Source organism: Oreochromis aureus, linkage group 6 (assembly GCF_013358895.1).
Source record: "Oreochromis aureus strain Israel breed Guangdong linkage group 6, ZZ_aureus, whole genome shotgun sequence".
Taxonomy (NCBI): Eukaryota; Metazoa; Chordata; class Actinopteri; order Cichliformes; family Cichlidae; genus Oreochromis; species Oreochromis aureus.
The window spans coordinates 3,593,750-3,737,928 of NC_052947.1; the positions used below are offsets into that span (position 1 = coordinate 3,593,750).

At 44.4% G+C, this 144,179-nt stretch overlaps 6 protein-coding genes across 7 annotated transcripts in view; 3 read left to right on the forward strand and 3 right to left on the reverse strand.

Moving 5' to 3' along the window:
* The first annotated feature begins 42,099 nt into the window (after positions 1 to 42,099).
* On the forward strand, positions 42,100 to 45,560 carry tomm20b (translocase of outer mitochondrial membrane 20b). Its single transcript, XM_031750841.2, has 5 exons — positions 42,100 to 42,348; positions 44,132 to 44,178; positions 44,390 to 44,471; positions 44,662 to 44,804; positions 44,973 to 45,560. The coding sequence occupies exons 1-5, from the start codon at positions 42,225 to 42,227 to the stop codon at positions 45,015 to 45,017; spliced, it is 441 nt and encodes a 146-aa protein (XP_031606701.1). The 5' UTR covers positions 42,100 to 42,224; the 3' UTR covers positions 45,018 to 45,560.
* A 448-nt stretch (positions 45,561 to 46,008) lies between these two features.
* rbm34 (RNA binding motif protein 34) lies at positions 46,009 to 50,358 on the reverse strand. The gene is made up of 11 exons (XM_039613309.1): positions 50,207 to 50,358; positions 49,605 to 49,758; positions 49,176 to 49,306; positions 48,884 to 49,097; positions 48,107 to 48,166; positions 47,974 to 48,017; positions 47,764 to 47,847; positions 47,609 to 47,672; positions 47,486 to 47,528; positions 47,274 to 47,392; positions 46,009 to 46,626 (listed from the first exon to the last, which is right to left on the reverse strand). The coding sequence occupies exons 1-11, from the start codon at positions 50,227 to 50,229 to the stop codon at positions 46,285 to 46,287; spliced, it is 1,278 nt and encodes a 425-aa protein (XP_039469243.1). The 5' UTR covers positions 50,230 to 50,358; the 3' UTR covers positions 46,009 to 46,284.
* Positions 50,359 to 50,539: 181 nt separating this feature from the next.
* tbce (tubulin folding cofactor E) lies at positions 50,540 to 58,287 on the forward strand. The gene is made up of 17 exons (XM_031750846.2): positions 50,540 to 50,636; positions 50,822 to 50,923; positions 52,671 to 52,755; positions 52,856 to 53,020; positions 53,957 to 54,042; positions 54,181 to 54,280; positions 54,358 to 54,460; positions 54,846 to 54,922; positions 55,020 to 55,112; positions 55,780 to 55,844; positions 55,956 to 56,020; positions 56,595 to 56,747; positions 56,927 to 57,065; positions 57,162 to 57,230; positions 57,324 to 57,383; positions 57,482 to 57,573; positions 57,756 to 58,287. Exons 2-17 carry the CDS (start codon positions 50,827 to 50,829, stop codon positions 57,849 to 57,851), a joined length of 1,545 nt encoding a protein of 514 aa, XP_031606706.1. The 5' UTR covers positions 50,540 to 50,636; positions 50,822 to 50,826; the 3' UTR covers positions 57,852 to 58,287.
* A 3,379-nt stretch (positions 58,288 to 61,666) lies between these two features.
* On the reverse strand, positions 61,667 to 106,627 carry LOC116328956 (nidogen-1-like). Its single transcript, XM_031750853.2, has 20 exons — positions 106,123 to 106,627; positions 88,122 to 88,424; positions 87,338 to 87,561; positions 85,183 to 85,781; positions 84,297 to 84,437; positions 83,787 to 84,038; positions 83,000 to 83,200; positions 82,558 to 82,797; positions 80,047 to 80,184; positions 79,694 to 79,822; positions 78,351 to 78,494; positions 74,997 to 75,128; positions 72,687 to 72,923; positions 69,579 to 69,751; positions 68,614 to 68,740; positions 67,930 to 68,101; positions 67,367 to 67,524; positions 67,152 to 67,275; positions 63,816 to 63,928; positions 61,667 to 62,659 (listed from the first exon to the last, which is right to left on the reverse strand). The coding sequence occupies exons 1-20, from the start codon at positions 106,336 to 106,338 to the stop codon at positions 62,541 to 62,543; spliced, it is 3,942 nt and encodes a 1,313-aa protein (XP_031606713.1). The 5' UTR covers positions 106,339 to 106,627; the 3' UTR covers positions 61,667 to 62,540.
* A 23,191-nt stretch (positions 106,628 to 129,818) lies between these two features.
* On the forward strand, positions 129,819 to 134,902 carry gpr137bb (G protein-coupled receptor 137Bb). Its single transcript, XM_031750834.2, has 7 exons — positions 129,819 to 130,322; positions 132,039 to 132,088; positions 132,195 to 132,417; positions 132,521 to 132,670; positions 133,074 to 133,202; positions 133,328 to 133,449; positions 134,232 to 134,902. Exons 1-7 carry the CDS (start codon positions 129,924 to 129,926, stop codon positions 134,344 to 134,346), a joined length of 1,188 nt encoding a protein of 395 aa, XP_031606694.1. The 5' UTR covers positions 129,819 to 129,923; the 3' UTR covers positions 134,347 to 134,902.
* A 5,242-nt stretch (positions 134,903 to 140,144) lies between these two features.
* The window catches only part of ero1b (endoplasmic reticulum oxidoreductase 1 beta), a 23,171-nt gene continuing 19,136 nt past the window's right edge, over positions 140,145 to 144,179 (reverse strand). For both annotated transcript variants that reach the window (XM_039613598.1, XM_039613599.1), the window contains exons 14-16: positions 144,097 to 144,179; positions 141,103 to 141,236; positions 140,145 to 140,994 (exon numbers count right to left, since the gene is read on the reverse strand). The exon at positions 144,097 to 144,179 is cut by the window's right edge and continues 4 nt beyond it. In XM_039613598.1, coding sequence (XP_039469532.1) covers positions 140,934 to 140,994; positions 141,103 to 141,236; positions 144,097 to 144,179 — 278 coding nt within the window. In that variant the 3' untranslated portion in view covers positions 140,145 to 140,933. The remainder of the gene's footprint in view (positions 140,995 to 141,102; positions 141,237 to 144,096) is intronic.

A 144,179-nucleotide genomic window follows, 5' to 3' on the forward strand; every position in this document is an offset into this window, starting at 1 on the left:
CTCAATGTCTACGTGTATTTAAAATTGAGAGGTGGGCAACGACGCCAGGGGTGAGGTGTACACCCTGATGGTAATTTGGAACGTGTAGCGTGCCCACCCCAAGATCCTATATGTATGTGTAATGAGAGTGTGAGTAATGTGAATGTCTAAGTTGTGGGATAAAATTGAGGCGGAGGCAGCCAGAAGGGGACAGAGGGGGGGGATGTCTCCTCTGCACCCTGGTGACACACCCCTACCCCAAGGCCCTGCATGTGTGGGTGATTGTGGTGGAGCGGGAAGAGGGAGGCAGCTGGAGATGGGGAGGGAAGGAAGGGAGGGGCAAGTGACCCCTCCCTGGGGCCAGCTCCCCCGCTGACCCCAGTAGGCACCCCCATACTCTGCAACCCGCCAGGGAAAGGGGGGCCCAGGCCCATCCATAGCCTCACTTTTAGAAAAATTGATCTTATAGCCCGAGAAGGAGCCGTATTGGGAGATTAACGAAACTAATCTAGGAATTGAGTGAGCAGCAGAATTTAGAAAAATTAAAACGTCATCTGCGTAAAGTGAAATCTTATGTTGAGAATTGTTCAAACAGAGTCCTTCAATAGCAGCATCCTTCCTAATGGCTGTGGCAAGGGGTTCCATAGCTAGGGTGAATAACAAAGGGCTCAGCGGGCAGCCCTGCCGACTGCCATGTTCAATACTGAAATTGCCCGACCTATAACCACTGGTAATCACTGCCGAAAGAGGGGAAGTATAAAGGATCTGGATCCATTTAACAAAGTTGTCACCTAAGCCAAATTCTTGAAGTGTGAAAAGAAGAAACGGCCATTCCAGACGGTCAAAGGCCTTTTCAGCATCAAGTGAGATGACTAGAGCCTCAGGGTTAAACAAAGATGAGTGCTGAATAATGTTAAGTAGGCGCCTCACGCTATGTGTGGAATACTGCCCTCGTATAAAACCAGTTTGATCATTCTTAACGATCGAAGGTAGTATTGGCTCAAGACGTATAGCAAGGACCTTAGCAAATATCTTCAAATCAAGATTTAAAACAGATATAGGCCTATAGGAAGCGCATTCATCAGGAGGTTTCCCCTTCTTCAGAATTAGCGAAATATTAGCCTCCATTAAGGAGGGAGGGAGAGTGCCTGCCTCAAAAGAGGACAGAAGCATCTTACATGGGGAAGTTAAAATCTTACTGAATTTCTTAAAAAATTCCCCCGTGAACCCGTCCGGACCTGGAGCTTTGTTATTTGGAAGCATCTGAACAACTTTCAAAATTTCGCTTCGCGTGATAGGTTTACATAAATCATCCCTTTGGATTTCAGTAACTTTAGGTAAATTTAGTCCTAAGAAGAAGTGGTGCATACCTTGTTTGTATGTTGATTTAAACTGGGAGGTATATAACTGCTTATAAAAAGTTTTAAAAGTATCATTAATAATTAAACTGTCATATTTAGGTAAACCAGATGAGTCTCTAACACATGGGATATTACAACCAGCACCCTTATTATGAAGAAGATTGGCCAGATAGCGGTTAGGTTTATTAGCAAACTCATATAACCTCTGCCTCATGAAGAAAAGCGATTTCTCAGCCTTTCTTGTCAGTATGCCTCCAAAGCTGTTTTAACCACCTGAATTTCAGTCCTTAATTGCTCTGAAGGTGATTCATTATGTTTAGCTTGCAGTTCGTGTAATTCCAGTTCTAATTTCCGTTGTTCCATCTGATTTTTCCGCTTCAGGCCTGCCGAATATGATATAATCAGCCCACGGGTGTAAGCCTTCAGGGTGTCCCAAAGCAGGCCTGGAGAAACTTCAGGGGTTGCATTGACCTTCAAAAAATGTTCAAGCTGATCATTTAAAAATATTTCGAATTTTGGGTCGTGAATCAAAAAATTGTTAAATCTCCAGTTATGAGACCGAGGGACAGGATTTAGATCACTTAGCTGAACAAAAACCGGCGCATGATCTGATATAATAATATCGCCTATTGTACATCTCAAAATGTTTCCTAGTGATCGTTTGGGGGTGAAAACGAGATCGATTCTACTACTTGTTCTATGAACACCAGAAAAAAAAGTAAATTCTTTATCGTTGGGGTGAAGAGTCCGCCAGGTATCAACCAGATCAAGTTCGTTACAAGTATCTAACAGTGCTTTGGCCCTTGTAGACATTTGAATTTGTTTGGGAGGGGATCTGTCCTTAGTTGTAGAAAAATAACAGTTAAAATCACCGGCTATCACAGAATTATCACAAACCCAGTCAGAAAAGGAAGAGAAAGTATGAGCAATAAAGTCGTTAGACTGTACTGGTGGAAAGTAAATATTCAGAAATGACACTGCCTGACCACCTAGGGTGCCCTTTAAGGAAACATATCTACCAGACTTATCACAAATTGTTTGGTCAACTGTCAGCGGTAGGTGTTTATGTATTAAAATGGCTGCACCGCGGCTCTTACTCGTAAAGGAGGAACTAAAAACTTGACCAACCCAATCACGTTTCAGTTTTAGATGCTCCTGAGGAGACAGGTGAGTTTCTTGCAACAAGGCAACATGGACATTCTCCCTCTTAAGAAAACTCAATATTTTTTTCCGTTTAATAGGGTTATGTATACCTCCTACATTCCAGGAACAAACATTTAACACTGAATTATCACTTATCATACAATATTTGAAAGAAGCATGGAACCAACCTCAGGTGACCAAAGCATAGCTGATATGTAGGGCTCCCAAACACTGCTCTACAACACCAGTGGCAAGTAAAATACACATAGAAAAACAAACGTCCTGCTTTGCTAACAATTAACAAAAAACTATTTACAAGAAACAGAACCGTCAAGAAACCAGTGAGTATGGAGGTCAGACAAAGGTCTCCAACGCCCAGCAGGGGGCGCAAGCAAACTTTCCAACTTGAACATAGAAAGATGCCGGACCAGAGTACGAGTCTTTTCTCAATCAGTAACGTGAAACAGCTGCCCGCCCGCAGCTAAAACAAGGATTCGGATTGTAAATGGCTAAATAAAATAGTCTATATGTATAAGGGTATTATCTCCGCGCAGACCCGAAAAGAAAAAAAAAAGAAAACAAACGGGAAAACAAAAAACAAAAACAAAAAACACAATAATAAACAGAAAAAAAAATAAGTAAAAAGAAAGGAGGAGATGAGTGATTGGCGAATGCCTCACGTATGGGATAGGAGCACAGATCAACAGTCCGCTGGAGCCACTGAGGATGAGCGCGGTCCCGCCCCTTGAGGTACGTTATCCAGGTAAGCTGAAGCTGCTTCTGGGGTTCTAAAGGATTTCTCCTGGCCATCGATCTTGATCCTAAGGACAGCCGGGTACATCATGGCGAAGGGGATACCCATCTCCCTGAGGCGTTGTTTGATGTGGTAGAATCCCTGGCGTTTCTTCAGAACAGCGACGGAGAAGTCCTCGAATATCATAATGGGAATACCGATATGAAGTAAGGACTGCTTCTTCCTGGCCGCTTGCATGATCCGTGCTTTATCCTGGAAGTTGTGGAGCTTTTATATGATGGCGGGGCCGCTGGGCATTGGTAGGGAGGCGTGCAAGCACCCGGTGGCAGCGATCAATGTTAACAGCGCCGCCCTTGAAACTCACAGCCAGCAACTCTGGTAACCACGTTTTGAAAAAAGACACAGGGTTGGTACCTTCACTGCCTTCGGGTAGCCCAATAACACGTATGTTACACCGTCGGCTCCTGTTCTCCAAGTCATCAATCTTATCCAAAGCAGCCTCCAGCTTAAGCTCCACTTCGGAAATCTTGGCGCCATATCCCGCTGTAATATCTTCCTGCGTTGATATGCGTGTCTCTGCCTCCTTCATTTTAACATCCAACGCAGAGATGTTAGCTGCGCATGTTTCCAGTCTTTTCAGAACCGGGTCAATCTTCTTCTCAAAGGAGGTCTCCACAGCCCTCAACACCTCCGCCGATATCCTCTTCACCAATTTATCGACGTCCATTTGGCCGAGGAGTGGGGACGACTGGGCCTCCGCCATTACCGCTGCAGCATGATCGCTGAGCGGAGGGTGATTTTCTCCGGATTTGCCCGGTTTTGACCCGAGGTTGAGCTTCTTCTGGGTGCTTGGCATCGTACGCAGTTTAAAAGTCGAAATAAACAGAAACTTTAACCAAGTAAGACATATATAGAGGCCTAATCAAATGCCAAGCTGCGGGAGCGGGCGAGAAACACAGCTACTCCGCCATTGATGTCACGTGACCCCCCCGGACCAATTCTATTTACATTATACATGCTTCCCTTAGGCAGCATCATTAGAAGACATAGCATAAATTTTCACTGCTATGCAGATGACACGCAGTTCTATCTGTCCATGAAGCCAGGTAACACACACCGATTAGTTAAACTGCAGGAATGTCTTAAAGACATAAAGACCTGGATGGCCGCTAACTTTCTGCTTCTTAATTCAGATCAAACTGAGGTTATTGTACTCGGCCCTGAAAATCTTAGAAATATGGTATCTAACCAGATTCTTACTCTGGATGGCATTACCTTGGCCTCCAGTAATGCTGTGAGGAACCTTGGACTCATTTTTGACCAGGACATGTCCTTCAATGCACATATTAAACAAATATGTAAGACTGCTTTCTTCCATTTACGCAACATCTCTAAAATTAGAAATATCCTGTCTCAGAGTGATGCTGAAAAACTAGTTCATGCATTTATTACTTCCAGGCTGGACTACTGTAATTCTTTATTATCAGGATGTCCTAAAAACTCCCTGAAAAGCCTTCAGCTGATCCAAAATGCTGCAGCAAGAGTCCTGACAGGGACTAGAAAGAGAGCAGATTTCTCCTGTTTTGGCTTCCTTCATTGGCTTCCTGTTAAATCCAGAATTCAAAATCCTGCTCCTCACATACAAGGTCTTAAATAATCAGGCCCCATCTCATCTTAATGACCTTGTAGTGCCATATCACCCTATTAGAGCACTTCGCTCTCACACTGCAGGCTTACTTGTTGTTCCTAGAGTATTTAAAAGTAGAATGGGAGGCAGAGCCTTCAGTTTTCAGGCCCCTCTTCTGTGGAACCAGCTTCCAGTTTGGATTCAGGAGACAGACACTATCTCTACTTTTAAGATTAGGCTTCAAACTTTCCTTTTTGCTAAAGCATATAGTTAGGGCTGGACCAGGTGACCCTGAATCCTCCCTTAGTTATGCTGCAATAGACGTAGGCTGCCGGGAATTCCCATGATGCATTGAGTTTTTCCTTTCCAGTCACCTTTCTCACTCACTGTGTGTTAATAGACCTCTCTGCATCGAATCATATCTGTTATTAATCTCTGTCTCTCTTCCACAGCATGTCTTTATCCTGTCTTCCTTCTTTCACCCCAACTGGTCACAGCAGATGGCCGCCCCTCCCTGAGCCTGGTTCTGCCGGAGGTTTCTTCCTGTTAAAAGGGAGTTTTTCCTTCCCACTGTCGCCAAAGTGCTTGTTCGTAGGGGGTCATATGATTGTTGGGTTTTTCTCTGTATTTATTATTGTGCGATCTACTGTACAATATAAAGCGCCTTGAGGCGACTTTTGTTGTGATTTGGCGCTATATAAATAAAATTGAATTGAATTGAATTGAACTCGGTTTTGGTCATTTTCTATTACAATCGAGTACCATAGAGTACCACCAAATGTTCATTATAGTCTTGTGACATCATTTATATGTGACACAAATGCTACAACACATAGGGACAATGGTATAGCTGCTGCTTGGTGTCAACTCATGGGCTCATTGTTTTTCTCAGTTTCCTTAAAACAACAATAACAACCATGAGTATTCATTAGCATGAGGTAAAGACACAAGTACTCTAAGACTCTTACCAGTTGGTTTCACATCCTGTGGAAAGCAAAGTGGACAGCAGTTTTAAAAAGTATTTTTACTCAGTTGTATATAGCATTTGTATTCTATTTTTATCTTATTGTATATTTTATTCTATTTTATTCTACTGTATATAGTATTTTATTTTATTCTATTCTGTACAGTTGTGTACTGTATTTATTCTTATTTTATTTTATTCTAATTTTTGCTTCATAACTTGCACTGTCCACTTCCTGCTGTGACAAAACAAATTTCCCACGTGTGGGACTAATAAAGGTTATCTTATCTTATCTTATGTAACTACTGTGATTGTGATCAAAGAGTATCAAAGTCTGACAAATCAAATATTGACAGTTGGAGTGTAAACTGGATTTAATGATCTTCAAAAACTTATTCAGAAACCATAAACATATTGTATCTTTAATACTGCTTTAATGTCTTACTTGTTAAGCAACATTATTAGTTAGTTTTTTATGAGAAAAACAAATCTGAGTCATATTTTCAATATACAAACAACCCCACTGAAAACAGCAACAACCAGCTGGGAAAACCATGATGGCTAAATGCTAACTGTCCCAGTGCTAACATGCTGTTGGTGCATGGTCCATATCACAGACATTTAACCTGACACGTCATTCACACATAGATGATACTCATAGTCGCTGTGAGCTCTGAAACTCTGACATTCTTGCTATAAATATAGTTGGTTTCATATTAAAGAGTTTAATCTGACAAATAACTCAAACTTACAACAGAAAAAGAGTCCACACAAGTACATTGTGAGTTATTTACTGATTTATTTATAAAATGGCAAAGTAGTTATGTGGTGTGTGCACGGATAGGTGACTTTAAGTTTGTATTCATCAGCCTACAAATTCCTTTGTCATATGCAAGAGAGGCGACAGGAGAGAGAGAGAGAGAGAGACTTTAGTCAAGACTGACAAAATGTGTTATTGTTTGTAAGTTCATTCTGAGGCAAGCCTCTGCACTGCTGTCCCATGATATGTATATATATACGTGTGTGTGTGTGTGTGTGTGTGTGTGTGTGTGTGTGTGTGTGTGTGTGTGTGTGTGTGTGTGCTCTCAACTCTGCTTCCTCCAATAATTAATGCTGTCTGTTGCTCATGTTATCACAGTACACTTCCAGGTTTGAACTAGTCTTCAAAGGTCAGGTCAGCTGTGTGGGAGAGCAGAGCCTGTTTTATCCCAGAGGACTGTGGGTAAGAATTAACCCGTTGATGTGAATATTTTTACAAAGTTGGAGCTACAAGGTCAAAGGTCAATCTGCAGAGTAGTTTTATCCTGGTGTACAAAACCCAGCTTCAGCCTCCATTCTCAGGAGGATATTGTTCACACGTGCACACAGATTTAGTTTTGTAATAACAGCTCTTAAACAATTAGGACACACTTACGTCCTGTGTCAGCTTTTAATTCTCTTAATGCAACAGAAAACAACTGCCCCTCTTTCGACATTGTTGATGACAAAACTTACAGATTTCTAGCAATTTGTTACACAAATGGAAATTCTCTGTACAAACAACAGAGCAGCACAAACATGCAGCAATTAAACCAAAGGTACACAGACTTACAGTCCACCTGGTGCTGCAGACACTCGTAGAGCAAAGCTATGCTTCAGTCCAGGTTTTCCTGACACCAGGTACAGTTCAGGTTCACAGTGAAACACAGCGAAACAGTGGCCAAAGATCATTGCATTGACTGATTTCTTTGCTAATTTTGTTTTTTACTGATGTCTTTGGCGCTACTGGTACCATGAGATGGTATAAATTGTCCATTCAAGTTGTACAGGTCCTCCAGCTCCACCAGAATTGCACATCCATAGGTGTCATTGCAAAAAGGTTTGCTGCGTCTCCAAACACAATTCCATTAGTGTGGTAAAGATACAAGGATGCTGGCTGTTACACAAGGAAAGGGAGCCAGAGCTCTAGAAGTGCATCGACCCAGCTGTAGGACCAGTATCTGCTTAAATAATCCCTTGCTTATTTAATTCCCATCCGTTTACACTGCTCTAGATAAGGCATCAGCGAAGACATTATCAAGGCCCTTTTTATGACTGATCTGCAGGTTGAAGCCTTGTAACAGAAGGGACCAGCGCATGAGTCGCTGATTGGAATTTTGCATCCGCGAAAGAAACACAAGTGGGTTGTGATCTGTGAAAACCTGAACGGGCACGGAGCTAGACCCCAGGTAGACCTCAAAGTGTTGCAGGGCTAGCAACAATGCAAGCGCTTCCTTCTCGATGGTGCTGTAGTTTATTTGGTGTTGATTGAATTTCTTCGAAAAATAGCAGATCGGATGGTCCACTCCGTGTTGATCTGCCTGCAGCAGAACCGCACCCGCTGCGGTTGCGCTGGCATCCACCTCCAACTTAAACGGAGAGTCAAAGTTAGGGGCTGCTAAAACTGGAGCACTGCACAGTAAAGCTTTCACAGACTCAAAAGCAGTTTGGCACGCCGCAGTCCAAGTGAAGGATTTGGTTGGGCTGACTAGGTCAGTCAGGGGGGCGACCACGGAGGCAAAGTTTTTACAGAATCCGCGGTAGTAACCACACATCCCCAGGAAGCGGCGTAACGCCCTCCTTGTTTGTGGGACCGGGTACTCGATAATAGCCTCCACCTTTGCGGTTACGGGGCACACTCGCCCGTGACCCACCTGCTTTCCGAGGTAGGTGATGGTGGCTTTTCCAAACTCACATTTAGTCAGGTTTACAGTGAGCGATGCTTCCTCGAAACGCCTGAAGACAGTGGAGAGAGTTTGGAGATGACTGCTCCAGGAAGCAGAATAAATGACCACATCATCTAAGTAGGCGTCACAGTTTGGGACCCCGGCCAAAACCTTAGCCATCAGACGCTGAAAAGTCGCCGGCGCATTACGCAAGCCAAAAGGCATCACGGTATACTGAAGGATGTGATCGGGGGTAACGAATGCAGAGATCTCAGACGCTCTTGCAGTTAAAGGGACCTGCCAATATCCCTTCAATAAATCCAATTTGGTCACATAGATAATTGGCAAACCTTCTGGAGGAAACCTGGTCTTGTTAGGAGAGACGGCATCCATTCCACTTTGGATGGAGCAGCTCTCATTTCTAGAAATATGGACAAATTCATTAAACCCCCCAAAATATGACTATCCAGAGTTGGGACCAGGAAGCAGAGTTGCAGTCTTACACGCCTCTCTGCAGCTTCTCTCCTCCTGCTACCCCCAAAAACCCATCTCCATTGAGACTGTGTCAGCTCCCAAAAGACAAAAACAAACCAAAAACCAGCAATAAACAACTTAAACATAAAAATCACAAAGAAAGAACAATACAGTATCCACATCTGAACCAAAGAGTAAAACAGTGAAATGTGGATTATTAAATATTAGGTCTCTCTCCTCCAAGTCTCTGTTAGTACATGACTTAATAATTGATCAACAAATCGATTTACTCTGCTTTACAGAAACCTGGTTGCAGCAGGATGAGTATGTTAGTTTAAATGAATCAACACCCCGAGTCATTCTAACTACCAGAAATCTCGAAGCACAGGCCGAGGGGCGGTGTGGCAGCAATTTTCACACCAGCCTATTAATTACCAAAAGACCCAGACAGACTTAATTCATTTGAAAGCCTGATGCTTAGCCTCGTCCACCCCAGCTGTAAAACTCAGAAACCAGTCTTACTTGTTATCATCTATCGTCCACCTGGGCCTTACACAGAGTTTCTCTCTGATTTCTCAGACTTTTTATCTGATTTAGTGCTCAGCTCAGATAAAATAATTATTGTGGGTGATTTTAACATCCATGTAGATGCTAAAAATGACAGCCTCAACATCGCATTTAATCTGTTATTAGACTCAATTGGCTTCTCTCAAAATGTAAAAGAACCCACCCACCACTTTAATCACACTCTAGATCTTGTTTTAACATATGGCATAGAAACTGAACATTTAACAGTGTTTCCTGAAAACCCTCTGCTGTCTGATCATTTCCTGATAACATTTACATTTACAATAATTGATTACACAGCAGTGGAGAGTAGACTTTATCAAAGTAGATGTCTTTCTGAAAGTGCTGTAACTAAGTTTAAGAATATAATCCACCCACTGTTATCATCTTCAATGCCCTGTACCAACATAGAGCAGAGCAGCTATCTGAACGCTACTCCAACAGAGGTTGATTATCTTGTTAATAATTTTGCCTCCTCACTACGCATGCGACTCTGGATACTGTAGCTCCTGTGAAAACTAAGGCCTCAAATCCAAAGTCCCTGACTCCGTGGTATAATTCTCAAACACGTAGCCTAAAGCAGATAACTCGTAAGCTGGAGAGGAAATGGCGTGTCACAAATTTAGAGGATCATCATTTAGCCTGGAGAAATAGTTTGCTGCTTTATAAGAAAGCCCTCCATAAAGCCAGAACATCTTACTATTCGTCACTGATTGAAGAAAATAAGAACAACCCCAGGTTTCTCTTCAGCGCTGTAGCCAGGCTGACAAAAGTCAGAGCTCTACTGAGCCAACCATCCCTTTAACGTTAACTAGTAATGACTTCATGAACTTCTTCACAAATAAAATTCTTATCATTAGAGAAAAATTACCAATAATCATCCCACAGATGTAATATTATCTACAGCTACTCTTAGTACCATCAATGTTAAGTTAGACTCTTTTTCTCCAATTGATCTTTCTGAGTTAACTTCAATAATTAATTCCTCCAAACCATCAACGTGTCTTTTAGACCCCATTCCTACAAAACTGCTCAAAGAAGTCCTGCCATTAATTAATGCTTCAATCTTAAATATGATCAACCTATCTCTAATAATCAGCTATGTACCACAGGCCTTCAAGGTGGCTGTAGTTAAACCTTTACTTAAAAAGCCATCTCTAGACCCAGCTGTCTTAGCTAATTATAGGCCAATCTCCAACCTTCCTTTCATATCAAAAATCCTTGAAAGAGTAGTTGTCAAACAGCTAACAGATCATCTGCAGAGGAATGGCTTATTTGAAGCGTTTCAGTCAGGCTTCAGAGCTCATCACAGCACAGAAACAGCTTTAGTGAAGGTTACAAATGATCTTCTTATGGCCTCTGACAGTGGACTCATCTCTGTGCTTGTCCTGCTAGACCTCAGTGCTGCATTCGATACTGTTGACCATAATATCCTATTAGAGCGATTAGAACATGCTGTAGGTATTACAGGTACTGCACTGCAGTGGTTTGTATCATATCTATCTAATAGACTCCAATTTGTACATGTAAATGGAGAGTCCTCTTCAGACACTAAGGTCAATTATGGTGTTCCACAGGGTTCAGTGCTAGGACCAATTCTATTTACATTATACATGCTTCCCTTAGGCAGCATCATTAGAAGACATAGCATAAATTTTCACTGCTATGCAGATGACACGCAGCTCTATCTATCCATGAAGCCAGGTAACACACACCAATTAGTTAAACTGCAGGAATGTCTTAAAGACATAAAGACCTGGATGGCCGCTAACTTTCTGCTTCTTAATTCAGATCAAACTGAGGTTATTGTACTCGGCCCTGAAAATCTTAGAAATATGGTATCTAACCAGATTCTTACTCTGGATGGCATTACCTTGGCCTCCAGTAACACTGTGAGAAACCTTGAGTCATTTTTGACCAGGACATGTCCTTCAACGCACATATTAAACAAATATGTAAGACTGCTTTCTTCCATTTGCGTAACATCTCTAAAATTAGAAATATCCTGTCTCAGAGTGATGCTGAAAAACTAGTTCATGCATTTATTACTTCCAGGCTGGACTACTGTAATTCACTATTATCAGGAAGTCCTAAAAACTCGCTGAAAAGCCTTCAGCTAATCCAAAATGCTGCAGCAAGAGTACTGACAGGGACTAGAAAGAGAGCAGATTTCTCCTGTTTTGGCTTCCTTCATTGGCTTCCTGTTAAATCCAGAATTGAATTCAAACTCCTGCTCCTCACATACAAGGTCTTAAATAATCAGGCCCCATCTTATCTTAATGACCTTGTAGTACCATATCACCCTATTAGAGCACTTCGCTCTTGCACTGCAGGCCTACTTGTTGTTCCTAGAGTATTTAAAAGTAGAATGGGAGGCAGAGCCTTCAGTTTTCAGGTCCCTCTTCTGTGGAACCAACTTCCAGTTTGGATTCGGGAGACAGACACTATCTCTACTTTCAAGATTAGGCTTAAAACTTTCCTTTTGCTAAAGCATATAGTTAGGGCTGGACCAGGTGACCCTGAATCCTCCCTTAGTTATGCTGCAATAGACGTAGGCTGCGGGGATTCCCATGATGCATTGAGTTTTTCCTTTCCAGTCACCTTTCTCACTCACTATGTGTTAATAGACCTCTCTGCATCGAATCATATCTGTTATTAATCTCTGTCCCTCTTCCACAGCATGTCTTTCATCCTGTTTTCCTTCTTTCACCCCAACCGGTCGCAGCAGATGGCCGCCCCTCCCTGAGCCTGGTTCTGCCGGAGGTTTCTTCCTGTTAAAGGGAGTTTTCCTTCCCACTGTCGCCAAAGTGCTTGCTCATAGGGGTCATATGATTGTTGGGTTTTCTCTGTATTTATTATTGTGCGATCTATTGTACAATATAAAGCGCCTTGAGGCGACTTTTATTGTGATTTGGCGCTATATAAATAAAATTGAATTGAAAATTGAATTGAATAAGTAGCGGACCCCACCTGATCAACACAATCATCCATCCTAGGTAATGGGAAAGAGTCGGCTTTAGTGGCTGCATTCACCTTTCGATAATCTGTGCAGAATCGAGGAGTATTGTCTGATTTGGGTACTAACACGCATGGTGAGCTCCACGCGCTAGCACTAGGAACGGCCAAGCCATGCTCTAGGAGATAATTAACTTCTCTCTGCATTATCTCCCTTTTTAGTGGGTTCACCCGGTACGCATGTTGTTTAATTGGCTTATGCCCCTCCACATCAATGTCATGACATAAGACAGTCGTTTGGCGCGGGTGATCAGAGAAAAGCGACAAGTTGTCCTTTATCAGAGTAATGATGTCAGTTTGAGCAGCTTCAGGTAATTCGGCAACAAATGATTCAAGATCATTTAAAATCACTGAGTTCTTCTACCCACTACCTAAGACATCTTCCTTCCCAGATAACCCGTCATCCGACGGTTTGTAAGCAGAGAGGGTGGCAACAGCGCACACCGAGTGCGCTGTTGTATTTTGCTTGCGAGGATGGAACAGTTTCAAGGTGTTCACGTGGCAAACCCTGGTTTTTCGCCGCCGATTCGGAGTGCGTATCACATAATGCCTGTTGTCGAGTTTACGTTCAACACTGTAAGGACCAGCGAACTGCGTAGATAAACTGGACCCCACTACAGGCAATAACAACAGCACCTTCTCCCCTGGTTGAAAACTTCTGTCTACAGCTTTCTTGTCGAAACGAGCTTTCATTTTGGTTTGCACTTGCTTTTAGGTTTTCCCGGCTATTTTCCACGCCAGGCGAAGCCTGTCTCGAAGCTGGCTTACGTAGTCATGTACACTACACGGCTCCTCCGGAGCCTCCGACAACCATTTTTCCCTCAAAAGTCGGAGAGGGCCTCGGACCACATGTCCGAAAACCAACTCCGCGGGGCTAAAACCCAGCGACTCCTGTCTAGCCTCTCTAATGGCAAATAACAGTAGGGCAACCCCTCATCCCATTCTTTACCAGACTCCAAACAAAACTTACGTAACATAACTTTAAGGGTTTGGTGGAACCTTTCCAAAGCACCTTGACTTTCGGGGTGATATGGACTGGATGTAACATGCTTAGCATGTAGTTCATCAACAACCTGCGCGCAAAAACTCTGGACATGAAGTTGGTGCCTTGGTCCGTTTGAATGATTTTCGCAACCCAAACACAGAAAAGAATCTGATCAAAGCTTTAATGACCGCTTTGGCTTTCACAGTACGCAGCGGAATGGCTCCCGAAATCTCGTTGCTGAGCACATTATAGTAAGAATGTACTGATTACGGCTTTTGTTCTCGACAACGGTCCCACACAATCCAGTATTACCTTTTCAAAAGGTTCACTCATCACTGGGATAGGTGATAACGGCGCAGGTGGAATGGGTTTGTTAGGTTTGCCCACCAACTGACAGGTGGCACAAGACCGACAGTAAGCAGCCACATGTTTCTTTAAACCAGGCCAAAAGAAATTACGCAGCACTCGGTAATAAGGTTTATTTATTCTGAGATGCCCAGCCATGCCGGCATCATGTGCTAAACTCAGCACCTGATCACGATGTTGAGATGGTACCACCACCTGTGTAACACTTGATGTGCCACTCTGATCAGAGGACCACCGCCTCATTAACACGCCATCCTGCAGAAAAAACGGGAAGGATGCTTTCCCCAGCCGTGGCAACGGCTGCAAAACAGGGACTCAAAGACCTGTCATTTTCCTGAGCGCTCATCAAAGCTTCTTTATTCACATCCCCACTCAACGCCGGTGTTAAATTTAGCACACTGCATTTATCCCCCACACTGTCTTTCACCCCAACACAAGGTTTTTGCTCCCCAGCCACAAACGCATTTCCTGCGATACTAATGACATCCATAGAATTTGTGCGCTTGCGCCCGTGTAACAGCGCAAACGGGAAAAACTGTCGCTTTTGGCTCGGTAACATCTGAGGCAGCCACAGGGGTATCCATCACCTCAGGCGGTGGAAACACTTTTCCCCCGGCCAGATCGTTGCCCAAAATAAATGACACACCTTTAAACGGTAACTGTCGTCTTATGGCAACCTTCACAGGCCCAGTTGTGATGGGTGAGTGTAAATATACTCGGTGGAGGGGCGCCCGAAGAACATTCATCTCAATCCCCCACACTAACACATCCGTGTGGCAGGCAGTTTTATCCGACAGTGGCAACACATCGTCTAACATAAAAGATTGATGCGCCCCGGTGTCTCGGAGAATAGTAATGGGAACCCTGTCCTCTTTTCCTGCCACCGAAACGAAGCCTTGGGAAAGAAAAGGTTTAAAACGTGACTCTTCCTCCATTTCTGGGTCACACCGCTGCATCTGTTCAGGACAGGTAAGTGGGGAGACTACTTTAATGAACCCCACGGGTCCCTTAGACCCTCTGCGTTCCTCTTTCTTCCGCAGCGCAGGACAACTGGCGATCAGGTGACCAGACTCACGGCTATAAAAACATTCCCGCCTGTCAGTTTCCTCCTGCCTCGCTCTTTGGGTCTGTTTAGGGAATTTCTGTCTCTTTTCCTGTACCCCCCACTTCTCGTGCCGCCCGGTGAAAAAAACGACTTTATGTGTGAGGATGAACTCATCCGCTAAAACCGCTGCTTTCGCTAGGGACGTCACCTTCTGCTCATTTAAATACACTATCAACTGACCCGGGAGACACTTTTTAAATTCTTCTAAAAGAACCAACTCCTTTAATCCCTCAATATCCTTCACATTGCTGGCTTGCATCCAGCGTTCAAACAAGCGCTGTTTCTCACGGGCAAACTCCACAAAGGTTTGTTCGGCGGTCTTTTCACTCTTACGAAATTTCTGTCGATAAGCCTCAGGAACTAATTCATACGCGTGCAAAATTGATTTCTTCACAATATCATATTGGAGGCTGTCGTTAACGGAAAGGCTAGTACATACTTCCTGAGCCTTGCCGATTAACTTACACTGGAGTAGCAGCACCCAAAACTCCTTGGGCCAACTCAATGCAGCTGCTATACGCTCAAAAGCGCTAAAATAGGAATCAACCTCAGCCTCCCGAAACGGAGGCACTAGTCTAACGTGTTTGGTGATGTCAAAACTTGGTGGAGAAACTGTGGATGTGTCTGGGTGACCTGAGACGGGCATGGAGGCAGCGGCCACAGGTGTTAAGACAACAGCGGGCTTGCGCTCCAGCTCCAAAGCTCTAACACAGAGGTGCATAGCCTGCACTTCAAGCTCCTTAGGACGCACCTCCGCCTCCCTAATACGGAGGGTCAAACGGAGGTCCGCCGCAGCAGATCCCACTGCCTGAGGCTCCACCTCAGCTACATCAGACTCCACCTCAGCCGCGTCCGACTCCACCTCAGCCGCGTCCGACTCCACCTCAGCTGGGGGCACATTAGCAGGCCGTTTGGCATCCGGCTCCGGTCCAGGCACCGGAGCCACCTCCACGCCGCCCCCGCCAGGCTGCTTTACAGCTGCCTTCAGGGGAGGGAGAATGCCCCACTCCACCAAACCTGCACACAAGGCAGCCCTCACCTCCGCTTTACGGGCATTGTAGGACACTTTAATATCAAAAAAACTCGCCACAATAAGCAAATCCGCCTTTCGACACACCCCTATCTTATCCCAGGAAGGGGAGGTGACAAAATCATCTAACGAGAACTCCATCCTCCCACACACACACACACACACACACACACACACACCCACACACAAAAGAAAAGCCGGCCGAACAAACCACAGACCACAAAACGGGACAAAACAGACGAGCCCCCAAAATTGTTACGACCCGGCTCGTAATGACCGTAACCAGCGCAGGATGTCACGCGACTTCCCACGCCCAAACAGACACAGCCACAGCGTTAGATTCTTAACAATAATTTATTTACACTAATGGCACAATGGGGGAGTATATACTTCGGGGTGAGCCAAGGCCAAAACAATAAACAAAACTCAACCTACAGTATGCTTCGGTTCCCCTCTAACCTATCCACGGAAAAGAAAACAAAGAAATAACACAGACTGACCTCCCTGGTCTAAAAAACACAGGAGAAAAGAAGGCATCTCAAAATAATCGGCAGCTCACCCCTACTTACTCCGCACCTCACACACATGCCCGACTTTATGCTAAAAGACTGTAGCTGCGGCACGCTGCCTGGACCAGAGGCAGGTGCATGGGAAGTCTGCCACACATCCCAACCAGTGCAGCTCTTCAGTCGCCCTTTTGTAGCTCACGGCCACCGCAGGAACCAGTCACATCAGGCCGGTCATTAGGTCCACCAATCACAGCCGAGCCCCTGCACAGGTGAATTTACATACATACGTCACACAACAGAGAAACCAACAGCACACGTAACACCTCGGAGGAGACTGGCGGCGGCTCCCGGGCCCTCCAGATCCCATGTACTAATGAGAAGTGAAGCATAGGGATGGGTACCGGTAATGGCACCGGTTCTGACATAACAGTTCTGACAGTAACCAGACCGAAAAGCAGCACACATTTCGGTACTTTATTTCGGTGCTTTTTTTTTCTTGAGATATCATACACTTTGGATTCTAGCCAATCATTTTACCTTTCCAAGGAGAGTAGGTGGGCCCAGGTACGTACGATCTTTTAGAGCAGAGCTACAGATTAAAAATGCCGAAGGCGAAGCGGTCAAAAGTCTGGCTGTACTTCACAGCAAAAGCCGAGAAATGCACCGTATTTGATAGCGAGATTTGCTGCGAGACCTCACACCGAGCACATCTACTGCGGGTGTGGTGCCTGTTATCGGACCCGGAGTTAGCAACATCCCCCCAAGAACCTGAAGAGGAGAGTCCTGGCCCCTAGCCCTGTCAGTGTAGAAGAAATGATGACGGATGATGATGGCAGCAGCAGCCGTTCTTCTCTGCATGAGTAGCTTAATGTTGTTCGTGTGTAATTTACGTTGAGTACACTAACCATGTTATTACATTAATGCATGTAAGGTGAACTAACAAACACCGTCGTAGTTACATGCGGCTGTCTTCTTGTTTGATAGAGTGATACCATATATGCCCTATAGCTGCAGAAAAGGCTAACGTTGTTATCTTTTTACAAAAAAACAGCTAAACATGAGAGGTTTTAGGACAAAGTTTGTGTTTTCCATTGTTTAAGCACTGGTTCGAGCACCGTTTAAGCACCGGCACCGTTTCAGAAGTACCGGTTTGGCACCGGTATTGGATAAAACCTAAACGATACCCATCCCTAGTGAAGAAGGGGAGGGAGGGTGGGGCATGAGAACGAGAACGAACAGAAGGGAGTTCGGGGAAGAGGACACAGCTGGGGAACAAGGCATGGCTGAAACCAATCAAGACAATGATACAAAGGAAACAAAACTAAATACAAGACACAGTCACTGACGACCAAAAACACAGTTTAATGGGCCTCAGTTGTTGTGACACAGCTGTGTCATTTTTGAAGATCCTTAAAATGCTGCTGATGCGTACTCAAACAGCTTGTTTGGAGAAGCTCCACCACTTTCTGTTAACAGATCTTTTTAAAAACAACCTCTTATGTCTTCTCCCAGTCACTCCGTCCTGGCCTGTGTGGGAACTACGCTGAAGCACAGCCAGCTGCTCACCATCCCACAGACTCTCCCACAGTTCAAGGCAGGGAGAGAGAGAGGGAGTGTTTGTGCACAAAGTTGAAGTGAGGGTCGTGCACCCTGTAACGAGCAACCCCACCCATAGCTCATGTTTTCAGGGTCTTCTCGGCCATCACCGTCCCTCTGACCAATCACATTAGCCGGTTTGTTGTGTAGGGAGTCACATGCATTGTGCATTTATTTACAGTGAATGTTTAACAGCAGCAGTGACTCTTTCTCTCTCTCAGTAATGTAGTGACTCCCAAGCCTAGCTGCACCTAGTGCTCTGTTTACCACTGGGACCACTGTTACCCTCACCCTCCACATCGTCTCAGGCTCTTGTCCGAGCCCTTGGTACTTCTCCTGGTACCCTCCATCCATGGTGAGGAGATTCCTGGTCTTGATGTCAGTGGCTTCTATCTCCTCCTTTGACCAGCTGATAATCCCAGCAGGGTACCTGATCACAGGCAGGGCGTAGGTGTAGATAGATAGATAGATAGATAGATAGATAGATAGATAGATAGATAGATAGATAGATAGATAGATAGATAGATAGATAGATAGATAGATAGATAGATAGATAGATAGATAGATAGATCACATCTCTCCCAAGTGGCCTATGCTTGTTTTTTAGGATTATACAGCTTTTGTCCTCTTTGTCAGGTTCAGTGAAGACTGCTCACAGAGAGCTGCCATCTGTGAAGAAGGTGATGCTGCCAAAGCAAACACACTTCACTTCCACAACAGAGTGAAAGACACATACACAATGTAGTCAACAACCTTTATATGGGCTGACAATTGTAATAGACTCAGAATCACAATCTAAATTACACATTCAGTTACATTCACTGACTGCGGTTTATAAAGAAAGGTTACAAATTTAGAAAACATAAAAACAGCTAATTTGAAAGCCAGGAACTAATTAGTGCCAACTTGTTCCAAGAATGGAAAGGTTCAGGATCAGGTGATCTGATATTAATGTTCAGGTGCTTCTTAGAAAAACAACAAAATGAAAGAAAGCACCGTCATTTAGGATTAAATTAATTAAATGGAACACATTAGACTTCAAGTCTACAGTTTTATTCTGGGACTTCATAGTAGCTGTGCATTATTTTTTAGTTGAGCCTGTGGCTGAAACATGCACTTTCTTCTGTTCATCAGGTCAGTCAGATGGGTTAGGAAGGACGCAACACTCACTGCTTGTTAGCCTAGCCTAGCCTAGCTCAGTCTCTTGCTGGTGTGAAGGTTCAAAAGCAAAATATAAACCCACTAAGTATTACAAACCAGTTATTTAGCTATCCTTGTAGAAAATGAGGATGAACAGCATGATCGTGCACAGCAACAAAGATTACAGCAGGGCATCAGAAGCTGTTACACAGGGCATTTAAGCTTTCCATCACCTGCTGCATATAAACCTTTTATATATGCGCCTGATAAATGGTGCACACATGGGAAATATCGACTGACATGGAAAACATCCACTGTCACTAAAGACCAACAGTAATGAAGGTAGCAACATGTCACCCTATGACTGTATGGTACACTACACTGTTAGTGGTATGCTACATTAGACACCTATAATACTACTCAAGGCTGTTTTGCAGAGTGCTGTGACAAGTCGATGATAGGAAAATCAGAGACATCCTGAAAGTAGGAAAAAGCCCTCAGAACTATTCAGAGCCACGTGAAGCCTGAAGGTCTGCATAACTTTCACACCTGAATATCTAAAAATGGATTAGAAACACTGTAACGTTACAGATTCATAATATGTCCTCCCTAAAGAAAAGAGGCAAAGACATGAGGCAAACCTAAGGTTACTAGTAGAAACTACTAACTAGTAGTAACTAGTTTCATCTGTAAGAGTCCTTCCAGAGGAGTAACCTCTAAGCTAAACACCAGCTCAAACACAGCTGCTTCATCTGTTCACGCTGACTGTGTGAACAGAGTTTTGCTGGCTTGTTCCTGGATGACTTCCCATGATGCCACGGGATAGTTAAGATCAGACTATCCAGGCTGCTGCATACACATACATACTCATTCATGTTGTTAACTGCCTCTTTAATACCATAGTCTGAGAGCATGGAGACTTTTTACACATGCGGAGCAAGTGTCTGTGTCTGTGTCTTGTGGTTGCTGAGCTGGAACAACAGCTACCCCTGGTGGCCAGAAGGAAAAACTGCGGCTGTATGCATAACACCAAGATCATTGTATCATTCAGTTAAATAAATGTGTGTAAATGTGTTCATATTATATTATTTTATGCTTTCAGCAAACAAAGGGGAGTATTTTTTTAAACATTCCTTTAGCAAAAAAATAATAATAAAAAAACTATGAAACTACTTCAGATGCTTTGATGCCTATTTTTACATTTAACTAGTCAATCACTACGCTAACCCCAACGGACTCTGTTTTATCGTTTAGCTAAAAGTATGAAGAGATTTATTTAAAGTTATCTGATATTATATACATCAGATGATGAAGTCAACAAATTGACACTGTTTAACAGGGGTGTCGAACTCCAGGACTACCTGCAGGATTTTAGATCTCACCCTGGGTTAACACACCTGAATCACATAATTAGTTCACTACCAGGCCTCTGGAGAACTTCAAGACACGTTGAGGAGGTCATTTAGCCTTTAAATCAGCTGTGTTGTATCAAGGACACATCTAAAACCTGCAGGACACCGGCCCTCAGGGCCTGGAGTTTGGACACCTGTGGTTTAGAAGAATCAAAGACTGATGGTTACACTGACAAACATCAGTCTTATATAATTTGGTTCCATAAAATGGGAAATCTTTTCCTACATTCCCTTACGTGATATTTTGTTTGCTGTAATTAGGTTGATTTGTTTCAGTACCAGCTTTTGTTAGCTTTTTGTCACGGTCTACAGAGGCAGACCACCTGTGGGTATGTGTTGAGGACCCAGGAGCAGACAGAGGCGAGGAGACGGAACTTGAGAACCAAAAACGAGCCTGGCTGGTGGAAGGTGTTGAACATGAAAACCAAGGACACTATAGTTTATAAATACATATATATATATATATATATACATAAATATATACATATATATATATCTCTTGCCCACCGATGCCTTCTTGTTCCAGTAGCCCACTTGTCGTCAGGGTGCCCTGGTTCCTCAACACCTGACGCGGACCTTGTTGATCCGGGCGACGTCCGAGCCGGCATGCCGTCATATTTATCTGTCTCGCTCATGTCTGTCTCATGTCAATAGACCTCTCTGCATCGAATCATATCTGTTATTAATCTCTGTCTCTCTTCCACAGCATGTCTTTCATCCTGTTTTCCTTCTTTCACCCCAACCGGTCGCAGCAGATGGCCGCCCCTCCCTGAGCCTGGTTCTGCCGGAGGTTTCTTCCTGTTAAAAGGGAGTTTTTCCTTCCCACTGTCGCCAAAGTGCTTGCTCATAGGGGGTCATATGATTGTTGGGTTTTTCTCTGTATTTATTATTGTGCTATCTACTGTACAATATAAAGCGCCTTGAGGCGACTTTTGTTGTGATTTGGCGCTATATAAATAAAATTGAATTGAATTGAATGTCTGCGGTAGGCTCGCTTAGCATAGGGGGTCTAGCCTTAGGACCCTTACTGGATACAGACGCCCCAGGCAGGAATCAAACTTGCGATCCTCTGCTCCAAAGGCGTGTAGTCTAACCACTACGCTATCCAGCTGCTTCCTATTCATGTAACCCCTTCCGCCAGGGTTACTTGCATAGTAGCATTCTAACCATGCCCTGTTTTCATCAGAGGGTCAGGCAAGTCCTGAGGAGTCAGCTGAACGGTAAGAACAAGATCCGGGCCATCAACACCTACGCCCTGCCCGTGATCAGGTACCCTGCTGGGGTAATAGGCTGGCCAAAGGAGGAGATAGAAGCCACTGACATAAAGACAAGAAAGCTCCTTACCATGCATGGAGGGTTTCACCCCAAGTCCAGCACCCTGAGGCTATACGCTAAGCGGAAGGAAGGGGGCCGAGGACTGGTGAGTGTCAGCACCACAGTCCAGGATGAGACAACGAACATCCAAGAATACATTGGGAAGATGGCCCCAACTGACCGAGTGCTCAGTGAATACCTCAGGCAGCAGAAACCCAAGAAAGAGGAGGGAGACGAGGAACCATCATGGAAGGACAGGCCCCTGCACGGTATGTACCACCGGCAGATAGAGGAGGTGGCTGATATCCTGAAATCCTACCAGTGGCTGGACAAAGCTGGACTGAAAGACAGCACAGAGGCACTAATCATGGCAGCACAAGAACAAGCTCTGAGTACAAGATCCATAGAGGCTGGGGTCTATCACACCAGGCAAGACCCCAGGTGCAGGCTGTGTAAAGATGCCCTGAGACAATCCAGCACATAACAGCAGGGTGCAAGATGCTAGCAGGCAAGGCATACATGGAACGCCATAACCAAGTGGCCGGCATAGTGTACAGGAACATCTGTGCCGAGTATAACCTGGAAGTCCCGAGGTCAAAATGGGAGATGCCCCCAAGGGTGGTGGAGAATGACCGAGCTAAGATCCTGTGGGACTTCCAGATGCAGACGGACAAAATGGTGGTGGCTAACCAACCGGACATAGTGGTGGTAGACAAACAGGAGAAGACGGCCGTAGTGATCAATGTAGCGGTTCCGAATGACAGCAATATCAGGAAGAAGGAACACGAGAAGCTGGAGAAATACCAAGGGCTCAGAGAAGAGCTCGAGAGGATGTGGAGGGTGAAGGTAACGGTGGTCCCCGTGGTAATCGGAGCACTAGGTGCGGTGACTCCCAAGCTAGGCGAGTGGCTCCAGCAGATCCCGGGAAGAACATCGGAGATCTCTGTCCAGAAGCGCGCAGTCCTGGGAACAGCTAAGATACTGCGCAGGACCCTCAAGCTCCCAGGCCTCTGGTAGAGGACCCGAGCTTGAAGGACAAACCGCCCGTAGGGGCGTGCTGGGTGTTTTTATATATATATGTTCAACTTGTAGCCAAGCATCTCACTGATCACTGCTGCCATATTGTAGATCAGCTTGTTAGTGTCGGTAATCGTGGTTGTAGGTATCGTCCGTAGTGCTGCATTAATATCATCTAGCAGACCTTCTGAGGGTACTTCACGTAATCTTGGTAACCGGCTACGGGGGATCCAGCCCATAGCACAAGTCACCATCAAGTGCGGGATCTACCAAGGAGATGCTCTGTCCCCACTGCTGTTCTGCATAGGCCTGAACCCCCTCAGTGAGATCATTAACAAGACTGGCTACGGATACCGACTACGGAACGGAGCAGTTGTCAGCCACCTCCTGTACATGGATGACATCAAGCTGTATGCCAAGAGTGAACGAGACATCGATTCACTGATCCACACCACCAGGCTATATAGCAATGACATTGGAATGTCGTTCGGACTGGAGAAGTGTAGTTGGATGGTAACAAAGAGAGGGAAGGTAGTCAGAACTGAGGGGATTGAACTACCAGAAGGCAACATTGCAGACATAGAGGACAGTTACAAGTACCTGGGGATCCCGCAGGTGAATGGGAACCATGAAGAGGCCGCTAGGAAAGCTGCAACCACCAAATACCTGCAGAGGGTCAGGCAAGTCCTGAGGAGTCAGCTGAACGGTAAGAACAAGATCCGGGCTATCAACACCTACGCCCTGCCCGTGATCAGGTACCCTGGTACTGGGGTAATAGGCTGGCCAAAGGAGGAGATAGAAGCCACTGACATAAAGACAAGAAAGCTCCTGACCATGCATGGAGGGTTTCACCCCAAGTCCAGCACCCTGAGGCTGTACGCTAAGCGGAAGGAAGGGGGCCAGGGACTGGTGAGTGTCAGCACCACAGTCCAGGATGAAACAACGAACATCCAAGAATACATTGGGAAGATGACCCCAACTGACCGAGTGCTCAGTGAATACCTCAGGCAGCAGAAACCCAAGAAAGAGGAGGAAGGCAAGGAACCATCATGGAAGGACAGGCCCCTGCACGGTATGTACCACCGGCAGATAGAGGAGGTGGCTGATATCCTGAAATCCTACCAGTGGCTGGACAAAGCTGGACTGAAAGACAGCACAGAGGCACTAATCATGGCAGCACAAGAACAAGCTCTGAGTACAAGATCCATAGAGGCTGGGGTCTATCACACCAGGCAAGACCCCAGGTGCAGGCTGTGTAAAGATGCCCCTGAGACAATCCAGCACATAACAGCAGGGTGCAAGATGCTAGCAGGCAGGGCATACATGGAACGCCATAACCAAGTGGCCGGCATAGTGTACAGGAACATCTGTGCTGAGTATAACCTGGAAGTCCCGAGGTCAAAATGGGAGATGCCCCCAAGGGTGGTGGAGAATGACCGAGCTAAGATCCTGTGGGACTTCCAGATGCAGACGGACAAAATAGTGGTGGCTAACCAACCGGACATAGTGGTGATAGACAAACAGAAGAAGACGGCTGTAGTGATCGATGTAGCGGTTCCAAATGACAGCAATATCAGGAAGAAGGAACACGAGAAGCTGGAGAAATACCAAGGGCTCAGAGAAGAGCTCGAGAGGATGTGGAGGGTGAAGGTAACGGTGGTCCCCGTGGTAATTGGAGCACTAGGTGCGGTGACTCCCAAGCTAGGCGAGTGGCTCCAGCAGATCCCGGGAAGAACATCGGAGATCTCTGTCCAGAAGAGCGCAGTCCTGGGAACAGCTAAGATACTGCGCAGGACCCTCAAGCTCCCAGGCCTCTGGTACAGGACCCGAGCTTGAAGGATAAACCACCCGCAGGGGCGTGCTGGGTGTTTTATACATATACATACATATATATATATATATATGTAGATAGATAGATAGATAGATAGATAGATATAAACATAGATATAGATATATAGATATTGTCAAGAGAATATTGTATAATGTGATCAGCTATATGAAATGTATCTTTTTATTTTATCATTAAGCACATGTCTATGTGACTTTTCACCTAGTAACTTGTGTGATGAACCTATGCAGCTACTAACCGCTTCCTGTCTTACAAGAACATGCAAATGTAGAGAAGGGGAAAAACCCGCTGCTCTGAATGACGTCGTTACCTTTGTATACACACACACAGACAAAAACACACACAGACAAACACACACAGAAAAATCTTGTATAAATAAAGGACGCAGACAGCCATGAGGTGCAGATCCTGTGTTCATGGCTGCCCTCGCGAGCGAAAGAACTGCAGTTGTTTGTGTTTTCTAACTCAGGTGTCTCAGCTGAACAAAGAACGGCAGGGTGATTTAAAGAAATCCCCTGTCATTTAAATTGGTCCTTCGAGCCTGTCAGGAGATTTCCTGTATTGCAACTCAGGTCAGAATAAAGACGCTCAGACAGGTTAACGTGTACACGGGTGAGACTCATGGAGACTCGCACCCTGCAATAGTTGTCAGCCTTTATTCATAGCATTCTCAGAGACGTACAGGAAGAGATCAAATAGAACTGTGCTGCGTGCAGGCTTCCCGTTGAGTCTGCACAGAGCGTAACTTCCCCATTTAAGCTGAGTACTAAAAGAGCAAACACATCTAGATAATGAAATGTACTTTTGAGCATAACATAATAAAAATCCTAAAATCCTAAAATCCCTTAACATTCCCTCCTGTTGTTTGATCTTTTCTTCCATATATGTACATAGCAACTCACTAACATTATATCAGTTCTATGGCCATGTAAAGAGTAAATATTTAAACAAGACATTCTTCAGGCGAAATAAAGACTCTCAAGACAGTTTAGATGGTAACAACGTGCGCACGCTGGGTGAGCGCTGCTGTCTCAGGCTCACCACCAGCATATGCGGCAGTTCTTTATTTATAGCGTTTCAGAGTATGTGTGTGTGTGTGTGTATGATCTCAGAGTGTGTGTGTGTGTGGCTGTATGATCTCAGAGTGTGTGTGTGTGATTCTGAAGAATGGGCCCCTCTTGGTATTTGGGAGTGTATAGATAAGAACGTCCTGCTCTCCCCTTCCTGGGAGTGAAACGGCTCGTAGAGAGCCAGGTACAGAGGAGATGTCCTGGGTAAATCATATCTGAGAACACTATGCTTTTGTCTTTACTTCAGCTTCACTTCTAGTGAAGCAGTAGAATACGATTAAATGGAAAGAATAAATGGGTAAACAACTATTAACACTGAAATTAAAGATAAACTTTCAATAACGTACAAATGAAAGTGGGAATAATACTTGAAACATTTGAAAATCTCTTAACAGGCCACTTGTAAACATTTTTAGCCAAGACACCATAAAATAGTGGGTTTTGTGAGTATGTTATATCCAAGTGTCTATCTCATTATCATCTTCTTCATTCTGTGACAGGGTAATGTAAGCATGAATTGAAGCGGTTACCATTTGTGATACCATGTTCTTCAAACAAGGTATGACACATGAAGTGAAAAGACACAATAACAGTATTATAACACCAACAAAAACAAGTCCTTTAATCAGCAGGGACTTCCAAGAGCCGCTTAAAAGCCACGTAAGCCAGTCTTCTGTGTTTGTGGCATAGTCTTGTTGTTGTGCATCCCGAAGTTGTCTGAGTGTTTTCAGAGCATCTACATTATCTGGAATGTATGTGCAACATGTGTTGTTAAAGAGGACACATAGTCCTCCTTTCTCGGCGAGAATCATGTCCAATGCTACCCTGTGTTGCATTACTGCATCATAGAGCGTCAATTTCTTGATCCTGTTCGTCGTCGATTTTACATGAAGCATTCAGAAAAAGTCCAAAACGGTAGTTTAGAGTCTCTATTCTTAAAGCGTGTTTTCCTACCCCCACCCATGGGAAGAGTGCGTGAGCAACCTTTTGTCTTTCAGTCCAAAGTTTAAATTCCTCTGGGACATCGGAACCCCACACGGAATCATGCTGCTTGAGGTCTGGGGTGCTTCGTCTTTTCCTTGTTGTTGACGTTGAAGTTGACGTGGCGTCCATGGTTATCTTGAAAGTGGGAGCGCACTGACCTGTCCAATTCCCAGGAAGGATAAAATAGGCCCGTTGGCCACAGAGCCAGGCCATTCCTTGCACCCAGAAGGTGCCATTTGAGATGTTGCTGCTCTTCACGGGCCCTCCAGGAGCGTGTGTCTGTACTGCTTTGCAGTTGGTGGTGGTGTTTCCCATTGGCGTGGATCCGTTCTCTTGGCGGTAGCATAGGCTGTGGCTCAAATTCCCATTGTTTTCAAGAAAGACTGGGAATGATTTAGCCTTACTTCTGTGCTTCACTTTCAGGTCAACCCAGAACCATTCGTCACATGTGCCATTTCGTAGTCCTATCTGGAGAGGTTCCTCATGGTTGACCACGATTCCCTGGAATTGATACCCAAGGCTGGCGTAGCTTGCGGCACACTTTTCCTGAATTATGTCCATTGCCTTCGCGTACAAGGTGGCGTACTGTGTCGTTGGGGGCATATAGGAGCAAACATAGCAGTCTTTCCTGGGTGTGCTGTCGTGTATATATCGATACCATGCGTTGTTCATCCATGGGTGAATGTGGTCTTGTGTCATGTCACGAAGATTTGAGTTGTCATGTGTCCATCTTGTCTGCAGGTGGTGTTGTTCACCACCTTTTTTCTTTCGGGTGAGTGTTAATAAACTCACCAGGAGTGCAACATTAGCCACTAGGAGGACGAGTGTCTTCATGATGACCAGACACACCTGTGACCTCTGATGAGTAGACTACCGGCAAGAAGTAGAGGGCGGGGTGTACCCGATCAGCCCTCCCTTCACCAATAGATCACCAGGAGTTAGGGGTGTCGGCGTCTAAACGTTTAGGTTGTCACTCACTTTTTTGCAGTGGCTTTGATGGATCCAAGATGGTCTTTCTGCTATTTTGCAGGCAGTAGGTGTGGTGAGTAGCACTTGATAAGGACCTTCCCACCTTGGTGAACTCCAATTTTTCCTTTGGAGTACTTTGATCAGGATCCAATCACCTGGTTTCAACCTGCAAGACACTGGAGAGATGTCACTCGGCAGTTGGTTGTCTAGAACAATCTCTTTATTTTCAAGTAATTTAGTCATCCATTCGGCTAGTGTAGTTTCTCTTATTGACTTATCTATGGGCTCACTTGTGATTGGTAGTGAAAATGGTCTACCGTGAATGATTTCAAAAGGTGTGAGTTTCTGAGAACTTTGTGTCAGTCTCATCCACATTTTTACCAGGCCTATACACTCAGGCCATGGTCTCCCTGTTTCTGCCATGCATTTTCTCAGTCTCTGTTTTATTGTGCCGTTAGTTCTTTCCACTAGTCCGGCACTTTGCGGGTGGTAAGCACAGTGGTGTTTGATGCTGAATCCTAGTGCTTCAGAGACCTTACTGATTACTTCATTAACAAAATGTGTCCCATTGTCTGATCTTATCAGAGTGGGGATGCCATATGTTGGAATGAAATGGTTGCACAAACATTTTGCTACTGAGATGGCGTCTGCTTTTTTTACTGGATAGATTTCTGGCCATTTTGAGAATACGTCTATGATCACTAGAGCGTATTTTGAGCCTTGGCATTCATTTAGCTCAATAAAATCCATGTGGATTGTATGAAAAGGATGAGGTGGTGTGCATTATGCGCATTATGTTTTTGGCAAATCATGCATGTTCTGACAAATTTCCGAAATTTTATCTACCACCCCTCCCTCCTGTCTACAGTTTGTAGTACTGCTGCTTTTGCGGCTTGATCTGCGAAGTTATTGCCTTGCCTTTAGTGACCTCTGAGTTGCCTTTCTGGTGTGCAGCACATTTACATAATGCTAACTGTTTGGCAATATTATCACTTCCAACAGTGCCTTTAAAAGATTTCCATGTTGCACTGGGTTGCCAGTAGAAGTAACCATCCCTCTATTCTGCCAAATTTTTGCAAAATGATGCACAGCTGCAAAGACATACTGGCTGTCAGTATATATGTTTATGTCTTGTCCTTCATGCAGTTGACAGGCACGTATGACAGCTGTGAGTTCTGCGCTCTGTGCAGAGTGTGAGGAAGTTAGTGCTTTTGCTTCTAAAACTGTGTCTACTGTGGTTACCGCATAACCTACACAGTTCCGCCCAAGGCTATTTTTGGACGCTGAACCGTCTACAAAGACATTAACGAAACTAGCCTGTGGGGTGCTGTGAAGGTCAGCGCGTGACTTTGTTTCCTCATCCATACAGCGTCACCATCTTGCAAAGTAGGGAGAAGTGTGCTGGGGTTTAACTGTCCACACTTTTCAATTCTGATGTGTGACTGTGAAAGCAAAATGCCTACATAAGAAAGTTGTCTGGCATGTGCCAAACTTCTAAGTTGGGAAAAACTTTGCATTGCTTACAGCTCATAGCTCACAGCTCTAAAACTAGGCATCAACAAATCATATGCCTAATCATTATGTGTCACTGTGATCCACAAGTATGATCACAAATTTGTTTTCCAAACTTACAAAACAAACAAACAAAAACAAAACAAATTGCATCAAGGCTTTGCGTTCATATTAATTGAGTGTAAGCTGCTTTCTTCATTGCGTTTGTTACAATAAGGTTTAATTCATGCATCTTATCACTGAGTTCTAAATTCAAACTATCTCACTTCTGACTCCTTCCAAAAATAATTTCACATATAACAATTTGAGTATGTGTTGTCTATTCATTAATATAGTTGTCAATTATTTCTGTCATTATTTTACCTTCTTTTGTTTATGACGTGGTGGACATCTCTAAACAATCATGAGTTCAGCCTTCAGTTTCAACCCAATTATACCCTGTATTCTCGCACTGGCACTTTCCCAATTAATCTATGCTTTTGACGCTGTACTCAAGGTTCCAGGTTGAGAGAAATCCACCTGTATTGATACACTAAAGCATACAATTAATATCATTTTCATTACTTTTCTTAAAACATTCATTCGCTTCATCTTCTTAGAGTTTAACTCGTCTGTTTCTCTCTGTGAGCTGTCTTGACACACCACAGGCACACATATTTCCTGTTTCTGCAGACTAATCGAACTCTTTTGTTTTTCTTTGTATTCATAGTCTATAAACCCTCTTTAGTTCTACTAAATCTTGATCTAAAACCAATACACCTTTATGTCACGCTCACACTTCTAAATAGAGCCCTTTCAGACATCAGGAATCATCACACACACTGCCTTTCTCTCAAACCTCCACTTGTTCACTCACTCTACTATGAACCTTTGTAGTGTTATTAGTACTTATTTTTTATTATTTTTGTACAAATCACACCCAATCACTCAAAACCTACTACTTACAGCATTCACACAGTTAAAATCACTCAAAATATGCTTTCATACGAGTATTTCAGACATGCTTTGCATAATCAGAAAGAGCAAGTCAAAGAAAAACAACTGAAACCTCTAATCATTCTCACAGCACACACATAAACTGGAGAAAATACTAAAACACACCGGCATTTATTGCTCAAGAGAGGTTACTACTGAAAGATATATAGTGGTCACTTACTGTACATCCACAGTAATGAATTCAAACTCTATTTATACAATTGTAGTGAGCAAAACCAGCATCTCAGTCACAGGCATTTAGCAACATTTGCAAACAATAGTTATAAAGCTCAACAACACTCTAAACCGAAAGCAACAATCTCCATGCGCGTCACCACTCCTCATTAGCTTGGTAGCGTCCACATATTTAATTCAGCTTCTCAATCTTGTAGCTTTAGCTGTTGTATTCAGGGTTTGGCTTATTATTTGTTAGTATAGGTTTGCTCTTCATCTTAACAAAGTCTCATCTAAGATGACAGGTTTACAAGCAGGTCAAGTGTCTCTATGCACCTGATTAGTGTAGTTATTTCCTTATTTTCTTCATCTCATATACCATTGTACTGAGTTTGAGCAAACCTTAAGCTTGATTTAGACTACTTTTAACAATCATCCACCTCACATCATAACTGACTGAGGTGCCTCTTCTTATTAATAGTATGTCATTATTAATGTTATCATTGTATTGTTTTTCCTTTTTTATAACAGCAATAGTATATTACAATACACTACTTTACTACTAATATACAATAGTTTATTATTTTATATTTTATTATGTATCCATCACGGGTCTGTGCGAATCTGCAGCTTCACACCTTCCCAAGCTGGAGACACACTTTCCTTGGCTGAACAATGACACAGCCGTAATATACCTTATGCATCTCTCTTTTTTATTTGATATATTTTCGTGTGAATTATCTGCTTTCATTTATTCTATTCATTCAGCTTGGTTGTCTTCCCAATTTTGTTTCATTTGTTAGTACCAATTTACAGGTTGTTATCCTTTCTATTATCAGTTTGAATACATTAGATAAGCTCTAATGTTAGATAAGCTCCAATTTAATTTAACCTTTTGTTCATTCCACTTCATTCCTCTTTCCATGCTTTAAAATATTACAACTCTTGTGTACGCTTTGTTTTCTTTTTAGGATCCTTTTCAGTATTTATTTCTGCTTGGAGGGTTTCTTATAATTTAGTCAATGCGGAGGGGCTACATTTTCCCTCCCACGTGGGACATATAGTTTTCTTTTGGATTTCTTCATCTACGTGCACTAATTTGTCCAGCGCCTGGACATTTTTTCTCTAACCACTGCTCGTCAGCAGTGAGTTTTGAAGCTTCGTTACCCATTTTAATCCTTTACAACTACACAACTGCGGCACCTTCTCTGGCACGAGAATCAAGAGAGGTAGTTGACACGGCCTTCTACTTTCAAGCTATTCTTGAAAGCGGTGTCACCTTTACGTGATGAAACACGTGATAGACCTTTTTCTCTTTTCACCAGTACTTGGGTGGCCAACAGTAAACAAATTAGTGGAATAGTTCAGCCTCCTTATTGTGCTGTAAAATCAACATATTCCACCACCAAAAATAAAACAATAACAATACCTTTTCAACGCGTTCTACGTCTTACGGACGAGGTTTATCTAAAAATGCTTCCAGCCCTTTTTCAGGCGAGCCTTTACTTTTAGAAATCCTCCTAAAAATGCTTCCAGCCCTTTTTCAGGCGAGCCTTTACTTTTAGGAATGCTACCAACCCCTCTGGGCAAGCCTAAACGTTTTACGCAAGGTGTCTCAGAGTGTTAATATTCACCTGGCTGCTGATTCACTGCCGGTCTCACAGGTCCGCCTCATCGATCCCCACCGCCGTGGACCACTTTTAAAAACGCTGGCCAGAACCCGAATGTCACGTCTCTGGTCTTTTATCCTCTACCTAGAGAGGAGCTGTCGACAGACTTCAGCGCGGGCTTCTCACGACGTCAGGACTCGATGAGGTTTTCCTGTGGGGTCACACAAAAGTGTTGTGTCCCATCCGGCTCGAAGGACCAAGAAATGTCAGGAGTTTTCCTGTATTGCAACTCAGGTCAGAATAAAGACGCTCAGACAGGTTAACGTGTACACGGGTGAGACTCATGGAGACTCGCACCCTGCAATAGTTGTCAGCCTTTATTCATAGCATTCTCAGAGACGTACAGGAAGAGATAAAATAGAACTGTGCTGCGTGCAGGCTTCCCGTTGAGTCTGCACAGAGCGTAACTTCCCCATTTAAGCTGAGTACTAAAAGAGCAAACACATCTAGATAATGAAATGTACTTTTGAGCATAACATAATAAAAATCCTAAAATCCTAAAATCCCTTAACAGAGCCTAGCGATGGAAACAACAGACACGTTTCTGTGACTCCAATAAGGTCTGATTGCTGTATCCTGACGTCGTGGGAAGGCCAGGACCGAAGTCTGTCGACAGCCCTCTCCAGGTAGAGGTGAGAGTCCTGGGCGTAAATTCGCATCCAGGCCGGTCCTGGTCCACGACGCTGGGATCCAGATGACCTGAACAACCAGCAAAAGACGACTGAGGGTGAGAAAACACTGTTGGTTTTAACCCGACGGAAGGGTTTGAAGAAATAAACGCGTGAAATAAGGTTTACGTTCGCCACAAGGAACTGTGTTTAGAGTGGTTTCTGAAGTGACCGTGAATTACTTCGTGACAAATTAGCGCGCAAATGTCTATCTGTGTGTATGTATATGTGTTTTGGAAGTAAGTTGATTTTACAGCACAATAAGCTGCTGAACTACTTCCATTGTTTTTATTGTTTTCTTTGTGTATCCTGCAAAAGCTCAAGTACTGGTGACAAAGGGGAAAAGGTTGGGCTTTGTCTCATAAAACTGACACCGCTCCAGGAATAGCCCGGAGTAGAAGGGCGTGTCAGCAACCACCCCCGAGTCTAGTACCAGAGAAAGCTTTGCAGTTCTGTGATAATGGGGAATCAGCCCACCAAACTCACTGCTGACGAGCAGTGGTTAGAAAAGAAATGTCCAGGCACCGGACAAATTAGTGCTTGTAGATGGAGAAAGCCTAAGAAAACAAAACGTCCCACTATACATTCACCCATATCAGGAAGAACATAATAATCCCTCATCAAGTAAAAGATTAGAGATCAAAGTTTAAAAAGGGCTGGATACAGACCCAACTGAATACATATAAATACAAGAGGAATAAAGTGGAATAAACAAAAGGTCTGTGAAGATTCTCAGTCATCCAGGTCATCGTAGTCAAAGGAGTTTGCAAAGAAAAGCGTCTGGACTTCTTTAAGTTGCTTGAAGACGTTTCACCTCTCATCCGAGAAGCTTCTTCAGTTCTAAGGTCAAATGGCCTCTCGGGACTCTCGGCCATTTGACCTTAGAACTGAAGAAGCTTCTCGATGAGAGGTGAAACGTCTTCAAGCAACTTAAAGAAGTCCAGACGCTTTTCTTTGCAAACTCCTTTGACAATAAACAAAAGGCTAAATTAAATTAGAGCTTATCTTTAAGGTATTCAAACTGATAATTGGAAGGATAACAACCTGTAAATTGGTATTAACAATAAAACAAAATTGGGAAGACAACCAAGCTGAACGAAAAGAATAAATGAAAGCAGATAATTCACACAAAACATTTTAAATAAATTAGAGAAATGCATAAGGTATATTAAGGCTGTGTCATTGTTCAGCCAAGGAAAGAGTGTGAAAAAGCAAATGTCTCCAGCTTGGGAAGGTGTGAAGCTGCAGGTCACACAGGCCCATGATGGATACATAATAAAATATAAACTAATAAACTTTGTATATTAGTAGTATAGTAGTATATTGTAATATACTATTGCTGTTATTAAAAAAAGGAAAAACAAAACAATAATAATATTAATAATGACATACTATTAATAAGAAGAGGCACCTCAGTCAGTTATGATGTGAGGTGGATAATTGTTGAAAGTAGTCTGATTCAAGCTTAAGGTTTGCTCAAACTCAGTACAATGATATATGAGATGAAGGAAATAAGGAAAATACCTAATCTAATCAGGTGCATAGAGACACTTGACCTGGTTGTAAACCTGTCATCCTAGATGAGACATTGTTGAGATGAAGAGCAAACCTACACTAACAACTAATAAGCCAAACCCTGTATACAACAGCTAAAGCTACAGGTTTGAGAAGCTGAATTAAATATGTGAACACTACCAAGCTAATGAGCAAGTTACACATTTTTTTTTTATTTTATTTGTTTTTTAGAGCAGAAGCTGCATATTAAAGCTCACACATGCAGCTGTCTGTGAGCTCAGTTTTTTCTCACACTTCTGCTTTGTTTCTGGCAGCAGCTTTTTTCTTTTGTGTCCTGACTCATGTGCGTGAAGCCTTCATGCCATCGGCAATTTGTTTTTTTGTTTTTGTTTGTTTGTTTTGTAAGTTTGGAAAACAAATTTGTGATCATACTTGTGGATCACAGTGATACATAATGATTAGGCATATGATTTATTAATGCCTAGTTTTAGAGCTGTGAGCTATGAGCTGTAAGCAATGCAAAGTTTTTTCCTAACTTAAAAGTTTGAAATATGTAAGATGTGTGAGTTCTTTGAAAAAATAGAAATGACCTAAAATGCCTTAAGTCAAAATGTAGTGTTGCATCTACTGGAAAGCCAGTACAACATGGAAATCTTCTAAAAACACTGTTAGAAGTAATTACATTGCCAAAACAGTTAGCATTATGTAAATGTGCTGCACATCAGAAAGATGAATCAGAAATAATTAAAGGCAATAACTTTGCAGATCAAGCAGCAAAGTTAGCCGCACAGCAAATTGTAGACACATTGATGTCTGCATCCTCTATGCAAATACCACTTGATGTACTTAAAGATGAACAAAAAGCAGCAGCAATTACAGAACAGAAGAAATGGTTAAAGTGTGGAGTGCAGCTAGAAAATGATCTTATGACTTGTGAAGGTAAACCAGTACTTCTTAAGTCCCTGCACAGAACAGCAGCATTGGTGACCCATGGGGCGACCCATGTTTCAACGGGAGGGATGGTCCAAGTTGTAAACACACACTTCTATACTCTGAATTTTGAAACTTCAGCAAAGGAATTTGTGAGGACATGCACGATCTGTCAGAGACACAATTCACAAGACAATCTGAGGACAAAAAGAGGACATTTCCCCACACCACCTCATCCATTTCACACCATTCACATGGACTTTATTGAATTAAGTGAAAGCCAAGGCTCAAAATACGTTCTAGTGATTATAGACGTATTTTCAAAATGGCCAGAGATTTATCCAGTGAAAAAAGCAGATGCAATCTCAGTTGCAAAATGTCTATGTAATCATTTCATCCCAACATATGGCATCCCTACTCTGATAAGATCAGATAATGGGACACATTTTGTCAATGATGTGATCAGTAAAGTCTCTGAAGCACTAGGATTCAGCATAAGAAACCATTGTGCTTATCAACCACAAAGTGCAGGATTAGTAGAGAGAACTAACGGCACCATAAAACAGAGACTGAGAAAATGCATGGCAGAAACAGGAAGACCATGGCCTGAATGCATAGGCCTAGTAAAAATGTGGATGAGATTAACACAAGGCTCCCAAAAACTTACACCATTTGAGGTTGTTCATGGGAGACCTTTCCCACTACCAGTGACAAGCGAACCTTAAGAAAAATCCGTCAGAGAAACAACTCTGGCAGAATGGATGGCAAAACTACTAGAAAATAAGGATATTGTTTTGAACAATAAACTGCCGTAAGACTTTTCTCCAGTCTCTTGCAGGTTGAAATCAGGCGAAAGGGGTGTTCAAGAGGAAAAATGGTAATGGAGGGCCAATATCAAGTGTTATTGACAACACCCACAGCTTGTAAAATTGCAGAGAGACCCTCCTGGATACATCAGAGCCACTGCAAAAAGGTTGAGGTCCCGAGAAGCCCCGACACCAAGGAGGAAGCACATTAGGAAAGCCTCACCTACGCTTGGTTGCTTCGGGGGTGAGGGGGGGCAGTGCAATTGGGCCCCCGTCGGGTAAGCCCGCACTCTAATCTCCATCCGATCAACTTTAGGGCAACCAGGTGCAGGTGTGATGGACCTATGTGCAACAATGTGAAGGGGAACCCTGCTGGTTACCTTGACTACAAAGCTCACCCTTACAGGACCCCAGCTGATGTCAACAGCAGCTGAAGCCACGAGGCAGACAGAGAAGATGGACGTACGACAACTTACACCTAATGGACATGACACAAGATCACATCCAACCTTGGATGAAAAATGCCTGATACAGATATGTGTTTAACAAAACCACAGAGAAAGACTGTTATGTCTGCTTGCACATGCCGAGCATATTAACACAACCATGTACGGGAAACACCCTGGAATAAGTGCACTAATTTTGATCTCCGACCACATCTTCAGAATGACTTTTGTAAAGTGCACAACATCATCATCCTCAACCAGGAAGAAACGCTCAACTTAAACAGTCTGACCACATGATTCAATGTGGGGAACCGACGTACCTGAAGGATTCAAACTCTGGACAACTGGACAAAAGGTACTCAACTCACTCTTCCTGTGGGCAGGAGTTGGAAAACGTGCTCTCAGAAGTGAGATAATGGACTATGGATTCGGCTTGTTTCTCAAAGCATGCTGCAAGGTCAACGAGGCACAAAATCAAGAAACAGACGCTCTCAGAATTGCTGTAATGCAACATCGTGTAGCACTGCACATGATCCTGGCTGAGAAAGGAGGATTGTGTGTCTTATTCAACACCACATGCTGCACTTACATACCAGATAATGTACATTCTTCAGACATGACTTCAGATTTTAAAGAGACTGTTGATTGTCGTTGGATTTTTCCTGATTTTATTTTTTATTCTTCTTTATTTGAGTTATAATTTCACAGATGATAAGGTTATCATTCATAGCATACGCAGATGTACTGAAATCAATGAAGATCATGAAGACTTCTTTTCCTATTTGATAGATGAAGATGAAGTGTAACTAATGATGTAGTAACTGAGAATGTGAAAGACAAGTAGTTACTCACTGATGAATTGTACATTTCATTTCTCTGATAAACAGGGCGGAATGTCAAGAGAATATTGTATAATGTGATCAGCTATATGAAATGTATCTTTTTATTTTATCATTAAGCACATGTCTATGTGACTTTTCACCTAGTAACTTGTGTGATGAACCTATGCAGCTACTAACCGCTTCCTGTCTTACAAGAACATGCAAATGTAGAGAAGGGGAAAAACCCGCTGCTCTGAATGACGTCGTTACCTTTGTATACACACACACAGACAAAAACACACACAGACAAACACACACAGAAACATCTTGTATAAATAAAGGACGCAGACAGCCATGAGGTGCAGATCCTGTGTTCATGGCTGCCCTCATGAGCGAAAAGAACTGCAGTTGTTTGTGTTTTCTAACTCAGGTGTCTCAGCTGAACAAAGAACGGCAGGGTGATTTAAAGAAATCCCCTGTCAGATATAGATATATATATATATATATATACACATATATATACATATATATATATACATATATATGCATATATATAGATATATATATCTATATATATATAGATATATATATCAGTTGTACGAGGTACAACATAAATGCTACGGCAAGGAGGAGTCAGGACGCCAGGTCAGGGGGGAGATATCATCACCCCACCCGAGATTGGGTACATAGCCCCAAGTGCGATAGGAGAAGGATCGTTGAGTGCGAGAGGAACTGACCTGAAAGATAGGATCATGGCCAAGCTTGAAACCTGGATCCCCGTAGCCGGTTACCAAGATTACGTGAAGTACCCTCAGAAGGTCTGCTAGATGATGTTAATGCAGCACTACGGATGATACCTACAACCACGATTACCGACACTAACAAGCTGATCTACACTACGGCAGCAGTGATCAGTGAGATGCTTGGCTACAAGTTGAACAGCCACACAGGGGCAGTACCCTCCATGGAGAAGGAGGCTAGAGGGCAAGATCAAAGTAGCACGGAGGAGGTTAGCCAACTAACGGAGTTGCAGAAAGGCGTGACAAAGAAGGTGCATAAGAAATACAGCAATCTGTCCATACCTGAGGCCTTGGAAACTGCCAAGCAAAGACTCACAGCCTTGGCAAGCCGCTTGAGGAGGTACACCAGAGAGATAGAAGGCAGGAGAATAAACCAGCTGTTCTCCACAGAACCAGCAAAGGTGTACTCTCAGTGGCAAGGGAACAATAAGAGAACAGCACCACCAAGGCTGGAGACGGAGCAATACTGGAAGAGCATATGGGAGAAGGACGCAACCCATAACAGCAATGCTCAGTGGCTAGTGGATCTGAGGGCAGACCACAGCAACCTCCTGAACAGGGTCCAGTAACCATCACAGTGGCAGATATCCAAGAAAGGGTCTCCAGTATGAAGAGTTGGACAGCACCAGGGCCCGACATGGTTCACGCCTACTGGCTGAAGAAGCTGACTGCACTCCACGAGCGTCTGGCAGCACAAATGAACCAGCTGCTAGTTAACGAGAGACACCGGAATGGCTAACTGAAGGTCGGACGGTCCTGATCCCCAAGGACCCCAAGAAGGGACCGGTCCCATCCAACTACCGACCAATAACCTGCCTCAGTACTACATGGAAGCTCCTGTCAGGCATCATATCGGCTAAGATGAAGCGGGCACATGGGTCAATACATGAGCGGGGCACAGAAAGGGATTGGCAAGAATACCAGAGGCGCAAAACACCAGCTACTGGTAGACAGAACAGTCAGCCGAGACTGCAAGACCAGACTGACCAACCTGTGCACAGCCTGGATTGATTACAAGAAGGCCTATGACTCAATGCCCCACAGCTGGATACTGGAATGCCTAGAATTGTACAAGATCAACAGGACCCTAAGAGCCTTCATCAGGAACTCAATGGGATGTGGCGCACAACACTAGAGGCCAACTCCAAGCCCATAGCACAAGTCACCATCAAGTGCGGGATCTACCAAGGAGATGCTCTGTCCCCACTGCTGTTCTGCATAGGCCTGAACCCCTCAGTGAGATCATTAACAAGACTGGCTACGGATACCGACTACTAAACGGAGCGGTTGTCAGCCACCTCCTGTACATGGATGACATCAAGCTGTATGCCAAGAGTGAAGCGAGACATCGATTCACTGATACACACTACCAGGATATACAGCAATGACATTGGAATGTCATTCGGACTGGAGAAGTGTAGTCGGATGGTAACAAAGAGAGGGAAGGTAGTCAGAACTGAGGGGACTAAACTACCAGAAGGCAACATTGCAGACATAGAGGACAGTTACAAGTACCTGGGGATCCCGCAGCGAATGGGAACCATGAAGAGGCCGCTAGAAAAGCTGCAACCACCAAGTACCTGCAGAGGGTCAGGCAAGTCCTGAGGAGTCAGCTGAGCGGTAAGAACAAGATCCGGGCCATCAACACCCACGCCCTGCCCGTGATCAGGTACCCTGCTGGGGTAATAGGCTGGCCAAAGGAGGAGATAGAAGCCACTGACATAAAGACAAGAAAGCTCCTTACCATGCATGGAGGGTTTCACCCCAAGTCCAGCACCCTGAGGCTGTACGCTAAGCGGAAGGAAGGGGGCCGGGGACTGGTGAGTGTCAGCACCACAGTCCAGGATGAGACAAGAAACATCCACGAATACATCACGAAGACGGCCCCAACTGACAGCGTGCTCAGTGAATACCTCAGGCAGCAGAAACCCAAGAAAGAGGAGGAAGGCGAGGAACCATCATGGAAGGACAGGCCCCTGCATGGTATGTACCACCGGCAGATAGAGGAGGTGGCTGATATCCAGAAATCCTACCAGTGGCTGGACAAAGCTGGACTGAAAGACAGCACAGAGGCACTAATCATGGCAGCACAAGAACAAGCTCTGAGTACAAGATCCATAGAGGCTGGGGTCTACCACACCAGGCAAGGCCCCAGGTGCAGGCTGTGTAAAGATGCCCTGAGACAATCCAGCACATAACAGCAGGGTGCAAGATGCTAGCAGGCAAGGCATACATGGAACGCCATAACCAAGTGGCCGGCATAGTGTACAGGAACATCTGCGCGAGTATAACCTGGAAGTCCCGAGGTCAAAATGGGAGATGCCCCAAGGGTGATGGAGAATGACCGAGCTAAGATCCTGTGGGACTTCCAGATGCAGACGGACAAAATGGTGGTGGCTAACCAACCGGACATAGTGGTGGTAGACAAACAGAAGAAGACGGCTGTAGTGATCGATGTAGCGGTTCCGAATGACAGCAATATCAGGAAGAAGGAACACGAGAAGCTGGAGAAATACCAAGGGCTCAGAGAAGAGCTCGAGAGGATGTGGAGGGTGAAGGTAACGGTGGTCCCTGTGGTAATCGGAGCACTAGGTGCGGTGACTCCCAAGCTAGGCGAGTGGCTCCAGCAGATCCCGGGAACAACATCGGAGATCTCTGTCCAGAAGAGCGCAGTCCTGGGAACAGCTAAGATACTGCGCAGGACCCTCAAGCTCCCAGGCCTCTGGTAGAGGACCCGAGCTTGAAGGATAAACCGCCCGCAGGGGCGTGCTGGGTGGTTTTTTTTTTTTTATAGTTAAAATATTACAAAAGAAAGTCCACCTTTTCTGCTTTCAGCTCAGTTCAGTTTCAAGACACTTCAACACATCAACTTCAAGAATGAACAGTTCCACCTTTTGACAGGAGCCTCTATGATAATCAGTGTTATTCACTTTACCTGTCAGTGTTTAACGTTTGCCTAAATGTTGTCTATAAACAGTTTATCCCAAGTGGTCTTATCTTTCAGAAATTTGAGATGGCACTGAGTAATCAGCTTTTACCCAAAAGTCGCATGGAACCTTTCCAAAGCTCACAGCATGAACTATCTCAGCTAATACAGCTACACACTGAACTCTCCTTGATTGCTCCAACTAAAAAGCTGACAACTCTGTTTGGTTCTTCTAAACAGTGAGACCAAGTTTGGAAGGAGAGCTGAAAAACACACAAAAAGAAAGAAAAAAAAGAAAAGAACATAAAAGTTTTTATTGTATTTGCTCTTTTAATCATTGGAAGCCAGAATCATAAACAAACCAGTTTGTTTGCAAACATAAACTTATCATTTCGCTCTTCTGTTCATTTCTGGCTCCAAAAAGAAAAGAAAAGAAAAAAAAACACGGCAACAGCCGAAAGCCACTGCATGGTGCCATCTTTTATATACAGTCTATGGTTGCCTATATGTTCACATGTAAGGTGCTGCCTGACTGGACAGTCAATTAGGTAAGAGATGTGTTATTGGTTAGAAGGAAGGCAAAATATTTTGTTAAGCCAATCAGAGGCAGAGTAGGGCGGGACACAGACCTCATCTGCGGTTTATTGGCCCTGCCTGTACAGGTGTGTGTGCAGGTTTTAGAAATGAGAAGTTCTTCAACATAAAACCAGATGATAACGGAGGTGCATCGTATTTACAAAGAAACTAACACAAAATAGAATTTAGCTGAAACTGCGGTTTTATCATGTGTACCTGATAATCTGTGTAAACCACACATATTTTTATTTTCACTTCACTAAAACCACCCGCCTTTTGATCATTTGCAGGCAAACTGCCCGAGAAAAAGCTCGTTTTTCTCATTTTCAGTCAGGCGTTTTCAGGCGGTTACTAGCTGTCAAAGGTGGGGTCCTTACGGTCCTTCCTTCCTTGAGCCGCTCCATCAGCCGCCTGACAGAAAACGACAACGGGAGGTAAAAAAATCCAGATTAGCCCGAAATCCTCCAAAAACCGAGCGGGTCTCTCGAGTTATGATGGGCGGAAGGACGAGTGCCATAGCGGCGGGTGTATGCGGGGCTCTGTTTGTCGGTTACTGTATTTACTTCGACAGGAAACGCCGGAATGACCCCAACTTCAAGAACAGGCTACGAGAACGTGAGTGTTGACCTCCTCGCTGCTCCTTTTCTCACCTTCACCGGGTTCCCGGGTTTGCACACCGGGCAGTTTCGTTCGGTCCGGTCGGTCCAGTTAGCTTGTCCAGAGGCTGTGGAGGGGTGCTACAATCAATTCAGTAAATTAAACAAAGCATAGCTAGGACTTCATTCATGTTCTCACATCGGTAGGGTAGGTAGGTTAATGGGTTTGTAGCTGACAAGCCACGATGTGACAGTAATCACATTTTTTGCACCCTCCCTGGATCCTGAGCTCTTCCATCCTCTAAAAGGATCTGTAGGAATAACTGGTGACATGATTTGTAAAGGGCAGCATACGATTAATGGCTGTGCTTCAAAACAAACCATTATTTTGGTGTTACCTAACCCTACATCGGGGCACAAAATAAGAAGCTTTTATATGGCTGTACACACATAAATATACTGGATATACCAGTGCCAGTCTAAGGTGTGCTACTTCAAATTTGAGCCGCTGGGCAGCTTATGGAGGCTGGATTCAGAGAACTTCTGACACAGTTGTCTCCAAGGCCACATTACCAGGTGGTATTTATATACTCCCAGGTGCTCATCCAGATTTGTCCTGCCAGCAAAACTGCAAACACTGTGAGAGAAAGGCTTTACTATCCTGTGATGTGACCTGCAGCACACACTCATTCACAAAGCTGTTTCCATTTAAAGTAGTTACACAACAACATAGTTAGCATCATGTCTTGTTAGCTGGGCTTCCAGCCTGCTGGAGATTATTGTGTTATTCAAGGAAGATTGGGCCCTGTTCCAGTTTGTTAATCCAAACATGAGGAAACTCCAGGTTTTCACGTACATGGTAACAGACTCTGTGAACGAAACCACAGCTCTGAGTTTCTCTGACTCCTCTGCTGCTCCTGGACCAGCTGACTGACACTGATGCGTTTGCTCGTTCATGAAGTTTCTTACAAACCACGATCCAGCTTTTATGTTTGCCATTTTGTGTTCTCACACGAGCACTTTCGTAATCCTTCAGTCATCAATTAACAGTAAGTAAGAACAGAGACGGCAGTTACACCACAGATTTGTGACATGCGCAGAAAAAAATCTGTATTGTGTATTTGTAGCTTTGTAACTCTGACTCTATCGACAGTAATGCTGTCTGACATGTGTGAGCATCATATTCTGTCTATGGCAACGACACAGTGGACCAAGCTGGTTAAAATAACTCTGTCCTGTGTGATTGTTGAGATAAATATGACACACACTGACTCACGTTCATATTCGTCAGTCCTCTGTTTTATAATCAAGGCTTTACTCTCTATTTGCCCGTTGCCGTGGTGCTCTCAGGTGTTCTGGGGGACACTCAAAGTTTGAAATTGGAGTTTGTTAAACTTGCTTCAGGAAATACGGCAGAAGCAGCAAACTGTGTATAAACACAATACTCACATTCCAGTGTTTGTATTCCAGGCAGTTTGTACTTGTTACCAGTCACCTGATGGGAAACATGGTCAGCTGAACGTTATCAACAGGGTGACAAATAATCACTGGCATACAAAAATCAGGCCTAAATTTCCAGTAAATAGTTGACTTGACCTTCTTGGAGCAAATGCTGTAAAACAAAAACTAAAGACATTTATAAGCACAAGTTTGGCTTTAAGCCCTTTTCTATGTCTGTCTTATACTCATAACTTTATAAGTTAGTAGCAGCTACTATCTTAAGGCTACTTTCTTGTTAAAACCAAGATAAACATGTTTCGAAGGCTGGAACATCGTGAGCAGTTTTCCTGTTCTTGTCACAGGGAGAAGAAAGCAGAAGGCTGCCAAAGAGAGGGCAGGCCTGGCAAAGGTGAGCAGTCTCTACACGCCTGCACCACACGACTTTACATTTGCACACGCATGCATGGAGCTGTACGTGTTTCTGTGTTAAAGCTAACACCCACATTATAGGAGAACTTCAAACCAAAGAACTGATACTGACTCTGCTGTACAACTGCAAGCTACTTCACACAAATGTGACAGAAATCAGCTGTGACTGCTTACTGTTGGCTGTCCTGCAGCTTCCAGACCTGAAGGATGCTGAAGCCGTGCAGAAGTTCTTCCTGGAGGAAATCCAGTTGGGAGAGGAGTTGCTGGCTCAGGGTAATTTTCTCTTTAACTAAACTGGTACCACTGAACTGGTCAAACGGTTTACTGCCGTACAGCCAGTGGTGACCTTGCTGCAGCGCTAAAATGGCTCTTACTCCTTCCCTGCTGTTGGGACACCCAGCATGGGCACAGACGCCTGCATGTGGAGCTTATAAGCTTTTGTTTCCTTTCACTTTGACTACAGGAGACTACGAGAAGGGTGTGGATCACCTGACCAACGCCATCGCTGTGTGTGGTCAGCCTCAGCAGCTACTACAGGTGCTGCAGCAGACTCTGCCTCCACCTGTCTTCCAGATGCTGCTCACCAAGCTGCCCAGTATCAGCCAGGTTCGTGAATTGCTCTAGGATCAGTTATTATGACAGCATGCAGAACATGGAGTCAAGCACAGTTTTATTTCATTTTAACTCACGAGTCTTTGAAACATTTCTAAAGTGTTCCTCAGTCGTGCACACTTCAAACCATAAAGCCGAGGACTTTTGTTTCCTGTCTTGCAGCGTATTGTGAGCGCACAGAGTCTGAGTGAGGATGATATAGAATGAGAGAGCCCAGAAGAAGCCACCCCTGCTCCCCGTTTGTTCATCACAACCTGCCCACACCTCGGCCTCCTGTCACTTTGACCCCATCCAGCCTTCCTAAAGGGGTTCAGTTTCTCTTCCTTTGTCCATTAAAAGGTTTTCTTTTTTAACTTGTATTACCCGTTTTGGGGTATTAGGATATCTTAATCACGAGGCCACAAAAATGTAAAGAGATGCAATCAGGCCTGTCCCCACTCCTACATTCTCATGTATGTAATAACCAACTGTGCTTGATTCAAAGATGAATCGGCTCCTTCCTCCAAGGTGGTGCAACACACATCTGACAGGATTATGTACAAGGTTTACGCTGCCTGATGTGGTTGTACCTGCTGTCTCCGTGACAACGTCAGTAGTATAAACCAGAATGTGCTCGGATGAGTATTTATTGTTACGTCTCGTCTGTCTTTCCATTCTAGACTTGGAAACGCTTTTTAGAGTGACGATATGTTTTGTTCTGTTTGAAGAGGACGGCCCTCTTTAGCAAGAATAAAAAATCTGAACAAACCACAGCTGTGTTGAGTGTTTAGTCCTGGTCACCCTGGCACAGTGCACACAACTGCAACAGCTTGATGTCTTTATTAAACCGAACAGCTGAACCAAAGCCCCCTGAGCCCTGGAGGTGTGGGCTCTGCCTGTGCAGCTACTCTGGGAAATAGTCTAATGGTCCTCATCTACAGGCTGGTGGATGTACGGGGAGGAGAGCTGGAGGCTGCTATGAACTGTGACACGAGAGAAAGATGCTGCACAGCAACCAACACACTGGTGGTGAGAGGATACCACCGCGCTCTGTGACAGACTGAGGTCAAAGGTCACGACAGCATCTAAACTTCAGACTTCATCTGCCTTCAAATGTTATTAGTGTGGATCATTTGCTTTCAATACTAACCAGATTTAGAGATTTTGCTTGTGATTTGTAGGAAGGAAGAAAACAGTGACAATAAATTCTGACACAGAATGAAAGAAATGACGTATTTTAACCAAATAAGTGAATAAGTAACAGATCAAGTCCAACACAGCGCTGTGGGAGGGACCTGTGACTTTCTCTCTACGCTGGGCAGAGGAAGTTCTCTCTTTGTATACAACCTCCACCTTGGACACGATGTGACAGAATGAATACACGTTTAGCTGCCTGAATGTCAGCTGTGTTAGCTTAGAGTTGGGCTCTGAACCTGCTGCTCTTCCAAACGACTCTGTGGTCACAGCGATCACAAGCTTTTTCTGTCCTCACAGTTTAAATATGAACAGACTTGTCTGGCTTCACTCTCTTTTTCTTCAGTGCTTTCTTTTTAGTCTTTTTGTCTGGATCTGCCATCTCTCCTTTGAAAGAAGCGGAGCTTCTGCTCAGCTTTTGCTGGTTCCCCATCACCTTCCTTGGGGACTTGAAAGCTCCTCGACCAGCCGCCCTCTCCCGTCCAGAACCAGTCTTCAGAGTCTTGCCGGTCTTCCTTGTGGTTGCTTTGCCGTCACCGCTACTCTTTTGCTTCTCCTTCTTCAGTGACCTCTTCACCCGGATGGATCTGCCCTCCAGCTTTGAGCCGTCCAGTTTCAATGCCAGCTGCACAGAATCGGTACTCTGCACAAGGAAAACAAAATGAGATGTAGAAACACATGGCCTACTTTGACCAAAGCACCGATACTAACACTTAAAAACTGTACAATGGAAAAACCACTGGGTGATGTCACACTGGCTACAGCCATCTTTAACACACAGTCTATTGTTGATTCTAATTTATTATAATTCTGAGCTTTTAGACTTTAAAAAGTTCCCAAAGTATGAGTACACAGTGTAGGTGATACAGCCACCATCTGCCATATACACCGTTCAGGAGCATAAAACAAAGAGCACCAAATTATTACATTTAATATTTCCTGACTGCTGGTGTGGGCGTGTACGGCAGCTGCTAATGAGCTCATTCAGTGACACGCCCCAAACTTCAAGCCAAACAAAGGTCACCACAGATTACTGCAAAGAGGATCGAAACAGTTTTTGTACCAGAGCCTAAACACATTTATTTATAAAGCACCAACTCACAATAACAGTTTGCTCAGGGGGCTTTATACTGTAAGGTAACGACCATATAAAGAACCAATTAGTAGAGCAATGTAAGAGAAACCCCAACAATGTGACAGTGGGAAGGAAAGACTCCCTTTTAACAGGAAGGCAAACAGAGAAGCAGCTCTGCTACAGAGTTACTCCAGAGCATCTCCGAGCTCTTGTACCTCAAACAGGACGTAGCCAAATCCTTTTCCCAAGCCGGAGTTCTTGTCTCGCACCAGTCGCACCGCCTCCACTGTCCCGCACTCTTCGAAATGCCTTCGAAAAGTCAGCTCGTTGATGTCTGCAGACACAGCAGGTTGGCTTCAGCTTAAAACTACTCACTCATGCACAACTACACCTTTACCATTGTCTGGAACTCTACAGAGGAACTCACCAAATGAGAGATTCCCCACAAAAACAGAACGCTTGTGGTCATGCTGAAAGACAACAAGAGGATTTCAGTTTAAATGCCAGGAGACAGATACAGCACAGCATTCTGGGACGTCTGCTGACTCACAGATGAGCTGTCGGTCACTCTGTCCACTCGGATATGAAAGTCTTTCTCCATCTCCATGCCATTCCTGTGAGGGCAGACAGAATGAAAGACCGCTCTATCAGCACATCTATGTTTGGGTCTTACAGCATTAGCAGGTTTCAGGAGGAGCGTCTGACCTCTCCAAAGCTTTGGTGACGCCATCTTCATCTTTAAACACTACATAGGCATTGATGCTCTGCTTCTTTGGGTGAACTTTGCGCCTGCGAAGTGAAAAGAAGCTCTTTGGTACAAATGGAAAGGAGTCAACTGAAACCATACTATTAGTTTGTTGGTGGGAAGCTAGTGAAAGCTTAGGATTAAAAAATAAACAACTTTTAGAAACTCACTTGATAGCAGCTACTTTACGAGACATGGAGGGGTCCTCTCTGACCTGTTGGAATGAAACACAATGTTACTGAAGACGAGAAGTTGCAGCAACCTGGCGACTCTCTCTCTCTTTTTTTTCAGAGGTGTTTTTACCACAGAGCGAAAGCGAATAGATTCGATGGATCCTTTATCCCTGAAGAGGCTCCGCAGGGTCTGAGAAAAAACAAAAAAGGTTGCCAGTCTTTGAACTTCCACATTATATTGTCCTATAAATACTGCAATTATTCCACAAGAAGCAATTTGTACGTCTCCTGAAAGATCTTGGAAAGAGCCACAGTACAGACAAACAGTTGTATTTTCACGCTGTCACATAAACACCTGTTAGAAGCTAAAACATCAAACAAGCGTTTCCAGAAGATGCAGATCAGACCGGCTGACCCAGCTTAGCCAGTTTCTCCTGGTTATCGTCCCACAGCTTCATCCACAAGGCTCAGTCTGAGGTCAGACCGTTGATGTAGAGGCTCAATACTGAGTGTGTACAACGTCAGAGTGTAAATGCTAAAGTGCCATCTGACTCATGACCATATTTGCTCCTGTTACTGCGCCTACGTGGCTGAACGAGAGTCATTTGAAAAACACTGCTACGTCTCGTCTTCTCCATTCTGCACATAAGGAGAAGCAGCGAGGAGGCTTACAGAGGAAGGAGTGGCGCCTGGCTGCTGGAGCTAACACGCAGGAGAACTGACTCTAAAGCGTCTGAGGAGGCAGAATCTCGAGTACTGTATTAGTCTGCACCTCAGCACTAAACTACACTGCATGTTGCATCCATTTAGTTTATGAGTGCAGGCTGCTACCCACACTTGGTAGTGTCAGATACAGTCAGATGGTCACTATGGATACAGATGGATAAAACAAAGAAACTAAATAAACCTTCTTGGTGCAGCTGATGGGAAGGTTGCCGACAAACACCGTCCTTTTCTTTTTCAAGGTCTCCTGTGCCTTGCTGGCCTTCAGCCTCTGTCTCTTCATCACCCAGTACTCTGTGTCGTTCTCCCTGCCCGACTCGGATGTTTGTCTCTTCCTCTTCCTGTTGGGTTTCTCTGGCCCGTCCTCATCCTCGTCTGCCTTTTGTAAACCACTCTCTCTGAAACCAGCAAATTCAAATGAGCACTTCAAACAAATGGGTTTGAGAAGAGACGGGAAGAAGAAAATAACACTTCACCTTTTTTCCAGCTCCTGATTGGCTGCTGATTTCTCCTTAGCTGGCTGCTTCTTCTTCTCCTTGCACGGCTGACCTTTGACCTGTGGGCTTTTCTGTTTCTGCTCTTTGGTTTCTGTGCTGTTTTGAACAGGCTGCCATCGTAACACAAAACAACCACAAGAAACTTCAGTCATTTCCTCCCTCTTAAATAATCCACTAACAAGTAGAGGCGCTCACTAAAAGTTGGAAAATAAAACGTACAAATTCTAAAAAACTTCATCAAGCTCAGCGAAGGTTAATGCACCTCACCGTGCCTTAAAGACACCTTAGAATAAGTAAGTCATGACAATACAAGAAGACAGATTTTCTTGGTTTTTACAGATTTAGTTTCGACTGGTGGTCAAGTCCTGACACGCAGTCACAGACAGGCTGGTTGTGTGCTGCACTCACCAGAGGCGCAGGCTTGAACAGCAGCGCTGTGGATGCTGCTGCTGTGCTGAATAAAGCCGACAGGGATCCAGAGGCCGCAGAGTTCTTCTGGAATAAGCTTCCTGACACCTGACCCACTGTGTAGTCAGCTGACTGTTGTCCTGGCGACACCTCTCTGCAGAGGACAGAAACACTGACGTTAACAGGCGATAATACTTGTTTGTGCCATGTTTAGCTGAGCACTGGCACAGCTGTGTGCTCATTCACATCTGTACACAAAGAAGCAGGGAAGTCTTGGATCACTGCTTCAGCTACAGAGACCACTGCCCTTTGTAAGTGTTGGATTCAGAGAAATCCAAAGGATCCAGGACACAGAAGTCTATCGCCGAACTTCTGGAGTGGGTCTTTGTTCCTGCTCAGTTGGAGGTCATGGCTCCTCCAGCAGACAAATAACCGAGAGAAAAACCTGAACCCCTGCGGGGGTCTCACTGCTGATGCTAGCTTCGTTTCTTTGGGAGCACCGGTCCCCGCAGACCGAAGGCTCAAGTCTGAGTTCTTAACGTTATCTCACTAATCGTCGTGATATTTTCACTCGTGTTATTAAAATGTGTGTGTAAACAAACCTGTTGTGGGCTTTCTTCTTCATGGCTTCAGCTCCTCTTTTTATCTGGAATAAATGTCTGCTGAATGTCCTAAACTCCAGTAAATGTTACAGCACATCCGCACGTTTTCTTTACGAGTGGACCGCTGTCCTACTTCGAAATATTCCCCCTAAGAACACGGCAAAGCCCCACAAAGGTTCCTGTGAGTTTTCCTAGCTTTAGGCTGATTTGGTACCGTATAACTAAACTGGGGTGATTTATAGGAAAGGAACAGACACACGTAAAGTGTCAGTGAGTATATTTCCTTCGTGGTACAACTTCTTTTTAGAAAAAGGTTTGTGGGAAAACGGTACGACGTTGAAATGGGTCCCATCCGGTGAAGCAGCTCCGGGATGTTTTGGTGCGAGCAGGCTGAGTGACTGTTCCACAGCAAACGTGACATTTATCAAAGGTGTGTGTGATTTTATATTTAGTTTGCATTTTTCAAACATTACGTGTTTCTCATTTTTTTCAGGGAGACACAATAAGCTATCGAAACACTGACATACCAGAAGTGTGCAGTGTTTACTTATTATACTTATAAGCTGCTTCCTGTTGGAGAAGAACTACAGAGTGGCTCTAGTTTTTTTCTCGTAGCTTCCATGGCGGAGGTGCCGGTGGATGCGGTGGGTAAGCGGGTGTCCTGCGGCGGGGAGCGGGCCACAGTGCGCTACTTTGGACCTGTACCCCCCACAGCAGGTAGGACCCGGGTTGTACCTCTTACCTCATCATGCATGGATGAACATCATAAACCGCGAACACACAGAGACAGCCAGTATGATAGGAGGACTTTACTATGAGCATCATACTGACTGCAGGCCTACTTGTTGTTCCTAGAGCATTTAAAAGTAGAATGGGAGGCAGAGCCTTCAGTTTTCAGGCCCCTCTTCTGTGGAACCAGCTTCCAGTTTGGATTCAGGAGACAGACACTATCTCTACTTTCAAGATTAGGCTTCAAACTTTCCTTTTTGCTAAAGCATATAGTTAGGGCTGGGCCAGGTGACCCTGAATCCTCCCTTAGTTAAGCTGCAATAGACATAAGCTGTGTCCCAAAACGTCGGCTGCATCCTCCGGAGGCCGCATTTGAAGGCCGATTACGTCACAGCCCGGCGACGAAGGCTGTCCCAATTCGTCGACTCCTTCAAATGCGGCCGACAAATGCGTCCTTCATTTTCCCGAATTTGAAGGATGGGTCGGGTGTGTCCTTCGTGGCCCACCATATCCCAGAATTCATAGCGCGGCCCAGCCAAATTTCAGCTGCCAACAATGGCGGCCGCTACTAAGTTTTAAAATTAGTCTTATTAATCTTTCTGGGTCACAAAATAAACTTTTAACATATTTTCAGGCGAGAAAGTAGCTGTGCAAATTACAAATATCTGCTTGGTTTATCAAGACATCGTATATTTGCAAAAGTGTGCCGACGTTTTCGGAGACGTCTGTTACCCACCCGCTCGATAGCAAGCCAATGGTCACTCCAGCCGGCGAGAGCAGCGGACTCCCGGCTTCATCGTTTTCAGACCCCCGCTCTTTCGCTACTCAGGTTAAACATGATATATAAGTCACTCGGATAACTTAAAAATGTAATTGTTTGCCTTTTCGGTGTTTTATTTGTTCCGGAGTAAATCGGTTTGGCTGAGATCAAAATTATTAGATTATTAGATTAAATAAAACTTTATTAATCCATCGGGTGGGTTCCTCCGGGATTTTCACACAGCTGAATAAACGTTAAACAGAAAACTGATTAAACAGAAGTGTGAGACGGTCGAGAATTTACGCCAGTGTCCTGTTATATTTTAGATAGCAAGGAGCAGACGGCCGAGTTTATTAAACTCCACCGACACAGCGGTGATGCAAATCTGAAGGCTAGACTGTCCCATTTCACAGCCTCGCACTTCCGGCCTTCTCAGTCTTTGAAGGACCCGGCCCATGTAGACCGCGAAGGCCGGGTCCTCCGAAGGATGCAGCTGACGTTTTGGGACACAGCTGTAGGCTGCCGGGGATTCCCATGATGCATTGAGTGTTTTCTTCACCACCACCAGTTGCAGCAGATTACAGCCTGGTTCTGCTGGAGGTTTCTTCCTGTTAAAAGGGAGTTTTTCTTCCAACTGTCGCCAAGTGCTTGCTCATAGGGGGTTAATAAGGGCCCAGCTGCCTCACATTTGTCATTTAACATATTGATCAAACTTATATTTTGATTAAGAATAAATATGGTTGACTGTTAGCAACAGTGTACCGAGACAAAGTCTGTGTCATTTCAAACCCAACAGACTGGACGTTGAGAGAGAGGAAAGCCGGGAGGGGGCGGGGTTTTTTCCTGTCCCCCTCTCTCGACACATGTCCAGTCCGAGTACACGGATAAAATCACACTGATGAAGCAGATTTAACCACACGCTTGCATCACTGCATTACCATTAGTATAGCTGTGTATTTGTTTTGTGGTTTTTAGGTCTGTGGCTGGGTGTGGAGTGGGACAGCCCCGACAGAGGCAAACATGACGGCAGCCATGAGGGAGTGCAGTATTTCACGTGCAGGTAAAGTGCTCAAGCATGCTTTGTCTGCATGCATCCTGTGAGATAATTACTTTATACAGTCTTCTGTGAAAATGTCCTGATACGTTCCCTTTGTTCTCAGACACCCCACAGGAGGCTCCTTCGTCCGTCCGGCAAAGGTGAGCTTTGGAGTGGACTATCTGACCGCCGTGCGACAGGCATACAAGATCGACTCAGAGGAGGTGCTGAGCGAGGAGATCTCCATCTCCAGGAAGAAGCTCAAGTGGGGGAACATCAAGGAACGCGGGTACGATGCCGTGTGGTCAGGAGAAGAACGTCACACAGCTCTGTTTGTTTTTATTTATACTTTACATGGCTGCTAATAGAACGTAATATCATAAGGATGTTATCAGCTTCAGTTCTGTTGCCTGGTAGTTGTTGGTAGCATCCACCTGCAGTAATGCATCCTGTATGTGTTATGATGATCAGCTGAGCTGCAGAGTCAGTGCTGATGAAGAGAGGAGGAAGATGAAAGTCACCTGAGACACAGCGCACATGTCTGAGGTTTTATATAGTCAGACATCATAAAATCATCAGGTCTCATAACTAAGTAAACACAGCCTGAGATGAATAACAGCACCGAGTCATTACTGCCATCTTTCTTTGTAGTCCAGTGTGAATCCAGCCCTCTGGGGTTATCTCCAAAAGTTGAATCTGTTCATCTGGACGTAGCGTTTTGTGGGAGAAACGTTTCGTCACTCATCCAAGTGACTTCTTCAGTCATGGGTCATGGGAATTTGCATAATTATGATTAAGGAACTGACCTCACAGCCCATTGTTCCTTCAGTGGGCTGGTTTCAGTCATTATGCAAATGTACTGTTTATAAGGTTTGGGGAAACCTGCAGTCAGCTGAGACTGAAGAAGTCACTTGGATGAGTGACGAAACGTTTCTCCCACAAAACGCTACGTCCAGATGAACAGATTCAACTTTTGGAGATTTACTTTCCTGGATGATTGAGAATGCATCAAGACCCCTCTGGGGTTAGTTTGGTCCATGTCTCAGGATGTGTTTCATCACACATTGTCAGGTTCAGATCTTTGAGCTGTTCCCACAGTCAGATCCAAGAGATCAGTTACACGTGTGTGTCCACTCAGAAACAGAGTCACAGCCTTTGTGTTCACACAGTTTTCACTCCCATTGTAAAACTGCACACTTTGTATTGTGTGTCTGTGTGTGTGCAGTTTTGAGAGCCTTCCCTCAGTGCTGCTGAGCCGCTCTGACGTGAGTGGGTCTGGTGCTGATGGGCAAATCAGGACCACAACTCCCAGTATCCTTCTACAGACGGTGCTGGATGCTTTACTGGCACTCAGTACGTGTGAGCTTCACAAAGCGTTCCCATTTCTTAGAGTCTGTCAGGTTGTGATTGCGAGCAGTGTGGATGTGACACCTTAACCACGCTGATCAGATGTGGAGTGGCTGGACCTGAGTGGGACTCTGTTGTCGTGCTGGGAGGATGTGGCCACCATCAGCCAGCAGCTGGACAGACTGGAAGGACTGCAGCTCAGGTGTGGGTGTGGGTGTGTGGGCTTTGTTTGGCCTCACTTTCCTTCCACTCAACATTTGATGGTGTTGCTGTTTTCAGTTACAACAGACTTCGTTTGCCCCCTGACCCCTCGGCTCTACGCCACGCTTTCTCAGCCCTCAGAGTCCTCGTGCTCAACGGCTGCCAGCTCACCTGGCCACAGGTACGCAGCACTGTGGCACTTATATTTACTTTTCTTTCAGCTCACAGATAACATTCACATCAAACAGTAGACTAACTTAAAGTTTCCTGAAATGAATAAAGGAGAATTTAAAGCGTTCCCTCTTTTTCTGTTTCTCTAACACTCACATTGCTGCGTTCAGTCATTTTCTTTCTGTTATGTTTCTTTTCCTCTTACCGCTCGCTGAACCTGCTTCTGGCTTGAGTCTCTTCCTCTTCAAAGGGAGTTCTTCCTCCCCACTGAGGCCAGATCCTCTTAAATAGTGGATCATCCGTTGTCATCATGGACAGTGTTGGGTCTTGAGATGATGAACTGGTGCTGTCTGAATGAAATCTCTTTTCCATCTCTGATCATGCTTTCCTCTCAGATTCTGGAATGTGCTCCCATGTGGCCACAGCTGGAGGACCTGTGTGTGGAAGAAAACAACATTACAGAGCTGCAGAGGTAACACTTTATCCTTCTGTGTGCCCTGCTTTGCCTTTAGATGTGTGTGTTTTCACTCAAAGCTGCCTGAAACCAGCTGTGCTGTGTCTGTTTAAAGGCCTGAGGGACTGCTGCAGTCGCTGAAGAGTCTGAGTTTGTCCAGTAATCCTTTGGTGCAGGACAGCGTGCTCAGTTTATCTGCTCTGCCCAGGTACTGTACAAAGTGTCAGCCATGCGTCGATGTCATGTGCTGCACGTGTTTGTGTCCAGTGTGAGTTCATGCATGCAGACTTGTGATGCAGAAATGTTTGCAGCTTCACTGTCAGTTAACCTGATGCTGAGCAGCATGTGTGCGTTTCTCTGACTGCTTTGGTTTCAAACTGCATGCATGAACACACACAGTGAGAACTGCTCCCTCCTGCAGCAGCACGAAAACATGCCATTTATTTTATGTAACATTTAAATATCAGAGAAAATATTTTAGGTTCTATCACTGAGTCGGGTCATCTCTGTACATGTGTGCTGCGCTCAGGTGTGAACCCTGTCTGGCTGCCCTGTTTCTAGACTGCCATCCTCAGCCCTTTTATTGAACTGCAGTCCTCTGTATATTCAGCTAGCTAGCTCTAGCTCATGTTAGAGCAGCGTCTTGTCAAAATATATGGAAATAACTGTGTTGCTAGGCAACCCAGCGGCCACAGCAGAGATTTTACCCCGCCCCCTGCAGCTCTAGGTGGAAGTGGTGATCCCACACACCCCAAAAATCAGTACTTGATCTGATTTTTGGAGGGATTTTTACAGTGTTTGCACCATAGTCACAGTTTTCTGTTTGATGTTTAATAAAAGAGGCTAGAGTGAGTCTGGTGTGTTTCTCGTGGCAGGCTGGAGCAGCTGAATTTATCCAAGACCGGACTGTCTGTCATTCAGTTTGAAGATGCTGCCCCCGGTAACGACACAGTTTCCAGCCTAACAGCATCTGTTGTCCTTTTGTGTTTGGATGTGTAGAACAGCTTTCTGTGCGACTGCACACATGTCAGTGACAGTCTCTGCTCTGCAGGGTCTCACACAGCCATGTATGCAGCACTGAAGAATCTCAACCTGGACCACAACAACATCACTGAGGTCAGTGTGTTCCTGCACCAACACACGGCTATGGATGGTTAGCCAGAACGAACTGTGACAGACGTTTCACTGGAACAGAAACATCTGAAACATCATTCTGTGGTTACAAAACTAACAAACATCAAACATGCCAGAAATAACTTTAGCTTCAGTTCAGTGAAATGTGTTGCCATAGAAACAGTCAACAGCTGCAACTGTGTCTGTTTGTGTTGTTGTAGCTGTTACAGTCATACAAGTACCAGGTTTATTACACCAGTGTATGTGTACTTCTGTAACATAGATCAGTGCAAACTAGAGTGAAGCCAGTCTGGAAACTGTGTGTCTAACACCGCAGTGCTGTGGGTGAAGGCTGCACTGTGACACACAGCGGCAGCTCGTCTGTCATAGAACTTCAGTCAGACTGCGTGTTTTATACAATCACACTGTTACATCCAGTGTGGGTGCTGAGGCAGTCTCCACGTTACGTGGCCTCGGTCGTGTCATTTTTGTTCTTCTGTTCAGCTTCATCATTGGACGTTATTTAAAATAAACTCTACGCCAGTTTAAAGGAAGTGTTTCTCTCTTTCTCACTTAGTGGTTTGTGGTGAACGAGCTGGCCAAACTTCCCAGTTTGGTCCGGCTTTCTTGCCGTGGCAACAAGCTGGTGAGCGGGGATGGAAACCCGAAAACAGCCAATCAGATGCTGATCGCCAAACTGGGACAGCTGGTTGTGCTGAACGGCTGTGAGGTGAGCTCGATGTTTGTGAGGACTCTGCCGATGCTTTGGAAACGTGCGGACGCTGTGTTCTGACACGTCTTCAGATTGCTGCGTGACAGTTTATAGCCCCGCCTCTTGTGTATGAGTTATGGGCAGCATGTCGGTGCTGTCCTGTGAACATGTGCTCAAGCTGCTGGGCTTTCCTTCAGATTCACGCTGACGACAGGAGGGGAGCGGAGCTCGACTACATCAAGATGTTTGGAGAGGAGTGGCTAAAGGCGGGTGGGCGGAGTCAGCCCAGCCCTCATTTCTTCTGTGAGCACCCTCGTTATCAGGCCCTCATCAGCAGTAAGTCACGCTGTGGGGTCACATGACCTGAGACAGCTCCAGCTTTGTTACTACTGACATGGTCTCAGTCACTAACTCCATGTTGCTGTTCTTCAGAGTATGGTGCTCCTGAGGAGGGCGAGCTGAAGAAGCCGGAGCCGTTTGCCCTGAAAAATCAGCTGTTAAGTAAGTCCCGCCCCTTTCTGCTGTCTGAGTGGCTCCACGAATGAAAGTGAATCAAACATAATACAGACAGTTTCATTGTCCTTCCTTCATCAGAGATTACCTTTGTGTTTCCGGACGATGCTAACCGGAAACCACTGGAGAAGAAACTTCCAGGTACGAGCTCAAAGCCTCGACTCTCATTAGATTATCAGCGCTCTCATCTGTCTGTGGAGCTCTGCACATAAACAGTGTCATGTGTTTCTGTACTGTAGCCTCCATGGTTGTTCAGAAGGTGAAGGGCCTGCTGTACAGGCTGCTCAAGGTCCCTGCAGCAGATCTGAGGCTCACCTACACCAGCCCCAAGGTAGCACACTCAGTAAAGGCAGGAGCCCCTGTGGCCTTCACAGAGAGCAGCACACACGTTCACTCATTTTCTTGTTGATGTGTTTGTGCCTCGGTTGTCCATGTTCAGTCCGAGTCTCCCTGAGGAACGGTCCTGTGTGTTCACTGCCACTGTGGGACAGTAAAATGTTCTTGTTGTTATAGATGGTGGGGACAGAGTTTGAGATCGACAGTGACCTGAAAACACTGCAGTTTTACTCCATAGAGGATGGAGACCAGGTGCTGGTGCGCTGGTCCTGACCCAGTCCAGGTCTTGAAGACCCACAGGAGGAACAGAGGAGAGACTTGTTGGAACGAGATGGAGACTCTCACATGTGCACATCTGTGCACAGCTGCACGCACTGGATTTGTTGACGCCTTATTTCAAACATGGCAGACACATTTTGTTTTTGTTGTGGTTCCTCTGACGCTGAAGGTGTACGCTGCATCGTCCTCAGAGGAGGTTAGCTTTACAGGCAGAGATGCAAACTGAACCATGAAATGTTAGTCTGTGGTCTGTAAATGGAAACAGCAAAGCTAATAAATTCCTACAGTGATGCTTAAAAATCAGAGGACAAACAGTGAGTGGAGTGTTTAAGTCAGGCTCAGTGTCAGCTTATTGCTCAGCTGTTAATAAACCACCATGATCCAGATCTTTATTAGTGTGAATGCTGATTAAACATTGACAGTACTGAGACTCTGCTTTTATTCTGCTCTCTCCTTCAGCACCGTTCATCCTCCTCTTTGGGACATGTGTGCATGTCTGCTTGTGTTTTGGGCATTTCTAACTCTGAGGTCTTTTAAATATTCTACTTTATTCAGCACAAATGTATAATGTATCTCAATGGGGAGACTCTTCACCTCTACTGGTTCCACATACATTCACCTACAGACACCACTCAGCCTATAAAACCCTGAATCGTGGTGGATTCGTCTTCAGCAGCTGGAGTCAGCTGATGACTTTTGGATTCATCTCCTCTGATTGGATGATCAGAGCTGACACCATGTACCTGTCTGTAGTGGATCCTCCCACATGTCATCAAACCTCATTTAATGTCTATGTGGTTCTCTGCACACTAACCCACAGTCTGAAAAGATTAAAAACTATTTTACTGTTCATATGATTCCAGTTCTGCCCTTTCTCTGTGGCTCACACACACGGAGATTTATTCAGCTGCTTTCCAACTGTGAACTTCAGCTTTCAACAGTCCTGCACACATTCACTGTGTTTCAGTTCATACCAGAGGTTTGGTTGTTGACATGTTAACAGTAAGAATAAGTTCAGATTCTCTTCAAAATAATAACACTATGTTAACGACCTTTTGAGAACCCCAGCACAGACACATCTGAGGGATAAATATTCTTTAATCGTAGATGCATTCGAGCAGAAATCTCGATGATTTCTTTCATTAGATTTTTGTAGAGTGGGAGCGGATGGGAGGAGAAAGTCAGTTTCACAGTCTGACTCAGTTTTGAGTTTTTGGAAGAAGCCCTACTCTTTCTTTTCTTCCCGGCTTTAAGGTCTTCAGGCTTCTCTGTAATTGTGATCACAGATACAGCTGACTCTGGATGGACTTTCAGGATCTTCACTGGTGGAACATCATTGGTGGTGGCACTATGCAGCCTATCCCAGCTGCCTTAGTGTGAGAGGAGGCTACAGCCTGGACAGGTCCCAGTCTGCCACAGGGCTAACACACAGATTTTTCTTCATGCATTCATTTATGATGATAGTTTTTTATGCTCAATCAGTAAACCTCTGTTCCTAAATGGCCCTGTGAGGATTTGGCAAACATAAACTTCCTCTTAATTATACACAGATCAGCAGAGTCAGGATGCTCCTTTTATTAATATTCTTAACTCAAAAACACTGTTGGGAACTTTTTTAAATTCACTGAATTCTGTTTGCATACGTTCTCCTTCACGACGGTAAAACTTAGAAAAACCACACAACTGACATTAGATTCCTCCTTGCTCCTTGTGGACAGGTGTAACATGGTGGATTAATATACTGGCTCATCCCCATCTTTGCTGTGGACTGGTTTGTGTGTCACAGTTGCTGGTTTGGATTGACTGAAGGCAGATGTGTTTGATTGCACTGATGTGCAGCTCTGCTTACAGCCCACACTACAAACACTGCTGTGTGTGTCTCTCTGTGCAGGTGTGTCATATGGTCACATCCTTTAAATGTGTTTACGATGGATGGTTTGCCGTGTTAATACATAATTATGCAGCTACAGTTGTATAATTAAGATGCAAGTGATGTCCTGTCTCTCTGTGCAGGCCAGGGCCGCAGCCTGAAGGCAGAATGGGCTGCTGAGCCCAGAGTGATGCGCAGCCTTCTGCTCACAGGGTGGTGGGAATACCAGCGTCTTACATCCTGGTAGATCCTGATGATAAATCACCCGGACACTCAAAACTAGTTCAGGAATGTTCACTTTCTAGTTCAAATAAATAAACCTAATAATAAATAAATGAATAAAAAATCAGTGACCCTGCTCTGTAGCCTTACTGTATTATGGTATCTAAACACTTCCACTTTGCACTCACAGCTGACTGTGGAATATCTGGGAAGGAGGAAATCTCACAAACTGCCTCGTTGCCACAGTGCCCTCCTGTTACAGCAGCATGCTCACATTCAGTCTTTCACATGTTAGTAGGTGCTTGATTTAATCCAGAGATGAAGAGTTGTTGTTCAACACATATGGAGTGAGTGCGATACATTCACACAACACTTTATTTTATGCACTTCAGGGACTTTACCTACCTCTCATTCGTAGCCATTTCAAAAGGATCAAATAATCTAATATAAATGTATTTTGACTGTGGGAGGGCGAACATGCAAACAGAGAGGCTCCACCTCAGGTTCAAACAAGGCTTTCCACCACAGCACAAGCTTTTACAGCACAAAACCTGCACAACCAGCATTTTGGTAACAGATGAACACAGAGCGTGTCCGTGGACCTCGGAGGGTTAATAACACTCACCTTCACTCCATTTCCAGAGTGTAACAATCAGACACCTGTGCTGAAACCTGAAATGTCCATGGTATTGATTCAAAATGTGCTCTGGCACAATTATAGGCATCGGTTGCTACGGACAACAAGAAACCAGTCTGCGCTATGGGCTGAACCATTTTTTAGTGGTGGAGGGGGGGTAACGCTTTAGAATTTATATTTAATGTTAATTGTAGCGAGGCTCTAAGTGTTAAACTCGGGTGGCAGTAGGGGTGGTGGCACATGCCCCCCCATGCCCCCCCTGTAGATCTGCCCCTGAACAATAGGATTTTTACACCTTTATGATTAGAGCTACATTTTTTTGTCTAAGTCTAAAACATTTAACTTTCAGCACATTTTCACTCCTGTGTAGAAACACTGGCATCACATCGCCCCACAAGGATGATGTACGTGTATGGAGGGAGCGATCATTCAAGACATTGTGTCAGAGGAAGGATTTCAGTTTTAGATTTAACTGAAGCCAGTGAAGAGAAGCTGATATGCAAACACATTAGCTTCTCTTTCTAGTCCCTGTTAGTACTCTCGTTATGTCATGTTTAACAAACTGAACACTTTTCAGGACAATTATAGAACTAATATAAAACAATTACAACAGTCCAGCTGAGACGTAACAAATACATAAAGTACTTTAGATGTGAAAGGAGGTTGACCCACACATTTATTTACTGAGGGGTACATCCTGGAGAGCAGTGTACCAGGTCAACAGTCTACTGTTCAATACAAATATAGCAATAAAACACATTATTGTACTTTATTGTACACACAGTACAGTTTGGTGTTTTTGTTTGTTTTCATACTGGAGAGCGATAGCATGTCACAGCAGATCTGTGGATGGTAATATTCAAATGAAATAATGATCTATGCCAATAAAGTTTTACACTGTATTTAAACATTCCATGGATCACATCCTAAACATGGAAATTCAGCTGAATGTCCTGAATTTATCCAGTTTTTAAGAAAAAAAGTCGTGATTGTGATTTGATTAAATGGTTTGATGAACATGTTGGCTGTTAGGTCTTCCATACCTGAGCAAACATGGCTTCAAAAAAGCGAGAGCTTCAGTTAGACCAGTTGTTTATCTTTAATCATCACTGAAGCACAGACTGGAGGTACAGTTCAACAGGAGCACTGTTTCACACACCGTCACAGCAATCACCATCATCAGGTAGATCTCAGGCTTACATCAGCACCATTTAAACAAGAGAGAATACTGTTGGCATATTGGGTAAATATTTACATTCATATAAAAATACACTGTGGGGTTTAGAACAATCAGAATAAATGTTTGTCACAGGCTCACTGTTAGAGGTCCACCTGCACACTTTAAAATCACTGAGTCTGTTAGTCCTGCCGAAAATTCACATTTCATTTCATCATGTAAGGTTGCTGAGCTATATAATCATGTCACGTTGATACAGTTGAACTGAAGAAATGCTCCATGTGGTTATGTATGAAACAATGCAACAGTTATTCCATTTGTTTCCTGTAAATGAAGCAGAAGCTAACTCACTAGTGTGAAAATCCAGGAGTCAAACCTGAGACATGTCAACGTTTTAATCAAGAAATCCAGTAAAAAAGCGTCAAAGCAGGAAAACGCTGTTCACAAAACTCTGAGGCACTGTGGTCGTCACTAACTCCAGAAGAATCTTTGACACAAAACCCTTTTAGAGCACATCCATCAGAAAGCAGTAAGCAGGCTGAAAGTACACAATATAAACTATAAACAACTGTTCAGTACCTTGTCACATATTCATCACCCAATCAGGTAAATCTGTGTTTTTCACTTTGGACTGCAACAATAAGAGCAGATGTAGAACAAGTGAGGACAGACACAGTGAGGTTTGAACAGCTTTCAAAAGCTCATAAGACTCTAAAATGACTACAGAAATGTTAAAGTTCAAGTAAGAAAAGTTGAAATCGTCACGTCGTCTTCGGCTCACAGGACCCTCTCCTCGCACTGACCATCGGTCGTGTCCGGGCAGCGACAGGAGAGCCCTCCGAGCCGTGGCAGGCACAGGTGAGAACATCCGCCGTTGTCAGCGCAGTAGTTATACACTAAAGCATCAAAGGGAAGACAAGGCAACAATGTCACAAAGATCTTTAAAGCAAGGCTTTTATTTTGACAGGACAGGATGTCTGAAAGGCCAAATGGCAGAGGATTGATGATGTCACCCATGTGCACCACTTATGAATACTTACTTATGAATAATTCAGACTGACTGTCAAATGTCATTTTAGTTACAAATACTGTATTCACATGTGTTCTCAAACTAAATGCAAAGAGAGCCTTAGAGCAGCACAACAGTGTAAAAACATAAAAACAGTAATGGGCAATAGAGCAGGGGTAGAGTTCTCTGGATGGCTGCTCTTTCATAGAGTTTGTGTGTGAAGACCAGCAGTAGCAAAAACAGATCTATGTGCTACGTACGTGTTTGAAATAAAGATTTCACATCAGAGTTAGCCTGCCCATCTTTTATACTGGGAAGAACCCATAATGTTTTCATGTGGACTGAAACAGCCAAGAGTGAAAATGCATCAGAGTTCTCATGTCTGTGTTAACAGAAGGGCCAGCTGGCAGGACGAGTGTATAAACATGACTATATGTTTAGAGGATCTGCAGCCTGAGGAAGTGACTGAACACTTCATCATCCAGCAGGTGAAGCAGTTTCTCATCGTGGCCTGCTGTACAGTTCTGGGCTCTGAGCCAGTCTCCATATCCACAGCTGGCTTCTCTGAGGTCATGTCAGCCTGAAATTCCCATACTTCACATGCTATGGAATCTGGAATCAGTTATTACACACATCTATTCCCACTGCATTAAACAGCTGTGAAACAGACTCCACAGAGCTCGAAACTCTCAGCCCACAAAGTTCCAACAAACTGGAAACTTCTCTGCTCACAAAAAGACAAGATGGGAAAATCACAGCTGGTTCCCTTATTTCCTGACAGGTTTATGACCTCTGACAATATTTCATAATGTAAAAAAACCAATTAAAAACTAGTAATACCCAAACAAAACCAACGTTTTAACCTTTTCCTCCACTCTCAGTATTCATGCTAAGCTAAGCTAATTACACTCAGTTTTTCCCCTTTTTAAAAAACCTTTGTAAACCTTCCTCCCACAGACTGTACTCTACGATCTCTCATCGTCTTTACTCCCTACATTTGTCTCTCTGGTTTCAGTCACTGCTGTGGCTGATAGAAGTCATACCCTGTGGACACTGCATTGCTGTTGTGGTGATGCCATACAGCCGAGAGCGTTTCTGTGGCAGAAACTCTTCTGTCTCTTTCTCCAAGTGACGATCCACAGCCACCACGGCCTCCCTGTAAAACACCCACAGTCTTTTAAATATCTCAGAGGCCACATAGTGATGTGTCAGATATGTCACATTAACACTGCCATTAGTCATGTGTAGTGAATGTAAGATACAAAGCACTTAAGGATAGGAAAAAGGGCTTGTATGAATAGGTGAATGAGGCATGTTGTATAAAACGTTTTGAGTTCTCCGGGAGAGTAGAAAAGTGCTATCTGCTCTTTAAGTCTGACGTCATCAGCCGTGGGCCCAAACTCCGCTTCAGGTCCCAAAGTCAAACGAACACTGCGGCATCACTGAGAGTTACAAACTGTCTAAATTCTTTTATCTTTAATAAAATGATCAGCGTTGCTGCTTTACCAGGTGTAACAATTAAGTTTAACATCCATGAAAACAGAATTTATTACATTTAACGGAGTTAGAAGTTAGCAGGAAGTTAGCTTGCTAGTTTCCAGCTAAACATGATATAGCATGTCTGTGAAGGTTCTCAGTCATCCAGGTCATCGTAGTCAAAGGATTTTGCAAAGAAAAGCGTCTGGACTTCTTTAAGTTGCTTGAAGAAGTTTCACCTCTCATCCGAGAAGCTTCTTCAGTTCTAAGGTCAAATGGCCGAGAGTCCCAGATTTAAACCCAGTGGGAGTATCCCCCCAAGGAGGGACAAAGGACCCCCTGGTGATCCTCTAATCACATGAGCCAAGGTGTGAAAGCGGGTGTGGGACCTAATCAGCCAGGGTTTCGGGTGAGCTCATTGTGAAACCTGGCCCCACCTTGTCATGTGAATTCCTGAGGTCAGATGGCCCAGGATGTGAGTGGGCGTTAAGGCGTCTGGGGAGGGAACTCAAAACTGGATTATAGATGGCAGACAGTTGGTGTCGTAAACCACCGCCTCTGTTCAAAGATGGTCGCTCACAGTGGACATAGATGGCCTCTTTCACTCCTCTTTCAAACCATCTGTCCTCTCTGTCCAAAATGTGAACATTGGCATCCTCGAAAGAGTGACCTTTATCCTTAAGATGCAGGTGGACTGCTGAGTCTTGTCCTGTGGAGGTGGCTCTTCTATGTTGTGCCATGCGCTTGTGAAGTGGCTGTTTGGTCTCTCCAATGTAGAGGTCTGGGCATTCCTCGCTGCACTGTACAGCATACACCACATTGTTAAGTTTGTGTTTCGGAGTTTTGTCTTTCGGGTGAACCAGTTTGTGTCTGAGTGTGTTGCTGGGTCTGAAGTACACTGGGATGTCGTGCTTGGAGAAAACTCTCCTGAGTTTCTCTGATACACCGGCTACATAGGGGATGACAACGTTGTTGCGTCTGTCTTTCTTATCCTCCCTCGCTGGTGTCTGATCTTCTTTTCTCTGCATCTTTGCTGACTTTATGAACGCCCAGTTAGGATAACCACATGTTTTGAGGGCTTCCTTTACATGTGTGTGTTCCTTCTTTTTCCCTTCAGGCTTAGAGGGAACATGTTCTGCCCGGTGGTGTAGGGTCCTGATAACCCCAAGTTTGTGTTCCAGAGGGTGATGGGAGTCAACGAGGAGGTACTGGTCCGTGTGTGTGGGCTTCCGGTAAACTTCAATGTTGAGGTTGCCATTCTCTTCAATGTGCACAGCGCAGTCCAGGAAAGGCAAACAGTTATCCTTTGTGTCTTCCCTGGTGAACTTGATGTTTTTATCCACGCGCTTAATGTGCGCAGTGAAGGATTCCACTTCTTGTGTCTTGATTTTGACCCAGGTGTCATCTACATATCTGTACCAGTGGCTGGGTACTCTCCCTTTAAAAGAGCCAAGAGCCTTTCTTTCCACTTCCTCCATGTAAAGGTTGGCTACAATAGGTGACACGAGGGAGCCCATGGCACAGCCATGTTTTTGTCTGTAGAAGCCTTCGTTGTATTTGAAGTATGTTGTGGTGAGGCAGAAGTCTAACAGTGTGCAGATCTGATCGGGTGTGAAGTTGGTCCTGTCTTCCAAGGAGCTGTCTTCATGTAGTCGTTTTCTGACAGTCTCCACTGCCTCCGTGGTGGGTATGCACGTGAAGAGAGAGACTACATCAAAGGACACCATGGTTTCATCTGGATCCAGGGTAAGTTTCTGGACCTTGTCGGTGAAGTCGGTGGAGTTCTTGATGTGGTGTGGGGTGTTCCCCACGAGAGGTGCAAGGATGGTAGCAAGGTGTTTCGCAATGTTATAAGTGGCTGAGTTTATGCTACTGACTATGGGTCTGAGTGGGACCCCTTCCTTGTGGATCTTAGGAAGTCCATAAATGCAGGGTATGGCATCCCCTGGATAAAGGCGGTGATATGTGAGGCGGTCAATGGTTTTGTCCTTTTCAAGGTTTTGAAGGCAAGCTATAACTTTCTTCTTGTAGCTGCTTGTGGGGTCTCGTTTTAAAGCTTCGTAGGTGTTGTTGTCACTGAGGAGAGTAGTGATCTTTGTGTGGTAATCTGTTGTGTTTAGGACCACGGTGCACCTTCCCTTATCCGCTGGTAATATAGTGATGTTGTGGTCTTTGCTCAGGGAAGCGACGGCCTTCTTTTCTTGTATTGTGAGGTTAGACGGAGGGACTTTCGCACTGGAGAGGGTGGCTGAGACTTTCATCCTGATTTGCTCTGCTTCTGTCTGTGATAATTTATTAATCCGTATGGCAGTTTCTGTGGCTGTGATGAGGTCCACTATGGGCAACTGTTGCGGAGAAATGGCGAAATTGAGTCCTTTGGCTAAAACCCGAGGGACTCTCGGCCATTTGACCTTAGAACTGAAGAAGCTTCTCGGATGAGAGGTGAAACGTCTTCAAGCAACTTAAAGAAGTCCAGACGCTTTTCTTTGCAAACTCCTTTGACTATGATATAGCATGTTCTGACTGAGAGATTTCTGAAACATTCAAACGTACAGCTCTGCTATCACTTCCAACATAAATGAAGACAGAAAACTAAACAGCAGTGACGTTTGTAGGGTTACTGAAGTTGGGCTAGCTGGTATATAATGATGTGCTACGTGATCGCTAGCTTGTTCAGATTAAGTAGAAGAAGATACAAAGCATTAAAACATGTTAAAAACACAACAGCCTTAATAAACGAAGAGTAGTTTGGAGCTGAAATCAGGGTTCATACATCATCGCTTAAAGACCAGATATAAGAATCAGTCCATGTACCATCTGACAGTGTGAGCCAGGACTTTCTGGATTTAGATCAACAGAGCTCTAAATAAAGAAAAATGCAAAGTATGTGTCTTAGTTGGTACCTCCTCCAGTCAGTGTAATACAGGTTTCTCCCAAAGGAAACCAGGGCAAACGGATACTGGATTCCTTCGACGATATTCCGCCTCAGTTGGCGGTGAGGATCCATACACTCAACCTTCCGAGTCCCTGCAGATTCATTGGGATAAGTAATCCAGGAACACATTACCAGTAGGAGCTCTGAGTGCTGTGTATGGATCTGAGGAAGGCTTTTTCCTACCTGCATCTGCCCAGCACAGCTGGTGGTTTTCGTAGTCAAAGGTGAGACCGTTGGGAAGTGCTAGATTGTCTTTGACCAGGACAATTCGCTCAGTCCCATCCATGTTGGACATCTCAATTTTAGGCCCGTCTCTATTCCAGTCTGCCCAGTACAGCCGCCTGAGACCGACATCACAAAATCCAGTTACAAGAAACTGCTACTGCTGGGTTCATGATACAACTTCTGCTCTGATATTAATTTCACTACTAGACTTTCACTACTAGACTCAAGCGCATTAGCTTTCATCAAGAGTCCTGAAGTTATTGCTAGTAATTAGAATTATATGGCATATAGTAATGAATATATTGGACAAAGGATGCTGATTCATGGATATAGTGAAGGAGGACATGCAGAGGGTTGGAGTATCAGAGGAAGATGCTGGGAGGATGAGGAGGATGATAGAGGCATTGTGAGATGAAGGCTGTGGGAGCCTTCTAAAGGAAACAACCAAAAGATGTAGTACACATAGGGCTCGTTGTACGATTACATAGTATTACTGCTAATACCAATACAAATACTATTACCCGTATGCTGGGTTGGTGACGATGGGTCGAGGGTTCACCAGGTCAGTGTCAAAAAGGACTCTCCGGTGACTGCCGTCCAGCTTTGAGACCTCTATGGTGTCTCGCATGGAGTCGGTCCAGAATAGAAGGCGGGCCACGTGGTCAATGGCGATGCCTTCAGGACTCTGCAGCTCTGAGGAGGAGCAGACATACTTAACACTGAATACAGGGACTGATGGCACCACTGTACTTAACTGCCAAAGGACAAAGAGCTCAACTTCATGAGGGGCCTGGTAGGAACATCGAAAAAGAAAACTACTTAAACCACAAGTCACTAGCATACAGCTAAGAAGTACAGACCAAGAACATTCCTGTGGCTACACAAACTGCTCAGGAACACCTGAAAAATACTGACCAGCCTTTTCAAATGTTTTTTGATGAAGCATCCGAGGGATCTACCAGAATGTTCCAGGAGTCGGATGTTCAATCCCTAATACTGGGACAGTTTGATTTTTGGTTTTGAAAATATAGTTTATCTCTTGTGACAGCAACTGAAATGAAACCATCCCACTGCTAGAACAAAGAGGTCCTGGGTATAACTTCTCCTTCATCTGAGTAACCAAACACAAAAACCAACCAAACCAACCAAAGTGGAGCCACATATAAAAGTGCTTCTGGGATGCCCAGTCACGACACGTGCTGTACCTTTAGTAACAACTGGAACGATGTCTCCTCCAGTGAGATTGGCCTTGCTGATTGCTGGTCTGGTGATGTCCGTCCAGTAAACCATCTTCTCCACACAGTCATAGGCCACAGCGATCACCACTCGATCCTGGTCATGAAAGAAGAAAAATATCAACTTTTCATTCTCCAAAAGTTGATTCTGTTCATCTGGACGTGGCGTTTTGTGGGAGAAACGTTTCGTCACTCATCCAAGTGACTTCTTCAGTCTCAGCTGACTGCAGGTTTCCCAGATCTTATAAACAGTGGGCTGGTTTCAGTCATTATGCAAACGTACTGTTTATAAGATTGGAAACCTGCAGTCAGCTGAGACTGAAGAAGTCACTTGGATGAGTGACGAAACGTTTCTCCCATTTACTTTCCTGGATGATTGAGAATGCATTAAGACGGTCAACTTTTCATTATTTTAACAGACAGCTGTGTGTTCAGCTGCAACACATTAATAGATGTGCCAGATGATTTATAGACTTCATGACAGAGACGAAGAGCTCTGCAGCTGAAAATGTGTGAGGACTAAATGCCATAAACACAAAAATCATAATCCATGAACACATTCAGGGTCTTACAGACATCTGGTTTGATTTGTTTTTGTTCTTTTCAAAAGACCTTCATCCGAGTCTAGAGACAGAGATCATTGCATTGATGTCACCATGGTACCAAATGTAGATAACTAAACTGGTGAGTAAAATATTACTGAAACACCAAGTCAAACAACCAAGCAGCATCTCTCTGAAGAGAATATCATTATGGCCACAACACATTCAATTCAGCACTAGATCACAGCAGCAGCTGCCTCAGGGTGCTTTATACTGTAAGGTAAAGACCCGACACTAAACCATCTCAGGCAGCTGGACGGGCTGATAAAGTCCAGACAAAAACACTGCAGTATCTGTGGAGGCTGTCGGCAGCAGCAGTGTCAATGTTCTTACAGGGACGTGCAGCAGAGGTTTGGCCTCCTCCTTCTTCATGATGTATCCATCAAGTGGCACATGTTCGATCTTCCCGCTTTGAGCGAACAGCAGGTATGCTCCAGGAGAGATGGGCTGGACATCAGGCCGTGGCGTGGGACCAATCGGAGCAGGAGTAACTGCCTGATCGATGCCTGTGCAGGAGAAGAGTCATGCTGGCAGTGGGCTTTGTGTAGAGATGTAACACTTAGCCTACAACCTTCAGTTCACCAAGATGACACTGATCTCTCTAAAACATCACCTGACATGTCTGACACATCCACACGGCTGTTAATCACTTTTTTTTAACCAAGTTTATGTAAAGGTACATGTACAGCATTATATTACACGCATACACCAGCTAAACTCTGCTATGCTCTGCTACATATTAAAACTATATATGGCCATGGTATGCTGTGATTATGTTTCTAATCACAGACTGATTTCATCTTTGGGTATTTAGATATTTGAACGCTGCCATTTATTGATCTATTAAGGTAGTGGGTGTGTGAGGTGAGGTCATTCTGGTGTGAGTGGGTATAATTTTCGTGTAGCCACAAGTCTGAATGGCTGAACTGATCCAGATCCAGATGGACTGTGCCTGGGAAACTGATTAGCATCATGGGGAGTGCTGGGGAGTAACAGAGTACATGTACCAGCGTTACGTATTTAAAATACAAAATATGAGTAACTGTATTCCGTTACACTTACCGTTTAAAAAGGTGGTATTCAGAATACAGTTACTTTGTTAAAATAAATGGATTACACGGTGGTCTTTTCCTGTTTCATATGTTAGGCTGTGCCCTCTCTATTTTTGGTAATTCCACTCCGGTGGAAACCCAAACAAAACACGCATTAAGAGGCTCTAACGCCTGCATCTCAATCTCATGGCAAATGTCACCTCTACTTGCGGCCGCATAATGACGTGAAGAAATGTTTTTAAAAAATTATTTAATATGAAGGCAATAGGCAGAGTGTTACAGGCATAGCCCTAAAGAATGTAGCCTCATGGGCAGTGTAGCCCAGCTGTAAATACGCTATTAAGACTCGACTGGACACTGTGTTCGTGTTTTCCTCCGAAACAATAAGTTCCGTTGGAGCAGCCTTTCAACGCCTCTCTCTGTCTCCCGCAAGCAAAGTTGACCCAGACAACAAAGTAAAGCTAGTTTTCGGCTACCAGCCCAACACGGAACCCGACGTATTAGCCAGAGGTCCCTTTACTACGGTTCGGAGCCGCGGACCTGTTTTATATACGCACGGAATAGTTTTCTATGAGATTGCTGCAAAAAGTGCAGCCTTACCTAATGTCCACCTACTGTTACTCATTTTATATTAAGATTTAAACATCTAGTTGGTATTGGTATGGCGAGTAGCCTTCAGTAATAGTAATGAATCACACAGCAATAGTACATTCATGTAGCTGTAAAAAGCATGATAATATATTAAGTAATCCAAAGTATTCAGAATACGTTACAAAATACATTTGAGGCATGTATTCTGTAATTTGTAGTGGAATACATTTTAAAAGTAACCTTCCCAACACTGATCTTGGATTTATTGGGCTTTTAGATCTATAATTATTTTCAATGCTTTAATTAAATGGATGTTTTTATTGAGTGTAATCTTAACTTGTGTGTGGTGTGCAGCTGTTGTTGTGCCATCTCTGCTGTCCTTTGTTTCCTTTAATGTTTTTGTAGTTAGGCTTTAGTTACTCTGCTCAGCTGTGTACACCATCATGAACGACTGGGATGAGCCTTGTAAGGGCGGAGCAACCTCTTTGTTTGTTTGTTTGTTTGTGCCACTTCCCCTGTAAACCCATTACAGGTCACACACAGCACTGATTCCCAGCTGTTTGCAGTGCTGTGCTATGAATTTAATGTATGAATTTATTATTACCAAGTAGTGGTATGGGTATATTTCTTAGTATAGGAGAAATCTGCTCTCTCTTTCTAGTCCCTGTCAGGACTCTTGCTGCAGCATTTTGGATCAGCTGAAGACTTTTCAGTGAGTTTTTAGGACATCCTGATAATAATGAATTACAGTAGTCCAGCCTGGAAGTAATAAATGCATGAACTAGTTTTTCAGCGTCACTCTGAGACAGGATATTTCTAATTTTAGAGATGTTGCACAAATGGAAGAAAGCAGTCTTACATATTTGTTTAATATGTGCGTTGAAGGACATGTCCTGGTCAAAAATGACTCCAAGGTTCCTCACAGCGTTACTGGAGGCCAAGGTAATGCCATCCAGAGTAAGAATCTGGTTAGATACCATATTTCTAAGATTTTCAGGGCCGAGTACAATAACCTCAGTTTGATCTGAATTAAGAAGCAGAAAGTTAGCGGCCATCCAGGTCTTTATGTCTTTAAGACATTCCTGCAGTTTAACTAATTGGTGTGTGTTACCTGGCTTCATGGACAGATAGAGCTGCGTGTCATCTGCATAGCAGTGAAAATTTATGCTATGTCTTCTAATGATGCTGCCTAAGGGAAGCATGTATAATGTAAACAGAATTGGTCCTAGCACTGAACCCTGTGGAACTCCATAATTGACCTTAGTGTGTGAAGAGGACTCTCCATTTACATGCACAAATTGGAGTCTATTAGATAGATATGATACAAACCACTGCAGTACAGTACCTGTAATACCTACAGCATGTTCTAATCGCTCTAATAGGATATTATGGTCAACAGTGGGGTCTAAAAGATACGTTGATGGTTTGAAGGAATTAATTATTGAAGTTAACTCAGAAAGATCAATTGGAGAGTGTAAATGAATATTAATGGTACTGAAAGTAGGTGTAGATACTGTGACTGTGATGAAGTCTATTTCGCACTGCTGTGTAATCCATTACTGTAAATGTTATTCAGACATGATCAACCAAAAGAGGCTTTTCAGTTATATAATGTTCTACAGTACATTTATCATGTGCAGCTTCAGACAGAAAATAAATCATATTTAAATTGAAATGAACCTCATGTTCTCTCTAATGAGTCAAAAGTTTAATCTTAAGACTGTATTTATTTATCGATAGAATGACTTGATAAAAAGGATTTTTTCCGGTAGCGCAATAAGCAGAAACAGAGACTCACAAAGAGGAGGGCTACTGTGAGGTCCTGTGCGGGTGTTGGGGATCTCCTGCCCGTTGGCATCCACACACCAGCACTGCCCAATGCTTTGGTGGCACTGCGTGGGCTCGTAAGCTCCGTGCTCGTCACACCGGGGAACATACCGACCGACAGTCGGACGAGGACGGAATGAAGAGAAGAGAACGTCAGAGCCGGCTACGGCGCTCTCTCTCTGCCGCTCACACCGGGTCTTCTCCCGCTCTGAGGACACACAAGAACTAAACACGTTCACCGAGTGACCGCCAATGTCCCGCTCTTTAGAGATTCAGATGTTTACGGCCACACACTAGTAACATCTGATTACATTAGCAGTCAGTATAATGCATCCACACGGTCCCAGGGAACAGGAAGAAAACATAAGACTCCAACACCTGTCAAGTTAAACCTGCTCTGAAAGTCAACCAGCACTTTGAGAAATGACTTGTTCTGTGATTGACATCACCAGCCCCGCCCCTTTCTATTTAGCATCCAAGCAGTCAGACTTCTCCGATACCTCTCCAGGCTTTTCTTTGGACACTGGATGCTTTTATCCATGTACCAGATAACTTTTAGAGAATTTTTTAAAGTGTGTTTGTTAGTTAAACCACTTCACTTTGACCTCTGAATCACTAAAGCATAAAAGAGCTGTTGTAAAGGGACGAAGCAGTCAGCACATAACAGACAACCTAGCGAAGAACACAGTTTAAAGTGTATCTTTGTTAAAAGCAGTATGTTGAAAAACACTCCATACAAAAATATTTTTGCACCAACAGGATGATTCCCAAACCCAACAACGTGACACTGTGTCTGTAGGAAGTCTGAGGAAACTGGAGGCTAAAAAGAGACGTGAGGCCTAAAAAACTGTCTTCAGCAGGTGATCAGGAACTGAAAATGATGCTACAGTGTTAGCATTAGAATCAGGAGGAAGATCAGGGTGGATTTGTTTCTATGGACTAGGAGTCTGGAATGAATCACTATTAGAAAACAAAGGACTTGTCATTTTCAAATATATCAAACTTTAATGACTTGGTCATGTGGAAAAACAAAATCGCCTCATGAACACATATGACACGTGGCTTATTTCAAAGGTCCGTGCTCCTGAACAGACTTCAGCACGTGGCAGCTGCAGATACAAAGAATGAGTGATTAAAGCAGCAGGCTCTTCATCTCTGTGGTCCCACAGCGTCCTCTGGGAGTGTCCTCAAAGGTATCCATAAGACAAACCACAAGCCAGCCACAACAGTGTCATTGCACACGACAGCAGGCTGTCCTCACAGCGCCACATCTGCCCCCAACAGTCTGACGGGACAAAGGATCCCTGATGGTGGCGGAGACGATCAAAGCCCCGCCGTCGACACTAAAGGCATCTCAAAGATGCTGCTGATGTTAAAAGTCACGGACAAGTTTTGACACGGGACACTAAATGATGCCTTCAGAGGCCAGACAGGTCATAATAAAGGATGGAAATATGACAAAACTGTGGTGCAGAGGAGTAAAGCTGTAATTAGCTGTGCGCCTCCAGCTGCTGACAGCTGGAATCACTGAAGCAGTATTACTCTGACTGCTGACTGTGTTTCTGTTTGTCTTCTTTTAGTAACACGCACACTTTCAATCAGAAATACACAAGAAAGGAAACATGAATCAGGAACAAAAAACTCTGCTGTTTCCTAAACACCAACTGTACTTGAATGCATCACATGTTCAGTTAGATCAGACAGAGAACGTGCTGCGGTTCTCAGGGCAGCATCAGCCGCTGCAGCCCAGAACCATGCAGCCGGAGCTGCAGGATGAGACTCTTACTGGAAAGCACAAATCAAAACATGCACACTCTCTCTCATGAGTCTGACGTTAAACTGGTTTATAGACTGATGCTGCATCTCTCACCGCCATGCTGTCGCCCCTCTGTCCCAAACAACCTTCAGCTTCGTTTTATAAAGATAAATGTTTATTGTCAAAAGTTTACCCAGATGAAAACTACCTCCAGTCTGGACGAGCAGCCGCTGTTCTCTGGTTAAAGCCTTTAACGTTGAAATGATCTCGTTTTCTCTCATTACTTAATGAATGTGTCGTTAAGTCTGATTCCTCCAAATCAGACAGTGTCTCCGTTTACAGTGATAAATGCATAGCTGGGGTGTTCAAACAGACTCCTCCAAGATGACCTGTTTCAGGATTAAAGCAATGAATGGGGGAAGAAGGGACAAATAGATGAGGACATCTTTATTTCACTGAAATGTGCAGTCATTCTGGAACCAGCAACCCTCTTTCTGTAAACCTGTGAATGTGCCAGTTACCCACCTGAGGACGTGGGACTGCAGTGGAAGCCATCTCCGTGGAAACCAGGACGACACTGACAGGTAAAGGAGCCCTGTGTGTTGGAGCAGGAGGCCTCAGCGTGGCATCGATCCTGCTGCTGACACTCATCCACGTCTGAACAAACAGAAAAAACAGAAGCTTCTCACATTCTGGATCTTGTCACTTTAAGTTGCAGTGCCAGTAACGGCCACCAGATGGAGAAAAGTTTGAAAGTAGATCTTTAACTGAATGCTGCAAATAGACTCTGTGCGCCTTAGCGTGTGCTACTTCCGGTGGGGAAACTCCGGTAGAGCGCTTCGTTTCCGGTGTGATATTCGCTCCTTGTTTACGGTCGGATTTTCCAAAACAAGTCAACCAAATAGATGAATCAAGCAGCGATTTACATTTCTCAAGGTGTCTTGGGCATTTACCGAATATATCTGTAGATGATGTTCATTGACTTGTCAATATTTTTCCCCCGTGCCTCAGAGCAAAAGAGAGAAAGGATTCAAATTTTATATTTCTCAGTATTTGTAAACAGCCATCCCTCGTTTATCGCCCGATAGGTGAAATCCGTGTAGCCAACTTTATTTTTTACAATTGTTATAGATTTTTTAAAGGCTGTAAAACCCCTCACTACACACCTAATACACTTTTCTCAGACAGGCATGAGCATTTTCACACTTTTCTCTCTTGTTTAAACACAAAGTTCAAACCTTTGTAGAAAAATAAGTCCAGTATTATAGACTGAAACCAAAGATCAAACCAGAACATGAGAATAGAGCCGCTGCCAGAGAATTCAACATCAATGAATCATTAATGAATCACTGAATAAGAAGTCCAACTTTCTGTGCGATGGTCATCTTCCTCTGCCTTTTGGGTGCTACTGCAGCTGCCTTTGACGGTGCAAAATGTTTTGTCGACATTGTTGTGTTTGTTGGAGAGAAAACGTACAAACATACAGCATTTCAGAGTCACACTGCTAGGATCGAAGTAGCGATCCTGTACTGTACAGGAGAGACAGCACAGAGGAGATCAACATTGGCCTGCAGCCGATCAGGACGCAGGACACAATGCTGTAAAAAAAAAAAAAAAGCATGCAAAATTGCACTAAAAAATCCACCAAACAGTGAGGCGGAGAAAAGTGAACCGCGTGATAGCGAGAGACCGCTGTAATTTTACAGGTAAGTCCCAACACACCCTTCGTAAATACTAATATATAGAGACCTTTACCAGCAATCATTCAATCACTTTTATATCCTGTGGCTTTTTTTCACGGTTTGTTAACATGCTGTGTAGGTCTGTACTTGACCAGCTGATATCGGGGAAACATCTGGCTTTGACTATTCTTCACCTGTAGTCTGAATGCTGAACATTTGCCTGTTTAAATCATAAGACCAGTCACTATACAGAGATGTGCTTCTGCATGCAGTAATGCAGTTCTGCTTGTGTTGAGTGATGTAAACAACCAATCGATCTACACTCTTCAAACGTCAAAATTGATTATTTGATCTTTTTATGACACAGCAGTGGTGAGTGTTCCCACATTCTGCTCTTTGTAACTTAACACAATCTTTCTGTTTTCGTATTTTAGACATGATTTTGGAGTCCATCTGCACAGTAGCGATTGACCGCAAAATAAAGCTACTGGAAATGTACAACCCTACATCCGGTTTTAAAACAGGAAGTTAGCATTTTCTCGTGCACATGGTCTATTGTAATAAAGCCATAACGCCAGAGTTCCTCGGGCACGACAGCCTGGCAGGCTCCTGCAGCAGCAAAGTCCTCCTAAACCTGTTTGGTCGTGTCTTTGAGAGGTCGTGTAGCCATCCAACAGCAGCTGTGTTATCACTGCTTGTGAATATGGACCCGAACACAACAGCCACAGGACACTGAGCAGTCGTAAGTCTGTGGGCAGGATTTAGATGACTATGTGCATCACAGACTGAATTTAAAGATAAATCACTTGACAGCTCCCTAAAGTGACAACAAAACACCCAAATGACCCCCTGGTGGCTGGGTGAGGTACAGGTTTTAGCATAGTCCCTTTTTGCAGCTGCTAATTACGGGCTCTGAGTAGACTCTTCTTCAGCCAACATTGAATCGACAAAATATGCTGACAGACCCGTCTCTTTAACCAGACGGTGTATTTTTAGCAGCAATAGTTTTGTCCTCCTGTCTTGCACCTCTCTGTCCACAGAGGCTCAGATCCAGCCAGCGGCCATAAGTCTAGTGGCTCCACGGCTGAGCTAGTGACAGGTAGCATAAATGCTATGAGAGGAAAGCATCTTCATCTCATTCTGTAGCCCAAACATCCAGCCAGTCATCACGAGCCATCTTCAGCCACAAGAAGAACAAAGAGTCCTGCCCCACAGAGCCCTGATCTAAGCAGCCAGTCTGAGACAGGGCTGAGCACTAGCAAGCCACACCCACAGAGCTGTGAGGCGTAGCTGCATGTTTCAGCACAACATCGATGGACAGTTAAATAACAGAGGCTAAAGGTGTCAGACCCGAACATCGGCCAGGTTATGTTTGTAATTGTAAGTAAGTACACAGTAAACTGATTCTGAACTCTTCTCTACCCGAGCACTCAAAGCTCTTTATAGTCTGTACCACGAGTACTGAAGCATGATGCACGTGACATGCAGCCTTGTGCTGTCTGGGGCACGACAAACATCTCCAGACTCAAGGAAACACAGTTTTACATGGAGGACGACAGACATCCAATCAGCTTACAGATATTTACAGCAATGTGCTGAAAATGACTCTGAAACCTAACAGCAAACTAGAACGCATTATTACTCGAGCCACGAGTGTCAGCATGTTAATCCATAATCCTTCAAACCCATAAAGATCCAGCTAAACAGGCTGTAAGAGACAGTGTTGAGATGGGCCTGAGCCCCATGGTGACCTTTCACCCCAAAAAAGCCTGTAATCTGAGTAAACCGATGACACAAAGGTCCTGGCTCTGTTGAACATTTCACACACAGAGCCTTTGAAGGGTTTCTGTCATGTAGCTGGAGACAGGTGTAGTCTATGGACAACTCTGAACTGCATGAGGGTGTGCTGAGCCTTTACTGCCCACACTTCTTCTGTAAAAGCTCTACCTGCCGGTCTTAACACTCAGTAGCTGTGACTGTGGACAGACAGAGGACTGACTGCTGTGCAGCACACACTGATACGAGCCTGTAAAGATGTGACAGGTGAACACACCTGTCAGGCATACGATCCCAAACATATGTTGTATTCATGCAGCAGTTTCTCTTACATTTACAGTACATCTGTTTATTAAGGATGAGACACAACATCAAACTCAACCTGATAACACAGCTGAAAAAGCGAGCACCGTGAACTCACCCCGACACACCCGGCCGTTACCCTCAAACCCCGGCAGACAGGAGCAGATGTAGGCTGAGCCTCCGGTGTAGCTGCACAGTGCTCTCTGTGGAACATCGCAGTCGTGAGATCCTCTCTGGCAGTGATCTACTGGACGGTTCTCCTCTGCAGGACCAGAGACAAACATGTTTTGATGAATCTGTCCCAAACTACAGATCCCCATTCATTAGTATGATAATGAAGACCAGTGATGTCTATCTATCCATCCATCTTCTTCCCCCTTATCCTGGGCTGGGTCGTGGGGGCAGCAGCCTAAGCAGAGAAGCTCAGACCTCACTCTTTCTGGCCACCTCCATTTCTCCACCACCTCCAAGGCATTCCCAGGACATGCTGGAGAGATTATATCTCTCCAGCATGTCCTGGACCTGCCCCGGGGCCTCCTCCCGGTGGGACATGCCCGGAGCACCTCAACCAGTAGGCGCCCAGGGGGCATCCTTGTCAGATGCCCGAACCACCTCACCTCTTTTCAATGCAGAGGAGCAGCGGCTCTACTCTGAGCCCCTCCCAGATGGCTGAACTCCTCACCCTGTCTCTAAGGCCAGCCACCCTTCAGAGGAAGCCCATTTCTGCTGCTTGTATCTGAGATCTCATTCTTTCGGTCACTACCCACAGCTCGTGACCACAGGTGAGGGCAGGGACGTAGATCGACCGGTAAATTGAGAGCTTGGCTTTTACACTCAGCTCTCTCTTCACCACGACGGACCGGTACAGCGTCCGCATCACTGCAGCCGCAGCACCCATCCATCTGTTGATCTTACTGCCCCGGTGATACTTTCAGGCTTTTAGTGTTCAGTTTTTGAGATCGCCTCAAAGTCCCCTGCTGTAGGTGGGTGGACAGGTCATTTTGAAAAAAAGACTGATCTTGAAGGGTACTTGACTTATGAAGCTAAAATTCCACAGCACTCAATAACCATGTCCAAACTATTATATTTAAACACATCCTACATTACAATATCACATGAGAGGGACAAGGTCCAACCAACAAACCCGACAGCATCAATTCAATTCAATTCAATTCAGTTTTATTTATATAGCGCCAAATCACAACAAAAGTCGCCTCAAGGCGCTTTATATTGTACAGTAATCATCATCATTTTAGGTTGAAGCAGACACGTCTCGCTACTACAGACCAGGCAGGGCGGAAACATTTAGTCTGTGCTGGACAGATCGTTATTGTTTATGTGTGTTGTCAGCTTTAGGAACATCTGTATGTGCAACAAAGTCATACTCACCCACAGGAACCAGATATCCCACCCACCTGCCAGCTGTCAACACACACACAAACACACACACTCTAAACTCACCGACACACGTCTTTCCATCGCTGGCGAACACAAAGCCGATGGAGCACTCGCAGCGGAAACTTCCAGGCTGATTACTGCAGACGGCGTTGGGTCCACACACTGAAGGAGTCTCTCTGCACTCGTCAATATCTGCCAATAACATATATGTAATGTTACTGCCACATTACATAATCTCTGCTCCATGTGCTGCTTGTAGACACTCAGATTAAATGTAATCCAGGTTCAGATCATCATTTTACTAATAAAGGACCGTTTCCATGTGACTGTCACATTTTTGAAATGATTCTCTCATCTGTTTTGTAGTTCTTTCCCATTTTCAGCACTGCCCATGTTACCAAGTGTGGGTTTGTTACCGTGGCAATATCGTCCATCTCCAGTGAAACCAGCTGTGCATTCACAGCTGAACCGGACGCCCTCCCCAGGTCTACAGACAGCGTTTATGTCGCAGCCGTGTCGACCGCTGAAACATGGATTCTGCTCCAGAAGACTGCCTGTCAGAAAATTAGACACACCTCCTCAATGTGACTCTTCACAGCACGCAAATGCAGTACCGCGCACACAGAGCAGAAAAGATCCATACGTTGCACCTGAACCACCCACAGTCCAACCAGAGAGTGGGCCACGTAATTAGTGGCAGCTCATGTCTTCTTTGGCCTGCAGCTACTTGATCTATATGCCAACAGATTTACACATCTTTTCTTCAATCTTCTACTTGACAACACACACGGTGGAAAATTTGTGCAGTTTGGCAACAAACGCTGAAGGTCAACCAGATGATGATAACCCTGAAAATAGATCCAGTGTCTCCAGAAAGCAGCACTCACGCTAAACCACCAGCACAGTAAGAAAGCGAGGCAGCAAGAGAGAATATGGACTCAACACATTTCTATTCATTATTATTATTAAATATTACAGTAAATATTACAGAAAATGAGCTGTGTCACCTGCACGTTGTTGACCAATAAAATCTACCAATGAAGAACAACAAACATCACGTAAATGTGCAAAAACACATATATGCACACGTTTGTTACATGTGTCAGTGTTAGAAAGGTCTCCCATCCATCTCTTCATCCGTTACAGACAGTTTCACTTTGTTCTTCTTTGCCTGGTCACAGAGAGACGCTTAGTTTTCACTGTCAGCAACACAAACATCTATAGACTGTATATAAAAGATGGACCTAACCACCGTGATGTCAACATTAATTAATAAATTCCAGAGTGTTTCTTCCAATGTCACCATGGTTTGATGTGAATACATGAAGTACAGCTGTTGTGTAACATCAGAGCTGCTCTGTTATTCAATCCCTCAAAGTATTTAAGGAAAATATCGATTTGTTTGTCGAGTTTGCAGAAATGAGAATTTAAATATTTTGGAGACATTTTCGTGGAATATTGAGACATGCCTGTTGTAGGAGACTGCTGCTCTCTTTCTTCTTCGTGATAAAAGGATTAATGGATAAAAACTAATCTGTGGTTCACTCACTGACTGCTTTCATTCACGACTCGTGCAGCTGGGCGGAGCTCCTGGCAGGAAACATGTCCCAGATGTTCCCTGTTTGCCAACAAAGCCAGCTCAGTGTTGTTTGCTTGTATAAATCTGAAACCCCCGAGGTTCTCCAACCAGCCTCACCTGCATATTTACCTCGAACCCTCCTCCTGCCCCTCCCCCAACCCCCACCCCCAGCCCAGGTTGGTATCTTGTTGACATCAGCCGCTGATCTTCGCCCCCTGCCTGCTGCACTCTCAAGGCCTCTCTGATTGCAGCTGAGGAAACAGAGCCAGGCTCAGATTACTGTTTACCTTCCTCCGATGTCCCACGGCAACACCGCTGAGGGTTTAAACTATTGGATATGTGTTTCCGAACATTCCTCGGAGTAACAACACGCACCGCTTCACTGTGACTGTCCCTGACAATGTGGGAAACCTTCTATGACCTTCAGCCTGAGTCTGCTCACTGACCTGTGCTGTCTGCATCTGTGACACGTGTGGAACTAAAATAAATACACCACACATTCACAGAGGCAGATTTTTTCATCACTGTTGTTTGTGCCAAGAACTGAAGTACTAATAATCACAGCCTCCAAATGCTGTTCCGTTAAATATGTAGAGGCTAAACTTTGAGCCCCTGTAGGGTCCATCCATAAATGAGACGTCAGGTTGGCTTTAAAATAAAACAAACTCTGTGGCAGGTTTAACACATTTCACAAAGACTGTGGCCTTGTCCTTCCAGGTTACATCAGGAATAATTTTACAGCCCATTTCAGCAGGAAAAGAAATGCTGAAAAGATTCGTGTCACCTGTGTCTCTGATTTCTATTACAGACTCTCATTGTGATCAGTGAAAACATGAATGACTTATTCTGGTTTGTTAAATACAACAACAGTGCTACGTCCACCTTTTTTCTACAGCTCAGCCATGTTTGTGCTTTTGGTTCATTTCCAGTATTTTTAATGAACCACACCTCACTTTTTGCTAAAGGTCATCGAAGACGTTTGTTTCATTTTCACTCAGTCAGATTCTAGTTTTGTTCGTTATGTAGCACTAACTCGCTGCACCTGTACATCTTACTGAGTAACTTCTTAGCTTCAAGCTTCCTAATGCTGACTGCTGGTTTAGCACTCCACCTTCTATCTAAGTACTGTCACTATCCATCCACCCACCCATTCATCCACTTCTGCTTATCCTTTTTCAGGGTTGCGGGGGGGGAGCCTATCCCAGCTATCTTAGGGCAGGAGGCGGGGTACACCCTGGACAGGTCACCAGTACTGTCACTAGTGACTCAAAAATGCAATTAGTGGTGGTGCTCCAACATACACACTCACAGACACACACACGGATACATATGTGGACGTGTAACGTACTATGGATGGGACCAATTTTGTTGCTCATGGCGTAGCGGATAAGATGGTTGTTAGCGTCAAACATCACAAAGATTTGGTCTACACTGAGCTGCTGTGTGGTCAGCGTTGCCCCCGCCCACCCAGCCTCATCATACGGGCAGGTCTGAAAGACGATGGTCTGACGCCACTGGTAGCTTCTCATCTGGACATCTCCGTCAGGAGAGGTGATGGTGTAGTTGCGGCTGGAGGAGGAGATGATGACTAGAAAGGAGAAGAAACACTTTAGCAGTGAGCGGGTAGAGCATTGAGCTACCTTCAGTGGGATAGGAAATGAATCTTTTAATGTCCTGAAACATTGATTTGGCTGAAATATTTACACAGAAAGATTGAAAACAGAAAAATGGACTCTTAGACCCTCACTGGGTGACGAGCTTAGTTTCAGACAATGAGCTGTTGGCCTTACAGTTTCTGTTGTACTGGTAAATCTCTTTGTATGGCTCGATCTGAACAGTGGAGCCTAACGGGACAGCCGGCAGACGTCCATCCAGGTCTGTGCTCATCACCAGGTGGTCATGTTCATCGATGCCTTTAAACTCTTGCTTGATGCTCAGACGCTCGTTGCCCGGCTGGAAGACCACCTCGGCCTGTCGGGAAAACACCCCGCCTACAGGAATGTGAAAAAACACAGGAAGAGGAACAACCGTCACAGGCAGCTGTCCAAGAGGGTGGATGAAGAAACTCCAGGAGATGGATATGCAGTGACCAGCCACTTTATAAGGTGCACCTGCTCAAATGCTTGTTAATGCACATATCTAACCATCCATCATATGACAACAATTCAATGCATTTAGGCAAAGACAACCTACTGAGTGCAAAGTGCATTTAGTGCAAACTGAGCGTCAGAATGAAGAAGACTGTCCACCTTGCGTGGTTGTTTGTGCCAGACAGGCTGGTGTGAGTATTTCAGAAGCTGCTGATCTGCAAGGATTTTCCCACACAACCATCTCTGAGGTTTGCTGCTTTGAGCTCACAGTGAGCTCAGCATGACATTAATTATTTCTGAATCTGTTTTGGACTTTCTGCATCAGTAACAAACATGATACCCCCAACGTTACAGTTACAGTATTTAACAGAGCTGTTCCCAGGCTCTGGAGGCCCAGAGTCTTGGCAGTTCTGAGCAGTTTTGTGAGCACATGAGGGACAAATTGATGCAGCTTTACACAACAATCATCAACAACCTGCACCCTTACCAATGAGACTGAATCCATTCTCGTAGCCAGGCTGTTCCAAGGCAAAGGCCCAGCCGATGACTCCCCCCAGTGAGGACAGAAGCTGCAGGGAGGGCCCCACACTGTCGGGGATGTTGCTGATGGCCACATAGGCCCGTCCATCATTGGCTACCACGTATGAGTGCAAATCGTTGTTAGTGAGCCTTACCGGTGAAGGTAAGTTTCCCACAAACACTTCGCCGTTCACTTTTCCATTCATCCTCTGGGGTTTGCCTGAAAAACAACTTCTCCATTAAATCATTTTATTGTTTCTTTTCTCTTCAGTCGTCTTTTTTCTGATAATCCTGATAAATATAGACAAATGGAATAATATTTACATGACATTTACCAACATTTAATGCTTTTAAAGAAGCTTTATTAGAGGAAAAAGCTTAGACTGCACTATCTTACACAATAAGAAATTACCAAAGCTGCTTTCCTGTTATTAAAATAATCATTAGGTTCACTGATAAGGAACTGAGTTCTTCTTACCTTCTGCAACACAGTCCTTCCCATTCCCATAATAACCAGGCCTGCAGTGGCAGCAATACCCCCTGCTGTGATCTCTGCAGTCAGCAAAAGCCGAGCATTTGTGCCTGTTGTGGGCACACGTCTCCAAATTGTATGCAAACACTGTGAAAGGAACAAAAGAAGGCAGGCAGGATGGCTTTAGAATGAAACTAAGACCACGTCCACACTAATGCGTTTTCTCTCCGTTTTGGCCTCCTGTCCACACTGAGACGGCATTTTCGCTGATGGAAAACGCAGCGTTTTGAAAACGCTCTCGAAAACGCATACATTTGAAAACTGCTTTTGCGTCGCAGTGTGCACACTCGAAAACGCAGACTTTCTAAAACAATGACGCATGTTAGCCATATGATGCAGTCATGTGACCAATTAAACTAAGACAGCGGAGGGCATTACACAGCAGTTGTTTTGTTTGACAGCCCTATTAAAGATTAATATCAGTCTGTACGTGCTCCAGATAGCTTTACTTCAAATTCTTTAATTCTCACTCGCGTTTGCAACTTTGTACTTTTGTGTTACTCGCAGCAACAACTCCACCTCATTGTTAGTCAATTTAAAAAACTCGGCCGCGACGTTTCAAAGAGCCGGAAAGTCAATAAACGGCAGACAGAAATGAGGCAGGCCGAATCTTCTTACGTTTCACGCATGCGCAGGACTGAAACGTAAGCGTTTTCGGCCGTTTCAATGTGGACGCACAACTCTGTGAAAATGACTGAAAACGATAGTGTGGACGCAGAGCGTTTTCAGACAAAAACGCCGTTTTCAAATCTATCGGGGCTAGTGTGGACGTAGCCTATGACAATCTCACCCAAAGAAAATAAAACACCAACGTCCTGTTATTGAAATCTACCGTTTACATCCAAATCTTCATCGACCACAATGATCTGAGGATGCTGTGGAGCTGAACGCGGTGGTGCTGGTACGTGGCGCTGTTGCACTTGATCAGGAGGGTGCCCCGGCTTCTCTGTAGTGTATCTGGGTTCACTGGGCGCAGGAGTGGTGTGTCTTGGTTGCAAAATCTCAGAGGTGGTGTATCTGGTTTCAGTCGGATCTTGCTCAGTTGGATGAATTAGTTGAATTGTCCCAGTGCTGGTGGGTGCTGGTGCAACAGTGTCTGATTCCACAAAGTGGGGCTCCTGAGTTTTCAGTGTTGTGTTTCCTGGTGTGACGGTTTGTGGATAACCGGTTTGGTAGCTGCTGGGGGTCTCAGATGGATACGCTTGCTTTTGTTCTGGTACTGTTCCAGCTGTCTTTATCCCCTGGGTTGTATAGGTCAAGAAGTCCATCCCCACATGATGATCAGTCTGTATTGCTAACATGGTCACAGGAGGCTTAGTAACACCCTCATTCTCAGGAGAGCTAGTCACTTTCCCTGGTTCGATCTCAACGAAGAACGAGGAGGATCCAATCTTGTACACCCAAACTCCACTCTGTGCTGCGTTGGTCTTTCTGGTTGGATAAAGAATAACATGAAATGTTTCTAAAGTGGATGACAGTGAAAAACAAACTAATGAAGTGGAAACTAGAAATGACAGACGAGCATTTTTAAGACATCTGAAAGATGTATTTCAGAACTTATTTAATTACAAGGACTAGTGGAACTTTGATTTTGCTTAATTAAAGCCTACAGCTCTGTGAAAAGGTGTTTACTCTCTTGTCTGGATGCACGCTCAATCATCAGTCACGTGGATTCTGTTCATACAGTGGTCACTCCCAGCCCACTGTTCATTCAGTGGTGCTGGTTTCAGTCATTGTGCAGATGTCCTGTTTATAAGGTTGGAAACCTGCAGTCAGCTGATGATGATGAAATGTTTCTCCCACTGAAAACGTCCAGATGAATAGAATCAACCTTTTGGGATTTGCTCTCTTCTTCATTTTACATTTTTTTTAAATTTGAGCTTCTACCCATTGGCCATGAAACATCGATGGGGTAGTGTCATCGCCCTGGCGGGCGGGACATGCAACTTTGTGATAACGAGGCAATACGGGAGCTTGAAACTGATACCACAGGTGCATCTACTAAATGTCTCAGAAGATGAATCTCAGTGACATCATCCTCAAGGTCAGAGGTTGCCAGTATTTTTAAAGATGATTTCATTGATTATTGAAAAAAAACAACTGATCCAAATCATCTTGGCTCTATGTGAAAACGTAACTGAAGTACAACATCTGAAGAACTGCAGGCTTTCCTTACTGTAGTCAAGGTCAAAGTTCAACAGTAAGAAAGAGACTGGGAAAGATGGCATCTGTTGTAGAACTGAGGAGAAAACCACTGCTGACCAAAAGAAACACAAGAAACCTCTTGATTATCTCCAAAGCGTTTGGGTAAATATGTGGACTGACAAGACAAAAGCCAAACTTTCTGGCAGGCTTGTGTCCGGTTACATCTGCTCCAAAATTAACAGCATTTCCTAATCATCATACCAACAGTGTGATGGTCTGGGGCTGCCTCCTGCTTCAGGACCTGGACGACTTGCTGTAATTGATTGAATTGTGAATTCTGATCTCTGCCAGAAAGTCCTGATGGAAAACATCCGACTATCATTTACCAAAGCTCGAGCACATTCGGGTTTTGCAACAATGATGCAAAACACAGCAGCAAGTCCACCTGTGAATGGTTCCAAACAAAAAACCTCAAAATGAAGGTTTTGAAGAGTCCTGATGAAAGTCTGGCCTGACCTTAAACAGACCATGCTGAGAAACCCTCCACTGTGGCTGAGTTCAAACAATCCTGCAAAGAGTGGGACTAGTGATGTTTCAGACATTTGATTAGGGCGCCACAGCCATGACTCCTTTTTCACATACAGTAGGTTTGGACAGCTTCTTTAACAGGATTTTGGATTTACTCAGGTTTTCTTTGTCAAACATTAAAACTTGTTTGTTCTGAACCATTAAAGTGACAAATAGAGCAGGAAGGGAGCAAACACTTTATCACAGCACCATGTACAAACACAGACTTCATACTTTCAGTTCCACTATAGAAAAAACAGCAGCAGCAGTCATACTTGGTAAGTTGGCTGACGGAGGCCTCTTCATCAGAGGTAATGCGGAAGTACAGCCCCTGTTTTTTCCAGAACCAGCCCACCAGGCCTTCATTGAAGCAAGCCTCGAGCAGCTTTCGTTCTCCTCCTACTGATGTGTAGAGAAACTGCAGGCTGCTCCTGGGGTACAAGAGGATGGCCCAGGCAGATGATGCTGTGTAGGCTACAACCAGCTGGAAGGTGATTCTCTGAAAGTGCAAAATAACATGTTTTTAAGAAGAAATTCCCATTTTTATCCACACCACTGATTATTTTTCATCCTGGGTGGGTTTGTGTGTGTTTTTGCTCACTGTGTGTTTATACACCACTCTACATTTAATCATCACTTATATTCCACACCATGTCTTGTCTCTCTCCCATTATGTCTCTCCCCTCCCTGAGCCTGGTTCTGTCGGAGGTTTCTTCCTGTTAAAAGGGAGTTTTTCCTTCTCACTGTCGCCAAAGTGCTTGCTCATAGGGGGTCATATGATTGTTGGGTTTTCTCTGTATGTATTATTGTAGGGTCTACCTTACAATATAAAGCACCTTGAGGCGACTGTGGTTGTGATTTGGCGCTGTATAGATAAAGCTGAATTAGACAGAGACAGGGTAAAATGAGTGTTTATGAGTGTTTATGCCGTAGAAGATTTCCTTAGTTTTTCCACACTAAGGAAAATACATTCAGAATAAATGAGTAAATAAAAGTATATAATATATATTTAAAAAAATAAATACATACTCTCTAATTGAGAGAAATTGAAATCCTCACCTTAGTGTCCAGTTGGTCTCCTCGTCCAGATGTCCCCTGGGCAGCCATGTTCTCCCAGGTGACAATGAAGGTGTTGGTGGGCTTCTCTACCTTACCATCTGGAAATCCCTGCCTGATGTGGTCAGCAGCTCGACCCAGGATATTTGGGGTGCTGTCCTGTCTGAAGTACACCTTGCCTTGTCCGTCACTGTTGTCCAGGTCTCCCAGAAGGACTGCAATCATTTTAAACTCACTGGGCATCTTCCCCAGGTATTTCTCCTCAGCTGGAGGCTCCGCAACAGCCACAAACCCATTGGTGTTAATCTGAAACAGGAGGATCAGGTTCTTTGGTTAATGAACAGACACCTCATATTGCATGTGAAATCACACAGTGCATTTATGCACCTCAGATTTTAGTAATTGTGAGATTGTATCATTTTATTTCAAGGTTAAATGATTTTACTGTTGACCAATCTGGACATTTCCCACAATCCTCAGGTCTGAAGTATAAATACAGTCCAGTACTGTCTGATTATAATTCAAGAGGCCAGTAACTGAGGACTGTTGATGCTCCTGATCGTCATTATTATAAACCAGTTTCTCAAAGCCAAGACAAACAAACTCTGCACTACAATTATTCTAAGAATGATAACTTAGGATTATTTAAATGAATGATTTGCTTATTCAGCACAAACTGTAAGCAGAGTGCACAAAGTTCTCTTACTGCTATCCTGCGCGCTCTGTCAGTCCCAGGAATTCCACACAAATAATTCCCATTCACTCAGAAAAGAAAGATCTCTTTAACCCGATTAACTCGAATCCGCCTAACACTGACTGCCATAGTGACCGTGTGAGGCCAGAACCAAGTACAGTCTCCTTTCAAGGACAAGGCAGTAAATGCAGACAAAATAGCTTCAATTTATGTCATAATAATCAACTTCTTTAGTTCAGATAATGAGACAACCATTCGTTTGTTTAGGTTTAAAAATATGAGCAATGCTGATGACTGACGCAGGATTTCCACAACAGGAGATAAACCCAGAGAGGCCCAGGCCCCCCCGTGACTGCTTTAATATGCTTTCTGCATATTATATGACAAGACACAGACAGAGAGAGGTATGCAAAGCAGTTTGTGCTCGAAGTTATTTGGTAATATTCATTTGTCAAACATCCAGTACACACTACCCGCTTCATATAAGCGGGTAGTGTGTACTTTGGATATGAAGTCATAGCTCCGTGATTTTATCTCATTCTGACAGTTAAACCTTCCCAACATCGTGCTCACAGGCAGCGATGTTCATCATCTGTTCAGGCCACATTCTTAGTGTCACAGATTCAGATTCTTTCCCAAACCTGACGATCAGTCACTAAACCAACCGTCACCTTTAGCATTTTTAACAAAGTAAAGCAGAATTTCACCGTAGCTGTGCCACGACACAGGTTTACATTCACTGTTGCATACAACAATGAGACAGACCAGATATGTCAGCCATTTATCAAAAACCTCCAACAAAGCACAAGGCTTTACAAACATGCGTCTTCCAGTGCACATGTGTCAGCCGGCATGCAGCCTGTTTCAGTGTTAGTTACTGTTCTTACTGTCCAGGAGGAACTCTGACCACATCATCTCCTTGGCACTGATAAAGTATTCTGATTCTGAGATGCTCACAGCTGATGATGTGCGACCCAAAAGGAAACAAATTCAGTTTAATTTATACAGCACCAAATCACAACAACAGTCGCCTCAGGGCGCTTTATACTGTAAGGTAAAGACCCTACAGTAATACAGAGAAAACGCAACAATCATATGACCCCCTATGAGCAAACACATGGTGACAGTGGAGAGGAAGAAGCCTCTGGCAGAGCCAGGCTCAGGGAGGGGCGGCTATAACTGGTTGGGTATGAGTGGAGGACAAAGGCAGACTGTGGAAGAGAGCCAGATAGGATCATCACTTAATGCACTGTATAAACAGAAGAAGTACTGAGTGCATCATGGGAAACATTCAGCAGCAAAACTAAGCAATCCAGAACTTTATCAACCAGACATCAGAGGGAAAAGACTGCTAACTTTTAAATTAAATTACATTGAATCATTAAATGATTTTTCATTTGTGGTTTTAGTCTTGTTTCTGATGTTTTGGATTATTTTAATCAACAAGCTGACACTAAAAAACTCTCAAAAACACACCGATCTTATCTGTTTTTACACACTCACTGCACTAGAAATAAACTGTATATGTATGAGTCGTTCATCACACATCCACATGTAGGGATGGGTATCAAAACTCAGTTCTTGTTGAGAACCGGTTCCCACTGTTTCAATTCCTTGGAATCGTTTGGCATTTTTGCAAACCATTCCCTCATCGATTCCAGTCGCCCCGAATGACATCACCCCGTTGCGGAGCGTCATTTACCTGGCAGGGCGCCTAAGCGGCTCAAACGCTCAACAGTTTGGTTATACTTTACGAGAACGGATGACAACAGGGCAACTTGCAATACTTGCAAAGTAGATATTTCATTTAAAGGAGGAAACACTACGAATATGCAAAAGCATTTGCTCACAAAACACGCGATGACCTTAAATGAATGTCGTGTTTTTAATTCCGCTCCGGACTCGTGAATCTCAACCCAGCAGCAGCGGTAACGTTTGCACGTCATCTCCCGTTAATGCGGCAGGTAAATAATCAGCTAACAGTGCATATTATGTTAGCGCGATCTGCCTTATTACAAAACCTGCCATTACTGTGCATTTAGGTGACCATGATGAGACAGACAGAGTCTGGCTGGCAGTTCTCGCTGCAGTCTACCGGTAGCGTCTCCTTTCAGGCCAGGATAGACGAATGTCACCGAGCAGTGACTAAGTTTGTGGTCAAAGGCTTGCACCCATTTGCCACAGCAGATGCCGCCGATTTTTGGTAAGTGAATGTGTTTAATTGTAGGCAGGGACATTACTGGATAGTCTTGTGTAATTGCTACAGAATAATTTATGTTATACTTTGTTATTGCTACAGAAGAATATTTATTTTATTATTTTACATTTACAATTTTTTTTCCTGGGGACCCTGTGACACCCCATTGAAGAGCCGTAGGCTGTGGATCTCTTAAGATCTCACTGTTGGGTTTGTAAGGCCATGTTACTCCTAAATTTCTATCTTGTTCAAACAGAAGATATAAAACAAAGTTCTAAGCTAATCGACCTTAGTGTTCTCCTTTTTTAAAAAGAATCGATAAAGAATCGAATTGTTAAACAGAATCGAAAATGGAATCGGAATCGTGAAAATCTTATCAATACCCATCCCTATCCATATGTACAAGGCACACACGCACACACACTCCTAATGCCATCTTTGGCTACGTTCACACTGCAGGTCTTAATGCTCAATTCCGATTTTTTGATCAAATTCGATTTTTTTGTCTGCCTGTTCACACTACAAATAAAATGCGACATCAAACGCGCTCCAGTGTGAACGCTCAAAGCGGCCCGCATGCGTAAAAGAAGACGTCACACACAACTCGCTCTGTTTAGACCCAGAGCAAACAGTATTGTTTGACTGATGGCCCTTAATATAAAGACTTCGGACTTTATGTTTCCAAATTTTTGCTTTAAGTTATTTTGTTATTTACATAATAATGCAAATAACCTAATAATGATCCTTATTGCTGTTTTAGAGGAGCGGTGCTTCAAAGGATAGTTGCAGATTTCTGTCAGAATCTGCAGAAAATACAGTAAAAATAAAATGTTCACATTTCTCCAACGTGGTCTTCCCAACAGTTTCACCGGATGGCAAGAAACCGTTCGCGATGTCCTATCGGGCGCTTCTCCGGCGCTGATAATTGGCGTCTGTCTTGTGTCAGTGACGTAAAAGACGGATTTAATGCGACATGACCGTTCACACAGCAGTCGCTTTCTAAAACATCGGATATGTATCGGATTCAGTACCACATACGAAAGTGACCCAGATCGGATTTGAAAATATCGGATTTGTGCCGTTCACACTGTCATACCAAGATCGGATATGGGTCGCATAGGGGCGAAAAAAATCAGATTTGATGCGCTTTCGCCTGCAGTGTGAACGTAGCCTTTATGTCCTGCTTTCATCTTTAACATTTGATCTAAAGCTGACTCTAAATTTGTAGAAATCTTAGAGGTGTAGAATAAATATGTCTACAACTATGGTAAATCCTATCTGTAGTCTCATCTCTGCTTCAATATTAAATATGATTACCTACCGAAGCACAGGCCCTTAAATAGTTAAATCATTACTTAAAAAGCCATCACCCGACCCGGCTGTCTTAGCTAATCATAGGCCAATCACCAACTTCCTTTTATTTCCATAATTCATAAAAGAGTAGCTGTCAAACAGCTAACTGATCATCTGCACAGATAAAGGTCCCAAGTTCGACTCCCCGATCTGACCTTGCAGTGTGGAGTTTACCCATGGTATGTGAAATGGTCTTGTACTGTTCCCAGTAAAGACTTTGATTTATTTTAACTGGAACATTTTGGGCTCTACGTGGTTTTTCTACATCTTTATGCAGAAACAATCCAACCTCTGTGACCTCTGGGATCGAGCTTTAACTGGAGCTGAGTCGAACCTAAATGTGTGTTTGTGACAATCGTAGCTTTGAAGGTCACGTAATCATCAAAGAACAGCAGAGACAAAACACATACTGAGCAGGCACATCTGATATCTTTACAAGCAGCCAGCATCAAAAATGTTGAAAACATATCTGCAACCTTGAGATGAGATGAGAAGAGGAGAGGAAACATGAGACAAAGAGGAAAGCCACATTGCTTGAGTGCCTCTGTAAAGAGGAGCTTTTCCCCCACCCTCCCCCATCACATCCTCCTCCCAGAGACAGGCTTCCTTCAGAGAAATGCATGAGCGGCTCGAATGGCTGCTCTCCCAGCAGGTATCTGACACTGCATCTGCAGAGCTGAAGAAGCTCCACCTTCATCACAGAGCAGACAGCAACGCTTTGGTCTGAACAAGCTAACAGCTAAACACACTGCAAAGGAACGAGGCTGATGAGAAACTCTGCAAACAGCTGTGTGTGTCCAGTTCAGTGAAATGTGCTTCCATGCTGTCACTGGTTAGCTAACATGACTTTGTTTTAGTATTAACTAACCCACCCACTGATGTCATATTCTCTACTATATTCTGATGTTAACACTGTAACTAAAAGCACTTTTTTAGGTGTTAAATCTGCATCAGTTTTCCAGCGGGGTTCTTCATACATGTAGTTCCTTCATGCCCACTTTAATATGAGCAGCACACAATTTAATGTTTTTAAAGCAGAGCGCCTGGACAGCAACTCTCTTAATAATTCAGATTTCATTTCTGCTAGTGGAACAACAAGGAAAATACTGGTAATTTTTTATTTAAAGATAATCATCTGTCATCTTTAGCAGAATATAAAATTATGCTCACAAAAACATTGAGAATTGAGATATTTTATGCAGTTTCCCTTTCTTACATGTAGTGTACAGGATGATGGTGGAGGTAGTGTTTTTACTGAACACTGGTGATGCTGGTGCAAAAGTACTTATGGGGCCTGACATGTGTCCAGATGATCTACAGCCAGGGTAGAATAGAAAGCCTCACAGCTAGTAACGTCCTGATGTGTGGCCATTTCCTGAATCTACTAATGAACTTTGAGAAGACACCTCTCCTGATTTTAACACTATTTAAAATGGTAAATGGACTGGTTCTTATACAGCGCTTTTCTACTCTTCTGAGCACTCAAAGCGCTCTACACAACTTGTGCATTCACCCATTCACACCAGCACATTTTCTTAGTGCTTTCTAACTAACATTCACACACACGCTCACACTCCGATGGATGCATCGGAGAGCATGCTCTGCATGCTTTTTTGGCATGCAGACATGCCAAAAAAGCATGTGGCACATGCATGGACTTGCCAGTGTTGCATGTTGGTGATAGCACCGTGCTCTGGGACTGGTTCGCTGCCACTGGTACACTGTGCAGTAACAGAATAATGAAGAAGGAGCACTACCTCCAAATTCCTCAACTTCACCTCAAATCAACAGTTAGAGGATTGAAACTTGGACACAGTTGGGAGTTCCAACAGAACAACAATCCCAAGCACACATCAAAACTGTTTTTGGAATGGATAAAGCAAGCTAGCATTAAGCTTCCGGAATGTCCTTCTAGACGCTCCCAAACTCTGCGGTCTTCTGCCCAGAAGACTCGTCAAATATCCGGGCTGAATTATGCAGAAGCTTGTTGATGGCTACATGTGCAACATGCTAAGAGATGTTTAACCCAATATTAGTGGGGGTGTATGCATCTATTTGAGCCGTATATATATTTTTGACCCGGTTTGGATTAGAGAAAATCCAAATTTTAATCCAACTCAAGCATTTCAAAGTAATTAATGATGCTGGCTGTACAATCACTCCACCATAGAAAACGAACAGTTCAAAAAAACTGACAATCACGCACATGATGAGTGTATGTACGTACGTAATGATTAGTGTCTGTAGCTAAAATCAGATGCCATATTGTACCAATGTACACAAAATGCTACTGGTAGTGAGCATGCTGCCTCTTCCCGGTGTTAGGGTTCAAATATTAAGGAGGGATACAGGAGGAAAATCCAAAATAACAACACTGATCCGGCCGGGTGGAGTCAAACGATAATTTTTAATGAACACACGTGTGGGAGATGTACACTGCAAAACATCAGCTGTAGATCTCTCCAACAATACACAAAAAGTTATTTTATATCATCAGGGAAATTTATAACGCCCCTTCATGCGTTAAGCAGATACAATACATGCATACGTCAAATCAAAACCACAATTCTGTTAACGACTTTTGACATAGTTTGAAAAGAACATCGCCTCGTCCCCATCCCAGGTGTCTTCCTGTCGCCGCCAGACACCCGCTTATCGTCTGGAACCTCAGGCACTCTGCAACAAACTGTTCTTTTGCAGTCACAAGCACAATATGATTAAACTTTCACCCATAAATGAATCTATCTACTGTGTGTGTGTGTGGGTGTATGTGTCGACCTTAACTGCACTCAGTTTCACCTCTCACCTCACCAGCTAAAACTTGCAACCTTTCCACCAGACAGAAGGCCCGCACGTACACAACTGAAACTATATGTGTAACATATTGAATAAATGTTTTAATCAAATGGTACCACTTAAAACTTAATCTTCTTCCTAGTATAAGAACATAAATGGATAAAGGATAACAAAGAATAACCTGGTATAAATGTGTTGTAAGCGTGCATGCAATCCTTCCACAGCTCTAGTCAACATCACAGTGGATTGGCTGATCATAACGCCAGCCAAAAGCTCTTGACCCTCAATTAGCGGACTGAGCCACGACTCCTTTAAAAGCACAGAATGCAATGTGTATAAAAGTGATTACAGTTGCACCTGCAATAAAAGATTCTTATATGAGTATGATATCACCTGTAATACAGACTTTAACATGATGTCATCAGCTTCAATAAATGCTTTACTGCAATGCTTGTTATATGGTTCTAATGAAATGATAATACTGATATTAAAATGGCAGCAAGATAGCTCATTTTATCCCACACCGGCTATACCAAGACATCTGCATCACCCGAACTACATGGCGAGACTGTTTTCGATGTGTGTTACACTGAGGCAAAGCCCAGTGATGGAAAATCAAGGGTGAAAATGGCTCTTCAAAAAGTCACTGATAAAATACTGCATTTATAATTTGCATCCCACTAATAAACCATTTGTTACACAAAGACAAGGGGAGCGAGGGATTAAACCAGCAGCTGCCTGGGTCTCATCATGGTAACAAAAGGTGTACTGAATGAAAACCTAGGCACCACTACAAGAGGTCAATGTTGGGCCAAAACACATGACCCAGCTGCTGCGGGGAGCCTTTATAGAGCCTACGATGTAACCTAGCTAAATGTCCAACGCCGCTGTCAGCATTCATGCTTGTGTGTAATGATGTGTTCATGTGCGGTCGTCTCCCGGGGTTTCATACGTGGTGCCAGCCAATAGAAAAAATAAAACGCTGGGATTTTTTTTCCTTCTTGTTTCGGTCAGGTTTTTGTTTATTTGTTTGTTTGTTTTTCAGAACATATTCTGAAAAATATTTGTTCCTCAGGTCCTTATATTGATGTTATTAATATTATTCTTTATACTAAGATGATGATTCCTATTTACTCACTGATTCAAAAACAACAGTGAAAACGTAGGTGGAAATGCACGGGAGGAATCGAGGGTGCTCAACTGGCCGGTAACAGCAGCTGTGGGCCATGTTGACCTGACGTGCAGCTACAGTTCTCTGGATGCCAGCGTCAGGTTATGCTGAAGGTTCCAGCGTAGGCTTACAAAGGGTTTCCGGCTAAGTTACAGTGTAGGTTTCCTGCCAAATCAGGCATTAGGGTCTGAGTTAGGGCTGGGCCATATCATACCGTTCACGGTAATACCGGTGTAATGTTGGGCAATGATAAGAAAATGAAATATCGCGATAGAATGTGGGTAAAACGCACATGCGCAGTACCTTTGTTTACATACGCACATGGCAGCGACGTAGAATGAGAAGAGCGAAAGTGGATCTTTAAATGAAACGGATGAACCAGAATTGGTTTGTAAAAATGCTGCAACTTCAGTGGTGTGGAACTGGTTTAGCTTTCGTCCGTCAGATACACAACAAAGCACTATTTTTGGTAGAGCATGCTAGCGGGCCATCGTTATTACCGTGTTTTTTGGAAAATACGGCACACTTAAAATCAATCCTTTGATTTTTCTCAAAAATCAACAGTGTCCCTTATAATCCTGTGTGCTTTATGTATGAATTCTGGTTGTGTTTACTGACCTCGAAACGATTTTATGTGGTACGTGTCGCTCGAAAATCTGTCAAATGTTTTAGTACGACTTTGCTAAGGTACGAAGCCACACCGCTTGATGGATTGTCGGAGCATTACGGCTATCGTAGGCAGGAGCCTCGCGGAGAAATCTGGGTCCTAAACTCCATCAGCTTCAGGTCCCAAAGTCAAACAAACACTGCAGCATCACTGAGAGTTAAAAACTGTCTAAATTCTTTCATCTGTAATAAAATGATCAGCGTTGCTGCTTTACCAGGTGTAACAATTAAGTTTAACACCCAGGCATCCATGAAAACAGAATTTATTAAATTTAACGGAGTTAGAAGTTAGCAGGAAGTTAGCGCGCTAGCTTCCACCTAAACATGATATAGCATGTTCTGACTGAGAGATTTCTGACAAAATTCAAACGTACAGCTCTGCTATCACTTCCAAATTAGAAATATCCTGTCTCAGAGTGACGCTGAAAAAGTAGTTCATGCATTCATTACTTCCAGGCTGGACTAGGGCTGTTCGATATAACGATATATATCGGATGACAATATAAAAACGTCTATCGTTTCATTTTACGCTATCGTTTGTTTCGTGGTGTCGCAAAATAAACTGTTTAAGGCAATATTTTTTCATCGTTTTGATGGTCACTGTAGCGGCTATATTAATTTCTTAAAGTTCTCTCTTTCTCTTATATTTACTATATACACACTACGGACGGACAAGCGCCTGATTTTATGCGTTGTGGTTAGCAACAACGATGGTAACAGCATCGCGTGTCCGCTTGTTTATGTTCCACATAAACCTTTCACAATAAAGCTCAAGATCCTGTTGAGACTTTTCAAAATAAACTGAATCACGTGAAAGATGCAGAGTATTTACAGATGAGAAGTAAAAAAGAGCCGCCAGGTGCTAAAAAATAAACCTTAGACTCAAACGTTAGAACAGGCTTTTCCCCGCAGCACGCCGTGTAATAAATACTCTACAAAGAAAATGGCGGCCGTTACAACTTATGTCTAAAAATGTATCGTTTCATGCATCGGTTAAAACACTCGACTCCAGCTGCATGACATGCAGCTGGAAACACTTCCCGCAAGACGAGCTGCCCGAGATTCACAGAATTTACAGAAAATGTTACATTTTTGTGATTTATATCGTTATCGGGACGATAGAATTCTTATATCGGGATATGAGATTTTGGTCATATCGCACAGCCCTAGGCTGGACTACTGTAATTCATTATTATCAGGATGTCCTAAAAACTCCCTGAAAAGTCTTCAGTTAATCCAAAATGCTGCAGCAAGAGTCCTGACAGGGACTAGAAAGAGAGAGCAGATTTCTCCTGTTTTGGCTTCCCTTCATTGGCTTCCTGTTAAATCCAGAATTCAAAATCCTGCTCCTCACATACAAGGTCTTAAATAATCAGGCCCCATCTTATCTTAATGACCTTGTAGTACCATATCACCCTATTAGAGCACTTCGCTCTCACACTGCAGGCTTACTTGTTGTTCCTAGAGTATTTAAAAGTAGAATGGGAGGCAGAGCCTTCAGTTTTCAGGCCCCTCTTCTGTGGAACCAGCTTCCAGTTTGGATTCGGGAGACAGACACTATCTCTACTTTCAAGATTAGGCTTCAAACTTTCCTTTTTGCTAAAGCATATAGTTAGGGCTGGACCAGGTGACCCTGAATCCTCCCTTACGGTGTGTTCACACCGAACGCGATAGAGGCAGCCAGAGCATCAGGTTTACATGTAAAGTCAATGGAAAGAGCGCGATGACACGCGATTGCGCGTCCGGCGAAAATTCGGAAGCAGATTTGCGTCGCGAAAACGCGAAAACGCGTGAAACGCGCGTCAGTGTACCGCGTCTGGCGCGTTTGACTCGCGAAAAAAACCACGTGCGTGAGTCTTTGTGTTGCATTTTGTGCATATGCGTGTTTCGCCTCTACCGCTTGAGTTGGAAAAATTTGAACTCCAGCGTCAAATCGCGCCGCGACAACCAATCAGGAGCCTGGTGACGTGGCTGTAACCAGGTCAAAGGGGCAGATCAAACCAAAGCCCTTCATTCTTCAATGGAGGGAAGGCTAATCAACGCCGTAGCAAACAACCCGGAGCTGTACGACACCAGCTGCTTTCTGTACCGAGACAGGAATATAAAGGACCGAGCTTGGAGGAAGATATGTGAAGAGATCGGGCAACCTGGTAAGTTCATTCATTTCTCTTTTTACATGTTTCACTGACCCGGGGAAGCCGCACAAAAGCTAGCAAGCCACCGCTATTTTCCCACTGATGTACAAATACCGTTCTGCTTTTATGCATGTTGTCATATAGGAATATATTTTGTTTATTAATAAACAGCACACAGTGGTCCCGCTCATCCGTCACTGCCTCGCTTTTTCGCTGATTTTTTTTTTTTTTTTTTTTTTTGCACAGTACAGCATTGCATTCTGCAGCCTGATTGACAAATCTCCTCCGTGCTGTGTCTCCTGCGCTTGTCAAATTTATCATGTTTTGTTTTGATAACCATCACGTCCAATAGATAAAACAGCACAAAAACACCCATAACTATGACCCTCATTCGGAAATAGACACCTGCACCGCGAGGGAAAAAGGCGCACGAAAGTGGCAGGCAGACGAAGACAAAACACGGCATAATAATACTTTTACGTTTTGCAATCTACAAAGGTTTGCACTTTGAGAATCACATTGTGAGAACTGTGACTAATGTTCATGTGTGTGGGGAAAAAAGTGTGTGGTGAGGGGCTAGTTATTCTGACAACCCCTGCTGCAATAAATGAGGGACCACTGTATATACTTTCTCTATGATTATTGTATTCAACCTGTTAACATTTAATATTGTCTCGATAGAACCAACTGATTCTGCAGCAGAGCATCCCCTGTTGCTTCTCCTTGCTCCCCAGTCTCTGAGCTCCTGCTGCTGCACCCACAGGTATGTAATTATAGCATCAGATGTACAGCAGCACTGATAGCTTTTTACTCGGTGGGATTCCCTTGTGATCACCTTTACTAAATATCTACAGCTAATCTGATTATATCCTGGGTTTTTTTTGTTGTTGTTTTTTCAATGTTGAAATTAAAATCTAGTAGCAGCCTTCTCATGTCTTTGTGTTTTGTGCTGTTTTACAGGCCCAGAGAGGAGGACAGCTCCGAGGCAGATGAGGGACTGGTCCCAGGACGGTCCATCGGCGGTGGAGCTGGCCATCCTGGTGTCCCTGAAGAGGCCACGCTAGTCTCCAATGGAGCATTTCCTCCTCAGCCTTGTTCCTGCTCTGGAGAGCAGCTGGGTCCTTTTTATTCCTGTCTCTCTGTAAATACTTATATTTTATATATTTACGTTTAATGTTTTTCTGTTTGAGAATTTTAATATTATTTCAAATAAATTTTTATAATGACTAATGTCTCAGTTCTACTACACAGCAAATGTTGGCACACGACTTGACACATGTAGAATTTATTTCATATTATACTAATGACAGAATATACTAATACAGTGGGATGCAAAAGTTTGGGCAACCTTGTTAATAGCCATTATTTTCCTGTATAAATCATTGGTTGTTACAATAAAAAATGTCAGTTAAATATATCATACAGGAGACACACAGTGATATTTGAGAAGTGAAAAGAAGTTTACTGGATTTACAAAAAGTGTGCAATAATTGTTTAAACAAAATCAAGCAGGTGCATAAATTTGGGCACCACAAAAAAAGAAATGGAATAAATATTTAGTGTATATCAATGTGTGTGTCTCCTATGTGATATATGGGGTGCCTTTGTCTGGACGTGCTTCCCATCCAGAGCTCCACAGCAGAGAGGAAGTTCCAGCGCTCCTGGAATCCCTCTGTGATGGACCGCCAGTCTCCAGGTGAAGGCACAGCCATGAAGTCGCCCACTAGACAGTCCCAGATGGCCGTCGCTACCTGGGGGGTGATCTGGCACACCGTGGACACACCGACTCTGAAACTGAACGCGATGGTCCTGAAGAGTCCCCGGTGGCAAGGGACCTGGACAAAATTGTTCAAAATTAGTATTATGTGTACTGCAGTTACAAAATACATTATTCAAATTCCAAACACTTTTGTGATGTCAGATTTAAATTACAAAACATAAATCTTACATAAAACATTTTGTAATTATAAGGATAATTACATAACATATATTAGATATAATATAAAACAGTCAGTTGTGTTTTGTTTTAACTTTACCATATCATAATTTGATTGGTAACAACTTTTACCACTAGTGTGTCAATCACTCATAATTCCTAGACATGTAAATCAGGCAGGAATGAAGTAAGACATTAATAGAAATAAAGAGTTGTATGTTGACATGTAGCCCTTTCCTTGCTTAAATCACTGTTAATATTTTTGAAAAATTAACCTGTGATAAGACAGCTTATCAAGATAGAATATGCTAGATAGAACCATATAACTAAAGATGAACCAAACTGTTCACAATGTTATCTAGCTCTCAGTTTTAAAAAAGGCTGCTGACCCCTGTTATAGAGTCTGACAGCTGCGGGGATTATATACAAATATTCAACTATACCAGAATTAAACCAGGTCTAAATAAAAAAAAAAAAAAAAAAGGAGTATCACTACAAAGATTAACCCACAGTGGTCCTCATACCACAGTTTGATATCAGCAAACACCGAGAGCATACATTGATATGACACCACAGCCATGCTATCATTGCTAACACTGATAACAGCATAAATTGAATTAAATCGGGACTTGATGAGAACTGTCGAGTATCACTAGAAATATTATAAACAGTCGTCTCCGTACCACAGTTTGCTATCAGTAAACACCGACGGCATTCACTGTTAGCATACCACAGCCATGTTAGCAGTGTATAAACGATAGTTTAGCATATATTAGCACAGGTATCAATAAAGGACTACCGTATTAAACACTTTTACTAACCTCAGGCAGATGGACAGGCGCTCTGCAGGTGGGATTGAGCGCCTGTAGTTGGTGTCTAGGCGGGCGATTCTGGGACCGACGCGGGACAGCAGGTCCTCAAACTGGGCAAGTGAAAGACGGTGATATCGCTGAAATCGGCCATCATCCAGGCGCAGCTCCTGGAGCAAGTGGTGAAACTCACCAAACTGCTCACGCCTCTGGAGGACCTGATGGACCCAGGTACGGCGAGGATGTCCTTACCGCCGCTGCTCTGCTCTCCACAGTAAATAGAGGAGGAAGACTCTCTCTTCAAACGCTAGCTCGACAGCTGCCATCTAGCAAAGATACTGTCTGGCACAACTTCCTCCCACATCCCTCCCACATTTCCGGTTCACGCGTGTCAAAATATGCAATTTTGACGCGCGATGGATTTTTCTTGGACACGCGTCGAGGTGCGAATGTGCACGCGTCAAATTAGGGGCGTTTGGGGTGTTTTCGCTCGCGCCTATCGCGTTCGGTGTGAACACACCGTTAGTTATGCTGCAATAGACGTAGGCTGCCGGGGATTCCCATGATGCATTGAGTTTTTCCTTTCCAGTCACATGTCTTTATCCTGTCTTCCTTCTCTCACCCCAACCAATCACAGCAGGTGGCCCCGCCCCTCCCTGAGCCTGGTTCTGCCGGAGGTTTCTTCCTGTTAAAAGGGAGTTTTTCCTTCCCACTGTCACCAAAGTACTTGCTCATAGAGGGTCATATGATTGTTGGGTTCTTCTCTGTATCTATTATTGTAGGGTCTACCGTACAATATAAAGCACCTTGAGGCGACTGTTGTTGCGATTTGTGAGAGAATTCAACATTAATGAATCAATGGTACAGAAGTGGAGGAAGAAAGAAGAATGAGTTGAGTAAAGTTTTATCTGATTTTGTTGTTTGGCTTAATGCGTTTTATAATCCAGTGTGCCTTATGTATGAAAACAGACCCGTTCGTCGACAGTGCGCCTTATGGTCCGAAAAATACGATATGTTGGATGACACTGTGTGAAGCTTTTAAAAGCCTAGCTCAACATGCAGTACTGCATGTACTGTTTAAGGAGCTGTAGCAGTACCCCGGGCAAACTTGCCAGGACGTTGCTGACATCACACATGTCTGACCCCTGAGATCATCATTATCAGTGTGAGAACGACACAGGGAGGGAACACCCTGAGACGTGACATCTGGTTTGGGAGGACAAATGTGTCATTCTTCCATGTTCCAGATGTGCACTACAGCCCAGAAAACCTCCTCAGCAGCAAACACTGGAGCTGAGCCAGGAGATTGCGTCTTGTGGTTTTCAGCCAGACATCATATTAAATGTAAAGGATTCATAAACACTGGAGAAGCACAAAGCAGCAGGATATTACTCGTTCTGACGCGCTACAGGGTGAGAGTGGTGATGGATAGTTGGAGATGCTTGAAAAAGAGCTAGTGGGGTCCAACTACACACGTAATATTAGATCTTCACACTGAGGGAAACCCAGCAGCAGAGGTTTAGAGCATCTTGTAGTTTCATGCTTTCACTCTGAAAAACTCTGTTATTACAAATTCATAATGTTTAAACGAGCAGACATTAACACACATAACCTTTGGTTGATATTCTGTCAGTCTGCATGAAAATAAAACAACCATAAAATCAGAGACATTTCTTTGGAAGTGAGAAAACACGTCCTAGCACAGCACATTTACAAAAGGAATATAGTTTGGAAAGCACACCCCGAGTTTGAATCACCACCAGCACCTTGAAGCTTTTCCACTCGAGCCCTATCTCACCCAGTGACACACTGATGTGCAGACCGGCGTGGACGGGGATCAAACCACCAACTTCTGATTGATAGATTTTGCCACAGCTCCTCAAAGCTCTTTGACTGTTAGCTTTACCTGTGGGTTAAAACCAACAGGGAGCCAACAGTCATACATTTTCTGTCCTATATGCAAACATGGCTTAACTCGTTCTTCCTCCAGTAACAGCTCTCTGTGTCTGAAATAATGTGAAAAGACAGGAGTTCACTGGAGCAGGACCTTGACTGTGTCTCGTCAACTTCCTGTTGAACCAGGGAGATGTGTGTGGTCTTTTTGTTTTAACAGGGGGATGGAAAGCAAACAGTTGTGGGACGGAAATGGGAGAGAAGAGCAGTCGACATGGATGCATGAGGGTGACGAGAGCGTTTAGCAGCATGTGTAAATCTGAGCACATCAGTCTAAAAGTGTGTGACAGAGCTCTGTGTGTCATCCACACACTCTGACTGGATGTCCCTGATGGGCGTATCTCTGTAGAGATGACTGCAGTAACACGTATGTTTACAGTAAACTACAGTCAGCAACTCTGACTATCGTTGTTTCGGAGCTATTTTTGCACCCCAAAAAAGCCACAAACGATATTGAGGCTGACACAGTCTATGAAGTATATGCACTCTGCACTGAGCTAATAATAATTAGTATCGCATATTTAATATTTTCATTGTTACTATGATACTATAGTTTCTGTCACAGTTAATTTTATAAATTATAGAGTAAAATAATCTTTGATCAAACACTGAAGCTTTGGACACGAGCGAGCTTGGAGCACCCTGGCTTTGCTCCAGGGTGGTGCTGATGGTGTCCTACTGCTCCAACATGCTCATTCCACTACTACGTAGGAGGTCTTTGCAGTGGTCCTCTCCTTGACACTTTGACGTGCATGTTTTTAAAGCAGTGACAGCATACACAGCAGCACATTATCAGTCTGTCCTCGCCATTACCTCTACCTAAAGAAGAGCTTTGAATGTCCTTCAAGACATCTGAAGAATTATTCCTGGAGACACTTAAAGACAGACTGTGCTGAAGAATGAAGGTGCTCATTACCATCTCAGGTGTTCTCTGTTTTTGCCACCTATGCATTTACAAGCACCTCAAAAGTTGATTCTGTTCATCTGGACGTGGCGTTTTCAGAGAAAGCTGAAAATGCCACGTCCAGATGAACAAGATTTTCCTACCTGGATGATTGAGCATGCATCAAGATGTTTCCAAGTTCATTTGCTCTGACTTCACAAAATAAATTAGGCACAACTTATTTTTTTGAATAACTTGCAGATATTTCCTCTGAGATTAAAGTCTGAGAATATTAAATAACACATCTACAAACCCAAATCCAAAACCTGGAGTGAATTATGTGTTTCATCTGAGGTCAATGCAGTGTAGATGCTCCGATCTGGATTAGATGTCACATGACCTGAGGAATGTGTGTGTGTGTGTGTGTGTGTGTGTGTGTGTGTGTGTGTGTGTGTGTGTGTGTGTGTGTGAGGGGGGAGGGCTTTGTGTCAGTAACAGCTCACATTCCAGCCTTAAATTCACATATTCACAAAGAATCAAGCACCTGTGTCGGACTGAGCCAATCCAAACCCTGCACACACCTGTCTGTTCACACGTCAACAGCACAGACAAAACCTGAGATATTTCACACAAACCCACAAATGAAAGAATGAAAGTCAGAAAGCAGCAGGAGGATGGGGAGCTCACAGCTCTCAGAGGACAAAGGTATAGACATGTGTGATGGTGACCAATAAAAAAGCTTATCAGGTGAGAAACAGACAAAGATTGCTCTGAGAAAAAGAAATTCACTCATCGGTTAGGTGTGTGGAGTCTGAAACATTTGAAGGCAGAGCTGTGTTTACAAAGTGAACTAAGTTTGAATCATCCAAGTGTGAGTGAAAGACAGAGCTGAGTGTCCTGGAGCAAAGGGATGCAAAGGGAGCTGAACAAAAGGATGAAGAGCTGTGAGCACATGTTTAAAGTCACTTAAACATGTGCTCAGCGCCAAGAAAAAACTGCAGGTTATAAAGATGGAGGAGGACATGAGCATCTGCGGCAGTGAAGATCATCACCTCTCTGACCACACACCTCTGAAAGCAGTTCCCAGAAATGTTTCGTTAAACTTCATCGTTCAGCCAACATGCGCACGCAGCGCACTGAAAACCTGACCATGAGCAGATCCTACAGGACACAAAACCTCAACCAACTTTTACTTCAGCCCTCAGGTTTGTACTTAGAAACTCTACTAAATCAGAAATGATTTGTCCCACTGAGACTCTCAGTCTTTACCAGCTTCATATCACTTTGGTATTTGATGGCTTTGAAAGGTGACAAAAAGCTGATTCTGCATTCTTTTTTCTGCGTACTCCTCTTTTTCTTTTTACAAACAAACTTTAACACATAATCATCATCCTCTGGATATGAAACTCACATAAACTCTGTCGTATTTTTCCTTCAAGTACACCAGTGACCCTTTCAGAGGCAGCTCGGCCGTGGAGTCGGAACCGGGTGGCAGCTGCAGGTCTCCGGCTTTTTCTCCAAACTCAAACAGCTCCTCCAGCTTCAGAGCCCGAGTCACAGCACCCAGACCCGCCAAGTACCAGCAGAGCCACCAGCAGATCCGGGACACGGCCTTCATCGTCTTCATCTTCACCTGAGGATTCCCACCGACCCACGAGCTGAGCGCAGCGGAGGAGTGACACCGGCGGGAGGACGGGCGCACGGATGGATGGATGGAGAGCGATGGGAGTAACGACCGCACAACTTCCGGGGACTTTTTCAAAATAACGTGAAGTAAAGTTAGAACATTTTATTTTATTGAAGCCACTTTTTAAAAGATTATTGTTTAAAAAACTGAGTGAGGGACAGCTTTAGAAATGTGCGCCATCCTTTTTTGCTTTTAGCCTTTACATGTGACGTTTTTTATAAGTTGAACTTGTGTCTGTAAAGTTTGTTACACAGTGCATGGTCCCATGCATCACTGCCATCTACTGAGCGCACTCTGTAACTTCATACAACCACAATCGGACTTGTTCCGGAAACCCGAGAAGATGATGGAGCTGATTTGTGCTGCTGGGGTCAGCAGGGAGTCAGGTGTGCAGCTTCCTCAGGTGTTCCAGGGCCTGTGAGGGAATGAAGCTTGTGATGACGTCACTACAGCGTGCTGCTTTCATCACTGGCATAGGGTCTCTTGACTGATATAAATTGGGACATTTGGTTTGAGTTGTTGGACCCCATGAAAAGGCCAGTTTACACAGAAGCATCGTCACAGGAGCTTTTTTAAAAAGGACAATAAGGTCACATATTTGAATCTGGTGTGAGGTGTGATGCAGGCAACATCCAATCACCTGCAAAATATTTTTTTAAACCTTCAACAGATTAATTTTCCTTACAAAGCCTGTATGTAAAGGATGGAAGTAGCAATTGTTGCTTATTGGTTTCTGGACTAATTTCTGTTTTCTTTACAAACCAACAAACCAAGGATTTTAAACTTTGTGGACAGACTGCAGCACTCAGCAAGTTGTGTTATTTGCTCCAAGAGGCACCAACAGTACAACAACAGTAGAGTTCTATGTTTACACAGCAACTTTCCAGCCTGAAAATATCTTAAAAGTTTATTTTGTGATCCAGAAAGAGTTATATTTTAAACTCCGCCACTCTGCGTTCCTCCACAACTGCCTCATTTGAGTTTCAGACAAAATGCATTCTGGGATATTTGCCTGGGTTTGGCTACAGTAGCTGGAGACTGTAACAGCCAATCAGAATTTTTTGCATCCAAGTCTGTGATTGGTTGGTTTTGTGGCACACTTATAAAGGTGTACAGAGAGCTGAGCGTGCACGAAGCAGAGATCTTGTGAGCGCGAACGACACACTGAGAGCAGGTCTGCAGATGTCTGTGAGCACACAGAGCAGAGATCTGAGCGAGAGGGGCTGTTATTGTGTGTATATGGATCATCGCAAACACTGAAATACATTTCTTGCATGCAGAAATAAACTTTGTTCGCTCAAATGAAACTTTTATTTTACTCAAAATAATTTTCTCCTCAACACGCAACATTTGTGCTTGCAAAAAAGTTTTTACGTGCGCTCAGAATAGAGGCACTAAAATAACACCATAGAGTCCCAGTTCAGTGACTGGTGTGTACTCCAACTCTTCCTCAACTTAAGCTGCTCTGTGAAAACTGTCATGTAAATGAAAACAGGTGTGTAATACATGTAAGAGGCATGTACTGCTTCCCCAGTAAAGCCACAATACATGTAAACTATAAACCTAAATCTGCAGTGCAAGAGTGCTTTTAAAGTGTCCGTGTGTGTGTGTGTGTGTGTGTGTGTCCTGAGATAACCTGAGATTAAGTGCAGTGTGCATTCACCCTGAAATTAGTAGAGGAGGGGGTTAGGTATTAGCTATATTAGCTATTTTCATCATGAAAATGAACAAATGAACTGCTGTCTGTGTTTGTAAGGTGGGCGGGCACTGGCACTTTGAGTCAGTCCATAGCCTGCATAATTATATCGACAAAGAAAACAAAATTCTATTGGCCCACAGTTGCATCAGCCCACTGGGCAAAGGCCCAATAAGCCAGATTACCAGTGAAGTGCTGAATGTGCAGCTATAGTCGTGGTCTATGCATCTGGGGCATCATGCCATGGAAATTTGGGGGTTTCTAATAATTACTTTGAATCATTATTCCATCCATTTTGTCCAGTGTACCATTATCACTGGCAACAAAACATCTCCAGAGCATGATGCTACCACCACCATGTTTGACAGACCGTACAGTGTTTTGTTGTAAGACTCAGCTTTACTCATCCAAACATACCTGTGTTTGTTGGGGCCAAACAGCTCAATCTTTGTGTCTGCTGACCATAAACCTGCAAAAGGAACTTGGCTTGTTTATGAGGTATCTGCACATTTCAGTGGAGCTTAAGCGCATTGAGCTTGAGCGCATTCTCAGTGCACAGTAATGTGAAACTGGCTCAGACAGTTCACAGTGACACTGGTATTCCAACAGTTTCCAGGTCATAGCATCTGAAGGGTGATAGTTTGGGTCTTTTTCCAGACCTCAGCAAAGTGGTGGCACATCAGAATAACTTGTATTTAGTTTTATAAATACAAAAATTAATACAATAGAATTAAATGAAATTATTAATAGCTTATTATTAAATATTATTAAAAATGATTAATACTCACCACAAATAAACCCATCTAAAAATGAAATTGATGAGTTTCTTGACAATGTAACTCTTCCAAATTTACTAGACAGTCAAGCAATGGCACTGGAGTCACCACTGACATCAGGTGAACTCCAGGAAGCCCTGATAAGTGTGCCCAATAATAAGGCTCCAGGTGCAGATGGATTTCCAGCAGAATTCTACAAAATATTCTGCACAATTCTGGCACCAGTATTCCACAGAACATTGCAGGAAATCAAGGAAAATGGCAGGCTACCACCAAATCTGAATTCTGCCAACATTAGTCTCCTACTAAAACCAGGCAAAGACCCTGTATTTCCCTCAAGTTATCGTCCAATATCCCATATTAATGTGGACCTCAAATCTGCAAAGCTCTCTCAAAGAGATTAGAGAAGATAACCCCCCTGTTAGAAAGCCCACTGTTTACATGTTGTTTGCTTGGTTGAAATGTTGTGGTTTGTTTATTTATAGTGTTTTCGCTGTGGAAATTGATATGTCCCATTACAAACACTTCTTGACTAACTACTCCTGACATTTTGGACATGTTAGCTCTTTATGCAATAAAGTTACAGTGGGATACAAATAATATCAGGCTGATCCTGCTGTAATTTGTTCCCCCTGTTCAAATCACGGACAAACAGTATCCCACAGCTGTTTTTGGTTTTGAAACCATTTTGCACAGAGAGACAGTTTTTGAAAAATGTATTGACAGCAATGTTGAATATTATTACACAGGAAAAAAACAACTATATGTAAAATAATCACACCGTGACGCCTCTGCCTTTGTAAATAGAGGGACAGTAACTGCGTGTGTGTATGTAAGCGTGTAAAACCTGAAGATACTCAGATTAACAGTAACAGTATTTTGTCTCTATCTGCCATTCATCTCATGTAAACAATAACGTGGCGCACAGCGTGACGTGAAAAGAGGCACATACCTTTGACGTTGCGTGACGAACTCTGTAATCCTCGTCCACACGTACACGCAAAAAAGGAGTTTTAAATAATCTCCATTTTCGGTGAATTGAAATGCCGTTTACGTGTGGACGAAACAGCTACGTTTTCAAAAATACCCGTGTAGGTGTGGACATAGCGTAAAAGAGTTAGTAGTTTACTTTCTTACTACCTGTAATTTATTGCCGTTTACTTGTATTTGCTTAATTGTTTACTACATGTTTGAGGTGTGAAATAAACCGCAATGGAGCAAAATATGGGTGTGTGTGTTTGGAGGATGTGTTTGTGCGCGCATGTGCGCCCGGGGGGGTTGGGGGGCGAACATTTTTGTTGTAAAACTAAGGGGGGCCCAGCAAAAAAAGTTTGGGAACCACTGTCTTACGCTAATACACTTTGAAAGCTACTAAGCTACTTAATGCTAATTATAAACCTTGTGTAATTGCTGAAGTTGTTATACACGTGTGTTACGCAGGGGAGGCATAACACATGCAACTCAAGAAACTCGGTACAAGTGTTATAAACTGAAACAAGTTTAATGGCAGCTTTCTCACAAAAACAATAACCCAAATTCATACAACAAATGTGGGGGAGAAAGGGGCAGTTAGGTTGTGCCAAAAAAAAACCACCAAAAAGGACAAAACCAAAACTTAGCTGAGCTCTTACCCTAGAAAAACAAAAACGGGGGGAGCCCTAATCCTCAAATCAAAACAAGCTCAAAAATTACATGGGTGGCACCAATCTACTTACCTAATGTTTCTAACAGAAAAGATTCTAGGTGAGTAAGTGTATTGGGTCCCCAGACTAACCTAGTCCTCTTTACTCCCACCACAACCTTCAAGCAAACGAAATACACCAGAGGAGCTCTACACATGTGCCAAATAATTCTAAGCAAGGAAGAGAGCCCTGCGCGCAGCCACAGGTGAGTCTCCTTATCAAGGTGTGCACTCCTGGGTTGTCCCATCAAAGCCTCCTTCCTCTAATTAGCTGGAGATCCCCAAATTGACACCAGCCTGCAGTCTGTGTACCTGAGGAAATGGCAAGACAAAGGAGAGGGAAAGAAAACATGCAGCCTGCAGACACGTATCAACATGAATGTTGAATTTGGTTTCCTTCTGTAATCTCTGTGCTAGAATTATGTTTGGGCGTGTTGAATGTTTGACGCGTGCTGTACTGATAGTTGCTTTATGTATCATTACTACAGACCACAGCTGAATAAATCAACCGAACTTGGAAGCTGCCTCCGTGTTCTTTAGCCGGAACACAACCACCATACCTTGCCACTCTAAATCAGCTAAACTCCTGGAATCAACATTCTCTCCATTTTATGGTCCTTCGAGCTGGATTAGAGTACTAATCAAGGTATGGAACAGACAAATGTCCAGGCTGAATCCGCACCCCCACATGTTTTGCAGAGAGAGCGACGGCCACCTGCTTCCTTGACTGATTATGTGGTTTCAACACTCCCTCTTGAAGGACAATCCCAAACCACACAACTGGCTACCGCTTCCCAGTGTTTACATAGTGGTAAAACACGCTCATCCCAGAGGAGCTCCAACTCCAGGTCCACAAGGGTATTACGCTCTTGGATAAGATTCCCTACCAATGTTTTATCAGACCTGGAAACAGCCCAGCTCAAAGTGCGAGTAAAGCAGATGGGACTTGAGGAATTGCAACAGCACCTAGAAGAGGATCAACAAGTTGAATATGAATGTCAACGACTTCAAGCCTAAGTCAGAGAGGCCCAACAGCTACAGGAGGAAGCCATTAGAACCCAAGTGTCATTGACCAGACAACTGGAGAGGCCGCGACAGCTAAAGAAGAGGGTAAACGAGTTGGAAATAGCCAAGATGGTTACTTCTCTCCTTAAAGAGAAAGCACAAGAACCCAGTGGTTCCAGAGTCTCACCATGCCCATCGGAGGATAGTAATTCGAGCACCCATGCAGCTCTACCTTCAGTCGGTCCCGTGGGTCAGCCTCCAGTACAACTGGTCACTCCGCCCTCAACACTTACTGTGGCTCAGCCTCCAGCGCCCTCAGTACCTCCACCTCCAGTAACCATTGCCTCGCATCCATTGCGATCTCAATGCATGCCCTAAGTGCTGCACCCAACTGTTCCAGCTGGATCTTTCTTTCGCATCTGATACCTCTTACCATGCATCTACTCCATTCGCAGTTCAGCCAGCGCAGTATGCCCGTGCAGCCTTCACCAACCCTGCCAAAGCAGAGTTTTCCTGCTTAGGATCCTGTTATCCTTTATTTCAAAAATTCTTGAAAAAGTTGTCGCCTCCCAGCTTCACTTACACCTCAGTAACCATAATCTCTATGAACAATTTCAATCTGGTTTCCACCCCAATCATAGCACAGAAACTGCTTTGTTAAAGATTACCAATGACCTTCTGATGGCAGCTGATTCTGGTCTCCTATCCATCCTCATTCTTTTTGATCTGCGGCGTTTAATACCAATTCTCACAATATCCTCCTGAACTGGTTAGCATCCATTGGCATTAGTCACACCCCCCCTTACCTGGTTCACCTCCTATCTCTCAGATCGCACTCAGTTTATCCAATTTAAATCCCACTCTTCAAGTCTCCATCCTGTTTCTGCTGGTGTGCCCCAGGGTTCAGTATAAGGGCCTCTTTTATTCATTATCTACATGCTCCCTCTTGGTCATATATTCCGAAAATATAATATAAATTTTCACTGTTATGCCGATGACACCCAGCTCTACATTTCTTCTAAACCCAATTCATCCCTCCCACCTCCCTCCCTCTCAAACTGTCTTATCGAGATCAGATCATGGTTCTCCTCCAATTTTCTTAACCTTAACAGTAATAAAACAGAGGTTTTACTTGTTGGTATAGCCTCTATCTTATCCAAATCCCACAGCTTTTCCATTAACATAGAAAGTTATCTCACCCTTCCCTCCCCTCAGGTTAAGAGTTTGGGTGTCATACTTGATAATACTCTTTCATTCCAGTCTCACATTAATTACATAACCCGGTTTGCATACTTCCAATTACGTAATATTAACCGACTCCGTCCTTTCCTTACTCCCCATGCTGCTGCCATCCTTATCCATAGTCTTATTACGTCCCGTATTGATTACTGCAATTCCCTCTTATTTGGTCTCCCTAAAAGGTCCCTTCATAAACTCCAACTTCTTCAAAATTCTCCAGCTCGGGTCAAAATTTTTACTCTGTCAAGAGCTCATATCACCCCAGTTCTTCAGCAGCTTCACTGGTTGCCCATAAAAGCCAGGATAAACTTTAAAATCTTACTTCTCACGTACAAGTGTATCCATAAATCTGCTCCTTCCTATTTGTGTGACCTGCTCCATATCACCACTGTTTCCCGCCCTCTCAGATCCTCATCTGCTATTCATCTTACTGTTCCGTCCTCACGCCTTATCATTATGGGGATCAGAGCCTTGAGTCGCTCTGCTCCTCGGGTCTGGAACTCTCTTCCTCCAGCCATAAGAAATATAGACTCTCTTCCCGCATTTAAGTCACAGCTCAAAACACATCTGTTCAAACTGGCTTATTCGCTTTAGTGCTGATTTTATCTGTTGTCAAGTTCTGTTCTGTTTTCCAATTTTTAACTTATTTTATGTATTTTATCACTATTGCTTCTTTTATTCATTTTGTTCTTTTGTAAAGTGACCCTGGGTTTTTGAAAGGCGCCCTTAAATAAAATTATTGAAAATGGCCCTTGACAACCTGTTGAACAGTCATCCACACCTGAATGAGCAGTACACATCAAGTGCTGTTTGGACACCTACAGCCACCTAGTGCACTCCAGCTAGCTAAGGCATACATGCACGACCCAACGCCATACACCATGGTCATGCACACCCTGCAGGATAAGTATGGACAACCCCGTCGGCTCATCCAAAGTGAACTGGGCACAATTCTGAATGCTCCAGCTATCAAATTCGGCAACTCAGAAGCCTTTGATGCAATAATCTAATTGATCTTTCTGAGATAACTTCAATAATTACTTCCCCCAAACCATCAACGTGTCTTTTAGACCCCATTCCTACAAAACTGCTCAAAGAAGTCCTGCCATTAATTAATTCTTCAATCTTAAATATGATCAATCTATCTCTAATAATCGGCTATGTACCACAGGCCTTCAAGCTGGCTGTAGTTAAACCTTTACTTAAAAAGCCATCTTTAGACCCAGCTGTCTTAGCTAATTATAGGCCAATCTCCAACCTTCCTTTCATATCAAACATCCTTGAAAGAGTAGTTGTCAAACAGCTAACAGATCATCTGCAGAGGAATGGCTTATTTGAAGAGTTTCAGTGAGGTTTCAGAGCTCATCACAGCACAGAAACAGCTTTAGTGAAGGTTACAAATGATCTTCTTATGGCCTCTGACAGTGGACTCATCTCTGTGCTTGTCCTGCTAGACCTCAGTGCTGCGTTCGATACTGTTGACCATAATATCCTATTAGAGCGATTAGAACATGCTGTAGGTATTACAGGTACTGCACTGCAGTGGTTTGTATCATATCTATCTAATAGACTCCAATTTGTACATGTAAATGGAGAGTCCTCTTCACCCACTAAGGTCAATTATGGTGTTCCACAGGGTTCAGTGCTAGGACCAATTCTGTTTACATTATACATGCTTCCCTTAGGCAGCATCATTAGAAGACATAGCATAAATTTTCACTGCTATGCAGATGACACGCAGCTCTATCTATCCATGAAGCCAGGTAACACACACCAATTAGTTAAACTGCAGGAATGTCTTAAAGACATAAAGACCTGGATGGCCGCTAACTTTCTGCTTCTTAATTCAGATCAAACTGAGGTTATTGTACTCGGCCCTGAAAATCTTAGAAATATGGTATCTAACCAGATTCTTACTCTGGATGGCATTACCTTGGCCTCCAGTAACACTGTGAGGAACCTTGGAGTCATTTTTGACCAGGACATGTCCTTCAATGCACACATTAAACAAATATGTAAGACTGCTTTCTTCCATTTGTGCAACATCTCTAAAGTTAGAAATATCCTGTCTCAGAGTGATGCTGAAAAACTAGTTCATGCATTCATCACTTCCAGGCTGGACTACTGTAATTCATTATTATCAGGATGTCCTAAAAACCCGCTGAAAAGCCTTCAGCTAATCCAAAATGCTGCAGCAAGAGTCCTGACAGGGACTAGAAAGAGAGAGCAGATTTCTCCTGTTTTGGCTTCCCTTCATTGCTTCCTGTTAAATCCAGAATTCAAAATCCTGCTCCTCACATACAAGGTCTTAAATAATCAGGCCCCATCTTATCTTAATGACCTTGTAGTACCATATCACCCTATTAGAGCACTTCGCTCTCACACTGCAGGCTTACTTGTTGTTCCTAGAGTATTTAAAAGTAGAATGGGAGGCAGAGCCTTCAGTTTTCAGGCCCCTCTTCTGTGGAACCAGCTTCCAGTTTGGATTCAGGAGACAGACACTATCTCTACTTTCAAGATTAGGCTTCAAACTTTCCTTTTTGCTAAAGCATATAGTTAGGGCTGGACCAGGTGACCCTGAATCCTCCCTTAGTTATGCTGCAATAGACGTAGGCTGCCGGGGATTCCCATGATGCATTGAGTTTTTCCTTTCCAGTCACCTTTCTCACTCACTATGTGTTAATAGACCTCTCTGCATCGAATCATATCTGTTATTAATCTCTGTCTCTCTTCCACAGCATGTCTTTATCCTGTTTTCCTTCTTTCACCCCAACCTTCTTCCTCACTTCCCAGGAAACCCCCAGCTCCCAACGAAGTTCTGGAAGCCCGACCAAAGTCCTCATCTAAAACTAAACCACATTGCCCCCGCTGCGACAATAAGGAGCATTTCCTAAACGCTTGCGTAGAGTTTAAGAAACTGACCATGGGCCAGATGGTGAGGTGGTTAACTAATGAACAACGCTGCTGGAAATGTGGAAGAACTCACCAGCCAGAGGTTTGCACCCTCAAACAACCTTGTAATGCCTGCAGAGAGCAACACCTGACGGTACTGCATGATGCAGTCCAGCAAATCCAGAGGAGTGTGCTCATGATGACTGCTCTGACTACAACGGTGTACTTGGATAGGCCAAATCGGTCCCCCAAGGTGATGCTGAAGGTTGCAAAGGTCTTGCTGTACAATGGGGACCAAACACTGGAGACTCATGCAATACTCAGTTTCCTTCCATATGTCCTCCACCTACAAACCTGGGTAGAAGTATCATATACACAAGGCATTCACCACTGATGCTCTTGGTCTCTCAGAACATTCTTATCCGGTGAAGATTCTCCAACGTCGCTATAAACACCCGCGTGACCTGCCTCTGCCTTTGGTAGACCACGTTCAGTTTCTGTTGCTTATTGGCTCTGACATGCCTCATCTCCTGACACCCACAGAACCAGTTCTTTTGGGCCCGACAGGGGGACCAATCGCTGTCCATACCAAGCATGGTTGGTTGCTCCGAGGTCTTATCAGTATCGACCAGACTCCTGCATCTAAGCAGCAGTGCCTGTTCACAGCAACAGTTGTGCCGACCTGTGAGCTTTTCAGGAATTTTGATCGTCTTTGGCAGATTGATACGCTGCCTTATGTGAGCGAGAAGCAGGTAACTTGATCAAAGCAAGATCAGCAAGCTCTAAACCTACTCCAGGTCACTGTCGATGGGATACAGAGGTATACCACACCACTGCTTCGTTACGCCAACTCCACCACGCTTCAAGCTCCTATGGAAGCAGTCTTGCCAAGTCTACGGAGTACAGAGAGGAGACTTGTCAAAGACCCACAACGTGCTGAAGTATATCGTCAGGAGATTCAGAAGCTAGAGAAGATAGGCTATTCAGTTCAATTCAATTCAATTTTATTTATATAGTGCCAAATCACAACAACAGTCGCCTCAAGGGCTGTTGGCTACTCAAGAGCTATGTAGCCAAGGTGTCAGATAAGATAGCGAGGACCACTGCAGAATCCTGGTTCATACCTTACCACATGGTGCGACACAATAACAAGGACAGGATTGTCTTTAACTGCTCTTTCTAATATGAAGGGAAGTCCCTCAACAATATTCTCATCCCTGGACCTGCTCTAGGTCCATCATTGCTAGGAGTTCTTCTTTGTTTTTTTATTTATAGGCGCCTTTAAGACCCTCAAGGTCCCCTTACAATAGTACAGAACAATAGCAAGAATACATGGCAAAGTAAAAATTTAGACATAAGGTAAATAAGAAGAGAAAAAAAACATGAAAGTATAAAAGGCAGCATAAAAGCTGAGGAAGGTAAAAAATAGACTAAGACAGAATCAAGGGTCTCCAATTCTGAACTGAAGAGATAAGAGACGCGATTTAAAAGTGGTGAGAGAGTTTGTGGTCCGGAGATCTGGTTGAAGTGCATCCAAAGTCTCGGGGCAGAACAACTAAAGGCTCTGAGTCCCAGGGTAGTCAGGCGAGCAGGTGGAACAGACAGAAGGGAAGCTGAAGAAGAGCGGAGTGTACGAGGGGGTGAGTATGTATGGAGAAGATCAGATAAATATAGAGGAGCGAGGTTATGAAGCGCTTTGAAAGTGAGAAGCAGGATCTTGAAATTGATGTGGAGGTGAACTGGAAGCCAATGGAGCTGTTTAAGAACAGGTGTTATATGTTCAGTGGATCTAATTCTGGAAATAATACGAGCAGCTGTATTTTGAACTAACTGCAATTTATGGAGTGATTTATGAGGTAGACCATAGAGAAGAGAATTACAGCAATCTAAATGAGATGTGACAAGAGCATTGACAAGTATGGCGGTACTGTGTGGTGTGAGTGAAGGACGAAGGCGGTTAACATAAGGGAGATGAAAATAGGAAGGCCAAGTGATATTATTTATATGTGCTGTGAAGGAAAGAGTGCTATCAAAGATGACACCAAGACTCTTAACCTGAGGGGAGGGTGTGATAACAGAGTTATCAAAGGATAATGAAAGACTATCCCATACGGGCAGAGGCGGGGTGCACCCTGGACAGGTTGCCAGTCTATCGCAGGGCTAATACAGAATGACAGACAACCATTTGCACTCACATTCACTCCCGCATTCACAGCTATGGGCAATTTAGAGTGATCTATCCCCTAGTGCTAAGTTTTATTGCCATTAAGTTTAAGAAAGTTGTGAGTAAATCAGACCTTGATTTAACTTAAACAGTCAGAAATGGATGTGGGTGGGAGAGTAGCTGTGGGTATGGAGGATAGGTAGAGCTGGGTGTCATCTGCGTAGCAGTGAAACTGGATGTTATGTTTCCTGAAAATATTACCTAGGGGGTAGGAGATAAATGATAAAAAGTAAAGGACCCAGGACAGAGCCTTGAGGTACACCGGAATTAACTGGAGTAGATAGTGATCTGTGAGTGAGTAACTGAACAAACTGTAAGCGGTCAGAGAGATATGAGGTAAATCAGGCGAGTGCTGTACCATTGATGCCAATAGATGCTAATCTGTGAAGAAGGATGTGGTGGGAGATAGTGTCAAAAGCTGCTGTAAGGTCAAGGAGAATGAGGATGGAGATGAGTCCAGAGTCAGCTGCAAGCAGAAGATCATTGGTGATTTTTACTAGAGCTGTTTCTGTACTATGAAATGAATGGAAGCCGGACTGAAACCGTTTGTACAAGTTATTTCCAGTGAGATGTCTATGAACCTGTGCAGCCACTATCTTTTCCAGAATTAAGAGAGGAGTGTACTATATTAGCAATCAGTGAGCCAAGAGAGGGGAGCGAGAGTTTAACAAGATTAGTCGGCAGTGGATCAAGTTTACACGATGAGGACTTCAACTTAGTAATTATGGAAGATAGCTGAATTATTGTAGGAAGTTCAAAATTGGATAGAGAGGATGACAGTTGAGTAGGACAAAAAATGCAGATAGAGCAATTGACCATATCACAGGACGAGGGGCAATTGTTGATGAAGGTACAAAAAACAATCCATAAATTTGTTGCAAACTGCAGCAAAGTGTGTATGTATGGCAAAGGTATCTGGAGGTTTAACAATATTGTGTAATGTAGAAAACAAAGTGCAAGTGTTTCCTTCAGCGGATGCAAGAATAGAAGTGTAGTAGGCATATTTAGCTTGATAAAATGCTTCTTTATAATGTTGTATGTTACTGAGATACATGTCCTTATGAATAGTAAATCCAGTTTTCCTGAAGAGACATTTCAGGTGGCGTCCAGTAGTCTTAAGTCTGGTGCTTAAATCTTCACATATTTTGCGACGCTTCTGAGAGAGCATACGGGTCTGTCGCTTACCTGTGGACAGAAACCGCTCAGAAGGAAGTCTATGTTGCCTTTGTACTGGCTAGATCCCATGTGACTCCAAAGAAACAATTGTCCATCCCGCGGTTGGAGCTGAGTGCCACTCTCATTGGTGTCCAACTAGCTATTTCGTTCAAGTTGAGCTCATGCTACCCATCCGAAAGGTTATTCTCTTGTCGGACTCCACTACTGTTCTCCATTGGATCAAGCCAGAATCTTCCAGCTATAAAGTTTTCATGGGCACGCAGGTGGCAGAGATCCAGTCTTACAGATGGAAGTACCTGGAGATATGTGGATAGCATGAACAACCCTGCTGATGACATTACCCGGGGCAAGACCTTGAAGGAGCTGTCACAATCACACCGGTAGCGCCAAGACCCTGAATTTTTACGTCAATCTGAGGAGTATTGGCCGACCAGCCCACCAGCATATCCAGAGCCAGAAGATGGTGAGCTGAAGAAATCATATTTCTGTGGACAGGTGATGGTTAACTCCTGCCCTCAACTTCCTGATATTGGCATGTTCTCCACCTGCAGACATGTCCACGTCATGCAGACGACACCGCGGTCCCTACATGGGGCAGCGGACCGAAACTCTAACTCGCCCAGTGAAGCAGCTGATTACATCAAAGCTGAGAATCTCCTCCCGATAAAGTCCCAGTCAGAGTCATTTCCAGAGGAGGTCAACGCACTCAGGTCTGGCAGACCATTGCCAACCAACAGCCGTTTGATTTCCTTATCACCCGAATATGATAAGGATACAGAACTCATCAGAGTTGGTGGAAGGTTACGAAGTGTTGAGCAGCTGGAGTTAGACACCATCCACCCGATCATACTAGACCCAAAACATCCTCTGACTAAGCATATCATCATTCAGAATTTCAATGAGACCCTCCTTCATCCTGGACCTGAGAGAGTGTTGGCTGAACTGCGTCGCTGGTTCTGGATCCTGCGGGGGAGGGAAGCAGTCAGGCGGTATCAGAAAGACTGCGTGCAGTGTCAGGCTTGGCGTGCCATTCCTTCCATCCCTAAGATGGCAGATTTGCCACCAGCTCGTCTGCGTCTGTATCCACCCGTTTATTCGACCGGAGTCGATTGTTTCAGACCCTTTACTGTGAAAATTGGACGTCGAACAGAGAAGTGTTGGGGCATAGTCTTCAAGTGCATCACAACCCGTTGTGTGCATCTAGACCTCCTTGAGAGCCTTGACACTGACTCCTTCCTGATGTCGCTAAGGCGCTCTATTGCCAGAAGAGGCAAACCCTTTGAGCTCCTGTGTGACAACGGGCCAAATATTGTCAGTGGAGCCCGAGAGCTACATGAGGCCTTTGAGACCATGGCTCCTCAGTTGAAAGAGCGGTTGGCAGCAGATTGCTTTCAGTTTAAACTCCCCCAGTGCTCCTCACTTCGGTGGCACCTGGGAGAGAGAGGTCAGCTCAGTGAAAACTGCTCTTAAGGTTGTGCTCAAGAAGCAGACGGTCTCTGAAACTGTGCTTCGTACAGTCCTTCTGGTGGTTAAAGGCATCGTAAACGCTAAGCTTCTTGGCTACGTCTCATCAGACATAGCAGATCCAAATCCCATCACGCCTAACATTTTGCTGATGGGACACTATGATGCATCACTCCCTCCAAGTGGTTTACAACCCCAGTAACCTCATCAGAAGTCGCAGATGGAGACATAGCCAAGTTCTCGTCGACCACTTCTGGTCCCAATTCATCCGTCACAACCTGCCTCAGCTGCCCCAGCTGCCACGAGCTTTATGGTTTGTCGATAAGGTGACGAGTACTTACCCTGGAGCTGAAAGACACATGCGGACTGCTGCCGTTAAGGTCAAAGATCGAACATATATTCGACCAATAACCTGCTTGGTCTAACTCCCTAAGCTTGAAGATGACAATAAGGATCCACGTACCTGAGTGGCCTTTCTACCTTGGATTCAACTGTCTGTGCAGACAATCGGGGGCAGCTGTGTTGGAAAGCCCACTGTTTGCAGGTTGTTTGTGTCAGGATCCTGGGTCTCTCGACCCAGCGTTTTGAGTTTTCTTGTGTCCTTGTGATTTTGTATTATGTTTTGTTTAAAGTTCACTTTGTTGCCCTAGTTTATTCTACAGAGTCTAGTGCCCTAGTTTAAGTTTTTTTTGTATTCTCCATTTTAATGTTCTGAGTATTTAGTAGGTTCTCCCCCTGTGGCCTCCTCCGTGTATCTATGAGTTCCCATGCATCGTTTCTCCTTCTTGTGTTTATTTCCATGTTTTCCCCAGCCCGTTATGTCTGTGCTCTCCTCGTATTCTCTCTTCCCCTGTGGTCTGTGTCTCTGTGTACTTCCTGTTTTACTTTGATAGTCTCCCGTCAGTGTACGTCCCATTGTGTTTGCTCCTACCCTGTCTCGTTAAGGTTATCAGTGTCACCTGTGTTCCCCGTGTGATCCCACGTCCCTCGTTATCCTTCCGTTTATTTATGTCCGCGTCTCCCTCAGTTCTGTGTTGCGTCCTCCCTCATAGCTGTGTGTAATTCTTCCTGTCTCCTCATGCATATTATAATTAGTTTTCCCAGTTTAGTTTTGTATTGTTTGTATCGCCTGTTTCCCCGCAATAAAGCTGCACTTTTGAGTTTAAGTTTTGTTCTGATGAGTTTACGTTTGGGTCCATTCCTGCCTGCCACACAGCCGTAACATGACAGTTTGCTTGGTTGAAGTGTTGTGGTTTGTTTATTGATAATGTTTTCACTGTGGAAATTGATATGTCCTACGTCATTGAACCCACCATGTCTATGCTGACGCTCCGTGAATGCACTACTCTGTGCCATGCGCTGCTGGTCTGCCTTCGAAGCTGCTGAAAGCCAGCATTTTTTCCTTGTGTCCTCTCACCAGCAACTTGTGGGTTCTTGGTTTATTGCTGTGTGTGAATGCCAGAAGGTGGGCTATGTTTACGTGATGTTCCATCCATCCATCCATCTTCATCCGCTTTATCCGAGGCCGGGTCGCGGGGGCAGCAGCCTAAGCAGAGAAGCCCAGACCTCCCTCTCCCCAGCCACCTCCTCCAGCTTATCCGGGGAACACCAAAGGCGTTCCCAGGCCAGCCGAGAGATATAATCTCTCCAGCGTGTCCTGGGTCTGCCCTGGGCCTCCTCCCGGTGGGACATGCCCGAACACCTCACCCAGGAGGCGCCCAGGAGGCATCCTTGTCAGATGCCCGAACCACCTCAACTGGCTCCTTTCGATGTGGAGGAGCAGCGGCTCTACTCTGAGCCCCTCCCGGATGGCCGAACTTCTCACCGTATCTCTAAGGGAGAGGCCAGCCACCCTTCGGAGGAAGCTCATTTCTGCCGCTTGTATCCCGCGATCTCGTTCTTTCGGTCACTACCCACAGCTCGTGGCCATAGGTGAGGGTAGGGACGAGATCGACCGGTAAATTGAGAGCTTCGCTTTTACACTCAGCTCCCTCTTCACCACGACGGACCGGTGCAGCGTCCACATCACTGCAGCCGCAGCACCAATCCGTCTGTCGATCTCCGGCCCCTTCTCCCATCACTCGCGAACAAGACCCCGAGATACTTGAACTCCTCCACTTGGGGCAGGAACTCATCCCCGACCCGGAGTGGGCACTCCACCCTTTTCCGGCTGAGAACCATGGCCTCAGATTTGGAGGTGCTGATCCTCATTCCCGCTGCTTCACACTCGGCTGCGAACCGTTCCAGTGCGAGCTGGAGGCCTTCACCTGATGAAGCCAACAGAACCACATCATCCGCAAAAGCAGAGATGAGATTCTGAGGCCACCGAGGCGAAAGCCCTCCGCCACTTGGCTGCACCTAGAAATCCTGTCCATAAAAATTATGAACAGAACCGGTGACAAAGGGCAGCCCTGGCGGAGCCCATCACCCACCGAACGAGTCCGACTTATTGCCGGCAATGCGAACCAAACTCTTGCAACGGTTGTATAGGGATCGAATGGCCCGTAGCAATGGGCCAGACACCCCATACTCCCGCAACACCTCCCATTAGGACACCCGAGGGACACGGTCGAATGCCTTCTCCAAGTCCACAAAACACATGTAGACTGGTTGGGCAAACTCCCATGCACCCTCGAGTATCCTTGAGAGGATAAAGAGCTGGTCCAGTGTTCCGCGACCAGGACGAAAACCGCATTGTTCCTCCTGTATCCGAGGTTCGACTAGCGGACGAACTCTCCTTTCCAGCACCCTGGCATAGACTTTCCCAGGGAGGCTGAGGAGTGTGATCCCCTGTAGTTGGAACACACCCTCCGGTCCCCTTCGTAAAGATGGGGACCACCACCCCGGTCTGCCAGTCCAGGGGTACTGCCCCTGATCTCCACGCAACATTGTAGAGGCGTGTCAACCAGGACAGCCCTACAACGTCCAGAGCCTTCAGGAACTCGGGGCGGACCTCATCAACACCAGGGGCTCTGCCACCAAGGAGTTGTTTAACTGCCTCAGTGACCTCGCCCCCGGAAATTGGCGGGTCATTCCCCTCATCCCCAGACTCTGCTTCCTCCTCGGAAGACGTGTCAGTGGGATTAAGGAGGTCCTTGAAGTATTCCTTCCACCGCCTGGCAATTTTCTCAGTCGACGTCAGCAGCGCTCCGCCAGCACTATACACAGTGCAGGTAGAGCACCGCTTTCCCCTCCTGAGACGCCTGACGGTTTGCCAGAATCTCTTCGAGGCAGTCCGAAAGTCTTTTTCCATGGCGTCTCCGAACTCCTCCCACACCCGAGTTTTTGCTTCAGCCACTGCCCGAGCCGCATTCCGCTTGGCCTGTCGATACCTGTCGGCTGCTTCCGGAGTCCCACAGGCTAACCAAGCCCGATAGGACTCCTTCTTCAGCCTGGTGGCTCCCTTCACCTCTGGTGTCCACCATTTGGTTCGGGGTTACCACCACGGCAGGCACCAACCACCTTGCGGCCGCAGCTCACTGCAGCAGCTTCAGCAATGGAGACGCTGAACATGGTCCATTCGGACTCAATGTCCCCAGTCTCCCTCGGAATGCTGTTGAAGCTCTGCCGGAGGTGTGCGTTGAAGATCTCACGGACTGGGGCCTCTGCTAGACGTTCCCAGCACACCCTCACTACACGTTTAGGTGCACCGGGTCCGTCCAGCGTCCTCCCCCGCCACCTGATCCAACTCACCACCAGGTGGTGATCAGTTGACAGCTCAGCCCCTCTCTTTACCCGAGTGTCCAGAACATATGGTCGCAGGTCTGGTGATACGATTACAAAATCGATCATCGACCTGCGGCCTAGAGCATCCTGGTGCCACGTGCACTTATGGACACTCTTATGTTCGAACAAGGTGTTCGTTATGGCCAAACTGTGATTTGCACAGAAGTCCAATAACAAAACACCGCTCGGATTCAGATCAGGGAGGCCGTTCCTCCCAATCACGCCTCCAGGTCTCGCTGTTGTTACCCACGTGAGCATTGAAGTCTCCCAGCAGGACAACAGAGTCTCCAGATGGGGCACCTTCCAGCACCCCCAGGGACTCTAAGAAGGCTGGGTACTCTGAACTGCCACTCGGCGCATAAGCGCAGATGACAGTCAGGACCTGTTCCCCGACCCTAAGGCGCAGGGAACAAACCCTCTCATCCACGGGAAAAACCCCAACGCACCAGCAGCAAGCCGGGGATATTAGAATACCCACCCCAGCCCGCCGCCTCTCACCAGGGGCAACTCCAGACTGAGACAGAGTCCAGCCCCTCTCCAGGAGACTGGTTCCAGAGCCCAAGCCATGTGTAGAGGTGAGCCCGACTATATCTAGCCGGTACCTCTCAACCTCACGCACTAACTCAGGCTCCTTCCCCACCAGAGAGGTGACATTCCATGTCCCTATTGCCAGTCTTGGCAGCCGGGGATCAGTCCGCCAGGGCCTCCGCTCCTGGCCGCCGCCCAGCATACAATGCACCCGACCCCTATGGCGCCTCCTGCGGGTGGTGGGCCTGCGGGAGGATGGGCCCATGTCTCCTCTTCGGGCTGTGCCCGGCCGGGCCCCATGGACTAAGGCCCGGCCACCAGACGCCGCCCTCGGGCACCCTCCCGGGCCTGGCTCCAGGCGCGGGGCCCCGTAACCCTATCCCGGGCAGGGTAAACTGTTCCTCGATATTCTCTTCATAAGGGTCTTCTGAATCGCTCTTTGTCTGGATCCTCACCCAGGACCAATTTGCCATGGAGACCCTACCAGGGGCAAAGCCCCAGACAACATAGCCCCTGGGATCCCTGGGACACACAAACCCCTCCACCACGATAAGGTAGCGATTCACGGAGAGGCCTTGGCCACCTGGCCTTTTTGATGGCCACGTCTGGCCCATGTACCTGAAACATAAGAATGTTGTGTAGGTCAAATGCTGTTGTGTGTATTTGTTCCCTTGTGACTATGCTAATGTTATCTTACGCTAATACGCTATATAAGCTACTAAGCTAGTTAATGCTAATTATAAACCTTGTGTAATTTGGGAAGTTGTTATATAGGTGAGTGTTGAATACAATTTCCTTCTGTAATCTCTGTGCTAGAATTATGTTTGGGCGTGTTGAATGTTTGACACGTGCTGTACTGATAGTTGCTTTATGTATCACTACTACAGACCATGGCTGAATAAGCAAACCGAACTTGGAAGCTGCCTCCGTGTTCTTTAACCGGAACACAGCCACCATACCTTGCCACTCTAAATCAGCTAAACTCCCAGAGACAACATTCTCTCCATTTTACCCCCCTCTTAATACTGTATGTGGATTCATGTAATCCTGCAATGAGATCTAAGGTTGGTTAGAGCTCAATTCAGATACACAGACTGCGTCCACCTTAATTGGGGGTGGCCAGGCTGCCAGGCCCGGGTCTTTTCTTCTTTCTTTTACACGACTGCCTCTGCCACCACATTAGATCAATCCATCTGGGCTTCTTTGATCAGCTCCATCACTTGTGGGGGTGGGGGGTCATGTTTTTTTTTTCCTGCCTTCACTATTGTGGTTGATGTGGGGGTAGGTACAGGCTTTGGGTGTCTGGGGATTCCCTAGGGACGTTTTTTCTGGAGGGTTCAACCCGGGGTCATGAACTGGTTGGGGCTCTGGTGGCTCTTGGATGGTGTTTTCCTGATGGCTGCATGCAGCAGGGCCGGGGGAGGGTCTGTGCTGGCGGACATGGGTTACTGGCCTGGTAGCCTAGCTGCCCCTGGGTGGGTCCGGGGTGGGCTTGCGAGCTTGGGGTTCTGGGGGTGCCCCCCCTGCGGGCTGGGGCTCTCGGGGGTCTCCTGGTGCATCGGCGGAATTGGGGGTGTCTTCAACTGGTGGGGATGTTGTTACATCCTTCCAGAAGTTCTCTGCTCTCCAGGAGTTCATTCTGCAGGTGGGGAAGAGATATAGGAAAGATGGTGAATGAACTCAATCTGGGTGTCTATTGTCTTATGTAGTCTGGGAGGTGATTGGATGATGGGGTGGGTGTAGTTTCCTCTCGGGTGGGGTCAGGCAGGCCACCCCGGGCTCTATGGGGCTGGGCGGTGCTACTGCTGCCGGCCCCGGTCTGGATGGGCCTGGGCTCCCTGCCCTTGGTGGATTCCAGAGAGCAGGGGTGCCTACTGAGGGTCTGGGTCTGGGGGCAGATTGCCCCTCTGGGGAGGATGGCACCTGGACCTGGGGGTATAAGGCATGTTTGGGGAGTGTGAGTGTGTGATGTGCGTTCATTTCTGTTTGTCTCCGTGTTATGTGAATGCTGAGTTATTGTATATGTGTGCATGAGGGCAGGAATACATGTTTGTGTCTATGTGTGCCTGTTCGTCTATGTCTATGTGTCAGGTTGGTTCTTAGACTCCACCTGTCTGGGAAAATCTCAGGCCCTCCCAGGTGTGGGGGTCTGGTCCCCCACCTCCACACTACCTGCTGGTGGCTGATGTCCTCAACCATCGGTGCATTGATGGTTTCTCAGTGTCTGGAGCTGGTTGCTCAGGTATGTACTGGCTTACTCCTGGTGGCTGCTAGACGGGGCCTGGCACTCATGGCTCGGTCGGGCTCCTTCTGGGGGTTGGGGGGCCCTTGGACCTCTGGGCCCAGGGCTCGGTCCACACTGGCATGGCTGGCTGCCGGCAGGGCCTGCAGGCATGTTACCGCAGCCCCCTGTGGCTTCTGCTGTGGCCTCTGGATGTCTGGGGCCTGGATCTCCTCCATGCCTGCTTCATGTCCTGGGGGACGGGGCTATGGCTCCCCACACCCTCTAGTGCAGGGGTCCCCAACCTTTTTTGCGCCACGGACCGACTTATGTCTGACAATATTTTCATAGACCGACCTTTAAGGTGTCGCAGATAAATACAACAAAATAAAACTAGTACCAGTACCAAAAAGAAAATTCATTCATAACACACGGAAAAAGACCCAGGGAAACCAAGTTAATGATAAAACCGATAAAAAACCCCAAAAAGCACAAATTTCACACCCAAGCCTCAACTCTCGCATCCTGGTACCAAATGACTCATGGACTGGCCCGGGGGTTGGGGACCACTGCTCTAGCAGATAGTTACATGGAGAAACCTTTTCAATACAAGCGCGCTCATGCACACAGGTGTGCACACGAGTGTTCACAGACACACATTGTCGTCCTTGGCTGCTGCCTCAAAGAATATTGAGTGTTGTGGATCTTCTGTGCTGCTCAGTAACATTCAATATTATTATTTACTGTTACTTGTACTTATCTAGATTGTTGCTGTGGTCTCCCTACTGTGTTGTTCTATTTTTGCTGGTTTTCTTTTTCTTTTCTTCCAACAGGTGATCCAGCAGATTTTTAGTGCGTTTTCTCTGTGTCCCTCTTCCCCTCTGTTTTTCTTTCCCTCCCTTTCTTTCTCCCAGTCATGTCTGTCCAGTTTGTAATAACTTAAAATAAAATAAAATAAAATAAAATAAAATAAAATAAAATAAAATAAAATAAAATAAAATAAAATAAAGATCAATCAAGTGGCCCAATATAGCAAAGCCATAAAGATCCACTTGGGAAAATAAATCAGCTGGGCATCTTTCTTGGCCTTCAGACAATAACTTTGATTGTTACAGTGCCAAACAGGACAGGAAAAAAAAGAATACCTTCCTGATCTTCCTGAAGCCCTGATCTCGATGGTGTTGAAAAGCTGGACCGACTGTAGGCTAACAGTAGAAAACACTGCTTACAGACAGACAGATGCTATGATATAATAGAAGTAACAAAGAGCGTGGAGTATGTTACTGACAGAAAGTGAAATGGTCTGATGGGATTGTGCTAAAAAGCCCATATTAAAGGCCAAAGCTTGATGTAAAGGAGTCAGATATTTGGGGTATTTATACTATTTCTTCAAGTCACAGCAGTGAATAAAAATAGAGCTGTGGGAGGAGCCTGGTTTGTCTTCAGTGTGGTGAGGTGAGACCAGCTTCACAGCACCTCCTGTTATCTAACAACCTGCCTGTTATGTAACACCACACAAGAACATTTTGCAAAGACATGAGGAGGAGGAGGATGAGGAGCAGGTGGTCTGCATTAGGCTTAGACTGATATCAAAGTCGATACTGTTTATTAAAACCACAGAGGAGCCTGAGACAAAGGAAAGGATCACATCTGTACTAGTGAATGAATCCTTGGATTCATGCTGTCATGATCAGTGATGTAAATATGAATTTACAGTTCAAAGGATCCTGCTGGATCTCTGCAGATACCTTTAAAGTTTTCAGCCTCAGCTTTTGAATTCATGCTCCTGTAACCATGTTAAAGTGTCATAGTACATCACACACATTCAGTTTATTGTAACCTTCTTTGTTCCCTTTTTGTTACACTTGTCATTTTTGATGCTTCTGGATGTGTAAATGTGGCCAAGCACAGTGTCTTCATAGCCCACCATGACTACGACTGCTGTAATGATGAATGCCTGCTCGCTGCTGTTTTTACTCGGGGTTGTTCTAATATTAATAAAACCAGCAATTCTGTGAGTGTGCAGTGCATGGACCATATCAATCCATCCAATCCGTCACACAAGTGAAATATTGTGACCTATTACTCTTTAAAAAAATGGAGACCATTTATATTCACAGTTTATTATAACACTTAATAAAGTAAGGTTATAAGAAGTACAATTAGAGAGTTCTTAAAACTGTAAGTCTGCTACACTGTTCAGAAAGTCACATGAAAATAAGCACGTTAGTCAAATTCTACATTCAACAGTTTTTAATTAAAGCATGCTTTGTTTTTTCTTTTTTTTTTAAAATCAGTTATTAACAACAAAAGAGATGTGATAGTCATTTTATTGAAATAAAGTGTGGATTACAATATCAGTCGGGTAATAAATGGATACCTCATTCATCTGCGTGCACACTGATTTAGTCCATTCCCTCATTTCTTTATACAGACATGGGTGTAACACTCTAAACCAGCATTAGTCTGTCTGTGTGACGCTGCTGTGACACAGTTGGTCGGGGTGTGTGTGTAAGTGTGTGTGTGTGCGCGTGGACCACAGATTCCAGCTTACCCTCTCTCCTTCCAGATCCATCTCTCCAGTTTCCTCCCTGCAGCATCCCTCCTCCTGCTAAGCCAATCACCTGGTGCACAGCAGCGTCATGTGACCAACCACTACCAATAGCGTACTACCAGGCACCGGCAAAAAGAGGGGAGGTGCCTCTCTGCGTTCTTCTCCTCTTCACTGTGAGTCAGACAGCGTCCGTGGATGAGAATGGATGGATGGACACGCAGGATTCATCTGACTAGCACGGAGACGGTTCTCCTTTTTATTTCACCCTGAGGAGGAAGCGTGCTGCTCCATCTTTAACACCTACTGCATCCCTCCCTCCCTCTGCTACTGGCACACAGAGGAGATGAATGGGGAGGCGATGGACCAAGCACAAGAGCAGCAGCAGAATGCCGGTAACACCTCACACCTACCTCCCCCTCCAACCATCACACCAGCCATTCCCCCCTATGTGAAGCTGGGTCTAACCATCGCCTACACCATCTTCTACTCACTGCTCTTTGCCTTCGTCTATGCCCAGCTTTGGCTGGTGCTGCGGTACCGGCACAAGCGCTTCAGCTACCAGACGGCCTTCCTGTTCCTGTGTCTGCTGTGGGCCGCCCTGCGCGCCCTTCTCTTCTCCTTCTATTTCAGAGACTGTGTGACTGCCAATGCACTTGGACCCTTTGCCTTCTGGCTTCTGTACTGCTTCCCCGTCTGCCTGCAGTTCTTCACGCTCAGTCTCATGAACCTCTACTGTGCACAGGTGAGCGGGCTTCTGCTGCTGTTACTGTTGTAGCAGAGACCGGTGGCTCTGGGATTGGCTAACAGGGTTCAGACTCTGGCAGGCTTTAGTACGGGGTTAATCTGCAACAAATCTGAGGTATCCTTTCATGTATTGTTGATGTGCTGCCATCTGTGGCCCCTGATGGTAAGAACATGAATGATTAAATAAGCAGGTTCCCACCTTCACTAGTCCCAGTGGCAGACAGTGACATAGTAAAAGCCAGTCTGAATAACAGTGGGGGGGTCTGTTAACTCAGGAATCTCTGGGGCTGAAGAATGAAGTACCACAAACTGCAGTTCTTGAAACAGCCACTTGAGGCTGGCTCTAAAGGTGAGTCAGTGTGACAGGAACATGTTTACAGCCTGGTAGCTTTGGCCTCTGTGGATAGTTTCCTCTATACTGCATAAGGGTTTGATGTTAGGATGCTTCAGTTCGTAGGTGGATGCCCAATAGCACATAGAGCTGTAGCCGATAGAGTCACCCTCGCTGACTGAGTTTGTGGTGCTCGTGCTCTTTGAAGTCCAACAAGTTTGTATTTCAGTTTTAGGAAGTGAAAGTGTCTGGTACTTTGTACTAATTAGTATGTATGTGTGTTTTACCTGCACTCCTGATATCAGCGTCTTGCTAGTATTAGTTAATAACTGCAAATAGTAAAAGTAGAGCTAACACTGAGGTTTCCAGAACAGCAACATTACCAACTTCCATCTTTTATATACAGTGTTTGGGGTGGTTTTGTCAGGCAAACAAAGCTTCAAACCACATTTGGACTTTTCTGCACTTGCTGCCTTCATATAACAGCTAACACTGTTTACTGCCATGACATCTGTCACTGATCAGCTCTGATGAGTGCAGCTGCCTCCTTTTTTCACTCATTCATCAACAGCAGCTGCTCAACTAGACCAGGAAACAGAGAGTGTTTTCTTTTCACACGAGAGGAGACTCATTAACCAGCAGCTCTTGCCTGTGAGAAAGATGACACAGGTTATTTTACCATAGTGTCTTATGTCCTTAATGCGGGTACCTTCAGGAACAAATCAATGAGATGAGCTGCTGCAGGCTCTGAGGCAGCACACACACAGTTTGTAATGCTTGCATGCTGAACACATGACAGAGACAGATGAAGCTGTGTGATCAGAGTGAAGCTCAGACAAAAGTCGGTGTGCTGTAAATGTTCAGTTGTTGTTTTAGAAGTGATCCAAGTGCATTTGCATATCGTAGAAAGCCTCGGTTATGACTGACATTAACTTGTGACTCATTGTTCAGCCGTAGGCAGTGAAACCTGGAGCTTTTGGGGGGAAACTGTTGATCGTGCTCGTTGGCAGTGAACGATATTAATAAGCTTATTTTATACCTGAGTTTTATTTTTGAATGACATAAAGAAGTGCTGTTTCATTTATGAACTGATAATCTGACAAAATAAAGCTTTTCCTGCTTCCTGGTCGTGGAGGTAGAGCAGCCATTTCTACCCTGAGATCATCACAGTCAGTATAACAGTATGCTTTTAGGGAAGATCCAACTGATAGGTATTCCTTTGAATAGACCTAGAGCCTGGATCCTGCATTAACAAAAGGAGAACAGAGTTCTGACTGGCCAGCAGTCATTGAGGAGTAAATGTGTCCATCAGATTACCTCTCAGAGGTGTGAGCAGCCTGTTCGAATAATCAGTCTCTGCCTCTCTCTGCTTCTTCCTCACAGGTTTATTTTAAAGCAAAGTCCAAGTACACACCAGCACTACTGAAGTACAGGTAACTTGACTAACTTATGAAATCAAAGAAGGTTATCAAAGCAGGAAGTGGAGTTGGTACTTTCCTAGCTTTTCCAGAATCCACAGCACTGTCTCCCCTCTCCCAGACTTCCTCTGTACCTGGTCTTCCTTTGCGTCAGTCTCATTTTTCTGGTGGTTAACCTGATCTGTGCCCTGATGGTCAAGATGACTGCTGCTGACGTGAAGACCATCGTTCTGGTGAGGGTGACCGTTAACGACAGCTTGTTCGTACTCTGCGCCATCTCACTGTCCGTCTGCCTCTACAAGGTGGCCAAGATGTCATTGGCCAACATCTACCTGGAGTCAAAGGTAGAGTCTGCTCTCATTTACAACATGTGCTAAACTATGAGGAACAAGAGATCACGCTGCACAAAATTGTTTGAATAAACTGATGAAATATCTCTGTGTGTAGGGAACGTCTGTGTGTCAGGTGACCCTGATCGGCATCACGGTGGTGTTGTTATACGCATCAAGAGCCTGTTACAACCTGGTGGTGCTTGCCCTCGCTGACATCGAGACCATCAACTCCTTTGACTATGACTGGTACAACGTCTCCGACCAGGTTAGACCTTCATCGGGGTTTACAGCTGTAAACAGGAGCCGGCTTCTTATTTCAATATCATGTGACTGGGACTGTAGTAGTACTCATTGTAGAGGTCCTGCATAAAGCTGACCTGATCTCCATACATGTGTTTATTCAATCAAACCCATACCTGAACTGACCTGACCTGACCTGGGTATAACATGGGCCAAGTCTGATGCTGGTTAAAACTAAGCAGCAGAGAAAGGATGGACCCAAAAATGAAGCTTGATTGCCCGTCCCTCACTGTAGGAGTGTGAGACCAGACGGATGGTCAACAAAACTGAATGTGCCACGTGGTGTGCACAGACCAATGTGCCGCTACATGTCAGCAGGTTTGGAAAGCTGTGTTTTTGTTGCCTCTGACCTGTGTGTGCGTCCTCAGGCAGACTTGCGTTCCTCTCTTGGAGACGCCGGTTACATCGTATTTGGGGTGATCCTGTTTGTGTGGGAGCTGCTGCCCACCTCACTGGTTGTGTTCTTCTTCAGGGTGAGACGGCCACCTCAGGATCGGGTCAGTACTCCTGCAGGTTCTTACAGTTGGCATGATATTTATTTAAGTTTTTCTCTCTTAATTTAAAAGTTAACGATAGGCCATCACTGTGTTTGACTGACGCTCTGATAAATTTGGTCCAACAGAGCACCACGGGAATCCCTAACCACGTTCTCTCCTCCAGAGGATATTTCTTTGACAATCCTCGTCGCTATGACAGCGATGACGACTTGGCATGGAGCATTCCTCCCCAGAATGCCTCAGCGAGGTGTGAACATCATTTATGACTTTACAATGTCACTGTCACTGGTACTTATGGATGCCTGTGGCTGGGTTAACTGGTGATTCTAAATTGCCCATAGGTATGAATGTGAGTGTGAATGGATGTCTGTCTCTCTGTGGTAGCCCTGCAACAGACAACTGGGACAGGCTATATGCGGGAAGCTATATGCGGGTCACGGTGAACTCCAGTTCACCGTGACCCGCATATAGCTTCAGACAGGACTACCATTAAGGCCTGATTGTTGGACTGCTACATTTATGGCTGCCCCTCTGAATGACAATGAAGCAGGTGTAATGGTGGGCGTGCAAGTAGTAGAGATAGTGAAGGTTGACTCCATTCATCTGGACGTAGTGTTTTCAGTGGGTGTAACGAAATGACTGGATCAGTGAAGAAACATTTCTCCCACTGAAACGTCCAGATGAACAGAATCAGCCTTTTAGGATTTCCTTACTGGAGAGCTCCAAATCTCCTCTGACACTAACATCAGGAGCTTGTTGACACCGGTCTCTGTGACAGAGCGGCTCCTGTAGGTGCATTATGGAGCTGGCCTAGTGCATTTGTCCATAAAGTGTATAACTTGAACTCTGACTTTAAACAGTCAGCTGTGTGCCTTTGCCTGTGTATAGATATTCAATATGAGACTGTTGAAGTTGTACAAGCTTCTGAAGGACAGTGAGTCTGCAGAGCTGATCTGACAGTTTCACAACCAAAACATAGAAAAGCTTTTTTCACAGGCTTGGTCCTGACTGCCATATTTTCTCTGACAGCCTTTCCTCTGACTGCTACGACTGGGGCAGCCGCCACAGCAGCTTCACCGTGCATCCCAACAGTGACGAACAGCGCCTGACCACCGCTGCCGGGGAGCTCCGCCCTTATCCATGAGTCTGCTGCTCTGTGTACAGCATCACTCTGCACTTTGACACTGATCGGTTATTGTGTTTGTTATTGTCACTGACATAAGGCTTTGTGGAGTCACTGTAGAAAATAAAGAAGAATGTCTTACAGCAGGGATTTCAAACTCGCGGCCTGGGGGCCACTTGCGGCCCATATATTGACGTGAAGAAATATAATGCAGTTTGGCCCTTGAAGTGTGCCACGTGTCTGCACGGACTTCTTATACAACATTTGAAATTTAAACAAACAAACAAAACACTTTCAGAAATATTTGTTTGTGTTTCCTTGTTTGTTTTGTACTCCTAAAACACTAAAGTGGCCGTCCAATGAGACAACAGTGGTCCACAGCTCATTTCAGTTTGAGACCCCTGCCTTACAGGTTTCACAACACAGTTAATCACTATGTGTCCTTAATTTTTGACCCCCCAGCTGATCGCCCCAAACAGTCCCAGAAAATCAAGTGTTTAGCTGTAAACAAAAACATTTGAATTTGGCTTCATGATGTTGGACTTTTCCCACAGTTCCAATATTGCTGCTTCTAAGACTCGCGGTATGAATATGATGTTGTGATGAATGTTTCGAGGAGTATTTCAATGAAGATAATCCAGGTAGTAAATTAAATTGGAAACAGTTCTTCTTTTCATGAAGTCAGTTTCTTTGTATTTATGAACACACTCACAAAGACAACCGAGCAGCCTCAGTGCTGCAGGCAATCAGAGAGACGTCCGTCTCTGCTGTGCTGGGAGACTGTAGGGGTTAGCTGATAAGAAAGCCAGTTAAAGGTGGCCGTCATCTGCACATCTGCTTAGTCCACGTTGTTCTTCTGTAAAATACTGCAGCAGGTCAAAGTTAAACAGGAAAGGAGAACACTGCACATCATACTGGTACTCTCATATTACTATATGAGACAAAGTAGGTACTACCATAAAGCTAACCTGTTTTCAGCCTGTCTAAATGTGTTTTAAGCTTTCTCTTATTGTAAATGTGTGAGAGTCATTTTTGGCTGAAAAAGGTTAGAAAACCATTTTCAACAAATACAAGTCAGAACCATTAAAAGAGAAGGATCATTGCTAATGTTAGAGACATAATATAAGCAGGAAACATCTGTCCAGATGTGTTTTAAAAGTAACGATTTAATAATGTGTTCAAATATCTTCAATGGAGAAGACCTCTGCAGCTTTTTAAAAGACGGAGATGCACAAAATGCTTCATTAAAAATTCATCTGGAGCCACTTTGATTAAGTTTAAGTTTGATCAGGACATGCAGCAGCGTACTGGTTTACCACATCCTGTACTCGTCAGTGTTGACAGGTCAGCTGGGATTCTGCCCAAACATCTGATAGGTTCATTTGAACCAAAAGCCAAGAACACGTGCATTACACCCAACTGGATGTCACACCCTTAAAGACAGTCACCCAAGTGCTGTGCGCTAGTCCGTCCGTCCATCCATCCATCCATCCATCCATCAATCCATCCGTCTATCCGTCGATCCGTCCGTCCATCCATCCATCGATCCATCCATCCATCAATCCATCCGTCGATCCGTCCGTCCATCCATCCATCGATCCGTCCATCCATCGATCCATCCATCAATCCATCCGTCTATCCGTCGGTCCATCCGTCCATCCACCCATCCATCCATCCATCAATCCGTCCGTCCGTCGATCCGTCCATCGATCCGTCCATCCATCCGTCCACCCATCCATCCATCCACCCACCCACCCACCCATCCATCTGTCCATCGATCCGTCTTTACATCCATCGATCCATGGATAATGCCACCTGATGATCAGAATGACAATACTGAAACACAGAAGCACAAGTTGTGGTGCGCACCTACAGATTTAAGGCTTTCACAGTGAGCAAAGCTTACATGAAAAACAGTCATCCTGTGTTTAAACCATCCAACAATATCAAGTAATCATAGATATTTCAGAGTCTACATAGACACGGTGGGCTGCTCTGTCTGAAAAACGGAGCACAGATGTGTGGCAGAGATTTCTATTTTGGTTTCTTTGAAGTGGCAGAGCGCTGTTGTTGTGATGATAATGCACAAATGCTCACGTGCTAATAGGGATGAATATTGATGAGAATTTAGCAATTCTGACTCCATTGTTGATATCACTCATTGAATCAATCCCTTATTGAGTCTCTTGTCCATTATCACTGGGTTCTCATTGGCTCTTCTTTGAGAGGCTCCACCATCTCTAAGCAGCACATCACATGATTAATTACACGCTGTCTGGTCAAATGTTTGTGAATGCTGAAGGTGTTTCCCCTCTTTGCTGTGATCAGTACTCATTATGGGGTCATTACTCAACAAAGGATTGGGTTTCTTAAAGGTTACACAGCACATCACCTAATTCTAGTAGAAAAGCAATCATTATGCTGCTCATTACATTATTCTAACATTTCTTCCTAAAATGGCCTGAAAGAACATAAACCCAGGTGCTGGTTTGTAGGCCACACACCAACATAGATCAGGACACACACATGTGATCTGTGTCTCAGTATTCAGGTCTGAGCACAGAGCAAACATGGGGTTAGCATGCTGTCTGTGCAGCTGATGTTGTGTTAGCAGCATAATGCAGCTGATGTGTCCTGGATGCAGTTTACACTTTACCATCACGCTCTCGTCCTTTGTGCAATAATAATTAAAGTAACATCCATGTTCACGCTGCAGACTCAGCCATTATTTTCCTCCTCCTGCACACCAACTGAAATCAGCTGATTGGAGAACCAATAACCAGGATCAAACTTTGCTTTGCTCAACCCTTGTTCACTTTATTTCAGATGAAAGAAATTAGACCAGTGTGAACTCTCAGTGGTGACTCTGGGGTTATCTGCATTTGGCAGACTTTGTTTCCTTGTACTTTTGAAGGCTGTCTGTCACCCCTCCTGAATACATTGCTGTAAACGTTGTTCTGTCATTACGTGACATCTTGGAGCATTCCTTGGAAACTGAAACTAAACTGAAAGGCTTCTTAGGCAACTCAGAGTGCTCCAGTGCAATTCATGAAGTGGGAAAAGGCAGGCAGAAATGACCAAAACGACTTATTAGTCACTTTGAAGAAAGTATTCAGTGTTAATGGAGGGCTGTAGGTAGTATTTCTGAAAGGAACTAGCAAATCCTTTCCCTTAATCCTTGAAAAATTCCTCATGAATTTTTTTCTCTTTTTACTTTGTGAGAAAAGCAGGAAGAGTTGGTGAAGAAGCCACACGTGTGGGAACGACACTGATTTAATCAGTAACCAGGCAGCCAATCACTCCACGTGTTGTATATCCACATCTGAAAATCACTTCAAGGTTGGGTATCGATCCCTGTTTCCAAAGCACACCTATTAGTGTGTGCTGCACGGCTCGGGACAAGCTTCAGCTCCAGATTTCTAACAGATTTACTGCTTTTGTAAGATTTGTAACCCATCACGCGTTTTGTTGTTGAGCTTTTGTGTGTTTGTGGTGTGAAATAAAGACATACAGCCAGTGAAGGACAGCACTCAGTTTTGGGGGCAGACACAATATATCAGTGTCAGAAGAAAGGAAATGGAGAGAATAAGTAAACACTGCATTTAGGTTCAGCAATATTTATTCCTCTTGTCAAATAAATAAAGTTCACAGGTACACCCTTTTTGACCCTTTTGTGTCGAACTTCTGAACTGGTTTGGTTTTTAAGGCTGGTGAGTGGACTGTACAAGACTGCTGCTGGGCAAGCGAGGCTCAGAGAAAGGCAAGCACGTCTCTCTCACACACATGGAGATAACGTCTCCCTGCACGTCTCTGATGGAGGCTGAGCCACAAACTGAAACTAATGTCGGGTAACTTTATATCTACTCTCAAATAACCAGTCAGCCGTCACTGGCCATCAGTGGGCTAACTCACTGCCACAGTGGGAGGTGTGTGCTCTGAAACTCAGGTATCACAGCATGTCTGACCAGTACACAGCACACACCTCATCTGCTGTCTTATTGGCTTGAGAGTAACCAATAATAACGCATCAATAACTGATTGGTCACATGATCACAACATCTGGATTCTGGATCTGAAACCTTTGATTCTCAAAGCTTCGAGCTATTCTGACATTTTACGGGTGTGAATGCGTCAGCCTCGCTACAGACCGACCACCTGTGCAGCGTGTACGCCGCCTCTCGCCCCGCGGCAGCTCCCGTGACCCTCTCATATCAGCATCATTAACCTTTCATCTTCCCAGCTCAACAACAAAAACCAAGAAATACATAAAAATGTAAAAACCAAACTGATTTCTTAGTTTTAGGTTTCGGTTGTTGAAAGCTGCAAATGTTATTTTTGTTTAGCATTAGAATAAAAACTTATGATGATTATGATTAGGTGGCACACCTTATAGACCTGTGCTTTCAAATAATGTGAATTCTTAAAATGATCTTTAAGGTCTTTTGAAAAAAAATTTTCTGGTCCATCATGGTGGCATTACTTACTCAGCTAACAATGAAAACCCAGTTTAACAGCAGTGACCTTCACCAAGCATCACAAACAGCTGAACAACCTGCTCTTGCTTGTTTGAAAAACTGTGTTAAAAATCTTCATTTTTTCCATATTCAGTTGGCATGCCCAGGCCTCTGCACACACACACACTCGTACAGCTGCAGCTGGATGACATTCCTATTTTTACTTCTATTTTACAAAGAAAACAAAGAGCATTAAAGAAGGACAAAAGGACAAAATTTCAAATAAAGGCAACACAGAATTCTTTGGTCCACCTGCTGCTTTAACTGCTGAGCAAACAAAAGAGTTGGTCTGAAAAAGACGTTAGCCCGATTGGTTTGAGGAGGTGGATCTTTTTTAATCACTGTGGGGCTGACATGGCGGTTTATTTGTGTTCTATTAACATGTATGGATCTATATGATTACAGCTGTTAATCATGCACAGCACCCCTGAACCTGTGCCTGTCATCCCACCTCAGCTTCATTCGTATGAAAAGACATCTGATTTCTGTGTGAATAAATCCAGTTTACAGTGTGAAATAAAATACCGAAGCAAAAACTCATTTCTAACACTTTTTAAACAAATGTGTCTTTAAGCCAACAGACCTGGAGCCAAACAGCAGCAAAGCAAGCTAAGTGGAGCCTTAGCAGCACGGCTCACCCACCCACACAGCAGGAGACAGCAGTCCCATCAGCTTCACTGTACTGGCCAACACACACACACACACACACACACACACACACACACACACACACACACACACACACACACAACCCCGTTCAGCTATCTTAGTGAGGATCCTCATTGACATAATGGTTTCCCTTACCCTAAACCTAACCATAACCTAACTGCAACCCTGACACTAAAACCACATTTTGAGCCTCAAAAATGCCTTCAAATTTGTGAGGACCGGGTTGTGTGTCCTCACAAGTGACTGTTGGTTCTCACAAGTATAGTAGAATGCAGATTTCGGTCCTCACAAAGATAGCTAGACAGGAACACACACACACACACACACACACACACACACACATGCACACACACGATGAAGGTGCAAGTATCTGATTTCTGTGACAGTTGGTGAGACGTTTGAAGTCCTGGCAGCAGTCACTAGCGGCGTGCACATCCAGTGAAGTATGACCGAGGCGTGTCTGTCCTACACATGCTCACCAATGTGGGCAACCCTCCAAACTTCAGCTGGCTTCATGCTGACTCTAAAGCTTGTTTGCATCAGTTCCTCATCAAACTGATGAGCGATTCATTATTTTAAAAACAAATGATTACATCAACATTTGTTACTGTTAAAACAAACAAATATGAACTCCTATGAGGGCCGAGTTAGTCATTTTATTTGTGCCTGTAAGGACTGAAGCCTGGCGTTCTGAGGGCCGATAATCAAAGAAGTCAGGGACACACTGACTGTGTCCATCATTGGTTTGATGCAGTGAAGCTGGACGTGAGAGAAAACAAAGCAAAAGATGGTCTGTGAGCTCTCACCAGCGCACACACACACACACACACACACACACACACACACACACAGTGAGCTGACATGAGTTAGGCCTGAGGTGGCAGACACGAGCAGACTTGGAGCAACAACAGTAAAAAGTAAAGACAAACACAAACACAGGCAGCTGTGCGCTGACAGGCTTGGCGCCCGTCCTTCCTTCTTCTACAGGAGATCAGGTGTCAGTATAAAATACAACAGGATGTGAGGTCAGCAGAGGGTGGATGTCCCCAGCAGCTGTAAACCACAGAGTCTCCTGCTGCGGCGGGCCTCTGGTCGCTGAGGCCTCGCTCTGTTCCTGTTGTCCTACATCAACATCTGCTGCTTTTTTCTTTTCAAAAATAATTCGAGGACACGTTTCAAGAGTAGAGAAAAACGTGTCGGTTTAAATGTTCCAAATATTTTCTGATGAAGGCGAGAGGAGGCTGAAGAATTAACATTCATGATGTATGACGGGGGGGAGGGGCTTATAGAGGGGTGGTTCATGGGACAAAAACAGGGGTCACTGCTGGTCCTCAGGTCCATGCAGGAGGCCTTCTTCTGAGAGCAGGTAGACTGTTGCAGTGTGGGACGGTGACGCCTGCTGTCCAGGTGGAGCATCGCCTCCTGTTACCTTTTCTCCTTCAACAGCTGACGGAAGTGATGGAGCTGATATATGCTGGTGGATAACCTACGGAGATCGGAGACAAATAGCACCAACATATTAGACTGTTGGACAGGACAGAGTGCACAGTGACCTGTGGGCAGTAGCCCACACTCACACGGAGCAGAATCATACCTGCCGAAGCCGTTCATCAAGGCCACGATCTCCTGACGAGTAAGCTGGAAGCCTTTGGATGGGCTGTGTTCAGGAAGGTTCTTGATCTCCTTCTCAGAGAAGAGGATCTTCAAAGCAGTACCGAGACCCTGAGTCTGCACACAACACAAACTCTATAACACTTCAGTTTGAGGACCAAGCCTACAAATCACACACACATGAATGGAGAACACACAGTCTGATCCACAGTTTGGGGGCAAACTGGCCTCTAAGGCTACGTTCACACTGCAGGCAAAAGCGCATCAAATCCGACTTTTTTGACCCTATGCGACCCATATCCGATCATGGTCTGACAGTGTGAACGGCACAAATCCGATCTGGGTCACTTTCGTATGTGGTACTGAATCCGATACATATCTGATGTTTTAGAAAGCGACTGCTGTTTGAACGGTCATGTCGCATTAAATCCGTCTTTTACGTCACTGACACAAGACAGACGCCAATTATCAGCGCCGGAGAAGACATCGCGAATGTTTCAGGCCATCCCGTGTAGATGTTAGAGATGGACCGATCCGATATTACGTATCGGTATCGGTCCGATACTGACCTAAATTACTGGCTCGGATATCGGAGGGAAATAAAAAATGTAATCCGATCCATTAAATATCAAAAAAGCATCTCACAAAACTTGCGACACGGCGTAACTCGGCTCATAACCGTAGCACGTCGGAGCAGTGTGCATCAGGTGATAGAGCAGCTGTGTGTATTTGTAGCCTCGCTACCAAACCAGCATTTCATCTCCGAGGAAGTTATCCCAGAGAGAAGTAAAGCAAGTGTGTAAGTTCATCTCTGAATGTTTGTAAAGCGTACCTACGTTAAGCTTAACAACCGATATATGGAGCGACTGCCTCTCTCTCTCCCTCTCCTGTTGCTGCTTCAATTCTGAAACTGATCAATGATCAGCTGATCGGCTTTTCTGTCGCGAGTCCGTCTCTCTTCTTTGTTTTTGGCCCACTTTGCACCAGAAAGAGGAAACCAGCGGCTGAACAACAGCAGCACGTTTAAGCTTGATAAGCTGTTGTTAGAATTTATTTAATATTACTTTCTACACCAGGATCCTTTTCACGTAGCTGACGGCTGGTAACTGTGCAGGGGCGGATCTAGCAAAGTGTAGCCAGGGGGCCGATAGGGCATGAACAGGGAAAAGGGGCACAAAGACATACTTTTCTTTCTTATTCTCATTTAAAATGTCTAGCTTTTAATAAATAATTATCTGAATCTTACACCCAAAGTTTTAATCTGATGTAAAATGTATAGAAGTCCATTACTGTATATAGTAACTGTTAAGTCTAATATACCCTAGTAAGCTATAGTACTTTTTCCTTTGGGAAGGTACCATCTGTGCAGTCTGCAATTCTGTTGAAGAAAGATGTTGAATCTATTTAATTATTCTTGAAAATAATTTATTTCTGTGCATTTTTTTTTCACCCTGCATCAAATTTAAGTTGATTACGTCGATTAAGCATCATGAGGTGGAGGGTGGGGGGTGGTTCCTTTTTTTTTTTTTTTTTTTTTTTGCTGGGAGTTTTAGAACCCTATTAGTTAGGTTGCTTAATATTTCTGCTAAGTACTCTTTAAAATACCAGAATAGGGAGGATGGAGCAGGTTTAAGTTTATTAGATTGATCAGTGTTCCTGAACTATGAAATATTTTGGGTGCAGTGTATTTTTTGCATACAGGTATAACAGAATAGCTTTAGTGTTGTTGTTTATTTAAACTTGAGTATGAACTTATACAAAAAGCAGCAAGATATTAAAAAAACAGTTTTATTGATTAAAAAACACTATATCGGATTCATATCGGTATCGGCAGATATCCAAATTTATGATATCGGTATCGGACATAAAAATGTGGTATCGTGCCATCTCTAGTAGATGTTAGTGAAACTGTTGGGAAGACAACGTTGGGGGAATGTAAACATTTTATTTGTACTGTATAATCTGCAGATTCTGACAGAAATCTGACACTATCCTTTGAAGCACCGCTCCTCTCTAAAACAGCAATAAGGATCATTATTATGTAAATAACAAAATAACTTTATTACTTAAAGCAAAATTGGTAAACGTAAAGTCCGAAGTCTTTATATTAAGGGCCATCGGTCAAACAATGCTGTTTGCTCTGGAGCTAAACAGAGCGCGTTGTGTGTGACGTCTTCTTTGCGCATCACACTAGAGCGCGTTTGCTGTCACATTTTATTTGTAGTGTGAACAAGCAGACAAAAAAATCGGATTTGATCAAAAAATCGGAATTGAGCATTAAGACCTGCAGTGTGAACGTAACCTAAATCACCACAGTGCATTTTAAATCCAACAAGCTTTAGTTTAAAGGGTTTTATTGCAATAGCTCTGAATTACAGACGTTTCTACACAAGCCCAGTTCCAAAGATGCTGGAAGGCTGTGTTACATTCAAATAAAACATCTCATAAACCTGTATTTGATTTACAGTATGAGATGTTTTTAGACTGTTTCATGAACACCACAGAGGCTGCAGGAACATTGTACGGGTAAACTGACAGTAACATGACGGGTGTGAGAGAGTCTGTAGAGAGGTTCACCAGCAGAACAGACACAACAGCCCTGCAGTTCCAGCGTGCACAGAGCTTTATGTTGGATTTGCCTAAAGTTGACATTTGTTCACGTACTGGGACAACACTGATTTTACAGATTCATGACAGCAGGCTAACCATGACTTGAACCTTAACAATGATGTCTTACTGTGTGGAAACTGAAGACGTGTTAAGGACACCATACTGCGGTCATATATGATGCTACATATTAACCGTTACTATTGTGGAACTGTGATTACATTCAGTGCTACATAGCCTTTTACACCTGAGCTCTAACAAACATGGCGAGTGTGTCTTTCTTCCAAATGAAGGCTTCTTCCACCTGTAGACCTGAGACTCTGCTGGCTTTAAAATGCACAAATTAGGATGAACATGTGCAAAGACACACCTGCAGTTTCCCCCAGAGGCGACATTTACTGCAGCCCACACAGTCCATGATCCTGGAGATGTTCTTGAAATGGAGACGAAACT

Bases quoted from the DNA above. Each gene is read 5' to 3' on its own strand.
- rbm34 (XM_039613309.1), bottom strand. From the start codon at position 50,229: ATGAAGAAGAAAGCCCACAACAG. The intron at 48,018-48,106 runs GTAAAAACACCT...TCATTCCAACAG, and splicing joins CTATTCGCTTTCGCTCTGTG to GTCAGAGAGGACCCCTCCAT. The intron at 47,393-47,485 runs GTGAGTTCCTCT...CTGTGTCTGCAG, and splicing joins TGTGGGGAATCTCTCATTTG to ACATCAACGAGCTGACTTTT.
- gpr137bb (XM_031750834.2), top strand. From the start codon at position 129,924: ATGAATGGGGAGGCGATGGACCAAGCACAAGAGCAGCAGCAGAATGCC. The intron at 133,203-133,327 runs GTCAGTACTCCT...TTGGTCCAACAG, and splicing joins GACGGCCACCTCAGGATCGG to AGCACCACGGGAATCCCTAA. The intron at 133,450-134,231 runs GTGTGAACATCA...TTTCTCTGACAG, and splicing joins CCCCAGAATGCCTCAGCGAG to CCTTTCCTCTGACTGCTACG.
- tbce (XM_031750846.2), top strand. From the start codon at position 50,827: ATGGCGGAGGTGCCGGTGGATGCGGTGGGTAAGCGGGTGTCCTGCGGC. The intron at 56,021-56,594 runs GTCAGTGTGTTC...TTTCTCACTTAG, and splicing joins ACCACAACAACATCACTGAG to TGGTTTGTGGTGAACGAGCT. The intron at 56,748-56,926 runs GTGAGCTCGATG...GCTTTCCTTCAG, and splicing joins TTGTGCTGAACGGCTGTGAG to ATTCACGCTGACGACAGGAG.
- tomm20b (XM_031750841.2), top strand. From the start codon at position 42,225: ATGATGGGCGGAAGGACGAGTGCCATAGCGGCGGGTGTATGCGGGGCT. The intron at 42,349-44,131 runs GTGAGTGTTGAC...TTCTTGTCACAG, and splicing joins CAAGAACAGGCTACGAGAAC to GGAGAAGAAAGCAGAAGGCT. The intron at 44,472-44,661 runs GTAATTTTCTCT...CTTTGACTACAG, and splicing joins AGAGGAGTTGCTGGCTCAGG to GAGACTACGAGAAGGGTGTG.
- LOC116328956 (XM_031750853.2), bottom strand. From the start codon at position 106,338: ATGAAGACGATGAAGGCCGTGTCCCGGATCTGCTGGTGGCTCTGCTGG. The intron at 88,425-106,122 runs GTGAGTTTCATA...CTCCTGTTTCAG, and splicing joins AAAAATACGACAGAGTTTAT to ATTAACACCAATGGGTTTGT. The intron at 83,201-83,786 runs GTAAGGGTGCAG...ACATTCCTGTAG, and splicing joins GAATGGATTCAGTCTCATTG to GCGGGGTGTTTTCCCGACAG.